This window comes from Mercenaria mercenaria, chromosome 7 (genome assembly GCF_021730395.1).
Source record: "Mercenaria mercenaria strain notata chromosome 7, MADL_Memer_1, whole genome shotgun sequence".
NCBI classification, from domain to species: Eukaryota; Metazoa; Mollusca; class Bivalvia; order Venerida; family Veneridae; genus Mercenaria; species Mercenaria mercenaria.
Window position 1 is genome coordinate 86,695,290 of NC_069367.1, and position 144,179 is coordinate 86,839,468.

A 144,179-nucleotide genomic window follows, 5' to 3' on the forward strand; every position below is an offset into this window, starting at 1 on the left:
CGATGTGCAACTGACACACCTGCAGCTGGCATTTAATATCCCGCCGCCCAACTGACACGCCTGCTATCCCCGATGTGCGGCTGACACGCCTGCTATCCCTGTCGTCCAGCTGGCATGTTATATTCACGCCGTTTAACTGATACGTTGCAGCCACTGTCTACAGCGAGTCATTGCAGGTAATATTGTAGCCATACACAACATTTCCAGCGAGCTGGAACAGAAAGAAAACTGCAGTGAGTAATTGCAGGCCCACTGAACCCTTAATTATATGCAGCAGCGGTGGTGGTTTGTACCGGTGAGATGGGAGATAATTAAATCTGAAATAAAATGCAGCAAACTTGCTTATTTCCCCTTTCTCACTTGCTTGTTCAATATTGAAGTGTATCTCTTTTGCATGGGTATCACGAGTTTCACGGGAAATCCGTCTGTTTCTTGTTACATGTGCTCTCAAAATGTGGTACCAGTGAAACATAAAAAGTAAAGGTAAGAATTTTGTTCTTATTATGTGGATCTAAGATATTTCATATATATAATAATATACGATACATTTATATTTAGATATAAGCTGAGCTCGAATAAATATCTTCTTCCATTGTTTAAAAACAATAAGTATTACAGTCTGTGCAGTGTGTTATACTGTTATTGCAGTGAAACCGTGTGATTACACAGAGTTTAGTATTAACATCCTCACTGACCGTCTCTAATGCCCCTCCCCACACACACACTTTAGTATCGGCATTCTTGCTGAATCCCCGATAAAAAAACACACAGCTGCGTCTATGCCACGAGATCTTGCTGAATCCCCGCCAAACACACACAGCTTTTTAAATATTTTAGAAACAAAAATATCTTATTTTAATGTTCATAATATGACCAAAACTTGAATTTGAAAGAAAGATTATTTTCTAGCCAAATCTGTAAGAGTCGAAAATAAAATGATGATTTTTTTGTCTTGACAGGCGGCTTTGCTTTAAAGCGCACCATTTGTCGTGTAGAACTTCATATTTTTTACCGTGGGGGGACATCCGGGCCCCTTTCTATTTTTGGGCACGGAAATACCCGATGTTACTAACCGTTATTTTCCGCTGACGCACGAGCGATTGGAAGATACCATTTATGAAAGAAAGGGTAGGGGGCAGATTTGAAATATGAAAAAAGACTGAAATGAAACGTAAACATCGGCAATAAGTCAAAATAAGAAGGAAGAAATGCAACATTGTTAGGGATTCGATCAATGCAGTGATATGCAATTATTGAAAAATGACCTGCAAACTGCAAACAATTGTAAATAAACCCTTATTGCAACTACTGTCCATTATCCAATGAAATCGTCCGCTTGATTTGACCTACTATATATACGGAAATTCAAATTTTGACCTTCAGAAATATAGCACTTGCCAAGTATTACACATTGACTAACAAAGTTATCAAGATGGCTTGTCTTAGCAGTTGCTGGATTTCTGTTCACCGTTTTTGTTCTTCCCTGTTCCAGAGGTTGAGGTCTTTTGCCCTGCGGCTTGGCCAGTCGCAGGGCGAGGGTGGGACTTGTAAGTACATTTTCGATTTTCAGTATTTCATTTTCAGTCATTCTTCGTGGATTTCTTTATCTTTTTATGAATTCAGTTATAAAGTTAAAGATATGTTTACTGACTGGAAATATCTGAATGTTCATGCATGTGCTCAAGTTAAGAAAATTGTGCTGGCGGACTCGAACTCGCAACACAGGGATCCGTCACGTGCTATGATAGAGGGGTAAAATCTCTTTGAAATGTTTTTTAAATGAAATACAGTTGGTTTGTCAGTTCCGGATCATAGGGATTCCGGATCACAGCACTGTTTACACTTACATGACGAAGATGATAAATCATTTAGTTCTTAGCATGAAATTTTGTTTCAATAAGAGAAATAACATACCAAAATATAAGTTTTACAGATCGCTGGAATGTGAAAAAAATCATATTTTTTCAATCCATGTGATCCGGAACTCACGCAACAGGGACGCAACACGATCGAGAAACCATTTTTAAACAAGAAAATATTTTATTCTTTCAAGTCTGTCAAAATGTAGTGATTGGGTTGGCTGATAGTCGAACTAATCCGACGTATACAGTTTGTTTTATATTGTGACGGTCAAACTGTAACTGCGGTGGCTGCAAGTAAAAAATTGAAAAGCAGCCACTCAGCGACAGTAAGCTTGTCTAGGTTGGCTGATAGAAAACAATAATCATTTCACAGGTGTCAGTGCATTTAAGTTAATTACTGTACTGGTTGGGAACCATTTTCCGGACACATTTTCATATTTCAGCTCCATTATTCCCTAATAAAATATTTGACATAAATAAAGCTCACACTGCACAAACTTCAGCTCCTTCCACATCCGATGTTGTAATCAGCATCGCGTTGGGATGTAAAATATGGGTTCCATGGGGCCTCAAATGGGGTCACTAAAATGAGTTATTTTTCCTGTCATGTAAACCAGTTTCCGGACAAATATTTTGACAGTGTTTTGTTGTTAATTTGATATCAAATTAAATAATTAAACTACTTCTACACATTTCTTCATCATTCATCTCTTCAAAATTGCACACGAAACGTAACTCGACTTTCAATAGCAGCTACGAAAGCAAACCAAGGTTGACTAAAAAAACTCGATTTTCGTCTTATACGAATTCTTGACAATTCCAATAGATATAGAATAAAATTAGTGCAAAAATCGATAGCCCTGCATCTTACGTAACTTTTAGCGTTAAATTAAAAGTAGAACATGTTATCAGCAGACAATCATTATGTAGTTTGATTATTTCTTCCCCACTTGATACCTCGGAATGTGTGAACTACTGCGCATGCGCAATGCTATCTTCAGGACAAAAGGTTGTTTTGTGAACGCAGGTGATTTATCATAAAAAAAAAGCAAACATTATACAGCCGTATAAAATAGTGGTTTTCTGTAGACAAGAAGAACAAACATCTAAATGATATAGATGAAACAATTACATGAATAACAACAAAATAAAGCAGACATTACATGTGTCCGGAAACTAGTCCTGTCCGGAAAATAGTTCCCAACCAGTAAAATGATCAAAAACTGACCAAAATGATTCGAAACTGACTGGGATGTGACACCACTGTTGCTCCTGCAGAATAATTATTTACTTTGAATTTTCAAACAAAATGTGCTAATTTAAAAAGCAAAAGGATTTTCCTTTCTCCCTGGGCAAAAATTTGTTTTAAAAGATATAGTCTGTAATGTAGACCAATCAGTTTCCAGATGATAACTCAAGAACACTTAGGCCTAGGATCATGAAAGTTGATAGGAAGTTATTTCGAAGAAATATTTTTTGCTTGACAGGGCAGAACTTGCGATTTGCTGCAAACGTGCTCAGGGGTCGTTTGTACAAGATTTTACCATTTTTAATGGAAATTCTACAAAAAAGGCAGTCCCTCGTCAAACTGTACAGAAGTGTTTACATTAATGACAAAGAATTGCATGGAACAAGCGTTTCTGGTTTGAAGAGTATACATGTGGGTTCCTGTCTCACTGGTTGTTTTCAGTCAAACGCGAAAAGGTCATTAGAAAACGTACCAATGATAGCATAAATGTAGTCTGTTGGCCATATTTCTCCGCCGCTTCTGCGACGAATCTTACACAGCCGCGGCGTTGGAAACACCGCTTCTGCGAAAGCTATGGTCAGCGTGACTATATATCCATGTCAAATTTTAGACAGGCTTACTGTGGCTGAGTTACTAATTGACTTTTGCAGCCACAGCAGTTTGACCGTCACAGTAATTAAAACAAACTGTACATGTCAGATTAGTTTGACTATGTCAAATTTCTATTTATATCTATCTATACTGCCGTGCCCTCTTTCCCCCTTTTATTATGATATGAATAATTGTGGAAAAAATATGATTTGTCGCGAAAATGAAGATATTTCAGGGTTTTTTCTAGCTATTTTGGGAACATAGCCTATACCCCCAAAATTGGGAGTTTTGACTCGTAAATGTTCCAGATTGGGAAATATTTAGCCCCATAGGATATAGATAAGGATGTATTTAAGCTCTTTCTCATACACTTGTTTCACATTGTACAACCTCTTTAACACACTTGCATTACAAAATTGTCCATAATTTGGTCAATATTTGTGCAATTTTGGTGAATTTTTTTTCAGAATGTAGAATTTTTGCACTCATTTTGGAAAAAATACATACTTTTTGGCATTGGGAATTATACCAATGCATGATTACCTCACCTGATTTTAAATCAAACTGGATTTATCTTGGTAAATATTTATAGAACTCATTGGAAATTTTATTACTTGTCTTCAGCTGGATTGAGGCAATCAGGGTAGATAGCCATGGACTGATTTTTGTCAAATTACCTCCCTTTGTTTTAAATTAAAATGGGTGTATCTCAATAACCAATGATGATACTGATTTGAATTGTCATTTATGCCATCAGATGGAATTGTACAATCAGGGTAGATAACTTTTGACTGAATTTATGACAAATTACCTCCCTTTATTTTATGTAAATGAATATATCTCAGCAGCATCTAATGAGATTTGTTTCAGATGTTGTTTAAGTCTTCCAGGGCAAGAAATAGTCATGCTAGTACAAAAATACAGCACTTGAGTCTAGGACCCTCAAACTTCATATGGAAATTGGCCCTGACTAGGTCAAAAAGGACTGTTACAAGAAAATATTGATCCTGATTGTATTTAATGTATATTCTTATGTGCTCTATGTCAAATCATATCATTTTGAGCAATTTAACTCAGGTGAGTGATATAGGGCCATCATGGCCCTCTTGTTGAAAACAACTTGGATATCAGTAGTACAAGAATATAGTATAATTATAGTTAATAGTCAAATTGTTTAAAGGTCTGTTATATAGAGAATAAAAAGTTTCTGTCTTACAAATTTAGATTTATTAAGTGAGTCGGAGAAAACATATTTTCGTAGACAAACTTAATGAATTTAAATTCGTAAGACAGTAACTTAATATTCTATTTATCCTACATTCTGATCTAAAATCATTCTTTAATTAAAATTCAAATTTACTACCAACTAGTTCTGAGTCGAGATCTGCTTTGCATAGAAATGTAAAAATAACTACAACCCAACATTGCCATATATGCATATGCTACAAAAAGTAGTATTGTCACTGACCAGATAAAGCAAAATTTATCATACCCCATTGATTTTTGCATGTAGGTAGGATATAGACAAAATATAGAATTTGTAGTGCATATCAGTTTGTGCAAATTAGTTTGCATCTTATATATTAGACTTAATTATTAGCTTGCCTATGATAATTGAATTAAAGGTATATGTACATGAAACTGAGATATTATGAAACAATTACTATGTTATCTTAAGAAATATAATTTGTTTTGTAAATAGCAATCATGTCTAGTTGATAAATTTAAATAATAGTAATTACAGAAGATTGCAAACTAGGTAAAAGTATTATGTTGAGCTATTGATAAAATTACTTTATGTTAAGATCATGATCTGCGCTGGTAGCAAAGGCAGAATCAATCATGTCCAGCATGATAAGGGCTAACCGCTAGACCACGGAAGCCCCTAAGTCCTGTATAGAATCAGAAATAGACATATAATTGACTTACAGTTCATATTCTTTTTTTTGTCCACTCATCTGAATCATCATGAAAAGGCAAATTGAACAAGTGGTTTAAAACATGATTTGTAGGAGAAAAAAATGATCTTGGAATAAAATCAATTGAAATATGCCTCTTCTTTGGAGCCTTTCACTGAGCACCCATTTTACAACTAGCACAATTGCTGCCAACAACATCTACACTACGCATCAAAAGAAAGTATACACATAAGAAAAAAATTAAGTATATCTAAATTTTTAGAGATATCTGTGATATCTAAACAAAGAAAAATCTTCAAGTGACAACTCCTAAACAGATGGTCCAATTTTGAAAAAAATTCACAGAAATGATCCTATAGTCACCCTCTACCAAGACTGTTCAAATTATACCAATTGTGCTTAAATTATACCGATTGGTCAAAAAACATGGCTGCCATAGGGCGTGGTCACTTTTCCCTAAATGTATATAGTGGAAATTTAAAAAATCTTGTGTGAAACCGCTAACCAGATTTTAAAATAATTTTACACAAATTGCCCTTGTGTGACCTGTTACCAAGATTATTCAAATCATTCTGATTCATCAAAAAACCTACAAGTCGGCAAACCAGTTAAATTCATGTCAATTTTTTTTTTTAATTTCTTAAAGAAAGTTAATGAAATTCAAGGTATAATGTCTCTGTCTTATGAAGATTTCCGCAGCTGAAAATGTCTAAGTATAACTTCTCCGCAGCATGAAATAGTCAGAGTCAGAATTTCCGCAGCTGAGAAATGTTTAAATGTCATTATTCCGCATGTTCTCTGCATATTCACAGATTCTCCACTTTTCCACAACTTTTCCGCATTTTCTCTGCTTCTTAAAATGCAATGCGGAAATCTGAGCTAAGGGTATAGCCGAATAACGGCTGTTAAAACGGCCGGAAAAAAACCTGTATTTTAAGGCGATGATATCTTTTTCATAAATAATGGTATTATTTAGGATTAAATTAGGAAATGGTTGTTAAGAAAAAGAAAAGCAAGCATTCTGTGTGTTAGCCATTGCTTTTGTTCCACAAGAATTGAAGCAAAGTAAAATTATAGCGTTTTTTGGAAGGCATTCTCATTGTTTCTGTCAATCGAGCAGATACCATCCTCGTTATTGAAATGGACATACATTGACACAGACCCCTTTTCTAAAATTTAGCGATAATAAGCAATGACCAACCAATATAAAGATAAAACATGGGTCTTCTATAGGAGAGATCATTGTGACGCATTAACACCTGTTTATCTGTTGGTGGACAAAACAAAATGTTTTTACGTTGTTTGTATATGGGATAGGAATTTTACTTCTTAATAACTTTTTATCTCATTTATGGATTCTAAAAATTCAAAAAGTCTTGAAATACTTACAATTTTCATATTTTTGTATTCAGATATCTTTTTAGCTCATCTGATTTTTTGAAAAAAAAAGTTATTGTCATCACTTGAGCGGTGTCGACGTAGGCGTTGCCTGGTTAAGTTTTATGTTTAAGTCAGCTTTTCTCCTAAACTATCAAAGCTATTGCTTTGAAACTTGGAACACTTGTTCACCATCATAAGCTGACCCTGTACAGCAAGAAACATAACTCCATCCTGCTTTTTGCAAGATTTATGGCCCCTTTTGGACTTAGAAAATATCAGATTTCTTGGTTAAGTTTTATGTTTTAGGTCAGCTTTTCTCCTAAACTATCAAAGCTATTGCTTTGAAACTTGGAACACTTGTTCACCATCATAAGCTGACCCTGTATAGCAAGAAACATAACTCCATCCTGCTTTTTGCAAGATTTATGGCCCCTTTTGGACTTAGAAAATATCAGATTTCTTGGTTAAGTTTTATGTTTTTGGTCAGCTTTTCTCCTAAACTATCAAAGCTATTGCTTTGAAACTTGGAACACTTGTTCACCATCATAAGCTGACCCTGTATAGCAAGAAACATAACTCCATCCTGCTTTTTGCAAGATTTATGGCCCCTTTTGGACTTAGAAAATATCAGATTTGTTGGTTAAGTTTTATGTTTTAGGTCAGCTTTTCTCCTAAACTATCAAAGCTATTGCTTTGAAACTTGGAACACTTGTTCACCATCATAAGCTGACCCTGTACAGCAAGAAACATAACTCCATCCTGCTTTTTGCAAGATTTATGGCCCCTTTTGAACTTAGAAAATATCAGATTTCTTGGTTAAGTTTTATGTTTTAGGTCAGCTTTTCTCCTAAACTATCAAAGCTGTTGCTTTAAAACTTGCAACACTTGTTCACCATCATAAGCGGACACTGTACATCAAGAAACATAACTCTATCCTGCATTTTGCAAAAATGATGGCCCTTTTTAGACTTAGAAAATCATGGGTAGGATAATATTTCTGTTATACAAAAAATCAGATGAGCGTCAGCACCCGCAAGGCGGTGCTCTTGTTTCAAATTTGCTACCAAGATCCAACCACATAGACCCATTCTTGTTTGTACTTGCCAATTGAATTGCGACCTCTGAAACACAAAGTCTGTCAGTACCTGTTATCTTGTTTAAAGTGTTTAAAATATTCACCCATCAACAAGATATGAATTCGGCTGTTCCACTGATATTTTATTGCAGCAGTGTATGCAGATAGATATTGCCTGTAGACATTGTGACACTACCTGTTTGCTTTCCCTTTTTAGCTCACCTGAGCCGAATTTTAAGGCTTGTGTTGAGCTTTTGTGATCGCTCAGTGTCCATTGTTTCCATCAACATTTTCTAAAAAAATCTGCTTGAAAACCACTGGGCAGAATAACACCAAACTTCACAGAAATGATACTAAAGTGGCCCCCTTTCAGAACTCAGTTCAACTGTTCAAAATCAAAGAATCGAATTCCATGCAGAACTCTAGTTGCCATGGCAACCGAAAGTGTCAGAATTTTCTGTTTTGGTCCTTAATCAGCCGTAAAAAGGTTTCATTTATGTTTTGATTTGATATTAGAAATGTTAACATCAGGTAATTTAGATGTTTTAATGCTATCTATTTCCTTTTGGAACTAGAATGGTATCTGGCACCTATACTGACTTACAGCATAATACCTTTGTTTTAATAACATGACCATGTATTGCTCTAAAAGTTTGAAGTCACATCATGTGCTGCACTAACTGGTATGCGTGGGACATGGTACACATTTGTTTGCCGCAGATGCATAAAAACAAAATCACAAGGGGATAATCTTACGAGCAACCAACACTGTCAGATACACACTGTTATTTTCTATAGTAAAACAGTTTGCTAGTTGTAAGCTGTAGCTTCATTTGGCTGTTCCAAACAGAAAATTCAACTGGCAAAGAGACATCCAAGAATGTAGACTTAAAGCGAACATTCTTCATGATTATCTGGTTGTGGTACTGTCTCAATACGTTTACAAGGCATAGGATATCTTTACTTATGGTTATGACGTTTTAAAAGATTCAAGAAGCGCACATGACAACTGAAGGGATAGGTTGTTCTATCATGCAAAGAAATATCAAAATGAAGCCAGAGAATATATTTTCTTAAGCAATTAGCCGTAATAAAAACAAACTCACCTACCCCCCACCCCTGAGAGATGTAGCAAATAACATTATATGAAGCAGGTTGTAGACAGGCATTTATAGCATACATTGGCATTGCTAATCCTGTCAACTGGAAATGGTCAAGAGAACTGGTACTTGGCTTTAATTATGCAATATGCTTCATAATTAGCTGCTATAAGTTGGAGGAAACTCTTCAATGTAACTACAAGAATACATATAGTGAAATACTGGCAAATTACAGTTTTAGTTAAATATTGAAAGGGTTGTTACACAGATAATTAAAAGTTGTTTGTTTCGGATAACCTTATTGTAACTTTTCTTTCAACTTTTGTAAGTTTATCAGATACATGAAATTATTATATTCAGGGTTTTTTTTTTCTGGCTAATTTGAGAACATAGCCGTATACCCCTAAAATTGGGAATTTTGACGTGTAAATGTTCCAAATTGGGAAATATTTAGTCACATAGAATATAGTAAGGATGTGTTTAAGCACTTTCTCATACACTTGTTTCACATTGTAGAACCTCTTTAACATACTTTCATTACAAAATTGTCCATAATTGGTCATTTTTAGCTCGACTATACGAAATATAAGGAGAGCTGTCCTACTTGCCCCGGCGTCGGCGTCTTTCCGCGTCCCCACCTTGGTTAAAGTTTTGGTGCACTTTCTCTTTTTATGCCCCCGAAGGGAGGCATATAGTTTTTGAACCGTCTGTCAGTCTGTCCGCAATTTTCGTGTCCGGTCCATATCTTTGTCATCGATGGATGGATTTTCAAATAACTTGGCATGAATGTGTACCACAGTAAGACGACGTGTCGCGCGCAAGACCCAGGTCCGTAGCTCAAAGGTCAAGGTCACACTTAGACATTAAAGGATAGTGCATTGATGGGCGTGTCCGGACCATATCTTTGTCATCGATGGATGGATTTTCAAATAACTTGGCATGAATGTGTACCACAGTAAGACGACGTGTCGCACACAAGACCCAGGTCCGTAGCTCAAAGGTCAAGGTCACACTTAGACATTAAAGGATAGTGCATTGATGGGCGTGTCCGGTCCATATCTTTGTCATCGATGGATGGATTTTCAAATAACTTGGCATGAATGTGTACCACAGTAAGACGACGTGTCGCACGCAAGACCCAGGTCCGTAGCTCAAAGGTCAAGGTCACACTTAGACATTAAAGGTCATTTTTCATGATAGTGCATTGATGGGTATGTCCGGTCCATATCATTGTCATTCATGCATGGATTTTAAAATAACTACGCATGAATGTATGACACAGTAAGACGACGTGTCGTGCGCAAGACCCAGCTCCGTAGGTCAAAGGTCCTAAACTCTAACATCGGCCATAACTATTCATTCAAAGTGCCATCGGGGGCATGTGTCATCATATGGAGACAGCTCTTGTTTCAACTTATCTCAGTAATTACTTGATGGATTTGATTCAAACTTAAAATTCTTATTCCTCATCATCATCCACATCATCTGACATAAGGGCCATAACTCTGGCACCTATATTTCATGAATTATCCCCCTTTTTCACTTCGATTTTCAGGTTAAAGTTTTAATGCACTATCACTCTGTCTCTGTTATTACTGAATGGATTTGATTCAAACTTAAAATAGTTGTTCAACATCATCACCCACATCATATGACACAAGGTGCATAACTCTGGCACCATTTTTTCAAGAATTATTCCCCCTTTTTACTTAGAATTTCAGGTTAAAGTTTTGGTGCACTTTCACTCTACCTCTGTTATTACTGAATGGATTTGATTCAAACTTAAAATAGTTGTTCAGCATCATCACCCACATCATATGACACAAGATGCATAACTCTGGCACAATTTTTCATGAATTATTCCCCTTTTTACTTAGAATTTCAGGTTAAAGTTTTATGCACTTTCACTCTATCTCTGTTATTACTGAATGGATCTGATTCAAACTTAAACAATTGTTCATCATCATTACCCTTATCATATGACACAAGGTGCCTAACTCTGGGACCAATTTTTCACGAATTATTTCCCCTTTTTACTTAGAATTTTAGGTTAAAGTTTTGATGCACTTTCAATCTGTCTCTGTTATTACTGAATGGATTTGATTCAAACTTAAAATAGTTGTTCAACATCATCACCCACACCATATGACGCAAGCTGCATAACTCTGGCACCAATTTTTCATTAATTATTCCCCCTTTTTACTTAGAATTTTAGGTTAAAGTTTTGATGCACTTTCACTCTGTCTCTGTTTTTACTGAATGGATTTGATTCAAACTTAAATTAATTGTTCAACATCATCACCCACACTGTATGACACAAGCTGCATAACTCTGGCACCAGTATTTAATGAAATATGCCCCTTTTTGCTTTGGATATACTTATATAGTGTTTTGATACATTTTATCTTTACCTCTCTTATTACTTTAAGTTGATATTTTTGACATAGACTCTTGCTATTGTGCAATATCTTCATCCACAATTGGAGTCATTAAACACTCCAGTGACAGCTCTTGTTTCCTCAGATGTGCCCATTTTCACTATCCAGCATCGAAATAGTCGAGCGCGCTGTCTGCTGTGACAGCTCTTGTTCCAGTACGTACCAGTACGCGTAGGTTTGATTTAAATGCGTTTTTCGTAAATTTTAAAACATATTTACGCAAATATGCATCTTATCTGGTGCTCTGCCTAATTATGTGCCTAGCTCAAAAAAGTATTTTATGTAAATTTATGAAACCTTGCTTGAGTCTTTATCATGTGACCTTGCACATTTGGCTTTCTTCTTGAGAATCTTAGTGCTTATTACAGAGTTATGGCCCTTGAAATAGCCACAATAGTGGATTATTTGTTTGTGATGCTCATAGCTTTTTATGGCCTAGAATATTTCAAATTCTTTTCATGAAATGTTTGTTGAGGTTACTTCATTAAGACTGATTTGGATTATTGCCCCTTACATGTGACAAATGTACCAGTGGAGGACACACCCTGTGTGCTACAGACACATTCTAGTTTAATTTGGTGTTGAGAGGCATCTGGTATTGGAGTGGCGTGAAGCATTGAGGGGATAGTTATCGGAGGATTGTCTCCTGACCCCTCCAAGGTTGTTGAAATATTTTTTGCAAATTGCACCATAAATGACATGATACCATTGCATTTAATAGATACCATATAACCACTTAATCACCAGAGGGCGTTGTCACTTTTCCCTAGAATATATATTGTGGAAACTTTCTTGTGTGAAACTGCTAGCCAGTTTTAAAATAACTTAACACAAATTGTTATTGTGTGACCTTCTGCTAATAATGTTCAAATTTTTTCAGATTTGTAAAAAAAAACAACCATTAACTCCAGAAGGCATTGTCACTTTTCATCAACTATTTCTTTAAACAACATCTCCTCCAAAACCACTGAATGGATTTTGATGAAACTTTACACAAATAATCTCTGGGTAACCCTCTTTCAAAATTCAAATTCCAATATTTTGGTATTAACAGTCATTAACAGTCATTGTCTTACCAAAATAACTGGCGTCAGATCAAAAAGAAAATGCCTCTGTACATGTTATACCCTACCCCTAGGTATTCTATAATTAAGAACCTTGGTCATGAAGGGGAAAACCCTAACCCTAACACTATTTTATTATTTATCTGTTTTGAATAAAGGAAATATGTGATTGCATGTTCCTCTGTGAGACTGTTTGTCCATCATAATTTGTGTCCTGAGCAAAACTAAATACAAATTATTGACTTCAAATTTGGGACAAGGGTACATGCCAGTAAGAAGCTGTGTAGAGTGCTTAAACAGTCTGTAGGGCAAAGGTCAAGGTCACAAACAGTGCTGAAAGTTAAAATTAGCCAACATATTTTGTGTCTGGAGCATAAATCAATAAAAATGCAAGGTATTGACTTCAAACATGGTTTGTGGGTATATAGGATGAGGCCCAACTCTAGGGTGTCTAAATTTAACATAAACATATCTGTAGGGGAAAAAATCTTCTTGTCTGAAAGTTCGAAGCCTAGGCCTTGGATATTGGGTATGTAGCATTGCTTAGTGGATCTCATACAAGATTGTTCATATTATGCCCCAGAGGCCCCGTCCCGGATGTCTTTTGTTATATAAGTTATATAGGAATAGATACTTCAAAAGTTATCAAATCATATTTCCTAGAGTGCTTTATCATAATTGCCTGATGACCCAAAGTGATTAGGGATTACTTGACTGTGACCTTGATCTACTGACCTACTTTCTTATTTTTTCAAGATACAGCCTTGAAATTTGGATGACATGTACAGTTTTTCACACCAGTCTTAAAACTGACTCTCAGTGACCATGAATTTGACATACTGACCTGCTTTCTAATATTTTAGCATCAGTTTGCCATTTTAAACATGTGCTTTATATTACTCAGATGAGCGATTCAGTTTCCTCAAATGTGCCCAGTTTCACTGTCAAGCATCAAAATATTCAAGCATGCTGTCTCCTCTGACAGCTCTTATTGTGACTACTACTGCTTCTGTAGATGATGATGCAGAAATTGGAACTGTTTAAGCTTGTGTTATCACTGTTGCTGCTGACACTGATGATAGTAATGATGACTGCTGCTTCAATTTCTTAATTATTCAACTGTTATTGTCACTGGTCTGAAAAGGTGAAAATGATCATCAGATGTTCATGATGGAAACAAAGTCACAATGCTAAATAATTTACTCCGCATAATGATTGTCAATTTAATATGAAGATTATTCTCAAACATTTTTATACGCCCGTTTGAAAAACGAGACGTATTATGGGAACGCCCCTGGCGGGCGGGCGGCGTCCACAGACTGTCCGGAGCATATCTTCTACATGCATGAAGGGTTTTTGATGAAACTTGGCACAGTTGTTCACCATCATGAGACGGAGTGTCATGCGCAAAAACCAGGTCCCTAGATCTAAGGTCAAGGTCACACTTAGAGGTCAAAGGTCAAATTCAAGAATGACTTTGTCCGGAGCATATCTTCTTCATGCATAGAGGGATTTTGATGAAAGTTGGCACAATTGTTCATCATCATGAGACGCAGTGTCATGCGCAAGAACCGGGTCCCTAGGTCTAAGGTCAAGGTCACACTTAGAGGTCAAAGGATACAAAAAAGAAAACTTTGTCCAGAGCATGTCTTCTTCATGCATGGAGGGATTTTGATATAACTTGGCACAAATGTTCACCACCATGAGGCGGAGTGTCATGCGCAGGAACCAGGTCCCTAGGTCTAAGGTCAAGGTCACACTTAGAGGTCAAAGGATACAAGAATGAAAACCTTGTCTGGAGCATTTCTTCTTCATGCATAGAGGGATTTTGATATAACTTTGCACAAATGTTCACCACCACAAGGCGGAGTGTCATGCGCAAGAACCAGGTCAAAGGTCAAGGTCACACTTAGAGGCCAAAGGTCAGTTACAAGAATGACTTTGTCCGAAGCATTTCTTCTTCATGCATGGAGGGATTTTGATGTAACTTGACACAATTATACACCATCATGAGACGAAGTGTCATGCGCAGTTCCCTTCTTTCGAATTACTTCCCTTTGTTGTTACTATAAATAGCTTATATTGTAACTTTTTCATTACTAGTCATAGGGAAAAATCGAGACCACTTTTCTGTAGTACAATATGCATGCTACATCCAATTTTGAAGTGTATTTTGACCAGTCTCTACCTGTTAAAGATTTTTGTGAGGACTTATAATTTTTTTTTTGATTTTTTTTTTTTAAGATTAACTTCCCTTAGTTGTTACTATAAATAATTTATATTGTAACTTTTTTATAATTGACCATAGGGAAAAACCAAGACCACTTTTCTGTGGTACAGCATAGATGTTACTTTCCAATTTTAGGTGTATTTTAAGGTATCTCTACCTGGTAAGGAGTTTTTTTGTGGACTTAGAAAAACAAAACACTTAGTTATTACTAAACAACCACAAAGTTAAAATTCCATTTGCAAATACAGGTGCTAGAGTAAAGAAATTTGCTGTGACGGGCGTATATTGTGACATTCTTGCACTCTTGTTGCAATCTCTTTTTTATTTGACATAAATGTTTGTCTCAATGAGATAAGGAGCGACATGTACAACTCCCAGTCCTTTTGACAGCTGGCGGGCTCGACATACTGCCCGTGGGCATCAAGTTTTTGTTGCTGAAGAGTTTGCTGCTTTTGCTGATAATTATCACAATGATTTCCTTATTTTGGTTACTACTGTTTGCAGATCAAATTGCCCTTTCGCCTTTTCTTAACCGATAGACTTGAACCTTTACGTCACAAAAGCAGCAATGCTGAAGCTATTTTTGGATCTCTTCTATACAGGTAACTCTGCCTTTACGATACGAGTAAAAAATACTGAATGAACTTGTTTACATAAGCTGCATGACCGAGAAATGATGATTTAAATATTGTTGGAATGGGTGTTTAACTGGATTGTGACAGATGTACTAGATCTAATCTTCATTTAAAATTTAAATGAATCTTGCCACAATGCACACTACATTTAGGTAGCGTGGATGTGAAAAAAAAGACACTTGTGTATGTTACAGGCCTTTTCATTCCCCCGAAGGGAGGCTTATAGTTTTTGAACCGTCTGTCGGTCTGTCCGCAATTTTCGTGTCTGGTCCATATCTTTGTCATCCACAGATGGATTTTCAAATAACTTGGCATGAATGTGTACCACAGTAAGACGACGTGTCGCGCGCAAGACCCAGGTCCGTAGCTCAAAGGTCAAGGTCACACTTAGACGTTAAAGGTCATATTTCATGATAGTGCATTGATGGGCGTGTCCGGTCCATATCTTTGTCATTCATGCATGGATTTTAAAATTATTGGGCATGAATGTGTACCACAGTAAGACGACGTGTCGCGCACAAGACCCAGGTCTGTAGCTCAAAAGTCAAGGTCACACTTAGACGTTAAAGGTCATATTTCATGATTGTGCAATGATGGGCATGTCCGGTCCGTATCTTTGTCATTCATGCATGGATTTTAAAATAACTACGCATGAATGTGTGGCACAGTAAGACGACGTGTCGCGCGCAAGACCCAGGTCCGTAGGTCAAAGGTCCTAAACTCTAACATCGGCCATAACTATTCATTCAAAGTGCCATCGGGGGCATGTGTCATCCTATGGAGACAGCTCTTGTTCTGCCTAAATTTCAGTACCTTTTGCTGCAGACTTTTCTTTTAAATAATTAACCTCGTGTTTAGTTTCCACAATAATTATAAAACGTGACTGACTCGAGTTGTTGGATTCGCTCATCGTTGATTGAAGGACATAAATTTGATTCCCGGAACTGACCATGCTTCGTTAATTGAAAAAAGTCGGCAATTTCTTACAGAGTATGAGTCTTTAGTCTAACTAATTTGACGCTGTTGCGAATATAAGATAAATTTAAATACAACTTACATGCATCAAAAGGTAGTCCAAATAATTTTACTCAAGAGTTGAATATCGTTATATTTTTTGACTGGTTGATATCCCTTTTAGGTTGACAACGTAATATATCAAAATGTAAAACCGGTCTACCCGAGGTCTCATTATTTAGACTAATCAAAAGTGGGATTCAGTTCCTCAATAATTTATGTAAAAGTTAACATAATTCCCCTTAACACCATTAATGTTACATATAATGTGCAAGCGATAAAACCAATAACTTTACATGACGGGTTCTGTTATTTATCCTCAATTATTTTGGTCTTTTAGAGTGACCGTCACAAATATACAACAAACTAAACGTCGAATTATTTTGACTTATAATGTGAGTCTATAACTGGTTCTTTCCATGAACGAAGACAAGGCTTATCAACTGCCTGTATGTAAATAACTGAAATAGTGTATTTATTTATAGTCTTGCATAAAAACTACTTTTTTCACTGGATCCGCCCATGTATAAAGGGGAGAAAAATTGTGTGCAAACAAGGCAATTCACGTGCTGTTAATACATGATTTTTATTTTTGAAATGCTTTGCCAGGGATGTATGTATGTATTTCTGTGCAGACTGATATTTGGCATCTTCATCTTGTTTCTTCCATAATAACCTCTTCTTGTAGCATTATAGATACAATGCAGATACAATGCAATCCATAGTATGTTTAGCTGTATCAGTTTCCAACCCCAAACGTACTGCCCCCATCAATGTACGCTCTAGCTTCTCTTAGAGTTTACTCCCTTTACAAAGCGTCTGTTCAATTATTGTAAATAACTGTGAATAAATAAGTATCACGTGTAACTTGTGCTGTTGCCCGTTTTTAGGTATTATATTAATGATTTTTGTTAGTATCAGTCGGTTTGTTTTTACCTGATTGTTCGCAGAATTCATATAATAAACCTCGAAAGCTAGTCACTAGCTTCGTACTCATCCGTACTCTGTTTGTTTGTACTCAAAATAATTCGAATGTAAAGTTGTTACTCTTAAAACAATTGTGTTCCTGTTTATCAAATTTTTAAGTTATATGCAAAATTATGTGTAATGTAACGTTTGTAATAACTAAAAATAAAAATAAGAAGCTCAAAAACCTTCAAATCACGTTTTTAGTAGTGTTGTTGTTATGTGTGCACCGGTTATGGATATTTAAAACATGTTTACCGTTTCCAAGAACAACAAGAATGGTAAATAAAAAATGTACCGGAATCGTCAAGTCATCACATAGTAAAACAATGCATTTAGTCATCGTGTAATGTTTTTTTATGCAAGAATAGCGACAATACACGTTTGTTTTGTGTATTAACGCCTGCAGAAGCCCTTGGGATATGTTTGTGACCTCGACCTTCGGTTTCGGTCACAAACAATCCCCCGGGCTTCTGCAGACGTTAATACACAAAAAAACGTGTATTATCCCTACAAACGACTTCAAATAAATAGTAGATCAATTCACATACAGATGAAGCTAAACTCCACCAAAAAATAAAATACAAAACTAAATCTATAATCATGGAGTTAGATTTGCGAAAGTTAAGCTACGGAAGACTCTGCAGAAGTTTGAATATCAAATAAATCAGTTTTTATGGATATGACAATTAGATCAACAAGTGTTGCATAACTTAAAGGCTCAATGATATACTTTTCTATAAAACCTATACCTTGCGTAGATTGAAATTTCGTCGATAATAATTTTCATAACAAACAAAAAGTTGAAGGGGCAGTTTGATCTGCAAACAGTAGTAATGGGGTACTGGTATTAAAAATTTGTGCTCTGAAGGCTCATCATTATGTAATATTTAAGAGATGATGGATTTGAAAGTCTTGTTAGAACAGTTTTATAAGTTTCAGGATTAAATTTATGACTAGAGCATTGTGTACAAAATCAAGGCTGCTTTTTTCTTATTACATATTTTTTCTACTTTCAGGTACTGAGGTGACCGAGGCTATGAGGGCACTACCTCCCGGTAGTGATGAGGTCGTTGCTTTGGCTGTGACGGAGGAGCTGTCTACTGAGGTGACTCCCTTCGCTAGCCAGGACCCCGTCCGTCCTGTTGTAGATGTTGCGGTAATCCCAGAGGATACGCCCGCCGCTGACGTCGAAGGTATTGGGGAAGGGGCTCCTCAGGGTGGTCATCCTGTGGAGCACGAGGTGGGTCCTGTACCCCAGGTGGATCCTTTCCCTTTTGTACCTGAGGTAGAGGTGCCTCTCCCACCTCTTCTTGTCCCAGAGGTAGAGGTGCCCGCTCCTTTTGTGCCACAGGTATCCCAGGTATTCCCAGGGAACACCAGAGACAGGGAGTCTCTGGGAGGGGTGGTTCAGGGATTAGAGGTTAATCCTGAGGGTAGGCCAGAGTTAGATGTACAGGTTTTTGTACCACGCAGGTCAACTAGGCCCCGTCGACCTCATGTGCCTATGCAGATTATTTGGGGCAGGGGGGTTAAGTCCTATGATTAGCCAATGGCCTCACACCTCCTCCCTTCTTGTGGTTGAGGAGAACATGACAGAAATAAGGGTGTTTAGTATACTTTAACATTAAGCTACTTCATCATCATACATTATCATCTGTTCATCATCATCCATTGAACATTATAATCATCCATTGATCATTTTTATCATCCATTCATCATCATCTACTTATTATCATCATCATCTAGCCAGCATCATCATCCATTCATCATCATCTCTATTCATCATCATCATCATCATCTAGTCATCATCTATTCATCCTCATCATCATCTATTCATCACCATCATCTCTATTCATCATCTTCTGTATCTATCATCATCTGTTTAGTCATCAGTACTTGATTTTTCTACAGACACTTGTTGGTTAGTCCCAATCCCCCCTCCCCTCCTCTGCCCCATGCCATTTGTCAGCATCAAGATTTAGAACATGATCAAAGATGTACTCCTATTTTCCATAATGTTCTGCGTTGGTCGAGTAGGCTTATGTGATGGTTTGTTTGCAATTTTCTGGTCATGGCTGCTGTTTCCTTGCTGTTGGGGGCTGTCTTTTTTCTCTTAAAAGAGAAATTAGATTGAAGGGAAGTGAACCTGTGGCCATGACAAAGAAACATGCCTATAGACCAACACCTTAGTCTGCTCAGCTCTTGCAGAACATGACTGAAGATGACAGCTCATCTCTGATAACCAAATACTACTACTACTACTAATAATAAATTTGAATATAGCATGTTTTATAATCACAGCCATTTCTCAGTTTATTTTAAAAGACTAAAAGTTTGCCGATAGTTGTCAGGGTCTTAGGAGGGGAGTTGGGCGAACCCGCCGGTGAATGTGGATTTTCCAAGGAAACTGGCATCACTGCTTATCATTCATGTCCATCAATCATCATCCAATCTTCATCATCATCATCCATTTATCATCATCTACTCATTATCATCATCCATTCATCATCATCTACTTATCATCATCATCATCATTATCTCTATTCATCATCATCATCTGGTCATCATCTATTCATCATCATCATCATCTAGTCATCACCATCATCTCTTTTCATCATCATCTTCATCTAGTCATCATCTATACATCATCATCATCTAGTCATCACCATCATCTCTATTCATCATCATCTTCTCTATTCATCATCATCATCTGTTTAGTCATCAGTACTTGATTTTTCTGCAGACACTTGTTGGTTAGTCCCAATCCCCCCTCCCCTCCTCCGACCCATGCAATTTGTCAGCCTTTTAAAAAACTAAAAGTTTGCTGATAGTTGTCAGGGTCTTAGGAGGGGAGTTGGGCAAACCCACCGGTGTATGTGGATTTTCCAAGGAAACAGAATTGGCATCACTGTTTATCACCATCATCAGTCATTATCATCCTCCTCCTCCACTTCCTTCTCCACCTCCTCCTCCTCATCTTCATCTGTTTTATCATCATTCTTATCATCATTATCCTTATCATTTATCATTACTCATCATCATTATCATCAAACATTATCATATCTATCTGTAAATCATGCCCAAACTACATTTATTCAAGGTGTTAAATGTATACTAAACAGTCAAATTTCTTGCCAGTTCTTTGAAACCATTTCTTAGTTAAGTGGTGTGATTGTTGTTGTCGTATGTGTGGAGTTTGAAAGCTTGTGTTATATGTTACCAGTGACACTATGTGTACTATAAATACTTAAAAGACAATACTAAATTAGCCAAGCAGGCTTTGTTAATAATGGCAAACATTGCATGCAGTACTGGATTGTCCCAGGACCCAGCAATTTCCAGGACCCTGCAAAATTAGTATTTATGGTAACTATCTTCGATGCACGGTACTGGTTTTTTTCCAGGAGTGACAAGAAGAATGTGTGAAAAGTTGTGTGCTTGTTTTGTATGGTAGCGTGTGTGGTGTGATTGTTGTTGTTGTATGTGTATGCTGTTTGTGTATGTGGAGTTTGAAAGCTTGTGTTATATGTTACCAGTAACACTATGTGTACTATAAATACTTGAAAGACAATACTAAATTAGCCAAGGAGGCATTGTTAATAATGGCAAACATTGCATGCAGTACTGGATTGTCCCAGGACCCAGCAATTTCCAGGACCCTGCAAAATTAGCATTATGGTAACTATCTTCGATGCACGGTACTGGTTTTTTTTCCAGGAAGTGAAAAGAAGAATATGTGAAAAGTCATGTGTGCTTGTTTTGTATGGTAGTGTGTGTAGTGTGATTGTTGGTTTTATAAAAAAATACAAAAAATACAAAAAAAAAAAAAAAAAAAAAAAAATAAAAAAAAAAAAAAATACAAAAAAAAAAGTTTGTGCATGTTCTTGTTTGTAGTATTTAATGTAATGATTTATTGTGACCATTGCAGGCTGCAAGAAAGAGCATCATAAGGCAGTTAACTGAATTCTGTTATGAGCAGGAAAGGTACATCAAAGAACAGTGGACAAGATTTTATTATGAAGCCAAAAAAGGGACATCAGAATGCAGTGGACGAGATTTTTTTAAGAAGGAAGAAAGAATATTAACAATTCAGTGGACTGGATTTAATTATGAATCGAGGAAAGGAACATCAAAGTGCAGTAAATGGAATTTTGTTATGAAATGCAAGGAAGGAACATCAAAGTGCAATGGACTGGAGACTACTGGGGAGAAGATGTTGCTTCAAAAGATTGCTTTTTGCTACAGGTGCAAAGCCCTGACAGATTTCTTTACTATTTATTGAGACATGCTAAAGTTACCTTCGAGGAAGAAACATCAAAGTGCAATCGGCTTGGATTTTATTGTGCAGTGGACAGACTGGATTTTCTCAGAATGAAAAGAGGATATTCTGATGTTAATGTGACCCATAGAAGTCACTGTATTCATTTATAGTGTTTAAAGTGAAGAAATAACGTAAAAATGTTAATCATTGGAATTGATACTTTTTGTGGGGGTGGGAATCTCTGTCCTGTGTATACCATTTCTTCCCATTCATCCTATCTTATTTCATCCTGACCCTGCCCATCCCATCCCTAATTGGTTACCCAGATATGATTGTACAAATAATATATAATATAACATATTTGAATTAAAATATAGATGTAGAGCATGGCCCCAAAACAGAGAAAAGATGTATATAAATCAATTTGATATGAAATATGTTGGTATGAAATCATGTCTTGTTCATCCAATTGACACTTTCTATATTCACACTATATGAAGTGGTAAAAGTACACTTCTTTATAAGCAAATGTATGTATATGATAAAAAAAAGGTCGAAAACTTGAATTTTTCGAGACATTCATAATATTATTATGGATAGAGTCTATTATGTGAAGTGGAATAATTATTAAATCTGGAACCACGCTTGTACAGTTTTTTTCCGGAAGTTACACTCTCGTGATATTTTTAAAGGTAATTATGTTTTTCTCTTCCTTACATATTTGCTGAATTACAAGAGTAATTTATATTTCTTGTTGCCATGCTTACAGTACTTATACCAGTTTATTTTCATTCAGTTTGAGCTGCAAGGTGAAGCAGGAAAATGATGTCAAGTGTCAATGCAAGCCAAAGAAGCAGTACTGGATTTTCCCCAGAAAAGTATGAAGAATGTCTGTGAAAAAAGTGACTGTGTTCAGTTGTAGTGTTTAAAGTGAAGAAAGAACAAAAACGTTTAAGACAACAAAAGAAGACCATCAAACTTAAATAGATTATATCACTTTATATGAAAGAGCATTATTATGCAGTGAACTGGAATTTATTATGAAGCAAGAAAGGGACATCAAAGTGCAGTGGACAGGATTTTATTATGAATCAAAAAATGAATATTAAAGTGCAGAGGACTGGATTGAATTATGACACAAGAAAGGAACATCGAAGTACAGTGAATGGAATTTTATTATGAAGAAAGGAAGAGACATCAAAGTGCAATGGATTGGAGACTACTTGGGAGAAGATGTTGCTTCAAAATATTGGCAGAGTTGCTTTTTGCTACAGGTGCAAAGCCCTGACAGATTCCTTTACTATTGATTGAGACATGCTAACGTTGCCTTCGAGGACAATCCGGTGTCTATATGTCCGCTAGATTGTGGCGTTTTTTGGAGCGACTGGTCTGCAACATTGTGCCGGCAATGTTAAGATGATGGTTGTTCCTCTGTGTTTTGAGAGATGGAATCGGGGATTGTGAGGATTTGCATTTCTTCCATATCAACAGACTGCCAATGACAACTGACTTTATGTCCCGTTCATATGTACAGTCAGCGATCGATTTGACTTTATTATGAAGCAGTAGAGGAATATCAAAGTGCAATTAACTGGATTTAACACAAAGCAAGGAAGGATTATCAAAGTGTTGTGAATTAAATTGTTTCAGGACAGGAAGAAACAACATCCAATTCGTATTGACTGGATTTTCTCAGGAAGAAAAGAAAGAACATGAGGAAGGAACATAAAAGTCGATTAATTCAATTTTATAATGGAGCAAGGAAGAAACATTGAAGTGCAATCAACTTGGATTTTATTTAAGTGCAGTGGACAGACTGGATTTTCTCTGTTAATGTGACCCATAAAAGTGACTCTATTCATTTGTAGCATTAAAAGTGAAAAATTAATTTTTCGGGAATTTCATATTATTTTGGATAAAGTGTATTATCTGAAGTGGAATAATTATTAAATCTGGAACCACGCTTGTACAGCTGTTTTGGAAGTTGCACTCTCGCGTTATTTTGAAAAATATGGAATAAGAATTGTTTAAAAGGTAATATTTTTCTGCTTGGTACATATATGCAGAATTACAGTAGTAATTTATATTTCTTGTTGCCATGCTTATTTACAGTACTTATACCAGTTCATTTTTTCTTCAGTTTGAGCTGCAAGTTGAAGCAGGAAAATGGTGCCAAGTGTCAAGGCAGGCCAAAGAAGCAGCACTGGATTTTCCCCAGAAAAGTATGAAGAATGTGTGTGAAAAAAGTGACTGTGTTCATTTGTAGTGTTTAAAGTGAAGAAAGAACATAAAAAGTTTAAGGAAGCAAGAGAATGAACTTGTATCACTTTGCAAGAAAGGGCATCATTATGCAGTTAACTGGATTTTATTATGAAGCAAAAAAAGAATATCAAAATTCATTTGACTGAATTATATTATGAAGCAAGAAATGAATATCGAAGTGCAGTGGACAGGAATTTATGAAGAAAGGAAGAGACATCCATGAAACAAGGAAAGATCATTTAAATGTTGTGATTTATATGGTATCAGGACAGGAAAAACAACAAGTATGATTGACTGGATTTTCTCAGGAAGAAAAGAAAGAAAATAAGGAAGGAATGTTAAAGTTCAATTGATTAATTTTATTATGGAGAAAGGAAGAAACAATAAAGTGCAATCAACTTAAATTTTATTTGAGTGCAGTGGACGGACTAGATTTTCTCAGAATTTAGAGAGGATATTCTAATGTTAGTGTGACCCATAAAAGTTAATGTATTCATTTATAGTGTTTAATGTGAAGAAATAACAGAAAAATGATCATTTTTAGAATTGATACTTTTGTGGGGGTGGGAATCTCTGTCCTGTCTATACCATTTATTCCAATTCATCCTATCCTATTCCAGCTTAACCCTGCCCATCCCATTCCTGATTGGTTACCCAGATATGATTGTATAAATAATACACAATATAGCATACTTGAACTAAAATATTAATGTGGAGCATGGCCAAAAAATAAGCAGAGAAAAGATGTGTATAAATCAATTTAATATGAAATATGTTAGTGTGAAATCATGTCTTATCCAATTGACACTTTCTATAGTCACACATTATATAAAGTGTTAATAGTGCACTTCTTTATAAGTAGATATATGTATATGATAGAAAAGGTTGAAAAAACATATTTTTCAAGACATTCATAATTTATTATGGATAGAAACTATTATCTGAAGGGGAATAATTATTTAATTTGGAACCATCTTGTACAGTTTTCAGAAGTTACATTCCAACGATATTTTGAAAAGTCTGGAAATTGTTTGAAAGGTAATATGTTTTCTGCTTGGTACATATATATGCAGAATTACAGAAGTAATTTATATTTCTTGTTGCCATGCTTATTTACAGTACTTACATCAGTTCATTTTTTCTTCTGTTTGAGCTGCAATTTGATGCAGGAAAATGGTGTCAAGTGTCAGGGCAAGCCAAAGAAGCAGTACTGGATTCCCCCTGGAAAAGTATGAAGAATGTATGTGAAAAAGTGACTGTGTTCATTTGTAGTATTTAAAGTGAAGAAAGAACATAAAAATTTTAATCACTGGAATTGATACTTTTTGTGGGGGTGGGAATCTGTGTCCTTTGTAGTCCAGTTCTTGCCCATCAGTCCTAACCCCATTTCATCTTGACCGGGCCCATTCCATTCCTGATTTGTAATCCAGATATGAATGTTCAAATAATATATATCATTTGAATTAAAATATTAATATAGAGCATGGCCACAAAATAAGCAGAGATGTATATAGATGAATTTAATATGAAATATTTTAGTATGAAAATATGTCTTATGCATGGAATTGACACATACAATAGTAACACTTATAAGAATTGATAAAAGTACACTTCTTTGTAAGTAAATATATGTATATGATAGAAAAGGTTGAAAACATGAGTTTTTGGAGACGTTTATAATATTGTTATGGATTCAGTTTATTATCTTATATGGAAATAGAGAACAGTGAAAACTTCGCAGGTCGCTCAACACGACAAAAATGAAAAAATGTTGCAGGCTAGGTTTGATTTAGCCTGTTCATGGACGGTAGTGGAAATGCATGCTACCGTCCATGCCCTCTAGCCCCCGGGTTGAGCAGAACTCAAAATTTATACATGCTAAAAGTGCAAAAAGCAATAATTATTGAATCTGGAACCACTCTTGTGTACCGGTAAAGTATGGGAACAAAATAGAGCAGAGAATGGATTTGTATAAATGAATTCAATATGAAATAATTGTTCATGTGAAAATATGTCTTATGAATGCAATGAACATTTGCTATAGTTAAACTTGATTAGAAGTGGTAAAAGTACATTTCTTTGTAAAAATGTATATATGATAGAAAAGATCAATAGACTGCCAATGACAACTGACTATGTATAGTCAGCGATTGATTGGACTTTTTATGAAGCAGAAAAGGAATATAAAAGTGCAATAGAAAGGATTTAATATGAAACAAGGAAAGATAATCTAAATGTTATAAAAAGTGACATAATTAAAAATGTTAATTATTTGAATTAATACTTTTGTGGGGGTGGGAATCTCTGTCCAGTCTATACCATTTATTCCAATTCATCCTATCCAATTCCAACTTGACCCTGCCCATCCCATTTCTGATTGGTTACCCAGATATGATTGTATAAATAATACATGATATAGCATACTTGAAATAAAATATTAATGTGGAGCATGGCCAAAAAATAAGCAGAGAAAAGATGTGTATAAATCAATTTAATATGAAATATGTTAGTGTAAAAATCATGTCTTATCCATCCAATTGACAAAATTCTATATTCACATGTTATATGAAGTGTTAATAGTACACTTCTTTATAAGTAGATGTATGTATATGATAGAAAAGCTTGAAAACATGAATTTTTTGAGACATTTTTAATATTATTATAAATAGTTAATTATCTGAAGTGGAATAGTTATTCAGTCTGGAACCACACTTGTACAGTTTTCAGAAGTTACACTCCAACAATATTTTGAAAAGTCTGGAAAAAGAATTGTTTGAAAGGTAATATGTTATTCTACTTGGAACATAATATGCAGAATTACAGAAGTAATTTATATTTCTTGTTGCCATGCTTATTTACAGTACTTATACCAGTTCATTTTTTTCTTCAGTTTGAGCTGCAAGTTGAAGCAGGAAAATGGTGTCAAGGCAAGCCAAAGAAGCAGTACTGGATTTCCCCCAGAAAAGTATGAAGAATATGTGTGAAAAAAGTGACTGTGTTCATTTGTAGTATTTAAAGTGAAGAAAGAACATAAAAATGTTAATCATTGGAATTGATACTTTTTGTGGGGGGTGGGAATCTCTGTCCTGTGTATACTATTTCTTCCCATTCATCCTATCTTTTTCATCCTGACCAGGTATAATATAGCATATTTGAATTAAAATATAAATGTAGAGCATGGCCACAAAAAAACAGAGAAAAGATTTGTATAAATCATTTTAATATGTTAGTGTGAAAATGTCTTATTCATGCAATTGACACTTTCTATATTCACACTTTATATGGAGTAGTGTAAGTACACTTCTTTATAAGTAGATGTATGTATATGATAGAAAAAATATGAATTTTTCAGGAATTTCATATTATTTTGGATACAGTGTATTATCTGAAGTGGAATAATTATTAAATCTGGAACCACGCTTGTACAGCTGTTTTGGAAGTTGCACTCTCATGTTATTTTGAAAAATATGGAATAAGAAAGGTAATATTTTTCTGCTTGGTACATATATGCAGAATTACAGGAGTAATATATATTTCTTGTTGCCATGCTTATTTACAGTGCTTGTACCAGTTCATTTTTTCTTCAGTTTGAGCTGCAAGTTGAAGCAGGAAAACGGTGTCCAGCGTCAAGGCAAGCCAAAATAGCAGTACTGGATTTTCCCAAGAAAAGTATGAAGAATGTTTGTGAAAAAAGTGACTGTGTTCATTTGTAGTATTTAAAGTGAAGAAAGAACATAAAACAGTATTTAGTCATTGGAATTGATACTTTTTGTGGGGGTGGGAATCTGTGTCCTTTGTAGTTCAGTTCCTTCCCATCAGTCCTAACCCCATTTCATCTTGACCTGGCCCATCCCATTCCTAATTTATAATCCAGATATGAATGTACAAATAATATATATCATATTTGAATTAAAATATTAATATAGACCATGGCCACAAAATAAGCAGAAAGATGTGTATAAATGACTTTAATATGAAATGTGTTAGTATAGAATTATGTCTTATGCATGCAGTTGTCACATACAATAGTAACACTTTATAAGAATTGATAAAAGTTCACTTCTTTGTAAGTAAATATATGTGTATGATAGAAAAGGTTGAAAGCGTTAGTTTTTGGGAGACGTTTATAATATTGTTAAGGATTCAGTCTATTATCTTAAATGGAATAATTATTGAATCTGGAACCACTCTTGTGTAGAGCATGGGAACAAAATAAGCAGAGAATGGATTTGTATAAATGAATTCGATATGAAATAATTGTTCATGTGAAAAAATGTCTTATTAATGCAATGAACATTAAATTTTGCTGTAGTTAAACTTGATTAGAAGTGGTAAAAGTATATTTCTTTTTAAAAATGTATATATGATAGAAAAGGTCAATGGACTGCCAATGACAACTGACTTTATGTCCCATTCATATGTATAGTCAGGGATTGATTGGACTTTATTATGAAGCCAAAAAGGAATATAAAATTGCAATAGAAAGGATTTAATATGAAGCAAGAAAAGATCATCTAAATGTTATAAAAAGTGACATGATTAAAAATGTTAATTATTATAATTGATACTTTTGTTGGGATGGGAATCTCTGTCCTGTCTATACCATTTATTCCAGTTCATCCTATCAAATTCCACCTTGACCCTGTCCATCCCATTTCTGATTGGTTACCCTGATATGATTGTATAGGTAATACATAATATAGCATACTTGAATTAAAATATTAATGTGGAGCATGGCCAAAAAATAATCAGAGAAAAGATGTGTATAAATCAATTTAATATGAAATATGTTAGTGTGAAATCATGTCTTATTCGTCCATTTGACACTTTCTATATTCACAATGTTATATGAAGTGTTAATAGTACACTTCTTTATAAGTAGATGTATGTATATGATAGAAAAGTTTGAAAGCATGAATTTTTCGAGACATTCTTAATATTATTATAAATCGTTAATTATCTGAAGTGGAATAGTTATTCAATCTGGAACCACACTTGTACAGTTTTCAGAAGCTACACTCCAACGATATTTTGAAAAGTCTGGAAAAGGAATTGTTTGAAAGGTAATATGTTATTCTACTTGGTACGTATATGCAGAATTACAGGATTAATTTATATTTCTTGTTGCCATGCTTATTTACAGTACTTATACCAGTTCATTTTTTCTTCAGTTTGAGCTGCAAGTTGAAGCAGGAAAATGGTGTCCAGCATCAAGGCAAGCCAAAATAGCAGTACTGGATTTTCCCTAGAAAAGTATGAAGAATGTGAAAAAAGTGACTGTGTTCATTTGTAGTATTATAAAGTGAAGAAAGAACATAAAAAATTTAATCATTGGAATTGATACTTTTTGTGGGGGGTAGGAATCTGTGTCCTTTGTAGTTCAGTTCCTTCCCATCAGTCCTAACCCCATTTCATCTTGACCTGGCCCAGCCCATCCCATTCCTGATTTGTAATCCAGATATGAATGTACAAATAATATCATATTTGAAATAAAATATTAATATAGAGCATGGCCACAAAATAAGAGATGTGTAGAGATGAATTTATTATGAAATATGTTAGTATGAAAATATGTCTTAGCATGCAACTGTCGCATACAATAGTAACACTTTATAAGTATTGATAAAAATACACTTCTTTGTAAGTAAATATATGTATATGATACAAAAGGTCGAAAACATGACTTTTTGGAGACGTTTATAATATTGTTACTTATTCAGTCTATTATGTTGTATGAATAATTATTGAATCTGAAACCACTCTTGTGTAGAGTACGGGAACAAAATAAGCAGAGAATGGATTTGTATAAATGGATTCAATATGAAAAAATAATTGTTCATGTGAAAATATGTCTTACTAATGCAATGAACATTTGCTATAGTTAAACTTGATTAGAAGTGGTAAAAGTACATTTCTTTGTAAAAATGTATATATGATAGAAAAAGTCAATAGACTGCCAATGACAACTGACTTTTATTTGCAGTTCATATGTATAGTCAGCGATTGATTGAACTTTATTATGAAGCAGAAAAGGAATATAAAAGTGCATTAGAAAGGTTTTAATATGAAAAAATGACATAATTAAAAATGTTAATTATTGGAATTGATACTTTTTGTGGGGGTGGGAATCACTGTCCTGTCTATTCCAGATCCTTCCCATTCATCCTTTCTGACTCCATCCTGATCCTGCCCATCTCATTCCTGATTGGTTGTCCTGATATGTTTATACAAATAATATATAACATACCTGAATGAAAATATTAATGTAGAACATAGTTTTATTAAAAGCATAGAAAAGACTAGAATAGATAAATAAATATTTTTGTGTGAAAATATGTCATATTCATGTAGTTGACACTTTTTGACAGTTTCTATAGTCACACTTCATAAAAAGTGGTAAAAGTATACTTCTGTATAATGTATATATGTTTATATAGTGTATAGAGTGATGAAAGAACATAAAATGTTAATAATTGGAATTGATACTTTGTAGGGGATGGGAACATTGTCCTGTCTATTCCAGTTCCTTCCCATTCATGCCTATCCAAAGCCATCCTGACCCGGTCCATCCCATTTCTGATGGGTAATTCGTGTATGATAGTACAAATAATATATAACATAGCGTATTAGAATTAAAATATTTATGTTGAGCATGCCCCAAATGAAGGAAGAGAAAATATGTGTATAAATAGAATAATTATGAATATGTTTTATTTGTGCAATTGACACTTACTATGGTAACACTTTATAAGAAGTGGTAAAAGTACACTTCTTTATAAGTAGATATATATTTGATAGAAAAGGTTAAAAACATTTGTTTTTGAGCTGTTCATAATATTATTATGGAAACAGTCTATTACCTAAAGACAAATGATTATTAAATCTGGAACCACACTTGTATGGGCAAATGAAGGTCCATGTACAGTTGTTGAAAGTTACATTCTTGCTGTATTTTGAGAAGTATGGAAAAAGAATTGTTTGATAGGTAAAATACTTTTCTGTGTTTCAGTCATATTTGCTGACCATTGTTGAAGCTGTGGATTTTCCCTGGAAAAGAATGAAGAATGTTTTCAAGAAGAGACTGTATTCATTTGTAGTGTTTGAAGTGACGAAAGAATAACAAATTGGTACTTACTGGAAATTATATTTTTTGTGGAGTTGGGAATCTCTGTCCTGTCTATTTCTGTTCCTCCCCATTCTGTCTTGTCCCATCCTGACCTGGCCCATCCATTCCTGATTGATAATCTACAAGTGTTTGTAAAAAGAGCATGTTGCATATTTGAATGGAATTGTATATTGAAGTAGTGCTTTAGAATATGGCCGCAAAATAAGCTGAAAAAAAGACATGTATAAAAAATATTACTACAAAATATGTTAGTGTGAAAATGTGTTTTATTTATGCTATGGATATGTGACCGTCGGTTCGGCAGCTCCAAATAGTTGTGGGGGGAAATTATGCTCAAGTGGTAACTGACCACCGAAGACCGATCAGTCAACAGATATTTTGGAGGGGGGTCATTGCCCCGGTATGGTTGCACAAATGATAAACTCCATGTTTCATTTCAGTAATTAATTCTTTTATTTTATGATGGACACCAATGTGTAGTTTATGTAATGTTATTTCAATATTTTAGATAGTCCAGTTTTTCCAAATGTTATCAAAGTTCTATGTTCAAAATACAGTTAAAGATAAACACATCCAAGACAAGCACCGAAATTGTATTCTATACTGTCAATTTATTTTAGCGATGTTGCTTGTTCGAAATTACAAAGAAGACTGATTTTTAAGTTGGAAAACAAATTATATTTTTCCAAGGACAATCTCCAGGTAACCATATTAGCCATAAAAAATTTAAAAGTAATTTTATTTTTAAAACCAATGAAAATTATTGTAACAAAAAGGTGAAATCATTTACTTAAGAATTTAGAAGTTTATTTAAAGAACATGCCGGGGCTTCACACTTAATCAGCCAAGGAAGCCAAGGTGTTTTTAAAAAAAGCACCTAATGCAAAGTGCTAAAAGCAAAATCTGTTTTATAATCAAAAGTGTTTAGAAAGTGATAAAGTAAAAATTTCTGACATGTTTAAGCAGGAAAATAATAAGTTAAGTAACACATTCCAAGCAAATAATGTTACAAAATAGAAAAATCAATTTTGAATAATTTTTACTTAAATTCACAAGATTTGAAATTAAAATAATAAAATTTAATTTATCATTAAAATTTTATGAAAGAATTTGGCTGTTTTTTATAGCCTGGTTACACATTACCCCTTCTTAAAAAAAAATGATTGTCCCAATCAAAAAACTTACAACATAACAAATGTAACAATAACAAATTTGCATATAAATATGAATAAAGACAATAAAAAACATACAATTCATTTATACAGTGGCAACACACCCACGTATTTTCAGGATTTACACAGCGACTGGCCAGTCTTAATTTGCACATTCATTCATCTGTATGTATATTATTTTTATATAAAGTGTTTGTTTTTTCTTTGTTTTTTTTTTGTTTTTTAGATTACATGCATAATTTTCATAAATAGAGCTCTTTAATTGAAGGTAAGTATGGTATGCACATGAAGAAAACAAGTTAACTTCAAATTTTCTATAAAATGAACTTGAAATCATGGTGATAACTAGTGATATTATAGAAAATTTTGGGCAATTGTCGAAAGGAAAAACAGTAAAAGCAAAATATTGAATTTTAAAAAGAAAAAACAACAATAATGTTTATTGTAGCCTCCAAATACACAGATTGTCTAAGATAGTGCTTTATCGCAAATATGGCATAAAACTTGACACTGAATAGCCATGTGATTTTGGAATCACTAAAGTAACATTGTAACATTAATTCAGTTACATTGTATATTGCTTTTGCAACTTGTCTAGTTGGGGAAATAGATTCTAAGTATAATATAAAACATTAAAAAAAACTAACCACTGAAGTATGGTTATCTGCTCATTGGCAGTCATATATAATGTTTCAATTTTGTGTATGCACATTGGAAATATAATTTTGGGTTTTTTGTAACTTCATGTTGTGGACTGATGCAAGTATGTCATGGAACAGTAAATTGTTCAGCCACATTAGTATAGATGAGTGAATCTTTTAGTTCACTATGTAATATCTTATAAATTCATGACTGCATAATTATAAAATTTTTCAGTATTGAACTTTTTGATTTGGAGAGACAGCAAGTATGACATAAAACTTTACAGTTGTCATCACAATAATATAGTGTAATTACATTTGTTGTTTGCTTCAAATAACAAAATTTATAATAGTTTGAAATATTTTTAGTATATTGGCAGTGAGTGACTTCCAGTATCCATAATATGTAACATTTTTTTGGTCCTCCTGCACTATTTTAAGTTGAAGATTCAAGTATTTTTTCACTGTCCTCAGCTTTAAATATATTTTAAACTTGTGTTCATTGACACTTTAATTTTTGGGAAAGCCCAAGTATATGTTCTTTGTCCATATTAATAATATCTATCTTGGTAAAGTGAAATTAGAACATTTAGGGGGACATTGCCTCATGCACATTGAAACAGTTGCACTTCATTTTAACTGCAAGAAACCTATTTATTCTATCAGAACAGCATTGTTTCATTTACCTTTTGGTAGTTTGGTAAAATTAGACATTGTAAAAATTTAAATTTATTAAGATTTTTTACATATCTTGGAGAAAATATCATTAACTTTTCTAAAAACATCTGCCCTTATCATAAAATAGTACTGTTATTGTCAAAAATTAGACGTAGTTTACTTTTTTTTTTGGGAAAAACAACTATCAAACATACCTTGACAGTAAGTACAGTTCAACTTAAAAAAAATATACATTATTTACTATGCATAAAACCTAAAATTATATATTTAGAACCTTTGTTTGATTTGAAAATTTACCAGCTGCTTGATCTTGGCTGCCATTCAAAAACAAAAACTGTCTAACACACTTGATGGGGGCTTGAGAAAATGGAAGCCATACTGCTCACGAGAGTCAGAGAGATAGACCTTAAAAGTATGTTGAATCAAGGGGATCTGATTCATCATTCGTCATGACAGCTCTGATCATTTTGGCTTCGGCTGTTTTTCCATCATCCAACCAAAGCTGTTTTGCTCTGCCCAATTCAGGGTCTGTTCTTGTAGGCCGTCAAACAGTGAGTTTAGATATGGCAAAGTAATTTTTTTTCGTTCTGATATTCTAAAGGTACACCTCTACGAGCAAGCTGATTGTTCCATAGATAGAATAGTTTTTCCTTGGTTGGATAAGTCATAGGTTTCACAGTATCCTACAACAGTGTTCTTTACAGGTTTAATAAGGTGTATTGGAGTGGGCAGTCTGTCAAAGAATCTGTGTTGCTTCAACAGAGGACTTTTTCGTTTTTTTTCCCCACTCATAGTTTTGTTGATGTGGTACTCTCTAATGTAGACATCAGGGATGGAAGATGCATATTCCCAGGTGCGGGTTGTTTGGAGCCTTCCATTTGATTCTGTATTTAAGAGTATCCTTGCTGCGTTTTGATGTAATGATTTTTTCTATGTCCTCTGCTGAAAATTTTGTGTTTTGGTGTTTGTGCTTTTTGTGGATTTTTTGTGCTGTTTGTGGTGTTGTAGTATTTGCATGTTTGATGTTGTTTGCTGAGGATCTTCTTGTGTATGACTGGAATCATGAGGTTGTGATAGTGTTTCCTGTTGTTGTGACTGTTGCTGTGTTTTGTGCAATTTGTTGCTGATTGTGATTATGTCGTTTGTGACTTGACTGTTTGATGATTTTGCCCGTTTGACCTTTTGCTTTTGATTTAGGATTTGCGGTCTTTTACCTTTGTCCTGTGCATTAGATGTGATAGCGTCTGTGGTTGTCTGATCATCTGTGTGTAGTTCTTCTGCACTCAAAGGTTCTTCAAGATGTCCATACCCTTCAGTGGATTTTGGCCTGGACTCGGGGTCATGGTAGGGCTTGAGGCGAGTTGCTTTAAAACAAGTACCTTTACTTCTTTGTTGTCATACGGGCGCCTCAGCTTGTATGTGTTGTGCGACCATTAAACACTATGTAATATGGTCCACCCATTTTTTAAATGCAATTTAGGGGCCATACCTGGAGGAACCTTGTGCAAAATAACCATACTCTGTCAGCTGGCTTGTATTTGGGTTCTTGAGACCTTTGTCATATTGTTCCTTATACTTGTCCTGTGCAAGTTTAATGTTTTCTGCAGCTATTTTCCTGGCAATGTCAAGGTTATGCAGAATCTGAGAAAGATGAGTCTTGAAAGAAGCAGAAAGAGTAGTTTTTGGAGTGGGGGCTGTGTCTATAGGCAGACGAAACTCACGGCCGAAAAGTAAGAAGAAAGGAGAGTGTTGAGTTGATTGGTAGCAGGAGTCATGCGATATGCCATCATAATTGAAGGAAGTTTTTTCGGCCAATCACCTGCTGTCCCTACAGTAAAGGCGAAGAGACTGAAGGATTACACTGTTCATTCGCTCCACAGATCCATTAAGTAATGGTCGTAAGAACTTGTGTAGAACCGTGTAATTTGGAAAAGTTCACAGAGTCCCCTTTACAACTGCGAAAGGGAAATGCTGACCTCTGTCAGAAAACAAGGAATTAGGGGCTCCATAGCGGCATATGACCTCTTTGAAGAGAATGGCTGCCAACTTCATAGCCTCTTGTGTGCGAAGTGGAAAGCTTCGCACCATTTAGAGTAGCTATCCACTACAAGAAGTACAAATTTGTATTTGCCTTTGTTGTTGGAAGGCCTCCTAAAATGTCAATGTGCCATCTATGAAAAGGTCAACAACAGGGATAGGTTTTAAGGGTGGGGGGTTTGCCATGTAGTCCCTCTTCACCTGCTGACATTGGGTTTCCCTGACTGTAATATTTTGGCAGTCACTGAACATGGTGGGCCAATAATATTTTTTGTCTGAGTGCAGCATATGTGCGCTCAAATCCCTGGTGCAAAGCCACCGGCTAGACTGTCGTGATAAAGATTTCAAAAAACATCACGCAGAATAAATGGGACCCCACGCCTGTGAAAAAAGTTTTCTGGTCCTTTGGGATGCCTTTGGTCCTAGGTGTAAAATAAATGTAGTAAAACACCAATGTTCAGAAAGTTCATACTGTTCTGCCTCAGCTAAATACCTGTTTTGCTTTCTTAGGTTCGTCTGGGAGTTCCTGTTTTAATTTATAATTGAAAATGTTTCTGTAAAATTCAACATCCCTTTGTAGAAATATCAGGTCCATGTTTTGTGTAATAGGTCTTCCATTTTTTGTTGTGTTTGGGAGTCTTCTTTGTTTGGTGCTGTCTCAGTGCAGGCAGTGGCTGGAGCTACAGATGGAGTGGGAATTGTCGTGACGTAAACAAGTGTCACAGCTGCCAGTTCTCTAACTTGGTGTCTGAGACCGTACAGACCAGTTTTACTTGGGTCACTTTTTTTCCTTGCCACTTTTCTCATTCGCTTCATGGTAGAGGCGACGCGAGAGTCCATCTGCATTTCCATTAGCACTAGAAGCCTTGTGAACGATCTCGAAGTTGTAGCCCTGAAGTGTCAGAGCCCATCTACCGAGACGTCCTTGGCAGTTTTTTAATGTGCTTCAACCACTTCACAGAAAACGTTTTCTGTGTACACTGTAAAGAAGTTGTTGGCAAGGTAGGGTCTGAAATGTTTCACAGCTTCTACCATGCCAACCCCTCCTTATCTGTGATGTGCCATCTTACTCATGGCCATGTAGTGTTCTTCCGCCGTATGAAATAGGGTGTTCAAGACCATTATCATCCAATTGTGACAATACGTAACCAATGGAATGATCAGAACTATCTGTTGCTAAATAAATGGTCTATCAAATCTAGGGAAGGCTAAAAATAGGCGGAGAAGAAAGAGCTTTCTTTAAAGTCTAAAAGCATTTTCACATTCAGGTGTCCCCTTTTGAATTTAGAGTCCTTTTTAAGAAGTGCTGATAGGGATTTGCAATTTTTGGCATATGATTTTTAAAAAATTTTCCCGTAGTACGAAGCATACCAAAAAAAGATTTGACTTGTTTCACATTTTTGGGGGTGGGTACTCGTCAATGGCTTTTGTTTTATCGGGTTGACTTTGATACCATGTTTTGAGATACATGCCCGAGATATTCAATCTCACGGGTTGCAAATTTGCATTTTGCCGGTTGAAGAGTAAATTTGCTGAGCTTAGATTAGAAAAGACTTGAGATAAGTGATCGAGGTGTTCTTCAAAGTTGTGAGAAAAGACAAGAATGTCGTCGATGTAAACAAGAGCAATTTTCCAGTTTTAAAATGTTTCAGAACTTTGCACATTAGATTTTGAAAGGTGATAGGAGAGTTCATTAAGCCAAAAGTAAACGAGTCCAAGTGTAAACAGATTGATGAGTGACCCAAAAGGCGGCCTTGTGAGCAGTTCTGGATCAAGTGGTACTTGCCAAAAACCACTCTTAAGGTCAAGAACAGAGAAAATTCAGCCTTAGCATCAGCAATGGTATCAAAGACGTCAATATATGGGGAATTGGAAAAGACAATGGTTCCGTGGTCTTATTCAAACGCGGTAATCTATAGTAAAAACGATATTCGCCATTCTTTTTCTTAACAAGCACCACAGGGCTATCCATGGCGAATCAGACTCTTCAATGAAACCAATGGTCAAGCATTTCTTTGACCTGCCGCTCAGTTTCACGGCGCATATCAGGACTTTGTCTGTAGGGAGCTTTTCTTAATGGGCTTAGCATTTTCCCGGGTTTTAAATTCTGTGGAGAATAGATTTTTGAGACCTAATTCAGAGAAGTCCTTTGCAAAAGACTTTCTGTTTTTTACCAATGAATATTAAGAGTCTTCTCTTTTGGTCAGAGTGAGATCAAAAGCATTAAGGCTGATTCCAAGATCTTCTGCAATTTCAATATAGTGCTCATCAGTTAGTGTGTCGGTAGAATAGAATTAACAGATGCAGGAGCTTCAGAATTTTCAGAAGTAGGGAAAATCATAACTTGCGTGACATTAGCACAGTTAATTTCAGAAAGAACAGAACTCTAGCATTAGATTTTAAAAAAACGGGAAGAGCAGTTGGATTCATGAGACGGTACTGTAATTTTCCCCTCCACAACTGTAGAAAGACATTTTCCTCCTGCCATTCATCTTTTATTTGATTCTTTGGCGGCTCACACAGCACAGTCTCACCATCCTTAAATTTGTTTAGTTTTTAAGGGAAGGATAAATTCTGAGTGTGGAGGGATGACAGTACGTAAGTGTTTTTTAAACCCAAAAACAGTTTAGCAAGATCTGGGGAAATTAAAGAGATAGTGATTTGGGTTAGTGTTTCCTTTTAATTGTTATAAAGTTAGATTGGAAATTCAGCTGGAATCCTTTTTTCTTCATAAAATCTCTTCCAAGGGAAAAGACTGGTTCATGGAGTTTGAGAAGACATGGAAAGTGTGTTGAAAGGGGGAAAACCCTCAATAAGGAAGAAAGAGTGATGGTTCCTAGCACTGAATGGATCTCACCACATACACCATAAATATGAGCAATTTGGGGGAGGGTCATACTGAGGGTCTTTAGAAAATTTCTTAACAATGTGCTCCCCTTATAACAGAAATACCAGCACCAGAATCAAAGAGTGTTTGGTACTGTTTTGAATCAATTTTAATATACGCCCTACAGTTTTGATCTAGAGAAAAAAACTAAAGAAATAGTGGGTTTGACCTTTACAATCATTGGTAATGTTAGCACAGGTTTGTTTAGAGCACTGCCAAGGAGCCTTATAAGAAGCCAAATTTTTTCTAAAAGCACTTAAAGTCTAAATACTAATACAATGGAAAAAATATATAAACTTTACAAAAATTTACTTAGTCTAGTGAAATAATTATAATTGTTGAACTAGTTGAAATAATGGTAAGTGAAAATACTCAACTTTAGGTTAAGTTTGCTTTAAAAAAATTTAAGTTTAATTGTAAAACTTGTAATCAAGTTCGAAAATGTACAAAATAATAGAATTTTTCCAGCACTTGCAAAAATGTGTACTCAAAGTAGAGATTATTAAATAAATTTTACTGAAAATTTGTGAAATAGCTTTGGAAACAACAATTTAATGAAAAACTTTGATTAAATGTGTTCAAATTTTACTACATACCATGAAATACAACAAAAGTAGATGAAATTGTGCAAAAGCTGTTCTGAATAGAAAAAAGTAACAAATCAATGGTTAACAACAACTGTTCAAATACACGAGAAACAATATAGCACTAAATGTTGAAATTTCACTTACCAAAATATAGCACTTTAAGAATTTTCAATTGTCTTGATGTTTATCACATCATATCTTTGTTTTCTGGCTTCTTCTGTCTTCTTCTGGATGACGGCTCTTCTCTTCAATAACAGCTCAAATGCGGTCATCCCTGACTTCAGTAGGTTCCTAATTTTAGGTTAGGTGGTTTTTTTTTTAGTGTTTTATGAAATATCTGCTTTAATTAGCTCTGATCCTCAATTACATTAACAATTCTAGGATTGTCTGTTGCAGTTTATTTTATTAGCATTTTGATCCCCGAGTTTACTTTCAGCACTTTTTGTTTTCCTCTGATTTTGACATTCAAGTCCACAATACACTTTCACAAGTTGTTGTAATTCTTCTTCAAAGTTTAGTCCATTTCTCATATGTAATATCGACTTCGATTCTCTCACCACAAACTGTGACCGTCGGTTCGGCGGCTCCAAATGGTTTTCGGGGAAATTATACTCAAGTGGTAACTGACCACCAACACCGATCAGTCAACAGATATTTTGAAGTGGGTCATTGCCCCTGTATGGATGCACAAATGATGAACTCCATGTTTAGTTTCAATTATTTTGTCCTTTATTCTATGTAGAGTTATTCATGTAGAGTTATTTCAATATATTTTCATATCATCCAATGTTCAAACTATAAAATAAGATAAACACATCTGAAGACAAGCACCAAAGTTCTAATGTTGAATTATTGTAGATGTTTCTTAATCAAATTTCAAAGAAGACTGATTTTTAGTTGGAAAAACAAATTATATGTTCCAAGGACATCTCCAGGGGAACCATATTAGCCAATAAAAATTAAAAGTAATTTTATATTTAAAACCAATGAAAATTATTGTAACAAAAAGGTGAAATCATTTACTTAAGAATTTAGAAGTTTACTTAAGAACATGCCTGGGCTTCACACTTAATCAGCCAAGGAAGCCAAGGTGTTTGTTAACAAAAGCACCTAATGCAAAGTGCTAAAAGCAAAATCTGTTTTATAATCAAAAGTGTTTAGAAAGTGATAAAGTAAAAATTTCTGACATGTTTAAGCAGGAAAATAATAAGTTAAGTAACACATGTCCAAGCAAATAATGTTACAAAATAGAAAAATCAATTTTGAATAATTTTTACTTAAATTCACAAGATTTGAAATTAAAATAATAAAATTTTAATTTATCATTAAAATTTTATGAAAGAATTTGGCTGATTTTATAGCCTGGTTACAGATACTTAGTTTAGTTTATTATTGTATAAAACTAAAGTGTGTTTCAGGAAAGTATAATTTATAAGTCTATACGAGTTTTGTCAAACATATGGATACAGTTATACAGTATTATATAGGATATAAGATAGAATAAATATTAAACCTGGAATGACATTTGTAGCAATATGTAAGGGAAAACTATTGGGTATATAAACATTGAATGTAACAACATGACAGGTCTCTTACATTTTACTGTTTCTAGAGACAGAAGACAAAAGATGTTGAATGGGACAGCTGTAAATCCTGGAAATTTAATTAGCAGGCTACCAGACCGATTTCCAAACCAAATGATAGGCACTGGTATGTATTGTTGTTTATAATTATACTTGTAGTGTTGTTTATAAAAGGTTTCATTGATATGTTGACCTGTTCAACACAGGTAATGTCAACTTCTCCACTCATATTAGAGGTGGAGGATGATTGATTTAGACTTTAGTTTACCAGGATTTTATTAATATATTCCATGTAACTTTTACCATGATTTTAGGTGCCTAAGTTCCAAAAGATTAACACTCTTATTAGCAGAAACACCCATAGATGAAGAATCAGAAGGCTTAATCAACGGATGGTGAAAATTATCACATGCTGTAAGAAAAATGCCAGCTGGAAAGATATAATCCCTCACACCACCAGCACCAACTCAGACAGATGGTATCTCAACATATAGTAGATTCACGGTGATACATCGTAGAGCAGATACAGCTGGTCCGATCATACAAGAATGTTGAGGTAATGAAACTTAAATTCATATTAAATTTATTTTTTCATAACAGCTGTTTACATTCGAACTTCTGCAGATAGTTAGGGAGTACACACAATGAACATTTAAACTTTGACCTTCTGCCGGCAAATGATTCTGCCTTTGCGACCAGTGCAGTGTACCTTCATGCAGGCTACTCATGGTCTGCACTGTTCGCTGTTCAGTCAGTAAATGTTAAGTGAACACCCCTTTGAATCATAAGTAGCACTGCCCAAATTAAATAATGGACCAGTCCATTATAGAAAAAAAGCAGGGTAAAGGTTAAAGCATAATGCCATTGCCAAAGAAGGTGAAGTTAGCTGTGAAAGTTCTAATGCTAACTGCTACAAAGTTTTTTGCTTTTTTTGTTTTTCATTTAAAAACAGAACTACATCAGTTATTAAATCAAAGTGCTGATGGTGGCTGCTAATCAATTTTAAAAAATTTACAAAGAAAGTGACAACTGAGGAATTGTTAATATGTGAACTTTCTTTGCATTTTTTAGCTCATCTGATTTTTTGAAAAAAAATGATGAGTTATTGTCATCACTTGAGCGGTTGTCGGCGTCGGCGTTGCCTGGTTAAGTTTTATGTTTAGGTCAGCTTTTCTCCTAAACTATCAAAGCTATTGCTTTGAAACTTGGAATACTTGTTCACCATCATAAGCTGACCCTGTATAGCAAGAAACATAACTCCATCTTGCTTTTTGCAAGATTTATGGCCCCTTTTGTACTTAGAAAATATCAGATTTCTTGGTTAAGTTTTATGTTTAGGTCAACTTTTCTCCTAAACTATCAAAGCTATTGCGTTGAAACTTGGAATACTTGTTCACCATCATAAGCAGACCCTGTACATCAAGAAACATAACTCCATCTTGCTTTTTGCAAGATTTATTGCCCCTTTTGGACTTAGAAAATCAGTTTTCTTGGTTAAGTTTTATGTTTAGGTCAGCTTTTATCCTAAACTATCAAAGCTATTGCTTTAAAACTTGCAACACTTGTTCACCATCATAAGTTGACCCTGTACAGCAAGAAACATAACTCCGTCCTGCTTTTTGCAAGATTTATGGCCCCTTTTGGACTTAGAAAATATCAGATTTCTTGGTTAAGTTTTATGTTTAGGTCAACTTTTTCTCTAAAACTGTCAAAGCTATTGCTTTGAAACTTGCAACACTTGTTCACCATCATAAGCTGACCCTGTAAAGCAAGCAACATAACTCCGTCCTGCTTTTTGCAATAATTATTGCCCTTTTTGGACTTAGAAAATCATTTTCTTGGTTGAGTATTATGTTTAAGTCAACTTTTCTCATAAACTATCAAAGCTATTGCTTTAAAACTTGCAACAGTTTTTCACCATCATAAGTGGACACTGTACATCAAGAAACATAACTCTATCCTGCTTTTTGCAAGAATGATGGCCCTTTTTAGACTTAGAAAATCATGGGTAGGACAATATTTCTATTACACAAAAAAAATCAGATGAGTGTCAGCACCCGCAAGGCGGTGCTCTTGTTTTAATATTTGGCTTTGGTTTCAAAATTAATCCTTTTTCACTGCCAGTCATTGTTTACATACACACTGATTCAGTCTTTAACGAACAGTTTTGATTCTTTTTGATTATTTGTGTCGAAAACTACAACATAAATTGCATCAAAGATGTTTTACTATGAATAAATAATACAAGCTTTTTCTCCAAATCATTCAGCTTTTGAGATTTCTTTTTAAAGCTTTTGGGCAGTGTCTGTCATGAATTATTATACACACTGATTTAGTCCATATCAGATAGCTGTGGTTTTCATGAGACTTTTGTGAAAGAAAACAACACAAACAAGCACCACAAATGCATCTCAGAACGTCAAGTCTGCAGCCAGTGTATTTTAGAGGTGCATTAATTATCACTCCATCGCAAGACATAACAGCAGGCTTCGCAAAAATGCCAGACATGAAATCAGACAAAACTTACAACTTTAGTCAGACTGAGAAAAACATCGAAAAATATGTAACTGGCGAATCAAAAAAGTTTTAATTTTTATACATATATTTGTATCAATTCAGATATATTGAGATGCACCATCAGAAAACCAACATAGTTCGTTTGCGACCAGCATGGATCCAGACCAGTCTGTGCATCTGTGCAGTCTGGTCAGAATCCATGCTGTTAGCTTTCAAAGCCTATTGCAACTAGAGAAACCGTTAGTGAACAGCAAGGATCCTGGCCAGAGTGTTTGATCTGGGTTCATGCTGGTCACAAATGCACTATGTTGTTTTTCTCATGGTGCGACTCGAATGAATTTAGCTGAAGTGAGCAGAATCTGTCTTAAAACAATTCAGTTTTTAAGCTGGTCAAATCTGTTATCTGACGACTTGCTATGTACAGTCTGACAGATTGCCGTTTCAAAAAGGCGAGTATTAGTATCAGCGCTGCGCCCACTTTCACGGGCTTACAAGTTGATGAAATCGTGATACAGTAGCACCACTTAGTCAAAGCGAGCTTGCAACATTGTCAGCTTGGGCGACCTGTGGGTTTGCACATTGATAATTCGTGTTTTGTCAGACGAAATTGTATGGAATACATGTGTATCTATGCATACAAATAGTATCTTATTATTGTACATTTGCTGAAGGAAGATTATCCGTGAGCTGGGAATATTATTTAGAAAACATACATGTCTTTGATTCTCATGGCATTTCACATTGCAAACAATATCGAATGAATTTTAACTGAATGTTCTTTTATTTTTGTTCACTCTCGTATTGCTAAGCATGTTTTAGTATATTTTGTTCTTCATATAACGATAAACTGTACAAGTTCAAGTTATATCGATAAATTACTGTCTGGTTCATAAATCATCTCACTAAATTTGCGCTAATTAGTTTTAATTGGCATTATCAACGCCTGAGGAAATCCATATCACTGCTGATTATCGATTTTCTATAAATAGCCTAATTAACATGTGATCATATTTTTGCGTGCTTAAAACGAAAACGAGACAATGCAGTTGAAAATTCAGTAACATTCTTAGATCACTACGGTAGCATTAATATAATATCTTACAATTTGATAGCTATGACAAACATTTAAGTTTGTTCTGACATATTTGAAAAGTGTTACAACTTGCTGGAAAAGCTATCAGAGGTACATGGAGTGGAAATGTTTGGAAACTTTTCCGTTGAAGTTATGTTTCTATTTTTAGCCGTGGATTATTGCTAGCAGAAGTCATTGTTCTTTATCAAATGAAGCCATAAATTTCGGGAGTTATACATGTGACACTACGATTAGGAAACATTTTTGAATTGTCAGTCAGGATTCCTAGGCTAGGTTTCTATATACTGGTTTCCCAGTAGTTTCCGGACCGAAATCGCTATTTTTGCCAGTAACTTTCAAATAAAACATAATAGAAACATAAAATTTTCACAGAAAAAAGCTAGGTTCTTCATTAACACCATGCAGAATTCGTATTACACTTGGGTTCATAACACAAGTGTAGATGAGGCCTCAAAAGGGGCAATTAATTCCATTAATATCTTGGTTAGTTCGAGTAGTTTTCTGGACCATTCTTTGTAACAGTTGTAACCTTTCTCTAAAAGCAAACATTTCCGATTTCGTTATATGTATTCAAATTAAAACATAATTCTAAGGCGAGATGAAGATTTGAAAAGTATATTTCAAGAATTTAACAAATACAAGATTTATAATACGCTCATTACAGTTACTTCTAATTACGTTTGAATGATGTTTGCAACGTCACGCTAAACTGACGGGATGTATTGAGCGGACTGGTAATAGATACTATTACAAAAAAAAGAAAGTAAGAACTTCTGATAAAATTACAACATTTAAAAAATAAAAGAACAAGACCGGTCACGAAATTGGTAGTCTAACACCCTGACCACTCGGGCACGGACGCTGCTGCTAAACATTTGTTTGATAGACGGTATCGTAGGCAAATCCCTGTCTATTTTGGTTCCTATTTTTAATCGATGATTTTATGTCGTAGTATAGTGAATAGGTCGATTTTTCTGACTTCCATTGGTTTATTTTATTACTATCAGAATGTTTTTGCTGTATCGTCTGTAAATGGGAGCATCAATAACTGATGTTTACCTTCAAGGGGCCTCAATTTCTGCGCATGCGCACTGTAACTGGATTTCCCCTGCAGTTGACAATCTCTCGTGTCAACATTACATCGAAGTAAGTTAAAACAACCAGGATATTCAAATAATAAATAAGTTCGGTAATGCTAGATTTTCGCTGCTAGGTAAAGGCAACAAAGGTCTAGATGATATGATATTGTTACCCAGATGCTTTACGACGACGTAAAGTCTATACAGCACGAAATGTAAAAGGTCCGGAAAACTACTTGGGTCCGGAAACTACTAGGAAACCAGTATATAAGCTACCTTTTCTACGTTATAAGCTACATGACCTCTGGGGCAGTACTATGCTAATCGATATCATCGCTCCAGTTCATGTGATATGAGGTCATTGTTTATTCACGTGACCATAAATTTGCATATTTGTATACATAAAGGTGGTTGTTTTAATTAAAACGTTGACTTCAGTTTCTATTGATTTTAGTGGACGAATTTACATTAAAAATGGTATTAAGGCATATATTGTAGCTTTGCATATTCAGCACATTGTGTAGATAATTGTTTACCTGGAAAGCTTGGAACTATTTTAGTTGTGTTGTTAGGATGGTCTTAAGAACTGACAAGATTTCTCAAACTGAGTATTCTTTTCAACACTGGTGGCAGCAGCTTCAGACTTATTTATATTTATAAGCATTGACTAGTTTTGCTCTGGGCCCTCTCAAGTGCTAATGCAGGTTTTCAAAACATGTAGGATGTATCACCTTGAGTTCTTTAGGTTCCTCAACTTTTTGACAAATGTGCTTTATAAACAGTATTCATTCTGTTAATGCTGCACAGGTCATTATTTTAATGTAATCACTTGACCAAAATGTTTACTTGGACATTTGCCATGGCAAAAATTGGCATACAGTAAAACCTGCTGTAGTGGTCACCTCTGTTTAGCAGTCAACCTGTCTTAAGCAGCTAGTGTCTCATTTCCAAATATATTCTTTCATTCTGTTATTTTACTGCATTAAGCAGCCACTTTTTTCTCTCATTTGGCTGGCTGCTTAAGACAGGTTTTGCTGTACTCTACTTTTAAAGACAATGTCAGCTCTTTTAGAAATATTGTTGCTATTTGCAACAATAGCATGTTGTTTTGTTGCTATTTGCAACAATTGCTTGTTTTTGATACCTTTTCTTTTTCTGGTAAAAGACCATGAATGCAAGGCAATTTTTAGCTCACCTGAGCATGAGCTGCTCAAAGGTGAACTTTTGTGATTGCTCTGTGTCAGTCGTCCCTCATCAACAATTTGACTGTTAACACTCTAGATGTCACAATTTTGGCTCAAACTTAATGAAATTTGGTCAGAATGTTACCCTCAAGAAAATCTTGGACGAATCTGATACTGGGTCAACCGGGGTCAAAAACTAGGTCACTAGGTCAAATCAAAGGAAAATCTTGTTAACACTCTAGAGGCCACATTTATGACTGTATTTTCATGGAACTTTGTTAATCTTAATAAACTCAAGGTCCAGTTTGAATCTGCTTCATGTAGGATCAAAAACTAGGTCACCATGTCAAATCAAAGGAAAAGCTAGTTTACACTGTAGAGGCCACATTTATGACCATGTCTTAATGAAACTTATTCTGTTTGTTAATCTTGAAGATCTATAGGTCAAAGTTCAAATCTGGGTCAGGTGGGGTCAAAAACTAGGTCACTAGGTCAAATCAAAGGAAAAGCTTGTCAACACTCTAAAGGCCACATTTATGACTGTATCTTCATGAAACTTAGTCAGAATGTTAAACTTGATGAATTTTAGAACAGGTTTGAATCTGACTCATGTCAGGTCAAAAATTAGGTCACCAAGTCAAATCAAAGGAAAAACTAGTTAACACTTTAGAGGCCACATTAATGATCATATCTTAATGCAACTTGGTCAGAATGTTAATCTTGATGATTTTTAGGTCAAGTTTAAATCTGGGTCAGGTGGGGTCAAAAACTAGGTCACTAGGTCAAGTCAAAGGAAAAGCATGTTAACACGCTAGAGGCCACATTTATGACTGTATCTTCATGAAACTTAATCAGAATGTTAAACCAGATGATTTTTAGGTCAAGTTCGAATCTGGGTCATGTCGGGTCAAAAACTAGGTCATGGTGTCAAATCAGAGGAATAGCTAGTTAACACTTTAGAGGCCGCATTTATGACCATATCTTAATGAAACTTGGTCAGAATGTTAATCTTGATGATTTTTAGGTCAGTTGGTCAGGTGAGTGATACAGGGCCTTCATGGCCCTCTTGTTGAGAAAAATAGGGAAAAAATTGCTATGATTAATTCTTGTCTTTTGATACCATTTTGAAACTAATCATTTTGTGCTACTGCCAGTACATCTGTGTTGGAGAATTCTGAGTTAATTCTGTATAAAATTTTCAGTTGATTGACAATGAGGAGCGGTTACATGACATGAAAGTACAGCTGACCACAGTGCAGGGTAACCACAAGGAATCTATGGAACAGCTTGGGGACAAGTCCCAGCAAGTGGCCATGCTGGGGACTGAGGTCTCTCGAACACAGCAACAGAACCAGGCAATGTCTGAAGATGTAAGCTTTCAGGATTTATCTCTCTTTGATATAGTTGTTAGATAAAGAAGATTGAAGAATTTGACCAGAGCCATACTTGAAAATTAAAATTCAAGAGTGCTACCTACTGAAGCCCGGGCATGACCTATCCAAGGGTTCGAAGTGGTGAAGTGACTTAGACAGCAATAGACAGTATTTTTAAGGACAAAGCCAGAATTTAAAGATTGCTTTAGTCTGTCTGATTGCAAGTTTTCAGCAGTTTGGAATGAAAAGAAACTTTCATTTGATTAATCAGTGCTGCTTGTTATTCAAGATTATGATCAGTGGCTGCTTGAGAAAAGTTAAAAATAGACTAAGATGTTGATGTTGGAATTGAGATGACTGAAGCAATTGATGTCTGTTTCTGTTTTCCTGTTTAACTTTTTGAAATATGTGTTGTTTATTTTATACATAATTTATTTCAGGTTGATTGTGAAGGAAGTTCAACAACTTATAGTAATCACTCTAGACACCTCATTCCTGATGGAATCCATTGCCACGAAAGTATGAGAGAAGAGGCCAGTTTCTGCCCTTTTAATGCTGAGCTCCATGTAAGGGAGCCACTGGTACCATTTTTCACGTCTTTGGTATGACGCGGCCAAGGATCGAACCCACAACCTCCCGCACTCGAAGCGGACGCTCTACCACTAGGCTATTGAGGCGGTTGTTGTTTACTGTTACAGTTGAGCAGTACATCAGTTGAAGCAAGAATTAAAGAAGATGTAAGACATCAACCAAGTCTCTGAGAGTGAGGTAAAACCATTTGTTGTCATTAAGGATTTTTCCAATTCTACATTGACATTGCGTCATATTAGGTTTTGAGTTTAACATTTTACTTCCTTCATTAATGTTTAGATAAATTGTAATTGAGTTCTTGTTGTCAGTTCAGTAATTTGTATTTCTGATTTGTTTATTATTTAGTTAGTCCTATTTCTATTAGCTATGCAGCTGTAGTAGTTGCACTGTCAGTTACTTACGTAAAGTTAGAAATACTTCATGTCCCAACTGTAACATTTAAGTTTTTCAAGGTGTTGCTATGAAACTTCACTTGTTAAGTATAAGAAGATGTATCTCACCCAGTTTGAGTATTTACCTCCAATTTCAGGGTCACAGGCTTCGATCCTAATTCAAAGATAATGGCACTCCATTTCAGTGTTATTTTGTCACTTATTTAATAACATCACTTGTAAATTATTCATGATTATTTGAAATATTGAATTTTAGCTGCAGAATTTCGAGATGAAGTACAATGACCTGCAACAGAAAGCGATCACGTCCCAGGACAGGAACCGAGCCCGCCCGCTTAGCTCAATAGGAAGAGCGTTGGAATACGGATCGCGGGGTCGCAAGTTCGATCCTTGGGCGGGGCATTTGTTCTCCGTGATGATTTGATAAAAGACATTGTGTCTGAAATCATTCGTCCTTCACCTCTGATAATTCATGTGGGGAAGTTGGCAGTTACTTGCAGAGAACAGGTTTGTACTGGTACAGAATCCAGGAACACTGGTTAGGTTAACTGCCCGCTGTTACATAACTGTAATACAGTTGAAAAATGGCGTTAAACCCAAAACAAACAAACAGGACAGGAACCGCCAAGGTCTTCAGGAGCCCTCTGCAAAGGAGGAAGAATTAGTTGTTGTTAATGTGGAACTCAGTGCCTTACAAGAAAAATACAAAATCCAAGTGTAATGATACGAGTATTATAGTAACAGTCGACATCGTACTTGTGACCACCTCTATTAAGCGATTTTTGTATTAAACGACCAGTCAAAATCCCTCCCGAACGTTTTCAGTATATAAATTCATTCCATTAAACGACCTTTTTATTAAACGACTAGCGACCACATTCATATAGTCCCGACAGGTAAAATATTCGACAAAAGTATCTATTTAGCGACCGGGTACCAAAATTCTACCAGGCATTTCTTCATCTGTGTAAATAGCGAGTATGTTTTGCAAGTGACTGAATGCAATTAACCTTTGTATCAGCCAAACTGACAAACAATGTAGCCATAATTTTCACGATTTGTGGACTTGGACAAGTGTTCATGATGATAAAACAGATTTTGAAATCATACATGTATGTTCATAATAAATACAGTTGCATTAACAGTTAAAAATAACTTTCCTTTTCATCTGACTGAAATTGATTAAGAGATCATTCCATCAAGAGACCACTTCTTAGCAGTCCCTTGGGTGGTCTCTTAATACAATGTCGACTATATTTTTTCTATACAAGATCTATTGAGTTATAACTTTAAAACAGTATTTTCTGAATTTTGAAAATGAACATGTATATAGAGTTGTTACATATCAGTTCTGTAAACATTTGTAACTTCAGCTGCTCATAACTTCTTCCTTATCCTACAAACTGCCAGAAAAGTAACATTTCTTGAAGCATGATAAGTTAGATGCTTACATACTTATACCAGAAAATACAAAACTGTGTATTTGAAAAGAGCAGTGTGTGAAAATATATTTGTATGAATGACTACCAGGTATAGAAAAAGGATTTCTGAATGAAAGGAAAACTACCCTGGTAGTGTACTGTAAAATCATTTATTTTCATGGACATGAAATTTTGTGGTTTTGGTCAAAACAGCAATTTCAGGGGGATATGAATTAGTGGATTTCAACTTTTTAACAAATTGAATTGGAATTTTGCTTGTTCCTTGGTATTAAATTTTATGGATTGACTCGACCACAAATCCATGAAAATTAGTCACCCACAAATATTAATGATTACCCAGTATTCATTTTCTGATTGATAGAAGTGTCAATCTTTTAATGATAAAATGGTAAATGGGTTTAGATTAATATTTGTGCCACGCCATGTGAAAACTAACATAGTGGCTTTGCGACCAGCATGGATACAAACCAGCCTGTGCATCTGCTGTTTGCTTATGGTTTCTCTAATTGCAATAGGCTTTGAAAGCAAACAGCAGGCTGGTCAGGATCCATGCTGGTTGCAAAGTCACTATGTTGGTTTCCCTTGGCATGGCTCATTTGTCTCTGAAATTATATAATTGTAGTCTGAGAAGTTTTTGTCAGAACTTGAATTGTTGAGACATAATTACCACAGTGCAAATGAGGAGATAAAGGGATTGAGAATGACCCTGGAAGAGTCAAGAACCAATGGGGACAGACTGCACAAAGAGAGTGAACTGAACACCTGGGTACAGGAACAAAAGTAAGTTGTTTTTTCCCTGGATTTACTTTAATGGTTTCAGAAGTGTTTTACGAACTCATGCAGTGTGCATGGAGTGTCATTCTGGAGAGCTAGTAAGATCTGAAAAGTAAAGGGGGAGAAGTGTAGTGATAGTAAGTTTATAGGCCACTTTCAACAGCCTTGCTGTTGGGTTAACCCTTTAGCGATGTGGTAGAGTGTCCGCCTACAGATCTCAAAGTTCGGGGTTCGATCCCCAGTAGGGACCTTGGTATTTTCTCTCTTCCAGGATTTACTTTAGGAATTTCAATCTTACTTTATGTAAATGTTTCATAGCCTACCTTTTACCAAATTCCTTCAGATCAATTTGATATACCAAAAACAAGATGGCCTGGCTGGTTTGCCTTGTATGTGGCAGCTATTCTGGATCCAGTGTTCAAAACTGACTGTGGATAAAACTTTTGCCAAGATTGTGTTCAGAAGCAGCTTACTAAATCATCAGTTTAAGACATACTGTAAAATCATTTAATTTCGTGGGCATGAAATTTCGTGGTTTTGGTCAAAACAGCAATTTTGTGGGAATATGAATTTGTGGATTTCAACTTTTTAACATAAAATGAATTGGAATTTTACTTGCTTGATGGTATTAAATTTTTTGGATTGACTCAACCACGAAATCCAGGAAAATTAGTCCCCCACGAATATTAATAATTTTACAGTATTGTTATTACAGTATATATTTGAAATGTTCAGAAACTTAGTTTTCAAGTGTTTTGTTATACATCTATATATTATTTTCAGACATGCCAATGAGGAATTTGGGAGTAAAGTAAAGCCATCATGCAGCTCAAGCTGTAAAAGAGTAAGCTGCTTATTTATCTACATATAAAAGTATAGTATGACTTGCATTCAAACAAAGGTGCCTGAACACAAACGGTCTCTTGATATAGCAATTTATTCTTAAACAACACAAAAAGGAAATGAGGAGGTGGTCTTTAAAAACAAATGGTCTGTTGATGGACATGGTTTCTCAATCAAGGTTACTTTGTATTAAAACACCACTTAAAAGTGGCAATGGAACAAATGGTCTGTTGATGGACATGGCTTCTCAAGCAAGGTTACTTTGTGTTAAAACACCACTTAAAAGTGGCAATGGAACAAATGGTCTGTTGATGGACATGGCTTCTCAAGCAAGGTTACTTTGTGTTAAAACACCACTTAAAAGTGGCAATGGAACAAATGGTCTGTTGATGGACATGGCTTCTCAAGCAAGGTTACTTTGTGTTAAAACACCACTTACAAGTGGCAATGGGAGTGTGAGTTTTCCTGGGTTTCCAATCACTAGTTGGGAATACAGGAAAGGCTTCAGTGAGCATGGGTGCACGGACGGTCCACTACTTCTGTTAGTGGGCCAACAGCCAATGAGCCATTTTTTAAGGGGCCAAGAAGGGTCAACAATGCCCCCCAATTAATCTGCTGATCAACCAAAATGGCCCCTTAAGGACCCCCCCTCCCACCCCCCTGTTTCAGACACATTGTGTAATGGTCCATTTCTTGAAAACACAAATTTTACCTCCACTGAGGCCCTGTGACTCATTTACAGCAAAAAACAAAGGGCCATTGCCCCTTGTTTATAAACGGCCCCCTAGTCACCTCTGGGCTACTCAAATGGCCCGTTATCCCAGTTTAGAGGCACAAGCTGTCCGTGGTTAAAAGAGCCTTGTTTCACTATACTTTGTTTAACTCTCTGCATTTGTTGAACATCAAATATTGATACATGTAGTTTTAACATAATAGGTAAAACAAGATATTCATAATGTCATTTTGTCACATAGCATTTTAATGGAAACTACATTTGAAAATTTGTTATTATAGAATTTACAAGCATGATTTTGAAAATATGAGCTGTGCCATGAGAAAATCAGCATAATGGGTTTGCGACCAGCATGGATCCAGACCAGCCTGCACATCCATGCAGGCTGGTCAGGATCCATGCTGTTCGCTTTTAAAGCCTACTGCAATTAGAGAAACCGTTAGTGAACAGCATGGATCCTGACCAGACTGCACAGATGTGCAGGCTTTTCTGGATCCATGCTGGTCGCAAAGCCCTTGTGTTGATTTTCTCATGGCATGGCTCAATTATGTTATTACAAAATGTATCAAGCATAACTGAACATCGTATGTTACAGACAAATGTTGGAACAGATCAGCAAGTATCAGAAACAAAACAACAAGATAAAAATTGAGCTGGACAAGAGACATAACGAAGCAGAGAGATTTAAAGCTCTACAGAACCAAAGCTCACACCAACAAGTTTTCCTCAACCAGCTCAGGTCCAGGCTAGAGGAACATTAGTAAGTTTGTTTACTGTGTAGGGTTTTAGGGACTCAGTAGGAGGACACAGACTGAAAAGTGCTTAGCTTAGTAGGGAGAGCGCTGATCTACGGATCACAAGGTTGTGAATTTACCATAAGTTGCTGTGTATGTTATCCGTGACATTTAGATAAAAGATTTTGTGTGTGAAGTTATTTCATCTTTCACCTCAAATAAATGTTGAGAAACTGGTAGTTTTGTGCACAGAACAGGTAAAAGAAATAAGAGGCTATATTTGGTAAAGATCTGTAGAGTTGCATCAATGCTGTTCTCTAAATAGAAATTAATCATACAGTGTTTCTCATTTTCTCATGATTATTTGAGGTACAATTTATATCACTGAATGTTTATATATGATATTAGAATGATTTTTAGCTCGACTATTCGAAGAATAAGTAGAGCTATCCTACTCACCACGGCGTCGGCGTTACACCTTGATTAAGTTTTTCGTACCAGTCCACATTTTGACAAAGTCTTTTGAGATTAAGCTTTGAAACTTTCAACACTTGTTTACCATCATCATGGCCAGTTATAGGCATGAGCACATAACTCCATCAAGGATTTTGGCTTAATTATGGCCCCTTTTGACTTAGAAATCATGGTTAAGTTTTTCGTACCAGTTCATATTTTGACAAAGTCTTTTAAGATAAAGCTATCAACACTTGTTTACCATCACCATGGCCAGTTATAGGCAAGAGTACATAACTCCATCAGGGATTTTGGCTGAACTATGGCCCCTTTCGACTTAGAAATCTTGGTTAAGTTTTTCGTACTAGTTCATATTTAGACAAAGTCTTTTAAGATAAAGCTTTTCAAATTGAAACTTTCAACACTTGTTTACCATCACCATGGCCAGTTATAGGCAAGAGTACATAACACCATCAGGAATTTTGGCTGAACTATGGCCCCTTTCGACTTAGAAATCTTGGTTAAGTTTTTCGTACTAGTTCATATTTAGAAAAAGTCTTTTAAGATAAAGCTTTGAAACTTTCAACACTTGTTTACCATCACCATGTCCAGTTAAAGGCAAGAGCACATAACTCCATCAAGGATTTTGCCTGAGTTATGGCCCTTTTTTACTTAGAAATCTGGCTTAATATTCTGTACCAGTTCATATTTTGACAAAGTCTTTTGAGATAAAGCTTTGAAACTTTCAACACCTGTTTACCATCACCATGTCCAGTTATAGGCAAGAATACATAACTCCATCAAGGATTTTGGCTGAATTATGGCCCCTTTTGACTTAGAAATATTGGTTAAGTTTTTCGTACCAGTTCATATTTTTTGTAAAGTGTTTGACATATGGCTTTGAAACTTTTATCACTTGTTTAGTATAATAGTCTCTATCTGTAGGAAAGAGAACATAACTCTTTTGTCTGATTTGGCTAAATTATGGCCCTTTTTGGACTTTGAAATTGGTTCTGTTTTCATACAAGTCCATGTTTTGTTAAAACTATTTGACATATGGCTTTTAAACTTTGAACACTTGTTTATCATTATGATTTCTATCTGTAGGCAAGAGTACATAACTATTTTGACTGATTTATGGCCCTTTATGGACTTTGAAATTGGCTCATACATTGCCATTTTGTGCAAGACTTATTGAAATCAAAGAAATGCAGGAACATTGTCTAATCTATTTATTTCTTTTGTCTGAATATCCATGGATATATTTTGACCCCATTCTTCAATCAATGCTTCGGATAGTCGAACGCGCTGTCATCAGACAGCTCTTGTTTAAAAAGTTTAAAAGATACGTCATGCACGTTTTTCAGTAAAATATTTTATCATTATGTATTCAGAATGGAACAAGATCAGGAAATGTCGAGCAAGATGGCTACTATAGAGGATCTTCATAACCAACTCAAACTCAACATTGACAATATACAGCAGCTTAATAGTCAGGTATAACTTAATATCTACATACAAAAGCACTTACTAATTGTATGATTAAGGTTGCCAACTTTGAATCGCTTGGCCTTTACCATTGAGAGTTTTGAAACTCTAGTAAGAGGATATTTCTTTTATATGATAAGCCCATCAAGCTGGGTTGTAGACGTTTGATGGTTCTGTCTAGATATCTGCTCTAGTCTGAAATAATGTATGGAGAAGCACCTAGGTACTTCCTCCACCAAAAAGCTTCCAGACCACTTGAATTGTTTCAAAGGTGACTTAATGTCCAGTGAAGCAAAATTAACCGAATTTAAAAGATATTTGTGGGAAAGAACAAAGTCTTTGCAAGTTTTGGGCATCTCTTTCTTAAGTAGATTAAATTAAAAGAGAGAAAGTAGTGTTATTCATTTTATAATCAAAGTACTTAGTACTCAGTACTTGTATCTTGTATCCCTGTTGTTTTTTTTTCTAATTTACCATAGAATATATGTTTTAACACTAAATGTATACTACCGGGTACTTTTTTTTCAGTTAAATTCTTTACAAAAAGACAACCACAGATAACAAAGTTATTTGGAATGTGAGATTGGTATCCGGCAGACCCTTGAAATACAGATCGAGAGTAAAGAACAGACTATTAATAGCCTCAAAACCCGACTTGAGGCCGAGAAACATCTTATTGAACACAGCTCTCCATTGAAGGATCCTCATTGTGCTGTAAGTGTCATACACCTGTAAAATGTGTAACCCTTGCTTGAAATCCATTCCGAGGTTGGACTTGACCTTTGCTAAAAAAATAACTGCATGTATGCATGATTCTGTTAACCTTTCCCTACCATTTATGTTTCCTGTATCAGTCATCTGAACATTTGCTAGCTTTTTCAAGTGTCTCAAACTAACACAGTTTTGCAATTAGAATGCTAAAAAAAGATGTTGAAATTGTTTAGTCAAATCTAGACTGACCCAAGCGCCAAGTACAGAAATTCAGTATTAAACATTTCATGTCACCAATTAAATGATTATGGTTTATTTTGCTTTGTTTTCTTTTCTGATGAAAAATACTTTGTTGGATGAATTACTTTACAGAATTTTTAGTAACATGATTTAAAAGAAAGAAATTAATAGTGCTTCATTGTAGGTTCCTCATACAAATGGAGCAAATAAGTTTGTAAGCAGTTTTTTTCCAGTTTTACCTTTAGCCTGCTTAATTTCTAAAATGGACTGGTCCATCATTCAAGTTGCGCAATATCATTTATTATTTGAAGGGTGTTCGATGAAAAATTACTGACTGAATAGATTTTAGTCTGCACTGGTCGCCAAGACAGAATCACTTGTCGTTAGCAGGCTAGAGGTTAAAAGTTCCTTGTATTGTTTTAATTATTCATTGTTAGTGAGAATCTTTGTGCTTATTACATAGTTATGGCCCTTGAAATAGCCAAAATAGTGGATTTTTTGTTTTGTGATGCTCATAGCTCAAAAATATATGGCCTGGAATAATGAATTCTTTTCATAAAATGTTTGTTTAGGCTAAACAATTATCACTGCAAACATTTGAATTATTGCCCCTTATTTGTGACAAATATACCAATGGGGGGCACACCCTGTGTCCTACAGACACATTCTAGTTTAGGTGTATTTTGACATATCTATACCTAGTAAGGATTTTTGTGGAGTTAGAAATTTTTTAAAAATTTTTCCCTTTGTTCTTCCTGTCCTTTGGGCTTCAACAGGTAAGTTCTTTAAATTTTATTCCATCCTCCTCTGATATAACCCTTCGGGCATATATTGCCCCGCTTGGCAGAGCTCATGTTATCAAAACTGCCAGTTTTTTTATGTTACGCAACAAAAAATTTGATTGGTCCACCTAAAAGATTTTAATATAATATAACACCTGCAAAATGTGATGACTGAAAGTGTCACTTGGAATTTAGAGCTAATTTACTGTCTTCTGTGAATGTAGAGCTACTGCTGTAATGATGCATTTACACAGTATGTCAAATGTAGATAAGGCAATTCATTGATGCATGCATCAAAGACGCCGCCAAGTGTTGTGTCTGAAGTACATTTATTGCAATATGAGAAATCACCTAATCATTACTTTATTAGTCTGACTGGCTACAAGTTATCAACATTAGCACATAAAACAATATATGTTATAAACTGTTTAAAACATGAAGAATAAACATGATAGAAAAGTTTTACCATGCAATACAAATCCTCTACCTGCAATGACATTAACATTGCCAGTAGGTGGTCCCTTTACATACAAAATTAAAGTAATTATTTCACTAACTAAGGTCATCTCCTGTGAAAAGTTCTTATATGCAGGAGCGTGTGTATGAAGTTTCACAGAAATGCAGTTTGTTGGGAAATGAGGAAATGTTGAAATTATTTCAAAGTTGTGGTTCACAGAAACCATTATTTTTATTATCATGTAATGTAATGAGTGTTTTCTATTTACTGATGAAGTTTTATGGACCTTAGTCACCTACATTATAGATTTCAGAATGCAGATTATACACAGCAATTTACTGTTTCCCTTGACAAAAACAATCAAAAATTTTGTCCAAGAAAAGAATGATATAAACATAAATAATCTCTATATTGCCCCTATTCACAAAGCATGAATCTTTCTTATCTACTTTTGAATATCATAGAACTCATTTTTTTTTCGGACGAACGATAAACTTGAAGTCCTCGTTGAACTGTAAGGTTACTAGGAGTATGTCAGTGTCTAGTTCAAATCTAATATTACAAGAAATTTAGAAAGCATAATAACCCACTGCCAAAGTGTAGAAAATATTTCAATGAAAAAGTTTTTTTTTTTTTTTTTTTTTTTGTCAGGAATGGACAAATACAAAAACTATCTATTAAATTAAAAACAAAAAAGAAAAAAAAGAAGCATGTAACAAGATATAATAAAACCAGAGCAATTGACTAGTCATATAAGATCAATGAACATATAAATTCAACAAGGAATTCTATTTAAGTCACTGATGCTTTGATAAGTTATGGTCCCATGGCTTTTGATATTTCGATCTAACCACATTTAAAGAAGTATTAACTTGTCACTGACAAATTCAGCCAAGTGCTCTTTAGCCTATTGCACACCTTAGTTGACAGTGTATATCTGTAAACAACGAGTAGATCTATATGACACATAAGCAAAAAAAAAAAAAAAGAAAGAAAAAAAAAACAAAAACAAAAAACAAATAGAAATAGGAATTTGCAAAAGTGTGCGCATTCTGAAATTACATCACTGTACCTATCAACAAAGAAAATAAGACAAAAAGGTTAAAAATAAGTTAACAGCGGCACTTCCTTCATTCATTTCAACATATCTATGCTTATTGATTCCTTTATTTACTTTGTAAATACGTTTTTTTTTCAAGGAATTTTTATGCAGGCAACTGTAATTTTCCATAATTTTTTTTTTTAATATTCTCTTCGAAGTTGTAAAATACACGAACGCTCCCTTGTCCAGGCGATTCACGCTTTACAGTATGGTATATCAGCGGTGTGTTCTATTTATAGAACATGAGATAGGTAAGTAGGTCATGCTAAGAATAGAAATAGAAAACTTGACTTACAGAGTAACCTCCCTTATCAATAAATCGGATCAACATTTTTGACGAAATTGTAAATAAAAAAATATGTTCTGCTCTACAAATAAGGAGAGGAAAGACAGATAGCATTGTTTTAAATCACATAATAAGTTGCATTACATACATTTTTTATGTTTTCTTTTTGCCATTTTTTGTTTATTCACTAAAATGTATTGTGCAATATCGTTGATTCTTTTACAAACTATTCACTGTGTTCAGTTTATCACTCCGAAACTATTCATTACCATCTTTACAGGGTCCGAAATAAAAGTGTATCCCATATACTCGACACCGCCTTCAGGGCGGCGTCGAATAACAATACCGCAAAGAATTGGAATACAGTACATTAATGCATTATGCATGGAAAATGAGTTAAAGCATACGACTAAAACCATGTGTCAACAAATTTTTGAAATTTTTTCAGAAGATGGTAAAGGTAGAGGAGACAAATGATGGTGCAAGAAGTAGAAATATCACAAGTTAACAGTCAATAAGAGTAATGTGGATGAAGATATTGACTCCAGGCAGTAACTCGGCATTTCCTGAGCTTTCAAAATACATCAAAGAAAGGCAGGTTCATAGAGCTGATGCAGAATCACCCAGTCATGCTTAAACCAGAAGTTGTGAGTATTTAGTCAGATATTTAAGCTAATCCATTACCTCCCCTGATTTACTATGTCTCTCCTAAGGTCAGCAATGATCATTGATTTTGACTTTGCCATCTGTCTGTCCATTCATCTATCTTCATTAAGTTTGTTCAGCTTTAACAGGTCAAACTTCTGGCCAGATTGCATTGAAACTTCACAGGAGTGATCAGTACCAAGAGCAGTTGTGCGTATTGCTAAAAATAGAACATCTTGTCGCCTTTCACAGGTCGAACTGCTGGCTGGATTTCTACGAAACTTCACAGGAGTGATCAGTACTAGCCTTAGTTGTGCATATCGCTGGCACATACCACTTCGCTGCACAAAATAGCCACCAGAGCTTAAAATAGAAAAATCTTGTCCGGCTTTCACCAGTCAAACTGCAAGACAGATTTTGATGGATCTTCACAGGAGTGATCAGTACAAAGTCTAGTTGTGCATATCAAAGACATGTTCTACTTCGCTGCAGAAAAATTGCCACCAGGGCTAAATGTACACATAGGGGGGAGACAAAAATACCTTCTAGTTTTATTAGCTCACCTGTCACATAGTGACAAGGTGAGCTTTTATGATCACCCTTTGTCCGTCGTCAGTCCATGCGTCCATCAACAATTTCTCATCTGCATAATAGTGGTTTCAATTACGATTTGATTTTAACCAAACTTGCACACAATTTGTATCACCATAAGATCTCGGTTCCTTTCTTGAACTGGCCATTTCCCATTATGGGTTCCAGAGTTATGGCCCCTGAAAGGGCCAAAATCAGCTATTTTGATCTTGTCTGCACAATAGCAGCTTTTTTATGATTTGATTTTTACCAAACTGGCACACAACTTGTATCTTCATAAGATCTTGGTTCCTTTCTTGAACTGGCCAGATTCCATTAAGGGTTCCAGAGTTATGGCCCCTGAAAGGGCCAGAATTTAACCAAACTTGCACACAACTTGTATCACTATAAGATCTTGGTTCCTTTGTTGAACTGGCTAGATTCCATTATGGGTTCCAGAGTTATGGCCCCTGAAAGGACCAGAATTAGCTATTTTGCCCTTGTCTGCACAATAGCAGCTTCATTTATGATTTGAATTTAATCAAACTTGCACAACACTTGTGTTGCCATAAGATCTCAGTTCCTTTGTTGAACCGGCCAGATCCCCTAATGGGTTCCATAGTTACGGCCCCTGAAAGGGCCAAAATGAGCTATTTTGACCTTGTCTGCACAATAGCAACTTCATTTATGATTTGATTTTAACCAAACTTGCACACAACTTGTATCACCACAAGATCTTGGTTCTTTACTTGAACTGGCCAGATTCCATCATGGGTTCCAGAGTTATGGCCCCTTACAGATCCAAAATTGGCTATTTTGGCTTTTGCAGCCATATAGAGACTTCATTTATGGTTTTATTTGATACAAACTTCCAAAATATCTTCGACAACAATAAATCTTGGATTCCATGACAAATTAGATCCAATCGTAATTTTATATCTGATTACCTCCCCTGATTGTAGTCAAAATGGATTTATATCAGTAAGTACTTACAGGACTTATTTGAAATTTCATTATTAATCCCCCGCCGTGGCGGAGGGATTATAGGAATGGTCTGCTTCCGTCCTTCTGTCCGTAACAAAATCGTGTCCGGTCCATATCTTTTGAACCCATTGACATATTTCCATTATATTAACAACAAATGTTAAACTCACCAAGGCGATGTGCAGAACCCATATTCCAACTGTGCTGGGTAAAAGGTCAAGGTCACACTTGGGGATCAAAGGTCATGGGGTGATATTTCGTGTCCGGTCCATATCTTTTGAACCCCTTGACATATTTCCATTATATTAACAACAAATGTTAAACTCACCAAGGTGATGTGCAGAACCCATGTTCCAACTGCGCTGGGTCAAGGTCAAGGTCACACTTGGGGATAAAAGGTCATGGGGTGATATTTCGTGTCCGGTCCATATCTTTTGAACCCCTTTACATAATTCCATTATATTAACACCAAATGTTTAACTCACCAAGGCGATGTGCAGAACCCATGTTCCAACTGCGCTAGGTCATGGTCAAGGTCACACTTGGGGATCAAAGGTCATGGGATGATATTTTATATCTGATCTCTAACTTTTTAACACCTTGAAGGATTTTGAAGATACTTGACACAAATGTTCATCACATCAAGATGACAAATGATTACCTCATCAGAACGATGTGCAGAAATTATGAGTCAACCATGCCAGCTCAAGGTCAAGGTCACAACTAAGGGTCAAAGGTTTGAACCTTCCATTTGGTGTCCACTCTGTATCTCCTAAACCCCTTGAAGGATTTTCATCAAACTTGGGTCAAATGATCACCTCATCAAGAACTCATGAGTCAGCCATGTCAACTCAAGGCCAAGGTCACAACTGAAGGTCAAAGGTTTCAGCTCTTTATCTCCTAAACCCCTTGAAGGATTTTCATGAAACTTGGGTCAAATGATCACCTCATCAAGACGTTGTGCAGAATTCATGAGTCAGCCATGTCAGTTCAAGGTCAAGGTCACAGCTAAAATCAAAGGTTTACCCTTTCACTATCCATAGCAGTGGCGGGGGATTTAGCTGTCTTTCAGACTGCCTTGTTGTCATTAGTTGGACCGGGCCAATCAGGGTAGATAACTATGGACTGATTTTATGTCAAATTACCTCCCTTTATTACAAATTAAAATGGGTATGTCTCTGTAACTAATGAAGATACTGATCTGAAATTTCATTTATGTCAACAGATTTATTTGGCAGATCCTTCTTTTGTTCACTTACAATAAGTTTCTTTTGAATTACTTCACTTTTACGTTACTATAAATAACCTATTTTTAGTAACTTTTTTATTATTGGCCATAGACAAAAACTGAGACCACTTTTCTGTGGTACAACATGGATGGTACCTCCAATTATTAGGTGTATTTGACATATATGTACCTTGTAAGAATCTTGTTTTTCTTTTTGGTTAAATTTCTTTCCTTTGTTGTTCCTGTCGTTTGGACTTAGATATTTTTTCTAAGGACCTTCTTGTCCTCAGGTGCAATGATAACAGGTGAGCAATATAGGGCCATCTATAGCCCTCTATGGCCCTCTTGTTTTTGTTTTTATTTTTATTTTCAACTCGACTATGAAAATTTAATATGAAGAGCTATCCTACTTGACCCAGCATTGGCTTCTGTGTCCTTTTGTATCCACACTTTGGTTTAAGTTTTTGCATTGGGAATGGTACCAGTTATCGGTACCGAAAAAAAACCTGAAATGTTAGGTGTAAATCAACTTAGAAAATTAAGATGGGAATGTTCTACATATGAGGAGAGATCAGTGACAGGAGGGAGGAATATTTGACAGCTGAAAATACAATATACATTTGTTTAACCATTACCCTACTAAATTTCTATAATGAACTTGTCCATCTTTTAGTTTGAACAGTGCTATTTACTGATAAAAAGGGTGCTAACCAAAACGTTGCTGACTGAATGGCAAACAGTGCAGATCTTGATAGGACCGCACATACATGCAGGCTGATCATGATCTGCACTGGTCGCAAATCAGATTTTGTGTCCAGCAGGATAAGGGTTAATGGTTGGCTGGTCAATAGTCAAGTTTGAAGGACTAAGGGCAACAGTTCTGACTTGACTGCCAAGCTACTCATTAAATGTTTTATCACACGACTTCAGAAAAATGTTTTCATATTTTTTTCTACAAACTGTTGACCTATGATAAATATAAGGAGAATGATAGTTTACACTTAGTTAAAGGCTGCCAGTCAATAGTCAAAATTATTGCCATAAATAAATTTTCACTTTTTTTTTTTTAAAGTTTTGACAAATTAGCCCAGTATTCATGTAATGAATACAGACTGGTCATACAACATTAAACTGATGACCTACACTTTATATAAGGACTCCTGATATAGTATCACCAGTGTTAACAACATCCATGTAGAGAAAACTGATCTCTGCAAGGGCAGATTTCTCTGAAGTAGATCTGTATCATCTTTTCTTAGGCTTGTTTTTACAAAATAAAGATTGCAACTAAATAAAGATATCAGCTGGTAAATTTTCTGAAATGGAACATACAGAAACTGATAGTTGCAACAAAGTTTATTTTATTCTGTCTTCTTTACAGGAATAGGCCATGAAAAGGAGGTTGATGTTGGGATATTGCCAGATGCAGTTCCTTGTGGCAACTTCAAACTTACAGTACTATAGGAGGGGGCAACAATTACCACTATTAACCTAGAAACCAGTGACCTAAGTAAGTTGCTTTTAATGCTTTCTTTTGTACTATTACATTCGTTACAGTATCAAGTGAATTGATATGTAGAGTGAGACTCCGGTTGCATTTGCCATACACATTAATAATAATAATAAAAATAATAACAACTTTATTTAAAGAATTTGTACAGTTTAGCAAGCCCAGTCTTCTCTGTGAGCTTTTTGATTAAAGGGCTTATCTGTTACTAGTTTAGTAGCATTATATGTGTTTTGGTGGAGATAACATGTAATATTTTGTTTCAGGGCAGTCTATGTACATGTACATATAATTATAATTCAACAAATTAAAGAAATAAAAATAATTATTGTTTCTACTTTTAAAGATATCAGTCTAGTTTGAATTTTATACACTTTGTCAAAGTACTGGTCAGTTTTACTTATATAATAGAGTGATATACACGTAATTTAAATATTTTTTCTTTATTTAGTTTGAAATTGGAATATGCCACAAACATCCCACAAAAAGCTGCATAATACACAAATTGCTGTAACATAGATATCTGTGTCATGACTAAAAGGAAATTTCACCAGCAGCACAAAGGATCACTGGGATTGCATGGAAGATTCAGACACTATGACTGTAAAAAGCACAATAGTCCAACACATGGTTCTCAGTCCGTAGTAGAGAAATTGTATATTTGGCTTGAAAAGATCCTAAAGTGATTTTCCAAAATGGAAGACAGTTAACTTTGATTTTCCAGTTCTTGTCTCTCTTGACCAAAACCACGAAATTTCATGCCCACGAAATAAAATGATTTCACAGTATTAGAAGAGCATTTTTCAAGCAATGACTACAATATGAAGTAAAATTATAGCTTTTTGTTTAAAATGTGAAAATGCTATCCTTTAATACTCGTGACAAATTTGGTACCAAAATTTTCATTATCTTGAGTAGAAAATAATATGATTGGAAATTCAAATTGTGTTATGTAACTCTATACATGTACTAGTAATTCTTTAATACAATGTCATTTTTTTTTCTACAATTCTTTATCTTTGTACAGTGGTTACAAATTTTAAAGGTGGTCAGTCACATTTAAACAACATTTAATGACATATTTTACTTTTTGTATATTCTGGTAGAGAATTATTTAAGGAACAAAAAGACTGATTACATGGAGTTAGATTCCTATTTGAAATGTATATTTTATTATTTTTATAAAATTTTGTAATTACTCCCCTTTAATATGAAAGTAAATAAAAAGCTGGGTATTTCTTTTTATTTCGATACAATGTCTAGTTTTACATTTGCATTTGATAGACATATCAACTATTGAACAATTTGAACCAAAATGCAAGTTTTAAAGCTGTGTGTAGCTTCTGAATTCATTTATTTCCAATCTATCTTGGTTGCGCAACCAAGATAGGCAAAGGGAGGTAATAATAAGTTTTCAAACTTGCGTTTCTAATGAATTCCATCTAAATACATAATTTTTAATGCAAATATTTTACAAATATATTACAATATATCTAATATTTATACATTTCCTTAGGCAAAGTATGTTTATCAAATTTATACTTATGATAAAATAACTCTATCTTGGTTGGGCAACCAGGATAGGAAAATGAAATTTTAAAAATACCTCCAGTGAAAATCTAATTTGTATTAAGTGTTAAGTGAACATAAATGAGTGTAAATGATCAGATGCTAAAGTTTCGAACAAATCCGTTAAATGGCCAAAATCTGATTATCCACCTTTAAAACAGTTGAAAAATAGATTACAAGTGACTCAAAACAAAGTTGTCAGGTTTATTTGTGGTTATAATTATCAAAGATACTGAAAAGTTGCAGTTTTTTATACTGGCTGGCTAAATATTGAAAACAGAGTTAAACATTTAAGACTGAATCATGTTCACAAAATCTTTGAAAAAGTTGTCCAGCTTATTTGCATAATAATTTCTCTCTTGCCTCTAACAAAGTCTTATAATTGTAGACATAGTATGAACAGATTTCATGTACCTCATTTTCACTTCTACTACTTTATATTATCAAGCTATCAATTAGGCGTAAATTTTTGTTGTTTTTTTTCTGGTATCCCGACCTACCCTAAATTTTTGGCCTGGCCCTAAATGTTTTTATTGCCTTGGAGAACATTTTTTTTCAATTTTTTGACAAAAAGTTGCAAAACTGCACTTTTTATGCTTTAAACATGGTCATTGATGTTATAAATCAACTTACTGATGCTCTAGAGGCATAACCCCCTATTTGTATTCATTTTTTGACACAAAATTAATTTCCGAAGTCTTCCTTAATAAAAAAAATAAAATCCCCCCAAAAAAGTTTTTCAAACCTACCTACCCTAATTTTTTTGAGCATGTTCCCGGAAACAAAGAATTTTTTTTTAGGCCTTACTTAAAAAGAAAACAGTCAAAATGGAGCTCATTTTATGAATGAAAATTTCTAAGTAATCAGATTTTATTTTTTATTAATTGTATCATATTGTTTTATAATAAGACTTATTAGTGTGCAATATTCCTGCTTTGTGCTGTGATAAGAATGTCATAATAGAATGTAACTTAGACTAGCTCCTAGACTATGATATATCTTTTTACATTTTTATGATTGAATGTAGTGAACTTAGCCAGTCTATATCCTATGTCCAATATAATAATGATAATTTCAACATCAGTCCTGCATGAAATTTCTAAAATAGACTGGTTTTTGTCTCTATGAAATAGAATTCGTCAAAAAAGGAAAAAATATAGAAATACAGTTATTATCAGTCTAGTGGCTAGTCTAAATGTAACTGTTATATTTGTTAGGTAACTCTTGTACAGCTTATCATTTATACCAGTGACAGTTGTCACTCCTGATGATGTACACAAGGACCTCTGTTAGATTTTTAGCTCATGTGAGCACAAAGTGCTCAAGGTGAGCTTTTGTGATCACCCTGTGTCCGTCCTCATCTGTCCGTCCGTTTGTCAGTCATCAACAATTTGACTGTTAACACTCTAGAAGTCACAATTTTGACCTAATCTTAATAAAACTTGGTCAGAATGTTACCCGCAATAAAATCTTGGATGAGTTCGATATTGGGTCATCTGGGATAAAAAAACTAGGTCACCAGGTCAGATCAAAGGAAAAGCTTGTTAACACTCTAGAGGTCACACTTTTGGCCCAATCTTAATAAAACTTGGTCAGAATGGTATCCTCAATAAAATCTTGGATGAGTTCGATATTAAGTCATCTGGGATAAAAAAATTAGGTCAACAGGTTAAGTCAAAGGAAAAGCTTGTTAACACTTTAGAGGTCACAATTTTGGCCCAATCTTAATGAAACTTGGTCAGAATGTTACACTCAATAAAATCTTGGACGAGTTCGATATTGGGTCATCTTGGGTCAAAAACTAGGTCACCAGGTCAAATCAAAGGAAAAGCTTGTTAACACTCTAGAGGTCACAATTTTGGCCCAATCTTAATGAAACTTGTTCAGAAATTTACCCTAAATAAAATCTTGAACAAGTTCGATATTGGGTCATCTGGGGTCAAAAACTAGGTCACCAGGTCAGATCAAAGGAAATGCTTGTTAACACTAAAGAGGTCACAATTTTGGTCCAGTCTTAATGAAACTTGGTCAGAATGTTACCCTCAATAAAATCTTGGACAGTTTGATATTGGATCATCTAGGGTAAAAAACTAGGTCACCAGGTTAAAAGGAAAAGCTTGTAAACACTGTAGAGGTCACATTTATGACTATATCTTCATGAAGCTTGGTCAGAATGTTATGCTTGATAATCTCAAGGTCCAGTTTGAATCTGGGTCATGTAGGGTCAAAAACTAGGTCACTAGGTCAAATCAAAGGAAAAGCAAGTTAACACTCTAGAGGCCACATTTATGACCATATATATAATTAGGAACAGACTTTATGCCAAATATTAAAGCTTTCTTTTGCAGTCAGTGCAAGATTTTTGATTTGTTGGACAAGAAATTTTTATCTTAGCTCTAGAAGTACAGCCATCATTAGAAATAAAATGTAATGATACGAAATTACCTTACTTTGACCATGTTGAAGAAAAAAATCCGAGCATGTAAGATAGATTCACCATGGCAGATATGTAAAATTAATGTGATGAGCAGGATAGTGGCTGCAATAAAATGTTGTTGTTGTGGTCTGTGTCTAGGGAGGTAGGGGGCATAAAAAAAGAGTATAATATAGGATGAATTTCGTGCTCTATAATAATTTTATTTCATTAATTACTAGATCTAGGTATTTCTTAATTAATTTTCATTACATAGTGAGTAATGCTTCAGTAAATTTGGTTAATTGAAGTGACATTGATAGAGTACAATTGTATTTTAAGAATTGCCATGTTAAAGGTGTCAGGCAATGAAAAGGTGTCAGTATGTAGTTTTCAGCCACTGTAATCTTCGTTTAACGAACTGAAAGGAAATATCAGCCATTGTTGCTACAACATACCTATATATATATTTTTTACAAACAATACATTTTCAGGGACTTTGGGGGCTTTGTCTCACTCTGTCCTCTAGTCAGATCGCTCCGTGTCTGTACTAGTAGAGGATGAATTATGCGCCCTGTGTGGCTGCATTTGAACTATGTAAAGCGCCTTTGAACGTGAAATTGGTCATGAAAAGGGCGCTATATAAATCTGGTATAATAATAATAATAATGACATCCTTGCATAGCTTTTCTTCCATGTGCAGACTCTGAATCTGTTGTAATGTGTATGTAATACTTATACTAAGAGATTAAAGAAAGCTCTCTGCCAATGGTTTATTGCCTCAACATTCAATACCTTCAGTGATAGCTCTAGTTTATTTTGTTAATGCTTATAGCCAGGTTGGTTTAAACAAAATTCATGAGCAACAGAGTACAGGTTAAGAGAGAAAAGCTATTACTTATTGCATTTAGTAAATATTCCTATGTTAGGGATATGGTAGGATAAGGCAAAAAGAAAAAAACTGGCTATTGGTTTCAGAAAACTGCCATATCACCACATTTTAAGGATTGTTTTGGCCATGTATTTTTGGACTAAATTTCAGTAGATAGGGATGGTAAGGTGGCATAAGGTTTTTATTACTGCCACTGTTTGTGTGAATGGGCATTGTATGATTGTGTTTAAGTCAGCCCTCATCACATAATAAGGTAACAGGTATTGTCATATCATTGTACGTGTGCAACAATTGTAGCCAGGTTGTTCACAAAGTTTGGTGAAAATCTATCATCAAGAGAGGGCGGCATCTTGGGTCATATCATTCTTACATGTTGATACAATATTAAAGTTTTTTTGACACTGCTTAAATATTAGGACTTTGATACTGGTAACATTAAAGCCAGTTATGAATAAACTGGTTAAGAATAAAATGATATTTCTTTGTGTTTCTTGTATGCTTTATAATATTTTGATAATCTTAGTTGTTAGGGATATGGTAGAATAATGCTAAGTGTTTAATACTGGCTACAGGTTTTTCATGAAAAGTACCATATCACCACATTTCACTTATATAAGGGCAATTTTGGCAACATTTATTCATTCTTGGACTAAATTTCAGAGATAGGAATAATATAGTTGTTGTAGAAAATAGGAAAATTAACATCCATTTTTTTATTTTTGTAAGTTGTATATAAACAAATAAAGTGTGTTTGAGCTGTGTGCAAGAAATTTTGCTTGTCTTTCTGACTGCTGATGAGATACTTTTGCAAAAAGACTGCCAGAAATTTTGGCTTTTTGGCTTGTATAGAGACTGGCAGCTGACCTTGGACGTGTAGTATACTTTTTATATTCTAGCCACTGTCAAACTTGACAGTCTTAAGGATGCAATACTACCATGTCATAGTGCTTGCACAAGATAATGCAGCAAGTTAAGCCATTGAAGTTTGGAGAAAATCCTCCATTTACAAAGTTTACTGGCAAGTCAAAGAATAACATGAGTTTAGCTATTACATTTTTCAGCATTTTACAGTTTAAACCATTGTTGTTAATTATTGTGTTGTATTATTTATCATATAAAAATCATTTTATAGGTCTGTGGTAGAATGGGTCAGTTATTTAATCATAATGATAGTAACTGGCTACAGGTCTACATGTAAAACTACCACTTCTTGCATTTAATAATCTTATGTTAGTGATATGGTAGGATAAAGAAAGAAATACTGGCAACTGGTTTCAGAAAACTACCATATCACAACATTTCAATGGAAGTTTTGGCCTCGCCGTGCTTTAAACAATTTTTTTTTTTTCAACAGCTGCACGTGCCTGGATTTTTGAACATTTTTATCTAAATTTCAAGAAATAGGGATGACATGGTAGAATAAAGGTTAATGTCAGTGGTTGAATTTTTATTAAAATGTCAGTATGTAGGTAAATTTTGACATGTTTCAAATATAAAGCATCATAGAACAAATGGTAACTGATTTTTTTAATAACACTGTTAAATATAGTGAATGAATATTTAGTGAATGAATGATTGAATTATGGAGCAGAAAGGGTGGATGAATGTTGAATGAATTACCTTGTAAAACACAATGAGTGAATGGTGAATTAATTACCTTGTAAAACACAGTATTTAAATACTAAATTCAAAAGTGCTTTTTTTTAAACAATGGACAGACTGTAGTTAAAGTAGTGATATTGTAAAACAGTGGCAGGATCAGATTTTGTTGACACAGGAGTTACCATTAAAATTTGATTTAATTTACAAGTGGGTTTATTTTGTAACATACATTGTGGAAAGTTCTTTTAGTAGCTTTAATTAACACTGGCAAGGTCTTTTAGTGGGTTTAATTTATAAAATACAGTGGCAAGGTATTTCAGTGAGTTCAGTTTGTAACACAGTGGCTATGACTTTTAGTGGGTTTAATTTGTAAGATACAGTGGCAAAGTCTTTTAATGGGATTAAGTTTCAAGGTCTTTAAGTGGATTTAAGACTGTTTAGTCTGTATAAGGGATATAACTGTGTTGAGTTTTCATATATTTGCATATTCTGCCTGGCTAACTCTGTTAGTGGTATTTATCTTGGAAATATTTTTCTTTCTTTTTTTCGAATAATTGTATATTGTCAGTCTCAAGTTCTTTTCTTTCTCTTGCTAAATTTTTTCAAGGCAAATGTCAGAATTCTAGAGTTAAGGCCAATGAATCAGTCATTTTGACATGCTTGTTCAAAGATTAATTTAAAAACTAGTTACTGTAATTAAAATGACAGAAATGAAATTTATAATAATTGTGCCTCTAGACTTAAGGCTCTGCACATTTGAGATATTCTTTAATTTATCTTAATTTATACTGCATTAAAATTTTGTTATAACAAAAGAAAGTTCCAATAAAAGTCTGCTCTTAAGAATGTCTGCCCATCTTTCCATTTATCTGTCCTGTCTGGAGCCATAACTTAAGGAAGTGATTTGGAATATTTTAATGAAACTTCATATACATAATCACTACTACAAGGAAATGCAGCATGTGAAGTTGATTGCTTAATTATAAGTAACACCAGAGTTATGGCCCTTAGTTTCTAGAGTTAACTAAATAAGGTACTATAATAATGGCAATTTCTGTTTTATGATTTGTGACATATTTGACCTAAAACTATGTAACTTGATTAAATTGTGGAAGTGCACTATCAATTACATAAGGATCTCTCTAGTATCTAGCCATTGCCCTTTAGTCACAATTTTGTACCTAATTATGTAAAGCAATAATAAAATAAATGGTAGAATTTTTCTAAACTTTTCTTTTTTCCATGAACGTTTATTATCCACAAGTGAAGTTGTGTATCCACACTCAATCACCTTCACTGCTCTGGTCACACCCTGTCCCCCCACCCACTTAGTTATTATGTGAGTTATATAGGAAAAAATACTTTACTTTTTAGGTGAGCGATCCAGGGTCATCATGACCCTCTTTGTTCGAGTTATCCTGTGGAATATGTATATCTCTAAATTTATGTATGTTAAAGAGGATTAGGTTGGGTGTTTTTTAAAAAGTTAGAGATATAACATGCAGCTATTTCTGTGATACAGTTGAATGTTTGCTTGTATTGGGAGTTGTTCCTAAAGCCTTGCTCCATGGCTACCGGTATTCAATTTCTTTTGTGTGTATGCAACCCATGATTACAAATTAAGCAGGCAAAACCATATAGAATTTAATATAAAATAGACTCTATTTTGACAGGCGTCACTGTACATATCAGGATTTTCATGCTTTTTCAGTGACAATTCAAGGTTAAAAGGTAGGACTGGAGCAGGGCTTTAATGTGATGTTTGTATCTGATATATATATTAACGAATAAATTTATCTAACTAATAAAATTGAATTGAATTGAATACAGCTGGGTGAAAAACTACAGTACAGCTTGCTTAAAGGACCACCAATGGGAGGGCAAAAGCATTTGTTCTTTGATAACATAAAAAAGGAACCGAAAAAGTGGTCTCTTAATGGCAGGTAGACTCTAAATAGAAGTGGCCTTTTGAGCAAGTTGGACTTAATTTGAAATATCCATGTAGAATTCTTCAATGTGAGGAACTCCTCTACCTGGTTTATGAAAGTTGGATGGTTCTACCCAGGTCGGACTCCTGCACTTACATTAAATTGTAATGAATGTCCCTATCTTTTTATATTCTGGTTTGAAACTTTTAAGAAGTAAAATCAAATAACTTTGTACTTATGAAACTTGTTATAATTTACGCTCTTGTGATGCAAATATTGTCTTTTGTTTTATCTATGTTGATTTCTCTAAATAAACTTTAAACATTACTTCTTTTTACTTTTATTAGCTCACCTGTCACAAAGTGACAAGGTGAGCTTTTGTGATCGCGCGGCGTCCGTCGTCCGTCGTCCGTCCGTGCGTGCGTGCGTCCGTCCGTCCGTAAACTTTTGCTTGTGACCACTCTAGAGGTCACATTTTTCATGGGATCTTTATGAAAATTGGTCAGAATGTTCACCTTGATGATATCTAGGTCAAGTTCGAAACTGGGTCACGTGCCGTCAAAAACTAGGTCAGTAGGTCTAAAAATAGAAAAACCTTGTGACCTCTCTAGAGGCCATATATTCACAAGATCTTCATGAAAATTGGTCAGGATGTTCACCTTGATGATATCTGGTCAAGTTCGAAACTGGTCACGTGGGGTCAAAAACTAGTCAGTAGGTCTAAAAATAGAAAAAACCTTGTGACCTCTCTAGAGGCCATATTTTTCATGAGATCTTCATGAATATTGGTCAGAATGTTCACCTTGATGATATCTAGGTCAAGTTCGAAACTGGGTCACGTGGGGTCAAAAACTAGGTCAGTAGGTCTAAAAATAGAAAAACCTTGTGACCTCTCTACAGGCCATATTTTTCATGAGATCTTCATGAATATTGGTCAGAATGTTCACCTTGATAATATCATGGTCAAGTTCGAGACTGGGTCACGTGGGGTCAAAAAGTAGGTCATTAGGACTAAAAATAGAGAAACCTTGTGACCTCTCTAGAGGCCATATTTCTCAATGGATCTTCATGAAAATTGGTCAGAATGTTCAGCTTGATGATATCTAGGTCAAGTTCGAAACTGGGTCACGTGGGGGTAAAAACTAGGTCAGTAGATCTAAAAATAGAAAAACCTTGTGACCTCTCTAGAGGCCATATTTTTCATGAGATCTTCATGAATATTGGTCAGAATGTTCACCTTGATGATATCTAGGTCAAGTTCGATACTGGGTCATGTGGGATCAAAAACTAGGTCAGTAGGTCTAAAAATAGAAAAACCTTGTGACCTCTCTAGAGGCCATATTTCTCAATGGATCTTTATGAAAATTGGTCAGAATGTTCACCTTGATGATATGTAGGTCAAGTTTGAAACTGGGTCATGTGCCGTCAAAAACTAGGTCAGTAGGTAGAAAAATAGAAAAAACCTTGTGACCTCTCTAGAGGCCATATTTTTCAATGGATCTTCATGAAAATTGGTCAGAATGTTTACCTTGATGATATCTAGATCAAGTTCGAAACTGGGTCACGTGGGGTTAAAAACTAGGTCAGTAGATCTAAAAATAGAAAAACCTTGTGACCTCTCTAGAGGCCATATTTTTCATGAGATCTTCATGAATATTGGTCAGAAGGTTCATCTTGATGATATCTAGGTCAGGTTCGAAACTGGGTCACGTGGGGTCAAAAACTAGGTCAGTAGGTCTAAAAATAGAAAAACCTTGTGACCTCTCTAGAGGCCATATTTTTCATGAGATCTTCATGAAAATTGGTGAGACTGTTCAGCTTGATGATATCTAGGTCAGGTTCGTAACTGGGTCATGTGCCGTCAAAAACTAGGTCAGTAGGTAGAAAAATAGAAAAACCTTGTGACCTTTCTAGAGGCCATATTTTTCACGAGATCTTCATGAAAATTGGTGAGAATGTTCACCTTGATGATATCTAGGTCAAGTTTAAAAGTGGGTCACGTGCCTTCAAAAACTAGGTCATTAGGTCAAATAATAGAAAAACCTTGTGACCTCTCTAGAGGCCATATTTTTCAATGGATCTTCATGAAAATTGGTCAGAATTTTTTATCTTGATGATATCTAGGTCACATGTGCTGAAAAACTAGGTCACTTTGTCAAATAATAGAAATAACGACGTCATACTCAGTTCAACACTGGGTCATGTGGGGATAGGTGAGCGATTCAGGACCATCATGGTCCTCTTGTTTATTACAAGGTTTATAGTTGAGAGATGCACATCAAGGTCAAGTAACAAAATGACATGAGATGTGTGTGCCAATTGCCAGTCCATTTACTTTTGCTAATACTGTCATCATTTTCATCAAAATTTCCAATAATCACCTCCCTTAAGAAGATTTGATTAAGATACTGTTCATGTATGGCTGTTATGGACAACTATTTACTTCTTAATTAATCAAAGTATTTATACACTAATCAGAAGTCAAGTTAGAAGTAAGAAGTGCGAAAACTTTGTAAGAAACGAAAAGTTGGCAAGTTATAAATTAGAAGTGAAAAATTGGAATTTTAAGTCAGCACTATGCAGTTGGAATTGAGGTAGTAGTTAGAACTTAGAAATGATGTAATTGGAATAATGTGGAAGTTGAAAGTTAGGAGGAAGTAATAAGTCAGAAACTTGCATGTGACAAGTGCAGAAGTAAGAAATTAAAAGCAGGAAGTATGGAAGTCAAATGTTCCTCCAGGGCTTCCATAGGTTACTCCCTATAAATAAAGAATTCATTAAAAAGTAAACCTGAAAGAACATACAAAGTTTGGTGTCATATCGGAAAAATGTTTTCAGTCACCCATTATGACTTTTTAGCTAGACTATCCAAAGAATAGTAGAGCTATTGGACTTGCCCATGTTTTGGTGTCCCAGTCTGCATCAGTGTCATGATTTAGTAAAGTTTTTGTATGCAAGCTGGTATCTCAGTAACCACTTAAAGAATGGATCGAAACTTCACACACTTATACACTGTAATTTCAGGTTCCAGAACTCTTTTTTTTTTTTTTTTTTTTTTTTTACAAAATTATGCCCCTTTTTAGCTCATCTGTCACAAAGTGACAAGGTGAGCTTCTGTGATCGCACAGCATCTCGTGCCATCAAAAATCAGGGTTAAAAAAAAAAATTTTTTTTCTTAACTTAGAGGATACTTTTCATACTATTATGTGAAGTGGAATAATTATTAAATCTGGAACCACGCTTGTACAGTTTTTTCGGAAGTTACACTCTCGTGATATTTTGAAAAGAATTTTTTTTAAAGGTAATTATGTTTTTCTCTTTCTTACGTATTTGCTGAATTACAAGAGTAATTTATATTTCTTGTTGCCATGATAACAGTACTTATACCAGTTTATTTTCATTCAGTTTGAGCTGCAAGGTGAAGCAGGAAAATGATGTCAAGTGTCAAGGCAAGCCAAAGAAGCAGTACTGGATTTTCCCCAGAAAAGTATGAAGAATGTCTGTGAAAAAAGTGACTGTGTTCATTTGTAGTGTTTAAAGTGAAGAAAGAACAAAAACGTTTAAGACAGCAAAAGATATCCATCAAACTTAAATAGATTATATCACTATGTATGAAAGAGCATTATTATGCAGTGAACTGGAATTTATTATGAAGCAAGAAAGGGACATCAAAGTGCAGTGGACAGGATTTTATTATGAATCAAGAAATGAATATTAAAGTGCAGAGGACTGGATTGAATTATGACACAAGAAAGGAACATCAAAGTGCAGTAAATGGAATTTTATTATGAAATGCAAGGAAGGGACATCAAAGTGCAATGGACTGGAGACTACTGGGGAGAAGATGTTGCTTCAAAAGATTGCTTTTTGCTACAGGTGCAAAGCCCTGACAGATTTCTTTACTATTGAGACATGCTAACGTTACCTTCGAGGAAGAAACATCAAAGTGCAATCGGCTTGGATTTTATTGTGCAGTGGACAGACTGGATTTTCTCAGAATGAAGAGAGGATATTCTGATGTTAATGTGACCCATAGAAGTCACTGTATTCATTCATAGTGTCTAAAGTGAAGAAATAACAAAAATGTTAATTATTAGAATTGATACTTTTTGTTGGGGTGGGAATCTCTGTCCTGTGTTTTACCATTCTTTCCCATTCATCTATCTTATTTCATCCTGACCCAGCCCATCCCATCCCTAATTGGTTACCAGATATGATTGTACAAATAATATATAATATAGCATATTTGAATTAAAATTAAATGTAGAGAAATGGCCACAAAACAAACAGAAAAAGATGTGTATAAATCAATTTAATATGAAATATGTTGGTATGAAATCATGTTTTGTTCAGCAATTGACACTTTCTATATTCACACTATATGAAGTTGGTAAAAGTACACTCCTTATAAGCAAATGTATGTATATGATAAAAAAAAGGTCGAAAACTTAAAATTTTTCGAGACATTCAAAATATTATTATGGATAGAGTCTATTATGTGAAGTGGAATAATTTTTAAAATTTCTGGAACCACGCTTGTACAGTTTTTTCGGAAGTTACACTCTTCGTAAATATTTTGAAAGAATTTTTTTTTAAAGGTAAATTGTTTTTCTCTTTCTTACATATTTGCTGAATTACAAGAGTAATTTATATTTCTTGTTGCCATGATAACAGTACTTATACCAGTTTATTTTCATTCAGTTTGAGCTGCAAGGTGAAGCAGGAAAATGATGTCAAGTGTCAAGGCAAGCCAAAGAAGCAGTACTGGATTTTCCCCAGAAAAGTATGAAGAATGTCTGTGAAAATAGTGACTGGTTCATTTGTAGTGTTTAAAAGTGAAGAAAGAACAAAAACGTTTAAGACAGCAAAAGAGATCCATCAAACTTAAATAGATTATATCCATATGATGAAAGAGCATTATTATGCAGTGAACGGAATTTATTATGAAGCAAGAAAGGGACACAAAGTGCAGTGGACAGGATTTTTTTATGAATCAAGAAAATGAATATTGAAGTGCGAGGACTGGATTGAATTATGACACAAGAAAGGAACATCAAAGTAATTGAAGGGATTTTTATTATGAAGAAAGGAAGAGACATCAAAGTGCAATGGATTGGAGACTACTTTGGAGAAGATGTTGTTTCAAAATATTGGCGAGTTGCTTTTTGCTACAGGTGCAAAGCCCTGACAGATTCTTTTACTATTGATTGAGACATGCTAACGTTGCCTTCGAGGAAAATCCGGTGTCTATATGTCCGCTAGATTGTGGCGTTTTTGGAGCGACTGGTCTGCAACATTGTCCCGGCAATGTTAAGATGATGGTTGTTCCTCTGTGTTTTGAGAGAGGGAATCAGGGATTGTGAGGTTTTGGGCATTTCTTCCATATCAACAGACTGCCAATGACAACGACTTTATATGTCCCGTTCATATGTACAGTCAGCGATCTATTTGACTTTATTATGAAGCAGTAGAGGAATATCAAAGTGCAATTAACTGGATTTAACATAAAGCAAGGAAGGATTATCAAAGTGTTGTGAATTAAATTGTTTCAGGACGGGAAGAAAACAACATCCAATTCTAATGACTGGATTTTCTCAGGAAGAAAAGAAGAACATGAGGAAGGAACATAAAAGTGCAATTAATTCAATTTTATTATGGAGCAAGGAAGAAACATTGAAGTGCAATCAACTTGGATTTTATTTAAGTGCAGTGGACAGACTGGATTTTCTCTGTTAATGTGACTCATAAAAGTGACTATATTCATTTGTAGCATTAAAAGTGAAAAATTAACATAAAAATGTTAATTATTTGAATTGATACTTTTTGTGGGGGTGGAAATCTCTGTCCTGTGTATACCATTTCTTCCCATTCATCCTATATTTCATTCTGACCAGGCCCATCCCATTCCTGATTGGTTACCCAGATATGATTATACAAATAATATATAATATAGCATATTTGAATTAAAATATAAATGTAGAGCATGGCCACAAAAAAAACAGAGGAAAGATGTGTATAAATAAATTTAATATGAAATATTTTAGTGTGAAATGTCTTATTCATGCAATTGACACTTTTCTATTTCCCACACTTTATATGAAGTAGTGTAAATACACTTCTTTATAAGTAGATGTATGTATATGATAGAAAAAAACATGAATTTCTCGGGACTTTTATAATATTATTTTGGATAAAGTGTATTATCTGAAGTGGAATAATTATTAAATCTGGAACCACGCTTGTACAGCTGTTTCGGAAGTTGCACTCTCGCGTTATTTTGAAAAATATGGAATAAGAATTGTTTAAAAGGTAATATTTTTCTGCTTGGTACATATATGCAGAATTACAGTAGTAATTTATATTTCTTGTTGCCATGCTTATTTACAGTGCTTACACCAGTTCATTTTTTCTTCAGTTTGAGCTGCAAGTTGAAGCAGGAAAATGGTGCCAAGTGTCAAGGCAGGCCAAAGAAGCAGCACTGGATTTTCCCCAGAAAAGTATGAAGAATATGTGTGAAAAAAGTGACTGTGTTCATTTGTAGTGTTTAAAGTGAAGAAAGAGCATAAAAAGTTTAAGGCAGCAAGAGAATGAACTTATATCACTTTGCAAGAAAGAGCATCATTATGCAGTTAACTGGATTTTATTATGAAGCAAAAAAAGAATATCAAAATTTATTTGACTGAATTATATTATGAAGCAAGAAATGAATATCAAAGTGCAGTGGACAGGACTTTATGAAGAAAGGAAGAGACATCCATGAAACAAGGAAAGATCATTTAAATGTTGTGATTTATATGGTATCAGGACAGGAAGAAACAACATCAAGTATGATTGACTGGATTTTCTCAGGAAGAAAAGTAAGAAAATAAGGAAGGAAAGTTAAAGTTCAATTGATTCAATTTTATTATGGAGAAAGGAAGAAACATCAAAGTGCAATCGACTTAAATTTTATTTGAGTGCAGTGGACAGACTAGATTTTCTCAGAATGAAGAGAGGATATTCTGATGTTAATGTGACCCATAAAAGTGACTGTATTCATTTATAGTGTTTAAAGTGAAGAAATAACAGAAAAATGAAATTTTTTAGAATTGATACTTTGTGGGGGGTGGGGAAACTCTGTCCTGTCTATACCATTTATTCCAAATTTATCCTATCCTATTCCAACTTAACCCTGCCCATCCCATTCCTGATTGGTTACCCCCATATGATTGTATAAATAATACATAATATAGCATAAATTGAACTAAAATATTAATGTGGAGCATGGCCAAAAAATAAGCAGAGAAAAGATGTGTATAAATCAATTTAATATGAAATATGTTAGTGTGAAATCAGTCTTACCAATTGACACTTTCTATAGTCACACATTATATAAAGTGTTAATAGTGCACTTCTGTATAAGTAGATATATGTATATGATAGAAAAGGTTGAAAAAACATATTTTTCAAGACATCATAATTTATTATGGATAGAAACAATTATCTGAAGGGGAATAGTTATTAAATTTGGAACCATAAATTGTACAGTTTCAAAAGTTACATTCCAGCGATATTTGAAAAGTCTGGAAATTGTTTTTAAAGGTAATATGTTTTCTACTTGGTACATATATGCAGAATTACAGAAGTAATTTATATTTCTTGTTGCCATGCGTATTACAGTACTTATATCAGTTTATTTTTTCTTCAGTTTGAGCTGCAAGTTGAAGCAGGAAAAAGGTGTCAAGTGTCAAGGCAAGCCAAAGAAGCAGTAACTGGGTTTCCCCCGGAAAAGTTTTTGAAGAAAGTGTGTGAAAAAGTGGGCTGTTTCATTTGTAGTATTTAAAGTGAAGAAAGAACATAAAAAATTTTAATTTACTGGAATTGATACTTTTTTTGGGGGTGGGAATCTGTTCCTTTTTAGGGCCAGTTCTTGCCCCTCAGTCCTAACCCCATTTCATCTTTACCGGGGCCCCTTCCAAATTTCCCGATTTGTAATCCAGATATGAATGTTCAAATAATATATATCATTTGAATTAAAATATTAATATAGAGCATGGCCACAAAATAAAGCAGAGATGTATATAGATGAATTTAATATGAAATATTTTAGTATGAAAATATGTCTTATGCATGGAATTGACACATACAATAGTAACACTTATAAGAATTGATAAAAGTACACTTCTTTGTAAGTAAATATATGTATATGATAGAAAAGGTTGAAAACATGAGTTTTTGGAGACGTTTATAATATTGTTATGGATTCAGTTTATTATCTTATATGGAAATAGAGAACAGTGAAAACTTCGCAGGTCGCTCAACACGACAAAAATGAAAAAATGTTGCAGGCTAGGTTTGATTGAGCCTGTTCATGGACGATAGTGGAAATGCATGCTACCGTCCATGACCTCTAGCCCCGGGTTGAGCAGAACTCAAAATTTACACATGCTAAAAGTGCAAAAAGCAATAATTATTGAATCTGGAACCACTCTTGTGTACTGGTAGAGTATGGGAACAAAACAGAGCAGAGAATGGATTTGTATAAATGAATTCAATATGAAATAATTTTTCATGTGAAAATATGTCTTATTAATGCAATGAACATTTGCTATAGTTAAACTTGATTAGAAGTGGTAAAAGTACATTTCTTTGTAAAAATTTATATATATAGAAAAGATCAATAGACTGCCAATGACAACTGACTATGTTAAATCAGCGATTGATTGGACTTTATTATGAAGCAGAAAAGGAATATAAAAGTGCAATAGAAAGGATTTAATATGAAACAAGGAAAGATAATCTAAATGTTATAAAAAGTGACTTAATTAAAAATGTTAATTATTTGAATTCATACTTTTGTGGGGGTGGGAATCTCTGTCCAGTCTATACCATTTATTCTGATTCATCCTATCCAATTCCAACTTGACCCTGCCCATCCCATTTCTGATTGGTTACCCAGATATGATTGTATAAATAATACATGTCTGATATAGCATACTTGAATTCAAATATTAATGTGGAGCATGGCCAAAAAATAAGCAGAGAAAAGATGTGTATAAATCAATTTAATATGAAATATGTTAGTGTAAAAATCATGACATGTCCATCCAATTAACAAAATTCTATATTCACATGTTATATGAAGTGTTAATAGTACACTTCTTTATAAGTAGATGTATGTATATGATAGAAAAGCTTGAAAACATGAATTTTTTGAGACATTTTTAATATTATTATAAATAGTTAATTATCTGAAGTGGAATAGTTATTCAGTCTGGAACCACACTTGTACAGTTTTCAGAAGTTACACCCAACAATTTTTTTGAAGTCTGGAAAAAGAATTGTTTGAAAGGTAATATGTTATTCTACATGGTACAAAAATTCAGAATTACAGAAGTAATTTATATTTCTTGTTGCCATGCTTATTTACAGTACTTATACCAGTTCATTTTTTCTTCAGTTTGAGCTGCAAGTTGAAGCAGGAAAATGGTGTCAAGGCAAGCCAAAGAGCAGTACTGGATTTCCCCCAGAAAAGTACGAAGATATGTGTGAAAAAAGGACTGTGTTCATTTGTAGTATTTAAAGTGAAGAAAGAAAAAAAAATGTTAATCATTGGAATTTATACTTTTTGTGGGGGTGGGAAAACTCGTCCGGTAAAACTATTTCTTCCCATTCATCCTATCTTTTTCATCCTGACCAGGCCTATCCCATTCCTGATTTGTTACCCAGATATGATTGTACAAATAATATATAATATAGCATAATTGAATTAAAATATAAATGTAGAGCATGGCCACAAAAAAAAACCAGAGAAAAGATGTGTATAAATCATTTTAATATGAAATATGTTAGTGTGAAAATGTCTTATTCATGCAATTGACACTTTCTATATTCACACTTTATATGAAGTAGTGTAAGTACACTTCTTTATAAGTAGATGTATGTATATGATAGAAAAAAATAAGAATTTTTCAGGAATTTCATATTATTTTGGATACAGTATATTATCTGAAGTGGAATAATTATTAAATCTGGAACCACGCTTGTACAGCTGTTTTGGAAGTTGCACTCTCATGTTATTTTGAAAAATATGGAATAAGAAAGGTAATGTTTTTCTGCTTGGTACATATATGCAGAGTTACAGAAGTAATTTATATTTCTTGTTGCCATGCTTATTTACAGTACTTATACCAGTTCATTTTTTCTTCAGTTTGAGCTGCAAGTTGAAGCAGGAAAATGGTGTTAAGTGTCAAGGCAAGCCAAAATAGCAGTACTGGATTTTCCCCAGAAAAGTATGAAGAATGTTTGTGAAAAAAGTGACTGTGTTCATTTGTAGTATTTAAAGTGAAGAAAGAACATAAAAAATTATTTAGTCATTGGAATTGATACTTTTTGTGGGGGTGGGAATCTGTGTCCTTTGTAGTACAGTTCCTTCCCATCAGTCCTAACCCCATTTCATCTTGACACGGCCCATCCCATTCCTAATTTTTTTATCCAGATATGAATGTACAAATAATATTATCATATTTGAATTTAAATATTAATATAGACCATGGGCACAAAATAAGCAGAAAGATGTGTTTTAAAAGACTTTAATATGAAATATGTTAGTATAGAATTATGTTTATGCATGCAGTTGTCACATACAATAGTAAACTTTAGAAAGAATTGATAAAAGTTCACTTCTTTGTAAGTAAATATATGTGTATGAAAAGAAAAGGTCGAAAGCATTAGTTTTTGGGAGACGTTTATAATATTGTTAAGGATTCAGTTTTTTATCTTAAATGGAATAATTATTGAATCTGGAACCACTCTTGTGTAGAGCATGGGAACAAAATAAGCAGAGTATGGATTTGTATAAATGAATTCGATATGAAATAATTGTTCATGTGAAAAAATGTCTTATTAATGCAATGAACATTAAATTTTGCTATAGTTAAACTTGATTGGAAGTGGTAAAAGTATAATATTTCTTTTTAAAAATGTATATATGATAGAAAAGGTCAATAGACTGCTAATGACAACTGACTTTATGTCCCATTCATATGTATAGTCAGGGATTGATTGGACTTTATTATGAAGCCAAAAAGGAATATGAATGTGCAATAGCAAGGATTTAATATGAAGCAAGGAAAGATCATCTAAATGTTATAAAAAGTGACATGATTAAAAATGTTAATTATTATAACTAATACTTTTGTTGGGGTGGGAATCTCTGTCCTGTCTATACCATTTATTCCAATTCATCCTATCAAATTACAACTTGACCCTGTCCATCCCATTTCTGATTGGTTACCCTGATATGATTGTATAGGTAATACATAATATAGCATACTTGAATTAAAATATTAATGTGGAGCATGGGCCAAAAAATAAGCAGAGAAAAGATGTGTATAAATCAATTTATATGAAATATTTTTAGTGTGAAATCATGTCTTATTCGTCCAGTTGACACTTTCTATATTCCCCACGTTATATGAAGTTGTTAATAGTACACTTTTTTTATAAGTAGATGTATGTATATGATTTGAAAAGGTTGAAAGCATGAATTTTTCGAGACATTCTTATATTATTATAATAGTTAATTATCTGAGTGGAATGTTATTCAATCTGGAACCCACTTGTACAGTTTACAGAAAACTACACTCCAACGATATTTTGAAAAGTCTGGAAAAAGAATTGTTTGAAAGGTAATATGTTATTCTACTTGGTAATATATGCAGAATTAACAGGATTAATTTATATTTCTTGTTGCCATGCTTATTTACAGTACTTATACCGTTCATTGTTTCTTCAGTTTGAGCTGCAAGTTGAAGCAGGAAAATGGTGTCGAGCGTCAAGGCAAGCCAAAAAAGCAGTACTGGGTTTTTCCCAGAAAAGTATGAAGAATGTGAAAAAAGTGAAATGTGTTCATTTGTAGGAAATTTTAAAGTGAAGAAAGAACATAAAAAATTTAATCATTGGAATTGATACTTTTTGTGGGGGTGGGAATCTGTGTCCTTTGTAATCAGTTCCTTCCCATCAGTCCTAAAACCCCCTTTTTATCTGACCTGGCCCATTCCATTCCTTTATTTGTAATCCAGATATGATTGTACAAATAATATAGATCATATTTGAAATAAAATATTCATATAGAGCATGGCCACAAAATAAGTAAAGAGATGTGTAGAGATGAATTTATTATGAAATATGTTAGTATGAAAATATGTCTTAGCATGCAACTGTCACATACAATAGTAACGCTTTATAAGTATTGATAAAAATACACTTCTTTGTAAGTAAATATATGTTATGATAGAAAAGGTCAAAAACATGCCTTTTTTTGGGGATGTTTATTAAAATTGTTACTTATTCAGTCTATTATGTTGTATGAAAATTATTGAAACTGAAACCCACTCTTGTGGTAGAGTATGGGAACAAATAAGCAGAGAATGGATTTGTATAAATGAATTCAATATGAAATAATTGTTCATGTGAAAATATGTCTTATTAATGCAATGAACATTTGCTATAGTTTAACTTTATTAGAAGTGGTAAAAGAACATTTCTTTGTAAAAATGAATATATATTAGAATAGGTCAACAGACTGCCAGTGACAACTGACTTTATTTGCCGTTCATATGTATAGTCAGCGATTGATTGAACTTTATAATGAAGCAGAAAAGGAATATAAAAGTGCAATATAAAAGTGCATTAGAAAGGTTTTAATATGAAAAAATGACATAATTAAAAATGTTAATTATTGGAATTGATACTTTTTGTGGGGGTGGGAATCACTGTCCTGTCTATTCCAGATCCTTTCCATTCATCCTTTCTGATTCCATCCTGACCCTGCCCATCTCATTTCCTGATTGGTTGTCCTGATATGTTTATACAAATAATATAAAAACATACCTGAATGAAAATATTAATGTAGAACATAGTTTTATTAAAAGCATAGAAAAGACTAGAATAGATAAATAAAATATTTTTGTGTGAAAATTGTCATATTCATGTAGTTGACACTTTTTGACAGTTTCATAAATCACACTTTATAAGAAGTGGTAAAAGTATACTTCTGTATAAGTTTTATATGTTTATATAGTGTATAGAGAGAAGAAAGAAAAATAAAATGTTAATAATTGAAATTGATACTTCGTAGGGGATGGGAAAAATTGTCCCCGTCTATTTCCCTTCCTTCCCGTTCATGCCTATCCGAAGCCATCCTGACCTGGTCCATCCCATTTCTGATGGGTAATTCGTGTATGGTAGTACAAATAATATATAATATAGCATATTAGAATTAAAATGTTTATGTTGAGCATGGCCCAAATAAAGGAAGAGAAAATATGTGTATAAATAGAATAATTATAGATTAGATTTATTTCAACATTATGAATTATGAATATGTTTTATTTGTGCAATTGACACTTAATATGGTAACACTTTATAAGAAGTGGTAAAAGTACACTTCTTTATAAGTAGATATATATTTGATAGAAAAGGTTAAAAACATTTGTTTTTGAGCTGTTCATAATATTATTATGGAAACAGTCTATTACCTAAAGACAAATGATTATTAAATCTGGAACCACACTTGTATGGGCAAATGAAGGTCCATGTACAGTTGTTGAAAGTTACATTCTTGCTGTATTTTGAGAAGTATGGAAAAAGAATTGTTTGATAGGTAAAATACTTTTCTGTGTTTCAGTCATATTTGCTGACCATTGTTGAAGCTGTGGATTTTCCCTGGAAAAGAATGAAGAATGTTTTCAAGAAGAGACTATATTCATTTGTAGTGTTTGAAGTGACGAAAGAATAGCAAATTGGTACTTACTGGAAATTATATTTTTTGTGGAGTTGGGAATCTCTGTCCTGTCTATTTCTGTTCCTCCCCATTCTGTCTTGTCCCATCCTGACCTGGCCCATCCATTCCTGATTGATAATCTACAAGTGTTTGTAAAAAGAGCATGTTGCATATTTGAATGGAATTGTATATTGAATATGGCCGCAAAATAAGCTGAAAAAAAGACAAGTGTATAAAAAATATTACTACAAAATATGTTAGTGTGAAAATGTGCTTTATTTATGCTATGGATACTTAGTTTAGTTTATTATTGTAAAGTATAATTTATAAGTCTATACCAGTTTTGTCAAACATATAAATACAGTTATACAGTATTATATAGGATATATGATAGAATAAATATTAAACCTGGAATGACATTTGTAGCAATATGTAAGGGAAAACTGTTGGGTATATAAACATTTAATGTAACAACATGACAGGTCTCTTACATTATACTGTTTCTAGAGACAGAAGACAAAAGATGTTGAATGGGACAGCTGTAAATCCTGGAAATTTAAGTAGCAGGCTACCAGACCGATTTCCAAACAAAATAATAGGCACTGGTATGTATTGTTGTTTATAATTATACTTGTAGTGTTGTTTATAAAAGGTTTCATTGATATGTTGACCTGTTCAACACAGGTAAATGTCAACTCCTCAACTCATATTAGAGGTGGAGGATGATTGAATTAGACTTAAGTTTATGAGGATTTAACTAATATATTCCATGTAACTTTTTCCATGATTTTAGATGCCTAAGTTCCAAAACATTAACACTCTTATTAGCAGAAACACCCATAGATGAAGAATCAGAAGGCTTAATCAACGGATGGTGAAAATTGTCACATGCTGTAAGAAAAATGCCAGCTGGAAAGGTATAATCCCTCACACCACCAGTACCAACTCGGACAGATGGTATCTCAACATATAGTAGATTCACAGTGATACATCATAGAGCAGATATAGCTGGTCAAATCATACAAGAATGTTGAGGTAATGAAACTTAAATTCATATTAAATTTATTTTTTCATAACAGCCGTTTACATTCGAACTTCCCGCAGATAGTTAGGGAGTACACACAATGAACATTTAAAATTTGACCTTCTGCGGCAAATGATTTGCCTTGCGACCCGTGCAGTTTTACCTTCATGCGCTACTCATGGTCTGCACTGTTCGCTGTTCAGTCGTAAATGTTAAGTGAACACCCTTTGAATCATAAGTAGTACTGCCCAAATTAAATAATGGACCAGTCCATTATAGAAAAAAAGCAGGGTAAAGGTTAAAGCATATTGCCATTGCCAAAAAAGGTGAAGTTAGCTGTTAAAGTTCTAATGCTAACTGCTACAAAGTTTTTTGCTTTTTTTTTTTTCATTTAAAAACAGAACTACATCAGTTATTAAATCAAAGTGCTGATAGTGGCTGCTAATCAATGTATTCTAATCAGTGTATTTTAGAGGTGCATTAATTATCACTCCATCGCAAGACATAACAGCAGGCTTCGCAAAAATGCCGGACATGAAATCAGACAAAACTTACAACTTTAGTCAGACTGAGAAAATCGTTGAAAAATATGTAACTGGCGAATCAAAAAAGTTTTAATTTTTATACATATATTTGTATCAATTCAGATATATTGAGACGCACCATCAGAAAACCAACATAGTTCGTTTGCGACCAGCATGGATCCAGACCAGCCTGTGCATCCGCGCAGTCTGGTCAGAATCCATGCTGTTAGCTTTCAAAGCCTATTGCAACTAGAGAAACCGTTAGCGAACAGCAAGGATCCTGGCCAGAGTGTTTGATCTGGGTTCATGCTGGTCACAAATGCACTATGTTGTTTTTCTCATGGTGCGACTCGAATGAATTTAGCTGAAGTTAGCAGAATCTGTCTTAAAGCAATTCAGTTTTTAAGCTGGTCAAACCTGTTATCCGACGACTTGCTATGTACAGTCTGACAGATTGCCGTTTCAAAAAGGCGAGTATTAGTATCAGCGCTGCGCCCACTTTCACGGGCTTACAAGTTGATGAAATCGTGATACAGTAGCACCACTTAGTCAAAGCGAGCTTGCAACATTTGTCAGCTTGGGCGACCTGCGGGTTTCCACATTGATAATTCGTGTTTTGTCAGAGGAAATTGTACGGAATACATGTGTATCTATGCATACAAATAGTATCTTATTATTGTACATTTGCTGAAGGAAGATTATCCGTGAGCTGGGAATATTATTTAGAAAACATACATGTCTTTGATTCTCATGGCATTTCACATTGCAAACAATATCGAATGAATTTTAACTGAATGTTCTTTTATTTTTGTTCACTCTCGTATTGCTAAGCATGTTTTAGTATATTTTGTTCTTCATATAATGATAAACTGTACAAGTTCAAGTTATATCCATAAATTACTGTCCGGTTCATAAATCATCTCACTAAATTTGCGCTAATTAGTTTTAATTGGCAGTATCAACGCCTGAGGAAATCCGTATCACTGCTGATTATCGATTTTCTATAAATAGCCTAATTAACATGTGATCATATTTTGCGTGCTTGAAACGAAAACAAGACAATGCAGTTGAAAATTCAGTAACATTCTTAGATCACTACGGTAGCATTAATATAATATCTTACAATTTGATAGCTATGACAAACATTTAAGTTTGTTCTGACATATTTGAAAAGTGTTACAACTCGCTGGAAAAGCTATCAGAGGTACATGGAGCGGAAATGTTTGGAAACTTTTCCGTTGAAGTTCCGTTTCTATTTTTAGCCGTGGATTATTGCTAGCAGAAGTCATTGTTCTTTATCAAATAAAGCCATAAATTTCGGGAGTTATACATGCGACACTACGATTAGGAAACATTTTTGAATTGTCAGTCTGGATTCCTAGGCTAGGTTTCTATATACTGGTTTCCCAGTAGTTTCCGGACCCAAATCGCTATTTTTGCAAGTAACTTTCAAATAAAACATAATAGAAACATAAAATTTTCACAGAAAAAAGCTAGGTTCTTCATTAACACCATGCAGAATTCGTATTACACTTGCGTTCATAACACAAGTGTAGATGAGGCCTCAAAAGGGGCAATTAATTCCATAAATATCTTGGTTAGTCCGAGTAGTTTTCTGGACCATTCTTTGTAACAGTTGTAACCTTTCTCTAAAAGCAAACATTTCAGATTTCGTTATATGTATTCAAATTAAAACATAATTCTAAGGCGAGATGAAGATTTGAAAAGTATATTTCAAGAATTTAACAAATACAAGATTTATAATACGCTCATTACAGTTACTTCTAATTATGTTTGAATGACGTTTGCGACGTCACGCTAAACTGACTGGACGTATTGAGTGGACTGGTAATAGATACTATTACAAAAAAAAGAAAGTAAGAACTTCTGATAAAATTACAACATTTAAAAAATAAAAGAACAAGACCGGTCACGAAATTGGTAGTCTAACGTCCTGACCACTCGGGCACGGACGCTGCTGCTAAACATTTGTTTGATAGACGGTATCGTAGGCAAATCCCTGTCTATTTTGGTTCCTATTTTTAATCGATGATTTAATGTCATAGTATAGTGAATAGGTCGTTTTTTCTGACTTCCATTGTTTTATTTTATTACTATCAGAATGTTTTTGCTGTATCGTCTGTAAATGGGAGCATCAATAACTGATGTTTACCTTCAAGGGGCCTCAAGTTACTGCCAGTACATCTGTGTTGGAGAATTCTGAGTTAATTCTGTATAAAATTTTCAGGTGATTGACAATGATGAGCGGTTACATGACATGAAAGTACAGCTGACCACAGTGCAGGGTAACCACAAGGAATCTATGGAACAGCTTGGGGACAAGTCCCAGCAAGTGGCCATACTGGGGACTGAGGTCTCTCGAACACAGCAACAGAACCAGGCAATGTCTGAAGATGTAAGCTTTCAGGATTTATCTCCCTTTGATATAGTTGTTAGATAAAGAAGATTGAAGAATTTGACCAGAGCCATACTTGAAAATCAAAATTCAAGAGTGCTACCTACTGAAGCCCGGGCATGACCTATCCAAGGGTTCGAAGTGGTGAAGTGACTTAGACAGCAATAGACAGTATTTTTAAGGACAAAGCCAGAATTTAAAGATTGCTTTAGTCTGTCTGATTGCAAGTTTTCAGCAGTTTGGAATGAAAAGAAACTTTCATTTGATTAATCAGTGCTGCTTGTTATTCAAGATTATGATCAGTGGCTGCTTGAGAAAAGTTAAAAATAGACCAAGATGTTGATGTTGGAATTGAGATGACTGAAGCAATTGATGTCTGTTTCTGTTTTCCTGTTTAACTTTTTGAAATATGTGTTGTTTATTTTATACATAATTTATTTTAGGTTGATTGTGAAGGGAGTTCAACAACTTACAGTAATCACTCTAGACACCTCATTCCTGATGGAATCCATCGCCACGAAGGTATGAGAGAAGAGGCCAGTTTCTGCCCTTTTAATGCTGAGCTCCATGTAAGGGAGCCACTGGTACCATTTTTCACGTCTTTGGTATGACGCGGCCAGGGATCGAACCCACAACCTCCCGCACTTGAAGCGGATGCTCTACCACTAGGCTATTGAGGCGGTTGTTGTTTACTGTTACAGTTGAGTAGTACATCAGTTGAAGCAAGAATTAAAGAAGATGCAAGACATCAACCGAGTCTCTGAGTGTGAGGTAAAACCATTTGTTGTCATTATGGATTTTTCCAGTTCTACCAATTGACATTGCGTCATATTTGGTTTTGAGTTTAACATTTTTACTTCCCTCATTAATGTTTAGATAAATTGTATTTGAGTTCTTGTTGTCAGTTCAGTAATTTGTATTTCTGATTTCTTTATTATTTAGTTAGTCCTATTTCTATTAGCTATGCAGCTGTAGTAGTTGCACTGTCAGTTACTTGCGTAAAGTTAGAAATACTTCATGTCCCAACTGTAACATTTAAGTTTTTCAAGGTGTTGCTATGAAACTTCACTTGTTAAGTATAAAAAGATGTATCTCACCCAGTTTGAGTATTTACTTCCAATTTCAGGGTCACAGGCTTCGATCCTAATTCAAAGATAATGGCACTCCATTTCAGTGTTATTTTGTCACTTATTTAATAACATCACTTGTAAATTATTCATGATTATTTGAAATATTGAATTTTAGCTGCAGAATTTCGAGATGAAGTACAATGACCTGCAACAGAAAGTGATCACGTCCCAGGACAGGAACCGAGCCCGCCCGCTTAGCTCAATAGGGAGAGCGTTGGTCTACGGATCGCGGGGTCGCAAGTTCGATCCTTGGGCGGGGCGTATGTTCTCCGTGATGATTTGATAAAAGACATTGTGTCTGAAATCATTCGTCCTCCACCTCTGATAATTCATGTGGGGAAGTTGGCAGTTACTTGCAGAGAACAGGTTTGTACTGGTAGAGAATCCAGGAACACTGGTTAGGTTAACTGCCCGCTGTTACATAACTGTAATACAGTTGAAAATGGCGTTAAACCCAAAACAAACAAACAGGACAGGAACCGCCAAGGTCTTCAGGAGCCCTCTGCAAAGGAGGAAGAATTAGTTGTTGTTAATGTGGAACTCAGTGCCTTACAAGAAAAATACAAGACCCAAGTGTAATGATACGAGTATATATTTTTTCTATACAAGATCTATTGAGTTTTAACTTTAAAACAGTATTTTCTGAATTTTGAAAATGAACATATATATAGAGTTGTTACATATTAGTTCTGTAAACATTTGTAACTTCAGCTGCTCATAACTTCTTCCTTATCCTACAAACTGCCAGAAAAGTAACATTTCTTGAAGCATGATAAGTTAGATGCTTACATACTTATACCAGAAAATACAAAACTGTGTATTTGAAAAGAGCAGTGTGTGAAAATATATTTGTATGAATGACTACCGGGTATAGAAAATAGAAAAGAAAAACTACCCTTGTAGTGTACTGTAAAAACCAACCTAGTGGCTTTGCGACCGGCATAGATACAGACCAGCCTGCCCATCTGCTGTTTGCTTATGGTTTCTCTAATTGCAATAGGCTTTGAAAGCAAACAGCAGGCTGGTCTTGATCCTTGCTGGTCGCAAAGTCACTATGTTGGTTTCCCTTGGCATGGCTTATTTGTCTCTGAAATTATATAATTGTAGTCTGAGAAGTTTTTGTCAGAACTTGAGTTGTTGAGACATAATTACCACAGTGCAAATGAGGAGATAAAGGGATTGAGAATGGCCCTGGAAGAGTCAAGAACCAATGGGGACAGACTGCACAAAGAGAGTGAACTGGTTGTGCAGAACGTAAACACCTGGGTACAGGAACAAAAGTAAGTCATTTTTCCAAGGATTTACTTTAATGGTGTCAGAAGTGTTTGACGGACTCGTGCGGTGTGCATGGAGTGTCATTCTGAAGAGCTAGTAAGATCTGAAAAGTAAAGGGGGAGGAGTGTAGTGATAGTAAGTTTATAGGCCACTTCCAACAGCCGTGCTGTTGGGGATAACCCTTTAGCGATGTGGTTGAGTGTCCGCCTACAGATCTCAAAGTTCGGGGTTCGATCCCCAGTAGGGACCTTGGTATTTTCTCTCTTCCAGGATTTACTTTAGGAATTTCAATCTTATTTTATGTAAATGTTTCATAGCCTACCCTTTACCAAATTCCTTCAGATCAATTTGATATACCAAAAACATGATGGCCTGGCTGGTTTGCCTTGTATGTGGCAGCTATTCTGGATCCAGTGTTCAAAACTGACTGTGGATAAAACTTTTGTCAAGATTGTGTTCAGAAGCAGCTTACTAAATCATTAGTTTAAGACATACTGTAAAATCATTTAATTTCGTGGGCATGAAATTTCGTGGTTTTGGTCAAAACAGCAATTTTGTGGGAATATGAATTCGTGGATTTCAACTTTTTAACATAAAATGAATTGGAATTTTACTTGTTTGATGGTATTAAATTTTGTGGATTGACTCAACCACGAAATCCAGGAAAATTAGTCCCCCACGAATATTAATAATTTTACAGTATTGTTATTACAGTATATATTTGAAATGTTCAGAAACTTAGTTTTCAAGTGTTTTGTTATACATCTATATAATATTTTCAGACATGCCAATGAGGAATTTGGGAGTAAAGTAAAGCCATCATGCAGCTCAAGCTGTAAAAGAGTAAGCTCCTTATTTATCTACATATAAAAGTATAATATGACTTGCATTCAAACAAAGGTGCCTGAACACAAACGGTCTCTTGATATAACAATTTATTCTTAAACAACACAAAAAGGAAATGAGGAGGTGGTCTTTAAAAACAAATGGTCTGTTGATGGACATGGTTTCTCAATCAAGGTTACTTTGTATTAAAACACCACTTAAAAGTGGCAATGGAACAAATGGTCTGTTGATGGACATGGCTTCTCAAGCAAGGTTACTTTGTATTAAAACACCACTTAAGGAGGTAGGTTACCTTGTTACAAGGGTAAATTCAAATTAGTTGAACTGCAGCACGTTTTTGTATTTCGTGTAATATGAAGTTTTAACTGCTACAATCTCAGTTTCGTTTGTCTCTGTCCCTTCAAGTTGAATTTTTATCCAGGTTTGAAGAACATGACCCTCCAGAGGTATTTCATATTGAAAGAAGAAGGAAAATACGGATATTTAACACTTTTCAGTGTATTTTAGTTTCATTGATATTCGTAGAAGTCTGCATAATTGATAATTTTACTGGTATGCACGTTATCTTTCTAATATAAGCTTAAAATGTATATGTCGCGGGGCTCGTGTTTCCATGGTAACGCATTTTCTCTCATTTTTAAACAACTATGTATAAAAATAGGGGTTTTCGACGGCTTCAGTGCCATTCTGTTAATGACCTACATGAAATATTTGGGTAATATTATTAGCAAAATACCAAGCACTTTACATGGTACCCTATTTTTCTTAAATTTTAAAGTAACCATGGCAACAGAGATGTTTAAAATAGCTTATATCTTGCTGTTTGTCGTAATTTCTTTAAAAAAAATATTGAATAAGATTATCTTTTTAATTGATGTAGCTTTAAAACATATTATTTCTAACGTAGGTTACATTTTCGTGTTATATGCATTTATTCAAACAAATGTCACAGCTTAGAATACGTACAGCAGTACCCCTCGTCTGCCATTTTTCATGGAAAAATCGTTCAGCGTGCTGCTATTATTCTCATAGATATTGTTGAAATGAAAATAAGAAGCCGAAGCTGTGCTTCTTAAATAGACCAGTGTCAACGCTTTTGAATTTTACATTTAGATACATAGGTCACGGGCTTCGTTTCCATGGTTACATCAATTCAATTCAAGAAACCACAATTTTCTACTGAAATTTGAAAATTTTAGATCTTAGTTTTAGTATATAAATAACAAATTATCAATGGAACCTGAAAAATAGGTATTACAAATCAAACTGCTAGACTTTTTATTTGAAAATGGCCGTAAGAAGTAACCTTTCACCCAACTATATTCCAAATAACATTGGTTGCCATCATTCATTTTCTTACATTCCGCATAACATTTCGATATAACTACATAAAAGAAGCAAAATATTGATTATTATTCAGAGCAAAAGACTCATAAAGATATTTCAGCAAATAATGGTTATTTGAAAATAGTTAAAATAAAGAAGATGTACAGAATTACGTACTTTCAAGATAAAAGCTATTAATTTTGCGCGGTAACTGACACGTAACGTCATGACGTCAATGACATCTTTTAAAGGCAACATTGTTTTGAAGCGTTTCTGCGGCAATTTATTCATTATTTCTGCATTATTAAACCATAAAGCATCAGATCGAAGACAAGTTCATGATTTGTTTTTAGAAGAATGAATATACAAACACATTTAGTTTGTCGTAAACGTCGTCGTAAATTGTCACGTTAGCTTCCGGTTGGACATGCGCACATACAAATATGAAGGTAACCTACCTCCTTAAAAGTAGCAATGGAACAAATGGTCTGTTGATGGGCATGGCTTCTCAAGCAAGGTTACTTTGTGTTAAAACACCACTTAAAAGTGGCAATGGAACAAATGGTCTTTTGATGGACATTGCTTCTCAAGCAAGGTTACTTTGTGTTAAAACACCACTTAAAAGTGGCAATGGAACAAATGGTCTGTTGATGGACATGGCTTCTCAAGCAAGGTTACTTTGTGTTAAAACACCACTTACAAGTGGCAATGGGAGTGTGAGTTTTCCTGGGTTTCCAATCACTAGTTGGGAATACAGGAAAGGCTTCAGTGAGCATGGGTGCATGGACGGTCCACTACTTCTGTTTAGTGGGCCAACAGCCAATGAGCCATTTTTAGCTCGACTATACGAAGTATAAGGAGAGCTATCCTACTCGCCCCGGCATCGGTGTCTTTCCGCGTCCCCACCTTGGTTAAAGTTTTGGTGCACTTTCTCTTTTTTCAACATATCTCTGTAATTACTTGATGGATTTGATTCAAACTTGAAATACTTATTCCTCATCATCATCCACATCATTTGACATAAGGGCCATAACTCTGGCACCAATATTTCATGAATTATCCCCCCTTTTCACTTAGATTTTCAGGTTAAAGTTTTGATGCACTTTCACTCTATCTCTGTTATTACTGAATGGATTTGATTCAGACTTAAAATAGTTGTTCAGCATCATCACCCAACATCATATGACACATGATGCATAATCCTGGCACCATTTTTTCATGAATTATTCCCCCTTTTTACTTAGAATTTCAGGTTAAAGTTTTGGTGCACTTTCACTCTACCTCTGTTATTACTGAATGGATTTGATTCAAACTTAAAATAGTTGTTCAGCATCATCACCCACATCATATGACACAAGATGCGTAACTCTGGCACAATTTTTCGTGAATTATTCCCCTTTTTACTTAGAATTTCAGGTTATAAAGTTTTATGCACTTTCACTCTATCTCTGTTATTACTGAATGGATTTGATTCAAACTTAAACAGTTGTTCAACATCATTACCCTTATCATATGATGCAAGGTGCATAACTCTGGGACCAATTTTTCATGAATTATTTCCCCTTTTTACTTAGAATTTTAGGTTAAAGTTTTGATGCACTTTCACTCTGTCTCTGTTATTACTGAATGGATTTGATTCAAACTTAAAACAGTTGTTCAACATCATCACCCACACCATATGACGCAAGGTGCATAACTCTGGCACCAATTTTTTATTAATTATTCCCCCTTTTTACTTAGAATTTTAGGTTTAGAGTTTTGATGCACTTTCACTCTGTCTCTGTTATTACTGAATGGATTTGATTCAAACTTAAAATAGTTGTTCAACATCATCACCCACACTATATGACACAAGCTGCACAACTCTGGCACCAATATTTAATGAATTATGCCCCATTTTGCTTAGGATATACTTATATAGTGTTTTGATACATTTTATCTTTACCTCTCTTATTACTTTAAGTTGATATTATTGACATAGACTCAGGCTATTGTGCAATATCTTCATCCACAATTGGAGTCATTAAACACTCAGTGACAGCTCTAGTTTTCCTCAGATGTGCCCAGTTTCACTATCCAGCATCGAAATAGTCGAGCACGCTGTCTCCTGTGACAGCTCTTGTTTAAGGGGCCAAGAAGGGTCAACAATGCCCCCCAATAATCTGCTGATCAACCAAAATGGCCCCTTAAGGGCCCCCACCCCCCCGTTTCAGACACATTGTGTAATGGTCCATTTCTTGAAAACACAATTTTTACCTCCACTGAGGCCCTGTGACTCATTTACAGCAAAAAACAAAGGGCGATTGCCCCTTGTTTATAAACGGCCCCCTAGTCACCTCTGGGCTACTCAAATGGCCCGTTACCCCAGTTTAGAGGCACAAGCTGTCTGTGGTTAGAAGAGCCTTGTTTCACTATACTTTGTGTAACTCTCTGCATTTGTTGAACATCAAATATTGATACATGTAGTTTTAACATAATAGGTAAAACAAGATATTCATAATGTCATTTTGTTACATAGCATTTTAATGGAAACTACATTTGAAAATTTGTTATTATAGAATTTACAAGCATGATTTTGAAAATATGAGCTGTGCCATGAGAAAATCAACATAATGGGTTTGCGACCAGCATGGATCCAGACCAGCCTGCACATCCGTGCAGGCTGGTCAGGATCCATGCTGTTCACTTTTAAAGCCTACTGCAATTAGAGAAACCGTTAGCGAACAGCATGGATCCTGACCAGACTGCACAGATGTGCAGGCTTTTCTGGATCCATGCTGGTCACAAAGCCCTTGTATTGATTTTCTCATGGCACGGCTCAATTATGTTATTACAAAATGTATCAAGCATAACTGAACATCGTATGTTACAGACAAATGTTGGAACAGATCAGCAAGTATCAGAAACAGAACAACAAGATAAAGATTGAGCTGGACGAGAGACATAACGAAGCAGAGAGATTTAAAGCTCTACAGAACCACAGCTCACACCAACAAGTTTTCCTCAACCAGCTCAGGTCCAGGCTAGAGGAACATTAGTAAGTTTGTTTACTGTGTAGGGTTTTAGGGACTCAGTAAGAGGACACAGACTGAAAAGAGCCCAAGTGCTTAGCTTAGTAGGGAGAGCGCTGATCTACGGATCACAAGGTTGTGAATTTACCATAAGTTGTATATGTTATCCGTGACATTTAGATAAAAGATTTTGTGTGTGAAGTTATTTCATCTTTCACCTCAAATAAATGTTGAGAAACTGGTAGTTTTCTGCACAGAACAGGTAAAAGAAATAAGAGGCTATATTTGGTAAAGATCTGTAGAGTTGCATCAATGCTGTTCTCTAAATAGAAATTAATCATACAGTGTTTCTCATTTTCTCATGATTATTTGAGGTACAATTTATATCACTGAATGTTTATATATGATATTAGAATGATTTTTAGCTTGACTATTCGAAGAATAAGTAGAGCTATCCTACTCACCACGGCGTCGGCGTTACACCTTGATTAAGTTTTTCGTACCAGTCCACATTTTGACAGTCTTTTGAGATAGAGTTTTGAAACTTTCAACACTTGTTTACCATCATCATGGCCAGTTATAGGCAAGAGCACATAACTCCATCAAGGATTTTGGCTGAATTATGGCCCCTTTTGACTTAGAAATCATGGTTAAGTTTTTCGTACCAGTTCATATTTTGACAAAGTCTTTTAAGATAAAGCTTTTCAAATTGAAACTTTCAACACTTGTTTACCATCACCATGGCCAGTTATAGGCAAGAGTACATAACTCAATCAGGGATTTTGGCTGAACTATGGCCCCTTTCGACTTAGAAATCTTGGTTAAGTTTTCTGTACTAGTTCATATTTAGACAAAGTCTTTTAAGATAAAGCTTTGAAACTTTCAACACTTGTTTACCATCACCATGTCCAGTTAAAGGCAAGAGCACATAACTCCATCAAGGATTTTGGCTGAGTTATGGACCTTTTTTACTTAGAAATCTGGGTTAATATTCCGTACCAGTTCATATTTTGACAAAGTCTTTTGAGATAAAGCTTTGAAACTTTCAACACCTGTTTACCATCACCATGTCCAGTTATAGGCAAGAATACATAACTCCATCAAGGATTTTGGCTGAATTATGGCCCCTTTTGACTTAGAAATATTGGTTAAGTTTTTCGTACCAGTTCATATTTTTTGTAAAGTGTTTGACATATGGCTTTGAAACTTTTATCACTTGTTTAGTATAATAGTCTCTATCTGTAGGAAAGAGAACATAACTCTGTCGTCTGATTTGGCTAAATTATGGCCCTTTTTGGACTTTGAAATTGGTTCTGTTTTCATACAAGTCCATGTTTTGTTAAAACTATTTGACATATGGCTTTTAAACTTTGAACACTTGTTTATCATTATGATTTCTATCTGTAGGCAAGAGTACATAACTATTTTGACTGATTTATGGCCCTTTATGGACTTTGAAATTGGCTCATACATTGCCATTTTGTGCAAGACTTATTGAAATTAAAGAAATGCAGGAACATTGTCTAATCTATTTATTTCTTTTGTCTGAATATCCGTGGATATATTTTGACCCCATTCTTCAATCAATGCTTCGAATAGTTGAGCGCGCTGTCATCAGACAGCTCTTGTTTAAAAAGTTTAAAAGATACGTCATGCACGTTTTTCAGTAAAATATTTTATCATTATGTATTCAGAATGGAACAAGATCAGGAAGTATCGAGCAAGATGGCTACTATAGAGGATCTTCATAACCAACTCAAACTCAACATTGACAATATCGGCAGCTTAATAGTCAGGTATAACTTAATATCTACATACAAAAGCACTTACTAATTGTATGATTAAGGTTGCCAACTTTGAATCGCTTGGCCTTTACCATTGAGAGTTTTGAAACTCTAGTAAGAGGATATTTCTTTTATATGATAAGCCCATCAAGCTGGGTTGTAGACGTTTGATGGTTCTGTCTAGATATCTGCTCTAGTCTGAAATAATGTATGGAGAAGCACCTAGGTACTTCCTCCACCAAAAAGCTTCCAGACCACTAGAATTGTTTCAAAGGTGACTTAACGTCCAGTGAAGCAAAATTAACCGAATTTAGAAGATATTTGTGGGAAAGAACAAAGTCTTTGCAAGTTTTGGGCATCTCTTTCTTAAATAGATTAAATAAACATCAGTATTTCTAAAAGAGAGAAAGTAGTGTTATTCATTTTATAATCAAAGTACTTAGTACTCAGTACTTGTATCTTGTATCCCTGTTGTTTTTTTTCTAATTTACCATAGAATATATGTTTTAACACTAAATGTATACTACCGGGTACTTTTTTTTTCAGTTAAATTCTTTACAAAAAGATAACCACAGATAACAAAGTTATTTGGAATGTGAGATTGGTACCCGGCAGACCCTTGAAATACAGATCGAGAGTAAAGAACAGACTATAAATAGCCTCAAAACTCGACTTGAGGCCGAGAAACATCTTATTGAACACAGCTCTCCATTGAAGGATCCCGATTGTGCTGTAAGTGTCATACACCCGTAAAATGTGTAACCCTTGCTTGAAATCCATTCCGAGGTTGGACTTGACCTTTGCTAAAAAAATAACTGCATGTATGCATGATCCTGTTAACCTTTCCCTACCATTTATGTTTCCTGTATCAGTCATCTGAACATTTGCTAGCTTTTTCAAGTGTCTCAAACTAACACAGTTTTGCAATTAGAATGCTAAAAAAAGATGTTGAAATTGTTTAGTCAAATCCAGACTGACCCAAGCATCAAGTACAGAAATTCAGTATTAAACATTTCATGTCACCAATTAAATGATTATGGTTTATTTTGCTTTGTTTTCTTTTCTGATGAAAAATACTTCGTTGGATGAATTACTTTACAGAATTTTTAGTAACATGATTTAAAAGAAAGAAATTAATAGTGCTTCATTGTAGGTTCCTCATACAAATGGAGCAAATAAGTTTGTAAGCAGTTTTTTCCAGTTTTACCTTTAGCCTGCTTAATTTCTAAAATGGACTGGTCCATCATTCAAGTTGCGCAATATCATTTATTATTTGAAGGGTGTTCGATGAAAAAATACTGACTGAATAGATTTTGGTCTGCACTGGTCGCCAAGACAGAATCACTCATCGCTAGCAGGCTAGAGGTTAAAAGTTCCTTGTATTGTTTTAATTATTCATTGTTAGTGAGAATCTTTGTGCTTATTACATAGTTATGGCCCTTGAAATAAGTTTTGTGATGCTCATAGCTCAAAAATATATGGCCTAGAATGAATTCTTTTCATAAAATGTTTGTTTAGGCTAAACAATTATCACTGCAAGCATTTGAATTATTGCCCCTTATTTGTGACAAATGTACCAATGGGGGGCACACCCTGTGTCCTACAGACACATTCTAGTTTAGGTGTATTTTGACATACCTATACCTGGTAAGGATTTTTTGTGGAGTTAGAATTTTTTTTTAAAATTTCTTCCCTTTGTTCTTCCTGTCCTTTAGGCTTCAACAGGTAAGTTCTTTAAATTTTATTCCATCCTCCTCTGATATAACCCTTCGGGCATATATTGCCCTGCTTGGCAGAGCTCATGTTTTCAAAACTGCCAGTTTTTTTATGTTACGCAACAAAAAATTTGATTGGTCCCCCTAAAAGACTTTAATATAATAGAAGACCTGCAAAATGTGATGACTGAAAGTGTCACTTGGAATTTAGAGCTAATTTACTGTCTTCTGTGAATGTAGAGCTACTGCTGTAATGATGCATTTACGTAGTATGTCAAATGTAGATAACAATACCGCAAAGAATTGGAATGCAGTACATTAATGCATTATGCATGGAAAATGAGTTAAAGCATACGACTAAAACCATGTGTCAACAAATTTTGAAATTTTTTCAGAAGATGGTAAAGGAAAATCGGCAGAGGTAGAGGAGACAAGTTATGGTGCAAGAAGTAGAAACATCACAAGTTAACAGTCAATAAGGGTAATGTGGATGAAGATATTGACTCCAGACAGTAACTCGACATTTCCCGAGCTTTCAAGATGCATCAAAGGAAGGCAGGTTTATAGAGCTGTTGCAGAATCACCCAGTCATGCTTAAATCAGAAGTTGTGAGTATTTAGTCAGATATTTAAGCTAATCCATTACCTCACCTGATTTACTATGTCTCTCCTAAGGTCAGCAGTGATTATTGATTTTGACTTTGCTATCTGTCTGTCCATTCATCTATCTCAGCTTTCACAGGTCAAACTTCTGGCCAGATTTCATTGAAACTTCACAGGAGTGATCAGTACCAAGAGCAGTTGTGCGTATTGCTAAAAATAGAACATCTTGTCGCCTGTCACAGGTCGAACTGCTGGCTGGATTTCGTTGAAACTTCACAGGAGTGATCAGTACTAGCCTTAGTTGTGCATATCGCTGGCACATACCACTTCGCTGCACAAAAAGCCACCAGAGCTTAAAATAGAAAAATCTTGTCCGGCTTTCACCAATTAAACTGCAAGACAGATTTTGATGGATCTTCACAGGAGTGATCAGTACAAGGCCTAGTTGTGCATATCCCAGACGTGTTCTACTTCACTGCAGAAAAATTGCCACCAGGGCTAAATGTACACATAGGGGGGAGACAAAAATACCTTCTAGTTTTATTAGCTCACCTGTCACATAGTGACAAGGTGAGCTTTTGTGATCACCGCGTCCGTCCATCAACAATTTCTTGTTTGCACGATAGTGGTTTCATTTATAATTTTATTTTAAGCAAACTTGCACACAGCTTGTATCACGATAAGATCTCGGTTCTTTTCTTGAACTGGCCAGATCCCATTATGGGTTCCAGAGTTATGGCCCCTGAAAGGGCCAGAATTAGCTATTTTGACCTTGTCTGCACAATAGCAGCTTCATTTATGATTTGATTTTTACCAAACTGGCACACAATTTGTATCTTCATAAGATCTTAGTTCCTTTGTTGAACTGGCTAGATTCCATTATGGGTTCCAGAGTTATGGCCCCTGAAAGGACCAGAATTAGCTATTTTGCCCTTGTCTGCACAATAGAAGCTTCATTTATGATTTGAATTTAATCAAACTTGCACAAAACTTGTGTTGCCATAAGATCTCAGTTCCTTTGTTGAACCGGCCAGATCCCCTAATGGGTTCCAGAGTTATGGCCCCTGAAAGGGCCAAAATGGGCTATTTTGACCTTGTCTGCACAATAGCAACTTCATTTATGATTTGATTTTAACCAAACTTGCACACAACTTGTATCACCACAAGATCTTGGTTCCTTACTTGAACTGGCCAGATTCCATCATGGGTTCCAGAGTTATGGCCCCTTACAGGTCCAAAATTGGCTATTTTGGCTTTTGCAACCATATAGAGACTTCATTTATGGTTTTATTTGATACAAACTTCCAAAATAACTTCAACAACAATTAATCTTGGATTCCATGACAAATCAGATCCAACCGTAGTTTCCAGTTATTTTATATCTGATTACCTCCCCTGATTGTAGTCAAAATGGATTTATATCAGTAAGTACTTACAGGACTTATTTGAAATTTCATTATTGTCATTAGTTGGACCGAGTCAATCAGGGTAGATAACTATGGACTGATTTTATGTCAAATTACCTCCCTTTATTTCAAATTAAAATGGGTATATCTCTGTAACTAATGAAGATACTGATCTGAAGTTTCATTTATGTCAACAGATTTATTTGGCAGATCTTTCTTTTGTTCACTTACAATAATTTTCTTTTGAATTACTTCCCTTTTACGTTACAATAAATAGCCTATTTTTAGTAACTTTTTTATTATTGGCCATAGGGAAAAACCGAGACCACTTTTCTGTGGTACAACATGGATGGTACCTCCAATTATTAGGTGTATTTTGACATATCTGTACCTTGTAAGAATTTTGTTTTTCTTTTTTGTTAAATTTCTTTCCTTTGTTGTTCCTGTCCTTTGGACTTAGATATTTTTTCTGAGGACCTTCTTGTCCTCAAGTGCAATGATAACATGTGAGCGATATAGGGCCATCATGGCCCTCTTGTTTTTGTTTTTATTTTCAGCTCGACTGTACGAAAATTTAATATGAAGAGCTACTTGACCCAGCATTGGCTTCTGTGTCCTTTTGTATCCACACTTTGGTTTAAGTTTTGGCATTGGGAATGGTACCAGTTATTGGTACCACTCATATGAGTGAAAAACACCCTGAAATGTTAGGTGTAAATCAACTTAGAAAATTAAGATGGGAATGTTCTACATATGAGGAGAGATCAGTGACAGGAGGGAGGAATATTTGACAGCTGAAAATACAATATACATTTGTTTAACCATTACCCTACTACATTTCTATAATGAACTTGTCCATCTTTTTATGCCCCCGAAGGGAGGCATATAGTTTTTGAACCGTCTGTCCGTCTGTCAGTCTGTCCGCAATTTTCGTGTCCGGTCCATATCTTTGTCATCGATGGATGGATTTTCAAATAACTTGGCATGAATGTGTATCACAGTAAGACGACGTGTCGCGCGCAAGACCCAGGTCCGTAGCTCAAAGGTCAAGGTCACACTTAGACATAAAAGGATAGTGCATTGATGGGCGTGTCCGGTCCATATCTTTGTCATCGATGGATGGATTTTCAAATTACTTGGCATGAATGTGTACCATAGTAAGACGACGTGTCGCGCGCCAGACCCAGGTCTGTAGCTCAAAGGTCAAGGTCACACTTAGATGTTAAAGGATAGTGCATTGATGGGCGTGTCCGGTCCATATCTTTCTCATCGATGGATGGATTTTCAAATAACTTGGCATGAATGTATACCACAGTAAGACGACGTGTCGCACGCAAGACCCAGGTCCGTAGCTCAAAGGTCAAGGTCACACTTAGACGTTAAAGGTCATTTTTCATGATAGTGCATTGATGGGCGTGTCCGATCCTTATCTTTGTCATTCATGCATGGATTTTAAAATAACTACGCATGAATGTGTGACACAGTAAGACGACGTGTCGCGCGCAAGACCCAGCTCCATAGGTCAAAGGTCCTAAACTCTAACATCGGCCATAACTATTCATTCAAAGTGCCATCGGGGGCATGTGTCATCCTATGGAGACAGCTCTTGTTTAGCTTGAACAGTGCTATTTACTGATAAAAAGGGTGCTAACCAAAACGTTGCTGACTGAATGGCGAACAGTGCAGATCTTGATCGGACTGCACATACATGCAGGCTGATCATGATCTACACTGGTGGCAAATCAGATTTGTGTCCAGCAGGATAAGGGTTAATGGCTGGCTGGTCAATGGCAAGTTTGAAGGACTAAGGGCAACAGTTCTGACTATTGACTGCCAAGCCATTCATCAAATGTTTTATCACACGACTTCAGAAAAATGTTTTCATTTTTTTTCTACAAACTGTTGACGTATGATAAATATAAGGAGAATGATAGCTTACACTTAGTTAAAGGCTGCCAGTCGATAGTCAAAATTATTGCCATAAATAAATTTTCACAAATTAGCCCAGTATTCATGTAATGAATACAGACTGGTAATACAACATTAAACTGATGACCTCACTTTATAAAAGGGAAAACTCGTGATTTAAGTATCACCATTTTAACAACACCAGTAAGAAAACTGATCTTTTGCTAGGGAAAGTTTTCCTGAAGTAGATCTTTTAACATCTTTTTTTGGGTTTTTTTAATGTCCCCCAAACCACACAGGGGGGAGACAAATGTTTTTAACCCCACCCTGTGTGGTGTGTGTCACAAAGCTTGTCCCACCCCTAAGTCAAACATTTCTCATCCGATTTTCACCAAAATTTTAAACAAAATTTTTTTGGCCAAAGACCTTACCCAATTTTTCGTTTAACTAGAAAAATCCCCTAGGCACTTTTTGATTTAGGGCCCCCTTGGAATTTTACTTTTGGATCCACTCATCCAAACCACAAATTTGGATCGACTCGCCCAAAAACATTTTAGAAAAACTAAATTTTTTCAAAAGGGCCAAGTTTTTGGGAGACATCCGCTTTTCTAAAAAGCATCTCTATTTTTTACAAAATAAAGATTGCAACAAAATAAAGATATCAGCTGGAAAAATTTTCGGGAAATGGAAAAACCCAGAAACTGAAAAGTTGAAAACAAATTTTAAAATTTTATTCTGTCTTCTTTCCCAGGAAAAAGGCCATGAAAAGGGGTTTGGATGTTAAAAAATTGGGACAGTGTTTTTTTCCTTGTGGCAACTTCAAACCTACAGTACTATAAGGGGCAACAATTACCACTATTAACCTAGAAACCATGCCCCTAAGAAAAGTTGCTTTTAATTTTTTTCTTTTGTACTGTTACTTTCGATACAGAACAAGGAATTAAATATGTAGATTGAGACCCCAAATTTTTGGCCTTTGCCATACACATAAAAAATAATAAAAAAAAATAATAACAACTTTTTTAAAAGAATTGTACATTTTAAAGCAACTCAGTTTTTCTCTTTGATTTTTTTGGTTTTAAAGGGGCTTATCTATTCAATTTTAGTGGGCATATAGGGGTTTTGGTGGAGATAACAGGTAATATTTTTTTCAGGCAGTCTTTTTAAACTTTGAACAAAAATTTATAATTCTCAAATTAAAGAAAAAAAAAAATTATTTTTTTAAAAATTTTAAAATATCACCCAGTTTAAATTTTTAAAAACATTTTGTCAAAGTACTGGCTTTTTCCCTTATATAAAAGATGATATAAAACTTAATTTAAATTTTTTTTTTCTTTTTTTTAAGTTTAAAATTGGAATATGCCCCATACTTTCCAAAAAAAAGCTGCAAAAAATACAAAAATTTGCTGTAACATGATATCTATGTCATGACAAAAAAGGAAATTTCACCAGAAAGCACAAAGGAAAATGTTATTGCATGGAAATTCAGAACTATGACTGTAAAAAGCACAATAGTCCAACCCCTGGTACTCAGTCCTTAGTAAGAAATTGTGAAATTTGGCTTGCAAAATAAAAATTTTGTTTTCCCCCAAAAATGGAAGACATTTCCCTTTGTTTTTCTAGTTTGCTCAGCTTTTTGCCCAAAAAACCCACAAAAATTTTCATGCCCACGAAAAAAAAATAAATTTCACAGTTTTTGAAGAGCTTTTTTTAAAGCAAGCCCTACATTATAAAATTAAAATTTAGCTTTTTGTTTAAAATTGAAAATGCTATCCTTTAATACCGTGAAAAAAATTTTGGTTTACCCAAAATTTTCTTTAACTTGATTAAAAATAATATGATTGGAAATTTTAAAATTGTTTTTTATGAAAACTCTATACATGTCCTAGTAATTTTAATACAATGCCCATTTTGTCTAAATTTCTTTATTTTTTTGTACAGGGGTTTACAAATTTTAAAAACAGTTAAAAAATAGTTTACAAGTGACCAAACAAAGTTGTCGGGTTAATTTGGGGTTTAAATTATCAAAGATACTGAAAAGTTGCAGTTTTTTATACTGCGGGCAAAAATTTTAAAAAAACAGGGGTTAAACTTTTAAGCAAATTTCATGTTCACAAAATCTTTGAAAAAGTTGTCCACCTTATTTGAAAATAATTTCTGTTTTGGGCCTCTAAAAAAGTCTTATAATTGTAGCCCATATTTAAGAACAGTTTTCGTACCTCTTTTTCACTTCAACTACTTTATTTATCAAGCTAAAATTTGGGCCCGTAAAAATTTTTTTTTTGTTTCCGGTATCCCGACCCCCAAAAATTTTTTTGGCCTGGCCCTAAATGTTTTTTTTTTCCCTTTGGGAGAACATTTTTTTTAAATTTTTTTGAAAAAAAAGTTGCAAAACTGCATTTTTTAATGCTTTAAACATGGTCAGTGATTTTTATAAACCCAACTTACGGGAGGGCTCTAAAAGGCAAAACCCCCCCCAAATTGTATTCATTTTTTGAACAAAAATAATTTTTTAAAAAAGTCTTCCTTAAAAAAAAAAAAAAACCCCAAAAAAAAAATTTTTTCAGACCAAAACCTCCCCTAATTTTTTTAGCATTTTTCCCGGAAACAAAAAATTTTTTTTGGGCCTTATGGAATACCCTTCCTAATAACAAAAAACCCCTTAAAAAAAAAAAACAAGCAAAATGGAGCTCATTTAATGAATAAAAATTTCCCCTTAAATTTTCGTTTTTTTTTTTTTATTAAATTGTACATATGTTTTTAAAAAACTTTTTAAAGGTGAAATTTTCCGTTTTGGGGGCTGTATAAGAATGTCAAATGAATGAAACTTAGACTAGCTCCAGACTATAATTTTTTTTTTTTTAAACATTTTATGATTAAATGTTGTAAAACTTGGGCCACCCCCTATATCCTAGCCCAAATATAAAAATTTAAAATTTTTCAACATCAGTCCCTGCTAAAAAATTTCTAAAATAGACTGGTTTTTCCCTCTAGGAAATTGAATTCGTAAAAAAAAGGAAAAAAAATAGAAATACAGTTATTATCAGTCTAGGGCTGGTCTAAATGTAACGGGTGAATTATTTATTAACCTTGTACAGCTTAAATTTTTTATTCCAGTGACAGTTGTCACCCTATGAAGTACACAGGGTCCCTTTAATTTTTTTGCTCAGGGGAGCACAAAGGCCCCCAAGGTGAAACTTTTGTGATCACCCTGTTCGTCCTCATCCCCTTTCCCTCCGTTTTTTCAGTCCCCCCCAAAAAATTTTAACCCGTTAACACTCTAAAGTCACAATTTTTTACCTAACTTAAAAAAACTTGGTCAAATTGGGTTTCCCGCAATAAAATCTTGGACATTTGATATTGGGTCTCTGGGTTTAAAAAAAAATCACCAAAACAAACAAAGGAAAAGCTTGTTTTAACAAATTTTAGAATTTACAGTTTTTGGGCCCCAAACTTTAAAGAAACTTGGGCAGAAAAGTTATTCTCAATAAATCTTGGACGGGGTTCGAAAAAGTGGGGCCTCGGGTAAAAAACAGGTCACCAGGGCAAAAAAAAGGAAAAGCTTGTTAAAACCCCTAGAGGGTTTACAATTTTTTGGGCCCAAAACTTAATGAAAAAATTTGGGCAGAATGTTACCCTCAATAAAATCTTGGACAGTTTGATAATTTGGAAACATTTTTAGGGTCAAAAACTAGGTTTTAAAAGGGAAAAACTGTAAAAAACTGTAGAGGTCACATTTATGACCCATATCTTTTAATTTAAAATTGGGCCGAAAGTTATTCCCGGATAATCTCAAGGTCCAGTTTTGAACTGGGTCATGTAGGTCAAAAACTAGGTCACTAGGGGGAAAAACAAAGAAAACTAGTTAACACTCTAGAGGGGCCCATTTAAGACCCCAAATTTAAAAAAGGAAAAGACTTTAAAAGCCAAAATTAAAGCTTTCCCTTTTTCAGTCGGCAAGATTTTTGATTTTGTTGGACAAGAAATTTTTATCTTTGCTCTAGAAGTAAAAGCCATCATTTTAAAAAAAAATTTTAAAGAAAAGGAAAATTTTTCCTTACTTTTTACCATGGGTTGAGAAAAAAATCCCAGCATTGGGTTTTTTAAAATAAAATTCACCAGGCAGATATGGAAAATTAAAAAGTGAAGCAGGATAGGGTGCAATAAAATGTTGGGGTTGTGGTTTTGTGTCCCAGGGAGGTAGGGGGGTAAAAAAAAAAGTAAAAAAATAGGATGAATTTCGGGGCCTATAATAATTTTTTTTCATTAATTACAGATCTGGTATTTCTTAAAAAAAAATTTAAATTTTATTACTTGTGAGTAAAAGCTTCAGTAAATTTGGTTAATTGAATTGACATTGATAGATACCAAATTTTAAAATTTAAAAAATTGCCAAAGTTAAAAAAAAAAAAAAGGGGTCAGGGAATGAAAAGGGTGCAGTAAAGGGAGTTTTCAGGGCCCCCTGTAATCTTTGTTTAAAAAGAACTGAAAAGGAAAAAAAGCCATTGTTGCTACCCAAAATATCATATTATATTTTTTTAAAAAACAATACAAATTTTTTATCAACTACCCCATACTTTATAGGGACCTTTTGGGGTTTGTCTCACTCTGTCCCCCTAGGGCCCCAAACGCTCGTGTCTGTACAGTTGAGGATGAATTATGCGCCCTTTTGGGGGGGCTGCATTTTAACTATTAAAGCGCCTTTGAACGTGAAATTGGGCCCTGAAAAGGGGGCAAATAAATCGGGAAATAATAAGGGCTCCTTGCAAAAACTTTTTCCATGTGCAACTCTGAAAACTGTTTTTTAATGTGTATGTAATACTTTTTACTAAGAGATTTAAAAAAAGCTCCCCGGGCCCAAAGGTTTTTTTTCCTCAAAAATTCCCAATTCCCCTTCCCGCCCCTAGCTTATTTTTTTTAATGCTTTTAAACCAGGTTTGGTTTTTAAAAAAAATTCAAAGAGCAACAGAGACAGTTAAGGGGAGAAAAGCTATTTCTTTTTTGCATTTAGTAAAAAATTCCTATGTTAGGGGTTTTGGTAGGGTAAGGGAAAAAAAAAAAACTGGGTATTGATTTTAGAAAAAATGCCCTTCACCACATTTTAAGGATTGTTTTTTCCCCGTATTTTTGGACTAAATTTTCCCGTAGTAGGGGAAAAATAGACATAAGGTTTTTTTTTACGCCACTGTTTGTCTGAAAAGTGCATTGTATGTTGTGTTTAAGTTGCCGTCACACATAATAAGGGAACAGGATTGCCCTATCCTTGTACGGTGGGAACAATTGGGACCAGGTTTTCACAAAGTTTTTGGGGGGAAAAACTATCATCCCAAAAGAGGGGGGGATCCCCGGGTCAATCATTCTTACATGTTATACAATATTGAAGTTTTTTTTTACACTGCTTAAAAAAAGGACTTTTATACGGTAAATTTTAAAACCCGTTATGAATAAACTGGGTTTTAAAAAAAAAATTTAAAATTTTTTTGTGTTTTTTGTTTCGCTTTATAAAAAATTTTTATAATCTTAGTTGTTAAAGGGGTTTTGGTTTTAAAAAAATTGGGGAAAGTGTTTAAAACTGGGTACAGGTTTTTCATGAAAAGTACCATATCACCATCACTTCACTTAAAATTTTAAAGGGGAATTTTGGGAAAAATTTATTCATTCTTTACTAAAATTTTAGAGATAGGAATAATATATTTTGTAGAAATAGGAAAATTTTAAAATCCCCCTTTTTTTTTTTTTGTAAGTTTTTTATTAAAACAAATAAAGTGTGTTTTTAAACTTTTGCAAGAAATTTTTCTTGTCTTTCTGACTGCTGATGAGATACTTTTTTCAAAAAGACTGCCAGATATTTTGGGGGTTTTTTGGGGTTTTATAAAAGACTGGCAGCTACCTTGGACATGTAATTTTACTTTTTTTTTCTAAGGGCCAAAGTCAAACTTGACAGTCTTAAGGAAAGCAATACTACCCCGCAAAGTGCTTGCAAAATTTAAAATGCAGCAAAATTAAGGGCCCTTGAAGTTTTGGGGGAAAATTTTTCCATTTACAAAGTTTACTGGCAAGTCCCAAAAAAAAACTTTGGGAAAATGAGTTTTTGCTATTTCATTTTTCAGCATTTTACATTTAAAAACCCTTGTTTTTAATTATTGTTTGTATTTTTATCAAATAAAAAAACATTTTTTAGGGCGTGGTAGAATGGGGCAGTTATTTTTAACTAAAAGAAAGTAACTGGGTTTCCCGGGCTAATGTAAAACTACCCCTTCTGGGATTTTTAAAAATCTTATTTAAATGATATGGAGGATAAAAAAAAGAAATACTGGCAAAATGGTTTCAAAAAAAAACCATAAACACAACATTTCAAGGGAAGTTTTTTTCCTCGGGCCCAGCTTAAAACAATTTTTTTTTTAAAAGCTGCACGTGCCTGGATTTTTTTAACATTTTTTTCAAATTTTTAAAAAATAGGGAACATGGTAAACAAAGGGGTTAAAGTCAGTGGTTGGGAAAATTTTTTTTAAAAAAATCAATATGTGGTAAATTTTTACATTTTTCAAGTATAAAGGGTCATAAAAAAATTTTTTAAAGGTAACGATTTTTTTTAAAACACTTTAAATATAGTGAATGAATTTTTTAGTGAATGAAGAATTTAATTTTGGAGCAGAAAGGGGGGATGAATTTTAATGAATTATCTTGTAAAACCCAATGAGTGAATGGGGAATGAATTACCTTGTAAAACCCAGGTTTAAAAAACAAATTTTAAAAGTGCTTTTTTTTTTAAAAAAAAGACAGACCCGTAGTTAAAGAAATTTAAATTGTAAAACAGTGGCAGGATCAATTTTGTTGACACAGGAGTTTACCATTAAAATTTGATTTAATTTACAAGTGGTTTATTTTGTAACATACATTGTGGAAAGTTCTTTTAGTAGCTTTAATTAACACTGGCAAGGTCTTTTAGTGGGTTTAATTTATAAAATACAGTGGCAAGGTATTTCAGTGAGTTCAGTTTTGTAAACACAGTGCTATGACTTTTAGTGGTTTAATTTGTAAGATACAGTGGCAAAGTCTATTAATGGGATTAAGTTTCAAGGTCTTTAAGTGGATTTAAGACTGTTTAGTCTGTATAAGGGATATAACTGTGTTGAGTTTTCATATATTTACATATTCTGCCTGGCTAACTCTATTAGTGGTATTTATCTTGGAAATATTTTTCTCTTTTTTTTTTTTTTGAATAATTGTATATTGTCAGTCTCAAGTTCTTTTCTTTCTCTTGCTAAATTTCAAATGTCAGAATTTTAGAGTTAAGGCCAATGAATCAGTCATTTTGACATGCTTGTTCAAAGATTAATTTAAAAACTAGTTACTGTAATTAAAATGACAGAAATGAAATTTATAATAATTGTGCCTCTAGACTTAAGGCTCTGCACATTTGAGATATTCTTTAATTTATCTTAATTTATACTGCATTAAAATTTTGTTATAACAAAAGAAAGTTCCAATAAAAGTCTGCTCTTAAGAATGTCTGCCCATCTTTCCATTTATCTGTCCTGTCTGGAGCCATAACTTCAGGAAGTGATTTGGAATATTTTATGAACTTCATATACATATCACTACTACAAGGAAATGCAGCATGTGAAGTTGATTGTTGAATTATAAGTACACCAGAGTTATGGCCCTTATTTCTAGAGTTAACTAATAAGGTACTATAATAATGGCAATTTCTGTTTTATGATTTGTGACATATTTGACCTAAAACTATGTAACTGATTAAATTGTGGTAAGTGCACTATCAATTACATAAGGATCTCTAGTATCTAGCCATTGCCCTTTAGTCACAATTTTGTACTAATAGTAAAGCAATAATAAAATAAATGGTAGAATTTTTCTAAACTTTTCTTTTTTCCATGAACGTTTATTATCCACAAGTGAAGTTGTGTATCCACACTCATCACCTTCACTGCTCTGGTCACACCCTGTCCCCCCACCCACTTAGTTATTATGTGAGTTATATAGGAAAAAATACTTTTCTTTTTAGGTGAGCGATCCAGGGTCATCATGACCCTCTTGTTTGAGTTATCCTGTGGAATATGTATATCTCTAAATTTATATATGTTAAAGAGGATTAGGTTGGGTGTTTTTTAAAAAGTTAAGAGATATAACATGCAGCTATTTCTGTGATACAGTTGAATGTTTGCTTGTATTGGGAGTTGTTCCTAAAGCCTTGCTCCATGGCTACCGGTATCAATTTCTTTTGTGTGTATGGCAACCCATGATTACAAATTAAGCAGCAAAACCATATAGAATTTAATATAAAATAGACCTTTTTGACAGGCTTACTGTACATATCAGTGATTTCATGCTTTTTCAGTGACAATTCAAGGTTAAAAGGTAGGACTGGAGCAGGGCTTTAATGTGATGTTTGTATCTGATATATATATTAACGAATAAATTTATCTAACTAATAAAATTGAATTGAATTGAATACAGCTGGGTGAAAAACTACAGTACAGCTTGCTTAAAGGACCACCAATGGGAGGGCAAAAGCATTTGTTCTTTGATAACATAAAAAAGGAACCGAAAAAGTGGTCTCTTAATGGCAGGTAGACTCTAAATAGAAGTGGCCTTTTGAGCAAGTTGGACTTAATTTGAAATATCCATGTAGAATTCTTCAATGTGAGGAACTCCTCTACCTGGTTTATGAAAGTTGGATGGTTCTACCCAGGTCGGACTCCTGCACTTACATTAAATTGTAATGAATGTCCCTATCTTTTTATATTCTGGTTTGAAACTTTTAAGAAGTAAAATCAAATAACTTTGTACTTATGAAACTTGTTATAATTTATGCTCTTGTGATGCAAATATTGTCTTTTGTTTTATCTATGTTGATTTCTCTAAATAAACTTTAAACATTACTTCTTTTTACTTTTATTTATTACAATGTTTATAGTTGACAGATGCACATCAAGGTCAAGTAACAAAATGACATGAGATGTGTGTGCCAATTGCCAGTCCATTTACTTTTGCTAATACTGTCATCATTTTCATCAAAATTTCCAATAATCACCTCCCTTAAGAAGATTTGATTAAGATACTGTTCATGTATGGCTGTTATGGACAACTATTTACTTCTTAATTAATCAAAGTATTTATACACTAATCAGAAGTCAAGTTAGAAGTAAGAAGTGCGAAAACTTTGTAAGAAACGAAAAGTTGGCAAGTTATAAATTAGAAGTGAAAAATTGGAATTTTAAGTCAGCACTATGCAGTTGGAATTGAGGTAGTAGTTAGAACTTAGAAATGATGTAATTGGAATAATGTGGAAGTTGAAAATTAGGAGGAAGTAATAAGTCAGAAACTTGCATGTGACAAGTGCAGAAGTAAGAAATTAAAAGCAGGAAGTATGGAAGTCAAATGTTCCTCCAGGGCTTCCATAGGTTACTCCCTATAAATAAAGAATTCATTAAAAAGTAAACCTGAAAGAACATACAAAGTTTGGTGTCATATCGGAAAAATGTTTTCAGTCACCCATTATGACTTTTTAGCTAGACTATCCAAAGAATAGTAGAGCTATTGGACTTGCCCATGTTTTGGTGTCCCAGTCTGCATCAGTGTCATGATTTAGTAAAGTTTTTGTATGCAAGCTGGTATCTCAGTAACCACTTAAGAGAATGGATCGAAACTTCACACACTTATCCACTGTAATACAGGTTCCAGAACTCTTTTTTTTTTTTTTTTTTTTTTTTACAAAATTATGCCCCTTTTTAGCTCACCTGTCACAAAGTGACAAGGTGAGCTTCTGTGATCGCGCAGCGTCCGTCCGTGCCATCAAAAACTAGGTCAGTAGGTCAAATAATAAAAAAATGTTGTGACCTCTCTAGACTGTAGAGGCCATACTTTTCATGGGATCTGTATCAAAGTTGGTCTGAATGTTCATCTTGATGATATCTAGGTCAAGTTTGAAACTGGGTCAACTGTGGTCAAAGACTAGGTCAGTAGGTCAAAATTAGAAAAATCTTTTGACCTCTCTAGAGGCCATAATTTTCAATGGATCTTCATGAAAATTGGTCAGAATTTTTATCTTGATGATATCTAGGTCAAGTTCAGAACTGGGTTTCATGAGCTCAAAAACTAGGTCCCTATGTCAAATAATAGAAAAAAATGGCGTCATACTCAAAACTGGGTCATGTGGAAACAGGTGAGCGATTCAGGACCATCATGGTCCGCTTGTTTTACATAGAAACTTTTGGTTAAGGTTTTGTATGTAAGCTGGTATCTCAGTACCGAGTAATGGGAAGGGACTGAAACTTCATACACTTGTTCTCAGTATCCACTTGGGGATAGGATTGAAACTTCACATACTTTTTCATACAATGCAAAGGTTTAATACCTCTTTGAATTTTTACAAAATTACGCACCTTTTTCAATTCAGCAGTTTTTGGTTAAATTCTTATATGTACGAGGGGTGTTCCAAAAATAATGTCATTTGTGTTTTATTTCGCGGAAATAGTGTCATGTGTACACAAAACCACCTCGTGTCGATAGAGCGATCACTGAATCATAACACAGGTAAATATCGCGCTCACACATTCACTGACTTTGGTACAGTGTACATTGCTTTATTGCGTATTCATTACACTTTACACAAAATGACTGGGAAAAGAGCTGAAAATGTGCTTGAAATTAGGGCCTACATAAAAGGTAGTCGCTATCTCGGCATGAAGCTTGTAGATATTCACCGTGAGGTGTGCGACATTTATGGGGAAGGTCAAATGTCTCGTAGGACTATTTGTAGGTGGGTAGCTAAATTTAGGACCGGACAGCAGCAACTCAAAGATGCTGCTCGCACAGATCGTCCTGCAACAACTACGTCAAAAGGTAACATCGAAAAAATCCTCAATTTGCTAAAAAAGGATGCCCGATTCACCGTAAGGCAATTGGCCCGACTGACAAACTTGTCGTTAGCACGAGTTCATGGAATTCTGAAGAAACACCTAAAACTTAGAAAAATAAATGCAAGATGGATACCCCATTTGTTAACAGATGAACAAAAGAGGACCCGTGTAACAATGGCAAAAAAACTTCTGAACATGTACCTAAAATACAGCAAAAAGGTTTTTGATAATACAGTTACTGGTAATGGAACCTGGATTTATTATTTTGAACCAAAGCGGAAGTATTCCAACCGAATTTGGAGAGACGCCCAAGTATTGCCAAACGAATACGAACGGTGAAGAAGGTTTTGTATGTATTTTTTTCACTCATAAGGGTCCAATCGTTCAAATTCCGGTACCAAAAGGCAGTACGGTGATAGGAAAATTCTATAAAAAAAAGTTGTTCTAAGAAAATTGAAGAACTACTACAAAAGTCGCCGCCCCAAAACAGGACTTAAGTACCTCTGACTTTTGCATGATAATGCACCTGCTCACAAGGCACGCATTGTGACCGAGTTTTTGGAGTCAGAGGTTACCGTCCTTCCACACCCTCCGTTTTCGCCAGACCTGGCCCCCCTGCAACTATTTTCTGTTTCCCAAACTTAAATATCATCAGTCTGGAAAGAGATACAAATCCAGAAATGCCCTTGGATCTGCTGTTTATCAGTATCTGATGGGTGTTCCCATAGAAGAGTATGAACAATGCTTCCAAAAGAGGATTGACCGGCTCAAAAGGTGTATTCAGGCTGACGGAGAGTATTTTGAAGGGCAGAGCAAGTTAAAATGATCAGAACATTTGCAGTATAGGAGAACCGATGCAAGTGACATTACTTTTGGAACACCCCTCGTAAGATGGTATCTCAGTACAAACTTATGGGAATGGATTGAAACTTCACGCACTAAGTCTTGTCCATTGTCCTGTGCTGATAAACACTGTGCAGGTTCCATAACCCTGTTTTTCATATTTTAATCCCCCGCCACAAGTGGTGGGGGTTATGAGAATGGTCTTAAGTTTTGAGCCACTATCCATAACAGCGGCTGGGGATATAGCTGTCTTTTTTTAGACTGCCTTGTACAAAATTATGCCCCTTTTTCAACTTTATATTCATTCAATTGACAAGGCTGTTGAAGTCTTTAAATTGCTATTGTATTTCAAAACTGAACCTGAATTACATAATATAGTAAAATCTAGCGAAGTATTTAAGTAATTTATAGTAACTGTAGCCCTGTTGAAGAAGTTTATTTGTAATATATAGGTTACATTTATTGAAATCCTCAACATGACTACACGTTCTTGCAAACCGAATTAACTCGGAAACATATACCCACAAGATTTAGCCTAGGGTACATCCCCATCCAAATAGGAAAAATTTACAATACTAAAATTTAAACTAGAATATGCTTTTGTAAAAAAGCGCATGTCTATCCCAATGCAAAGTCATATAGGAAAGAAGTCAAAAGGGGTCAGGAGTAAAAGTAAAAGAGACACTGATGGTTGGCTGCAACAGAGATCATCTAGGTGTTATGTCCAGTCATCCTGCCCCAGTAGGCATTTGACGTTGGTTAGACGTCGGATTAACGTTGGATTTTGGTTGGATTTGCAAACCGTTTAGACGTCGGATCCCAACGTTGGCTAGATGTCGCAATCCGACCATTTTCCAACAAAACTCTAACCATTTTCCAACCAAAATCTGACCAAATTTTCAACAGAATCTGCAATCAAACAAGTAATCAACACATGTATTTTATCATCTTTATTTCACATGATAGCGACATAAGGCTAATATCAAAAATTCAGAAAAGGTAATCCAGTAATTGAAACTTTCAAGTTTAGTCATGACACGCTGCATGATTCTTCAACTCTGCTAAAATTCCCATCTGAAATGTATAAAATTTGACAGTTTCATCATTTCATAAAAATTGAAAACTTATACAAGTATGCTACAGCTATTACTAAAGAACATAATTATAAATAAAGAAATCTCTATAACCTCATAAAATGTAATGAAGTTTTATGTTAAACGCAATTGATTTTTAAAGTAATAAACATAATGCATCACACTAAAAAGAATAACTGTTAAACTAAGTACAATTTTCAAAAATCTGCTACTCACTTTGCAGATCCCTTTGTGTAAAGTATTTATAAACTTGCTCTATCTTATCCCACAAAATATCAAATTACCAGAAGACTTGTGTAAATCGATGCAGGCTTATCTCGCAAAGGCATGACTAATAAACAACATGTGTAGAAGAAGATCCTTAGGTGAATTTAGAATAATTTATACATGTGTATAGAATGCAATTTTTTCCTGAAAAGTTTTAAATTGGTAAAAAAGAAATCCGTTTCCGAAAATAGACAATCTCATGCGATTTTGTAACATAATTAATGATAATGTTTGATGTGCGAATGAACTATTATTTATAAGCGCATGTTCAGGCATAACTAACATTAAACTATAGTAGCAAAATTACACCAGTTAATTTCATAAATGAAAACATTTAAACAGACTTTCTAACCAACCTAATTCCCAATGTCGTCTAAGTCTGACGTCATGGTTATGACGTTGGATTCAGGTCGCCGACAACGCGACCAAAATCCAACGTCGGTACAACGTCAGGTGTTTACTGGGGCTGACCAGGCTGCTGTGACCTTGACTATTAATAGACTGACCCCCAAATCAATAGGGGTCATCTACTCTGTATGACCAATCATCTGGGTCAAATGGTTCACAAGTTACTGACTGGAAATGGTTTTCTATGTTTAGACCCCTGTGACCTTGACCTTTAACAGAGTGACCCCAAAATCAATAGGGGTCATCTACTTTGCATGACCAATCATAAATATTCTATGGAGTTTCAACATTCTTAGTAAAGCGGTTTTCCATGTTCAGGCCCCTGTGACCTTTCAAAAAAATATTTATTATTATTATATATATATATTTGATTCTGGAAAAATGGAGCGGGAAATCTGTTGACCAAGTAATGAATTTGGTGTGGCCTTAATAAAATATTTGCTGCTTGTGAAAGCAGGTATGACGTCACGTCCAGAAAACAAAATGTGCAGAGTGTCCTTGCATATATTTTGGAGCTTGATTTCTTTGATAAATATGCAATATGGAAAGGTGACAGTGATTGAAATGAATAAAATACAATCCATACTTACTAACAAAACCAATGATTCAGGTAGACAGCGAGAAATATGTGTAAAAATAGTGATACAACTGTAGCTGTGGTCAATCTGGGCCGCCAGACGCACGTGAAAGTATACATGTAGTAAGAAAGCATCTCAAAATGTCAGTTTGATTCAAGCTCGATGAAATATAATTTTAAGAATCTTCTTTTCATGCCACACCAGATAAATCTGGAGCAATGATATAATGAGCTAATGTCAAGGTCACATGGGTCCGAAAATGGAAAACGGTATCCAATCAGTGACTTGAGAACAACTTGATACTTTGCAGGATGATTGGACATGCAGAGTAGACAGTCCTTATTGATTTTGGAATCACTCAGTTAAAGGTCAAGGTCACAGAGGCCAGAACATGTTGAACAGTTTTCATTCAATAACTTGAGAAACACTTGACACAGAATATTGAAACTTCATAGGATGATTTGACAAGGCTGTAACTTGGATATATATAAACAGATCACCAGCAATGTGGAATGATGATGTGGATAAAACCTTGGATTATGTTTTTACTGAGAACAAAGAGTTCTTGCTTTGGGGTGATTTTAACTATAATTAAGAGAACAACATTACTTCAAACAATGCTTGGAATATTCTAAATTCCTATAATCTTCAGCAACTTCAGAGTAACTTCCAAAACCTCAACAATAATTGACCATCTTTATTCTAGCATGCCATGTAATACAGTTAAATGTTCCAACTCATTTTAACTCTCGGTGATCATTACCCTGTGTGTTTTACAACTAAATTAAAGCATAACCCTCCGAATGGTTCAGAACACAAAGTTATCAAATACAGATCTCTTAAACATTTCAATGAAGCTGAATTCATAGTCTCCAAAATCAACCTTGGTCTGTCCTAAAGGTTTTTGATGACCCTAACGATGCTCTTGAATACTTCATTAAATATTTCAAAATGTGTTAAATGAGCATGCTCCTGAAAAACAAAAACCAGTAAAAACTCACAATCAGTCTGACTGGTTCAACGCTGATATCGCTGAAATGTTAAAATATAGAAATTGTGCTAAACTATCTGGTGACATGGTTCGGTAAAAATCTTAACTTCACAAGGCTAAAAAGTTGATTTATGCAACTGCCATCAGCAGCAATAAAAACAATCCAAAAATACTGTAGAAAAACCTCAAAGATTTGTCTGGTGCAAGTGTCAACCATTCAACAAGTTTGGTTCATGATAAACATGGCTTACCAATCACTAATCCACAAATATCAGCAGAATTCTAGCAGCAGAATCATTTACCGTAACAATTATTTCTCAAATGTTTTCAAATCTGTGCCAAAATATACATGGAGACTTTAATGAACAGAACTTTGAAGTTATTAAAAAATATGTTAACAGGGAAATTTGTAATACCAGAAATAACAGAAGTTTTCATAAGCAACTAGAGTTGTCACAGGAGTGACAAATTATACCCATACAATATGGCCTTGTCACAGAACTAAGCCAATATCAAAGCCGAACTTGCTTGACCTTTGACCTACTGACCTCAAAATCAATAGAGGTCATCTGCTGGTCATGATCAACCTCCCTATGAAGTTTCATGATCCTCGGCCTAAACATTCTCAAGTTATTGTCCGGAAAAGGTTTAAATGTTCCGGGTCACCCTGACCTTTGACCTTTGGAACTCAAATTAATAGGGGTCATCTGCTTTTCATGACCAACCTCCCTATTAAGTTTCTTGATCCTAGTCCGAAGTGTTCCGAAGTTGTTGTCCAAAAACAATTTTAAATGTTCCAGGTCATTGTGACCTTGACCTGTGACCTACTGACCTCAAACTCATAAGGAGTTATCTACTGATCATAACCAATCTTCCTATCAATTTTCATGATCCTAGGCCAAAGCATTTTCAAGTAATCATCCGGAAACCATTTAACTGTTTCGTGTCATTGTGACCTTGACTTTTCACCTACTAACTTCAAAGTCGAACTTGACCTGTATTTTTTCATGTTACATAGAGGATATTACATGAGTGTCTTTTCATATTGAATTTATTAAACAAGTTGAATAAAATAATAAAATGCGAGGCTCTGCCGAGCATTTTATCAATTTTATTCAACGAGTTTAATAAATTCAATGTGGAAAGTCACAAATGTAATATTCTTTTTATCACATGTTAGCCTTTCTTGTCGAAACATCAAAAAATTGACTTTCTTTTATTATATAAGCAAGACAATTTGCCCGATGTCGCCTATAGTATAAATGATTTATTACACAAGTGTATTATCATTTTTATTTAATTGCTTTATTACACTCCTGCGACGTTAAACATGTGACAAATATTTGTACAAAAAATTATGATCCTAGACTCAAGCATTCCGAGTCACTATGACCTTGACCTTTGACCTCAAAGTAAAACCTGACCTATATATTATCATGTTACACCTGTGTACCAAGATTTATGATCCTAGGCCAAAGCATTCTCAAGTTATCATCCGGAAACCGTTTTACTGTTCAGGGTCAATGTGACCTTGTTCTTTGACCCACTGACCTCAAAGCAGAACTTGACCTGTATTTCAAGATGTTACACTTGTACCAAAATTTATGATCCTAGGCTAAAGCGTGCTCAAGTTATCATCCAGAAACCGTTTTACTGTTCAGGGTCACTGTGACCTTGACCTTGACCTACAGACCCTAAAGTCAAACTTGAATTTTCCGATGTTACAGCTGTGTACCAAAAATTACTTAAATGGGTCAAGCCTTTCATGAGTTATCATTCGGAAACCATGAAAACCAACGGACCAAGCTCACTCCTATATACCCCCCACCATCTAACTTTTTTTGTGTGGGGGGTATAATGAACTTAAATCACTTAGTCCAAGAAAATCTGCTGGTCTTGATGGTTTGTGATCTAATTTTTTTAAAGTAAGTGCTGAAGTAGTTGCAAAACCATTGCAGAAAATAACAATTTAAGGGTACATTTCCTTCAATTTTCAAAATTGCTAACACCTTTATTTACAAGAGGGTCATGATGACCCTGGATCGCTCACCTGAGTAATATGAGCTACATGTTTCAAATGTCAAACTGATGATAAAATATTAAGAAAGTCAGTAGGTCACATTCATGGTGAATGAAATTCAGTTTTACAATTTGTGTGCAAAACTGTGTAAGTCGTCAATACTTCAAGACTGTATTTTAAAAAACAAGAAAGTAGGTCAGTAGGTCAAGGTCACAATCAAGCGACATCATATTACTTAGGGGCATCAGGTAATTATAATTAAATAGTCTTGGAAATAGGATCAGATGATTTTTTAAGTATTTTTCCTATATAACTCACATAATAACCAAGTGACCCCAGGACAGGGCCTTTTAACCCCAGGGGCATAATTTGAAAAATTTTGGTAGAGGACTACTAAACAATGCATCATACCAAATACCAAAAGCCTAGGTCGCATGGTTTCTGACAAGAAGATTTTTAAAACTTTTTCCTATATAAGTCTATATAAAACTTGGGACCCCCAGGGCAGGGCCTCTTTTCACCCAAAGGGTACAATTTTAACAATTTTGGTTGAGGACCGTAAAACAATGCTACAACCAAATATCAAAGGTCTAAGGGTTGTGGTTTCAGACAAGAAGATTTTTAAACTTTTTTTACTACAGAAGTCTATGTAAAACTTGCGACCCCCAGGGCGGGGCCATATTTGACCCTAGGGGGATAATTTGAACAATCTTGGTAGAGGACCACTAGATGATGTTACAAACCAGATATCAAGGCCCTAGGCCCTGTGACTTTGGACAAGACTTTTTTAAATGGAATTCATTTCTTTGAACAATTTTGAAAGGGGGCCACCCAAGGATCATTCCTGTGATGTTTGGTGTAATTCTGCCCAGTGGTAGAAAATGTTGATGGACACATGACACACGACTGACGGACTGGAAGAAATCTGACCAAAATGAAAAAAACAATCTTACAAGGTACAGTTATGTCAAAATACTAGGGATGGGAATGAATACTGAAACCAATATTCGAATATTCGGTTTGTCATATTCGAATATTCAGTTAGTTTTACCACCGTACATAATAAGGCCAAAAAATGTATGTTTCGGGTAACCCGATCCTACCTAGCAAAACCGCCGATCCTAGCGTTGTATTTCACGATTCTGTCAGTATAATCATGAACAGGTTTAATCAATTCAATGTGTTAGCTTCAAAATGATACAAAATTTCAAAAGATTATAATTTAGACCGTCACAATTTTATCTAAAAAATAGCAGGTCGTCCCGTTTACACGTGACACGCTGTTGTATTACTGCCATCATTATGAAAATTTTCATTCGGCGTGTAAAAATCAAGTAATACATCAACATGAACTTATGCATCAATCATATGTTATTTCTTGATTTTATTATAAAGTACTTCAAAATTTAATTCGAATACAGCCGATGGCGGATGAAAACCGATTCTGCGGACAGTCTGAAACGTCGTACAAAATACTGTGAAAAGATCAACAATATTTACAAGTTTGGTATTGTTTTCGAAAAAAAAAATTCTACAACCTGTTACATAAAACAGGCACCAATAAAAATGAACAAAAGATAAAAAGATACCATGTTTACGCCTAATAAAAACTGTTAATCCGTAGCGATGACCCCAGGTAATTATGCATTGCAATTTTCTTGTTCAGGGCTTTTTTCAGCTGTTTTTATATCCGTTATTCAGCTATATTCCCAAAGCCAAAAAGTATGTATTTTTCCCAAAATGAGTGCAAAAATTCCCAATCTACATTCTGAAAAAAATTTCATCAAAATTGCACATCTCTTGACCAAATTATGGACAATTTTATAATGGAAGTATGTTAAAGAGGTTGTACAAAGTGAAACATGTGCATGAGGAAGTGCTTAAACACATTCTTACTATATCCTATGGGACTAAACATTTCCCAATTTGGAACATTTACGCGTCAAAATTCCCAATTTTGGGGGTATAGGCTATGTTCCTAAATTTGCTAGAAAAAACCCTGTTGTTAATTGGACATCTTTTGACACATTGACGCCTGTTGCAGACTGTTAATCCGTAACGATGGCCCCTGCCAATTATGCATTGCTATTTTTGTTAATTGGATAACTTTTGATATGCGATAAACAAACATGACATGGTTTTATTCTGTAGAATTAGCATGCTTATATTGCCCAAAATCAATGATACTTATTTTGAACAAGAGCTGTCTCCATAGGATGACACATGCCCCCGATGGCACTTTGAATGAATAGTTATGGCCGATGTTAGAGTTTAGGACCTTTGACCTACGGACCTGGGTCTTGCGCGCGACATGTTGTCTTACTGTGCCACACATTCATGCGTAGTTATTTTAAAATCCATGCATGAATGACAAAGATATGGACCGGACACGCCCATCAATGCACTATCATGAAATATGACCTTTAACGTCTGAGTGTGACCTTGACCTTTGAGCTACGGACCTGGGTCTTGCGCGCGACACGTCGTCTTACTGTGGTACACATTCATGCCAAGTTATTTGAAAATCCATCCATGGATGACAAAGATATGGACCGGACACGAAAATTGCGGACAGACCTACAGACTGACAGACGGTTCAAAAACTATAAGCCTCCCTTCAGGGGCATAAAAAAAATTAACAATAATTTACAAATATTCGAATTTGATTTTCATATTTGAGTATTTGACTGATTTTCGAATATTCGTTACCATCCCTAGAAAATACACCTAAAAAATTGGAGGTACCATCCATGTTGTATCACAGAAACGTGGTCTGGGTTTTTCCTTACAGCCAATAATAAAAAAGTTACTAAATAAGCTATTTATAGTAACATAAAAGGGGAGCAATTAAAAAAGAATACTGTAAGTGAACAAAAGAAGGATCTGCCATATAAAAACAAGAGCACTGCAATACAACGCAAATGCAGAACAATATACACATAAAACAGTGTCATATGACCTTTGACCCCTAAGTGTGACCTTGACCTTGAAGTGAGCCTTCCGAAACATGCACTCTGCACGTCGTTTCAATGAGGTGAACATTTGTGTCAGGTTTCTTTGAAATCCTTTAAGGGGTTCAAGAGTTACAGAGCGGAAGGGAAATTGCTAACAAAAAGACAGACAGACTTCAGGGCCATAACTCTGGAACCCATTAAGTGATTTGGCCGGTTTAAGAAAGGAACCAAGATCTTATGGTGCCATAAGTTTTGCACAAATTTGATTAAATTCAAATCATAAATGAAGCTGCTATTGTGCAGACAATGTTAAAATAGCTAATTCTGGCCCTTTCAGGGGCAATAACTCTGGAACCCATAATGGAATCTGGCCAGTTAAGGAAAGAAACCAAGATCTTGTGCTGATACAAGTTGTGTGCAAGTTTAGTTAAAATCAGATCATAAATGAAGCTGCTATTCCCGTGCAGAAATTATTCCCAGGTAAAAGAATTTCCTGGGAATTTCCTGGGAAATCTTTCTATCCTGGTATGAAAATCCTGGTATTCAAGAAAAGCTAGGATCCTGGGATTTTTAGGACCTAGGACCAGGATAAAACCAAGAAAATACCAGGAATTTAATGTTACAATAAAAATAACAAGGAGACCTAGGAATTTAACATATAAAATACCAGGAAAACCAGGAGGAGCTAGGAATTCTTTTTTCAGACTTGTAAGCTACACACAAAAAGTCAAATTCCTGGTATCCTGGTACCTGGGAGAAGTAGTCTTCATACAATAAGTAAAGTCCTGGTAGCCAGGAATAGAAATTGGCAGAAAAAGTTTTAAGTCAGAACAATGGGAAAAGTTTTTTAAATTCATTAATTCATTACTTTCCTCTTTTTTTTTATACAGGTACAGGTATTCAAATAAATTGAAATGAAACAAGAAATCTAAATCAGAAAAAAAATCACTTCTTATAGTTTGCAAAAAACACAAGTTTCTAAATTAATTAGATATAGTAATCATCTTAATATAATTGCTTCTTTTCTTTATTATTGAACATCTTAAACAATAGCACAAACAAGTATATAAGTAAAACATTAAGTTTCATTAGGGTTAAATGTCATGTAGCTATTCTGCTAGTCTATTGCATCAACCATAACATGATTAATCTATACCATGACTGATTCACAGTCATTAGATATCTAAGGGTCAATAAAATATTCTGCTGTTCAGTTGATGTATCAATAGATAGAGGGAGATAACTGTGTGTGTGTGTTGAGTTTATTTATAGTCGCCACCGGTTGATACCATATGGGCGACTGTTGCTGCAATTATTCCCTCCTCCTTCGTCACATCATCTTTTCTTCACTCCCTTTATAATACATCATTTATTTCATCGTAATTATATGTCTTCTGTTGTGTGTCATCGTAGTTATGTAGTGCCTTCTTATGTTGTAGTCTGCGTAGTTATATTGTAATCTGCGTAATTATGTTGTAGTCTGCGTGTTTATCTTTCTACAGATCAGACCTCCTTCCTTTTCTTGCTATATAAAACGTCTGGTCCTCCGGAATGCATCCCGCCGCCATGATCTGTGGTAGCCCCGTCGGTCGTCCACATCATTAGTCCCCTTTAGCACTCAGATACGGCAAGCCTTTACGTCGTTGTCGTCACCAAAACAGACCGCAATTTGTTGGCAATATGCGACAATTTCAGCAAAGTCGACCGCAGCTGACTTCCCTCAGTGCCCAGTTCGAGTCCCTGTTGAGTCGAATCCGCTGCCATCGGTCAGCTGACGGGTATACGTCAAGAGCCGCAAGAGCGCACCAGCCACATCAGTCATCCAACCCGATGAGAACGGTTAAAAACAAAGTAAAAGCAGGTTAAAATCATGCTGTCGACGTAGATATCCAGCAGGGTGCAACTCTTCAGGTTCTCAAGTTGTGGCGCGGCTCACCATGTAGACCACCGACGAAACGACGTTGTACATATCGGCAGGATGCATTCCGGTTGATTGTTGTTCCCTTTTTACGGCCACACTCCCCGGTTTTAGTCATGTGACGCTAACTAGGTCGACAATATACATGACCCAGTTAGCACCATATGTGCCCTCTCCACGACGTGCACGCACCGGGGAGCTCGGAGAGGGAAGATAACTGATACCAGATGGTATCCTTATATTTAGAAACTTCATCAAGATAAGAACCAATGAAAATGAAGATGCAATGTTTGGCTCCCGAAGCTCAAAAAGTAGTCCCAATTTTTTTCTGTTTCTTTTACTGTTACAATCATCTATGCAAATTAAATCAGTAAGTACATGAACAAATCCCCCTTGTACTGTACATACAGATATTATTAGCACTCTAAATGTTCAATTCAGTACTTATAGTATACCAAAGGAAATTGCCCATGAATATGAAAATTTGAATGAACAGTTAACAGGAAGTTCTTTCTTGGAGGAAAACAAAATGGAGATAAAATTTGTTGCTAGAAATTTTAAAATGGTTCTTAGACAGACATTAGGTAAGTCTCTTATACTAATTTATTTCAAAAAGTAATTTAATTCAGAACACAAAAAGATTAGAAAATATTAGATGGAAACAGGAACTTTATCAATCACAGAGACTTTCACCTGATTACAGGTATTTTTTGTCAGGAATTTACTAACATTAATGCCTTTAAAGACACTGATTCTGGTATGCCTGGTATGTGGCCTATGGAGATGATAAGGTCTGCCTATTGGCGAGAAGGGCCAATGCACAAGTCAGGACCATTGGTAGACTTGCTTCTGTTTATCATAATAAGCTACTGTATAGCTACTGTGCAGTAAATAAATTGCAGGTGATATTTCTCACCTTTATAGCAAATCAGTTCTCACCTTTATAACGAGTTTAGAAAGTTTGATTGAATTAGGGCTAATTAAACAAAGTGATAAGATACAACAGTGTTTTGTCATATTTTTAATAAAGTAAGTTTTTTAACAATTACATCTCATTATTGCTGTTTTTTTTATCAAAAATATAAAAAATACATTCAGGCACATAGCTTTTAGAAGTAATAAATTATTGTGTATTTTGAACAATGATATATCTTTATTGCTGGATTTTATTATACATAAAAGAAAGTTACTTTATTTAGACAACACAAGAGGAATTAAACATTTTTAATATATAAAATCCTTCTGTCTATATACCTTCTTTATCTATTAAAAATGCAACTGAACGCTTCTTTAATTTCTAGTAAAATCCAGCAATTATCTTTTATTTTCGTTTTTATTTTGTTACTTTTGATCATTGAATAAACAAACTTGTAATTTCTCTTATTAAGTTTTGAATAATTATTTTATAGTGAGAATTGCTTTGCTATAAGAGTTATAATTTAATTGGCCAGGACATTACTCAACATGACTGAGCAATCAAAATTAGTATCTTATCAATTAAAATAATTTTGTGTACATGCTGAAAAAAGACTAAAAAAAACAACAGCATTTCAATTAATAAAATGCAAAACACAGGAAATAACCAATTTACCTGTAGGCAATAAAATTTATGATTCTCTGACTATAATTAGGCTACATGTCAAGTCTACAGGGGTTTTATGGACCCTTATCAGACTGGACCAGACAGGATCTTGTATATTGGGGATTAAAAAGTCTGGTATTTGGGGGGTGGGGGTCACTTATATAGGAGATTTTCTTTGCCTTTAAGCAGCAATATATTTATATCTTTTAGAAATGTTTTTTTTTCTGTAGAATTTTTAGGTAATTAGTACTGTGATTGCAATATATCTATGGCTTTACAAGACTGTCAAAACACTTTGTCACAAAAATATTTTTCAGAAAAAATGTGTTTATCAGAAGTATGTCCTCAGAAACACACATGCATGAATCATGATCAGTGACCACACTGCAGAATAGATTGGGATTACAGAGAGACATCATCAAACAGATCACATATGTTTCAATATGGTAAATATTTTAACAAACACTGCAATTAGTGTTAAATTGGATAATCACTGTGTACTTTTGATTTTTAATTACTTCCCTTTTTGCATTTCCTTGTGAAAGCTATTGGAATATGATATATCCAGGATATATAAATGATACAATACTGTCTGCTATCTTGCATTCAAGCTAGATCACCTGAAATTGATCAACTTAAATCGTATTGCTGCATGCTTATAGGACTGTCAAATCTTGAAAGCAACAGCAAAGACCCAAGCCCTAAGGTTGTATTTTTTACAACATTGGTGCCAATCAATTTGGGTGATTTTCCAATTTTAGTAGCTACGTACTCTGGCAAAAGATAGAGTTGACAAAAGCTTATGGAACAATTAAATACAAACTGAAACTGACTTCTGTGATAACAGTTAATATAGATAATCTTATATTGTTTTAATTATTATTATATTAATGATTAGGGATTTATGATTGTATTTACATGTATGTATGTTGTCATTTTCAGAAATTGTTGGAATGAAGTTCCCAAACATGACTCCATCGCTTCTGAAGCTGCCTAAAACCAACAGAACACAAAAAATGTTTGATTTTTTTGTTCTTGTTGTATAAACTGTCAATAAATTATTATTTAATAAATTTTGAACTTGAAAAGAAGTAATTATTATTTTTATCAAGAAATTTCCTGGGATCCTGGTTTTCTTAGATTTTCCTGGGATCCTGGTGTTCCAAGACTTTCCTGGTTACCAGGTAGATTCTAGGATTTTCCTGGGTACCAGGTAGATTCCAGGATTTTCCTGGTTACCAGGTAGATTCCAGGATTTTTTATTTCTAGGTCATCCTGGAATATTCCTGTTCCAATACCGCACCTGGTATTTTCCTGGTCCCAGGACCAGGCGTTTCCTGAGAAATTCCCAGGAATATTTCCCAGGAATTTCTTAGGAAATTCCCAGGATATTCCTGGGAATTTCTGCACAGGTTGTGCAGACAAGATCAAAATAGTTAATTCTGGCTCTTTCAGGGGTCATAACTCTGGAACTCACAAAGGGATCTGGCCAGTTCAAAAAAGGAACCAAGATATTATGGTGATACAAGTTGTGTGCAAGTTTGGTTAAAATAAAATCATTAATGAAACCCCTATGGTGCAGACAAGAAATTGTTGACATACAAAAATAGCAAATTCTGACCCTTTAAGGGGCAATAACTCTAGAACCCCTTGATGAGATCTGGCCAGTTTTCGAAAGGAACCGAGATATCATGCCAATACCAGTTTTGTACAAGTTTAATCAAAATTGCTTGCTAAATGTGGTCTCTATAGTGTGGACGGAGGGACGAAGGGCGATCACAAAAGCTCACCCTGTCACTATGTGACAGGTGAGCTAAAAAGCAATTTTGGTATACAAATCTCTAAATAACTTAAGCCCACAATATATGACAGACAAATTTAGAAGAAGTACCAATACAGCTCTTAGATCAACAACAAACCAATTACTGTATTTATCTAAGCTCGAACTTGAAATCTTTAGGAAGTCCCTGACATATGCTGGGCCAAAGATTTGAAACAATATTCCATTTCATGTGGGAACAACAGAAAACTTAACTTCAGTTAAGAAGATGTATTTAACTCGGAAGTTCTCTGGTGCAATTTAATGATATAGTCTGTGTTGAATTGTCTGAAAATAAGTTTGTGATTTTTTTTGCTATATTTTACGAAGTTGTGTTTTTTTTAAAGTTTAAACATGGGAGGGGATCCAACATATATATTCCCAAATGGGCACCGCTTAAAATCATATGTTGTGCTTCCGGTAGTACATATGTGGTAAACATTTCACAGAAAAATATGTGAGATTTTTTTTATTTTTGATTGAATATTGTGAAAATGACATTGTTTTGCCAAAAAATCGCGATGCAGTGCAACCGAGTATACATTACCTAGCATGTAAGTGCATTAATTTTACCTTACCTGAATTTGTAGAAATGACAGAGAAAAACGTATCCTCCACATTCTATGTGGAAATATACGAGGGAGGATATGCTGCAAGGTACTCAGTCATATAATCAGAACATAGCTGCGTCTGGTAGGTAACTTAATCAAATTAATGGCCCAGGACATATTTCATAATTTAATGACCATGCTCAGTTATAATCACACAATTTTTGACCGAGTGCCTTGTTCCCTCCTATATTGCCACAAATTATATAGGTCTAGCTTGCGAAGTTACTGCTGAGTTCAACACAAGTAAGTGCCAGGTCCCTAATATCTTATGTATTGGAGCGACCGGACCAATAGTTCTGTATCGGGCAAACTGAAATTACCTCTTGAATTGAAATCCAAGACCCAAAAGTATTATAGTACATTTTATTTTCGAGTACGTTGCCCGAGACAGATATTTTGCTCTATAACTCAGTTCACGGACAGACAATTTCCACAGTTAAAGATGCAAAATACCACTGAAGATATATATATAGAGGCGCACATGAACAAATAAAACAAACACGAAAAGACATTCACAGGTCAACACACGTACATAAGCAACACATTAACGCCTTCGGATTTAGGAGAGATGCATTGACCCCTTAGTGGAAATGTTCTACAGCATCATATGTAAGCTTAAAGCTGTGCTCGTATCTAATAAGTTCTCCCTTTAATATACATGTATATAATTTTTGGATGATGTGACATATATTTGGCACGTATTTCCAGTTGGTTTCTTTATCCAGGTACTATTTAAGATCAAAACCTGTGTAGTTCTAAAGTCTAATGCACCACATATGTAGCCCATACACAACATATGTATCCCATTCGGTTTTCCGCCCAAAAACATTTTTCTAGCAAAGTGAATACCATAATTTTCTTTTTCTAGGTGGGGTTTTGCATATGGAACGTTTCGAGGGCAAAATTTAAGCAAACGCAGGGCAATTACAACATATTTCCATCTGTTGATAAAAATGTTGCTAATTTTCAGTCATACCGCTTCACGGAGGATAAGTTTTTCTCTGTCATTTCTACAAATACAGGTAAGGTAAATGCACTTACATGCTGGTTAATGTATATTCGGTTGCACTGCATCGCAATTTTTTTGCAAAACAATGTCATTTCCGCAAAATTCAATCACAAATTAAAAACCTCACCTGTTTTTCTGCGAAATGTTTACCACATATGTACTACCGGAAGCACAACATATGAATTTAAGCGGTGCCCATTTGGGAATACGTATGTTGGATTCCCTCCCGTGTTAAACCCCCAACCTTTCAAAATCCATTGGTAACATTTTTTTATCATCATTTTGGTGGCCATTTTGATTTTTGATTTCTAAAATTTAATGGCCTCCTCAAATTATGCTATTTTCCATTTTTTTACCACTTAAATATCTAAAATGTACTCTATTGCACTTTGTATGTTACATAAATTCTAGAGTGTATTAAACAAGAGTTTAAATGGATCATTTAATTCTTTCTTGTGTTTTTAAAGTGGAGTAATTGGTGCTTAAAGGGAGATAATTCGCTTGTAATGTTATAAATTTAGTATAATTTGCAATATCTTCAAAATACAGATATGACATAAACAAAATACATTTCTTTATATAAAATATGTCTAAATCAACCATACTGTATGTCTTTTAAGATAATCTTTACAATTTAAAACATAGCGATAACATGATGACGAAATAAAGGGAGGCAAAAAGCAAAAATGTGTATTTTCTTCTTGGCATCCTATATTACTGAAATTATTCAATTATCAGCAAAGCAACTGCATTTATTACATTAAATATGTCTAGGTAAACTTTGTGTTTTTTATCAGTATTTATCTTTTTGGTTTAATTAAAAGGGAGATAATTACAAAATGTGAAAAATATATCCAGATATTTTAGAATGAACATTCACACTGTACCATTTTTTCTCCATTTTGGGGCTTCAGTAATGATATACAATGCTTTATTACTAACTTGAATAAAATAAATAGAAAATAGCAGGAAGTAATTTTAAGACAAATGGTTGTTATTGTTATCAAATGTTCATTTTGTGGTGTTACACTTTATTAAATGGCAGCTGTCTCAGAACAATGCATGACTGAGTGCTTAAATGGCCTTCCTTTACCATTCAAAGCTGGACATTGACTTTCAAATCACTTTGCCACCACTTATGTTGGATTGAAATCCTTCAAGTGATGTAAAATTCTTTCAGTTAAGTTAGCAATGCAGCTTTACCGAAGATTATTGGTTCTACCCGGGCATCTGCCCACGCCTATAATGGCAGGCACCTGGGCCTTCCTTTACCTTTCAGAGCTGAAAAATTGCCATATTCCTAAATTGTTTTGGTGGGACATAAACCCTAAAATTAAACAAAACTTCATGGCCCACTTCTTAAAGACAACTCTTAGGTTGTACATATTTATATATGTTTAAAATTTTACATCACATTGACACAGTGCAGGATAAATGGCAACTTTCTATCTGTAACTGTTGAGGAAGACTTATGTGCCCTTCTTGGCATTATTTTGGGCATATGTTGGCACCTGGCTGAACCGCTGTCCTTCCGCAAGCAGGCTGGATGACTCATATGATGACCAAAGCAGGGCTCGAACTCTCAGAGACTATGGTCTAGTGTTTTGATACTGACATCCTTCACCACTTGGCTACAGAGATACCTTGCTAACTGTACTAGACGACCAGTTAGACTGTCAAAAATAAAACATTATTTACATTTCTGTAAAATGTCATGTGTTATTCAATGAGTTAATTATGATTATTTAAAGATACAAGATACAAATTTTATTTAAAGTCGGTGTGTATAGCTATTGACCGACATAAATAACAATAGTATATTTAATAACATAATAAAGATGTAAAAGAGTTACAACATAAGCAAATCAAAGTTTATAAATAGTACATGAGTTATACATACAAAATGGTTTAACCTGAAATACATCTGTTAATCTTGGCCTAGGCCTAAAAGCTAGTAAAAAGCAAATAGATGGTAAAACACTGAACTGAAAAAGAACACTAATGCGTTTTTAGAAAATGGTTCAAGACATCTACCACATCAAATCAGATTTGTTATGGACTGATTAACAGCTGTATTTCAGATGTCAATAAAAGAAGCTTTCTACTTTAGAGCAGACAAAACATGCTACAGACTAAAAAATAAAGCAAATCACTGAGCAACTAAAACATGCATAATTAAATACAAGCAATCAGCACATAAATAATACTGAGTAAACTAAACACAAAATTTTTGACAGAGGGCGGAAAAAGCAAGAGTGAACATAACAGAAATTATATGAGAGTAACAAGAACAAGAGCTGTCACAGGAGACAGCGCGCTCGACTATTTCGATGCTGGATAGTGAAACTGGGCACATCTGAGAAAACTAGAGCTGTCACTGGAGTGTTTAATGACTCCAATTGTGGGTGGAGATATTGCACAATAGCCTGAGTCTATGGAAAAAATATCAACTTAAAGTATTAAGAGGTAAAGATAAAATGTATCAAAACACTATATAAGTATATCCTAAGCAAAAAGGGGCATAATTCATTTAATATTGGTGCCAGAGTTATGCACCTTGTGTAATATAGTGTGGGTGATGATGTTGAACAACTATTTTAAGTTTGAATCAAATCCATTCAGTAATAACAGAGACAGAGTGAAAGTGCATCAAAACTTTAACCTAAAATTCTAAGTAAAAAGGGGGAAAAATTAATGAAAAATTGATGCCAGAGTTATGCACCTTGTGTCATATGGTGTGGGTGATGATGTTGAACAACTATTTTAAGTTTGAATCAAATCAATTCAGTAATAGCAGAGACAGAGTGAAAGTGCATCAAAACTTTAACCTAAAATTCTAACTTAAAAGGGTCCCAGAGTTATGCACCTTGTGTCATATGATAAGGGTAATGATGTTGAACAATTGTTTAAGTCTGAATCAGATCCATTCAGTAATAACAGAGATAAAGTGAAAGTACACCAAAACTTTCACCTGAAATTCTAAGTAAAAAGGGGAATAATTCATGAAAAATTGTGCCAGAGTTATGCATCTTGTGTCATATGATGTGGGTGATGATGCTGAACAACTATTTTATGTTTGAATCAAATCCATTCAGTAATAACAGAGGTAGAGTGAAAGTGCACCAAAACTTTAACCTGAAATTCTAAGTAAAAAGGGGGCATAATTCATGAAAAAATGGTGCCAGAGTTATGCACCTTGCGTCATATGATGTGGGTGATTATGTTGAACAACTATTTTAAGTTTGAATCAAATCCATACAGTAATAACCGAGTAGAGTGCAAGTGCATCAAAACTTTAACCTGAAATTCTAAGTGAAAAGGGGGGATAATTCATAAAATATTGGTGCTGGAGTTATGGCCCTTCTGTCAGATGATGTGGATGATGAGGAGGAATAAGTATTTTAAGTTTGAATCAAATTCATCAAGTAATTACAGAGATAAGTTGAAAAAAGAGAAAGTACACCAAAACTTCAACCAAGGTGGGGACGCAGAAAGACGCAGAGTAGGATAGCTCTCCTTATACTTCGTATAGTCAAGCTAACAAAGCAAACACTGAGTACACTAGAAAAAAGACCATATTGGTTGACAGAAGGCGGGAAAAGCAAGAACTGAAAAATAACAAAAATAATTTAATTAGAGCAACAAGAGCGTCTACAATTCTGCCTGTCCCACGAGCTAATCAGACTCCGGAACTGATTTAGCCCCGTAACATCTCCAAAATGTTAGGGCAATGAGTTCCAGAGTCTGAGCACCGCGGAACGGAAAGATTTGAGACCATATCTTGTGCTTCTTACCTGTGGGATTTCAGCAGTGTTGGTGTATCTAAAAGAATAAGAATTTTTTTTTATTTTAACTAAATCATGAAGATAAGATGGTGACTGCTTGTTAATTATCTTGAAAGTTTCTATTATAGCCATATATCTTAACCATCCAATTTTTAAAGTTGGGAGTTGGTATTTACTTAATAGCTCTTCATAATCTGAATGATAAGGTTCTAAAAATAAGGTTCTACATAAGTAGAAATATATTTCCATTCTTTTCTTGCTTTAATGGTTTCCAGTTTTTAACCCTTCATGTCATGTGTTATTCAATGAGTTAATTATGACTATTAAAAAAAAAATAAGGTTCTACATAAGTAGAAAGATATTTCTCTTCCAATCTTGCATTAATGGTTTCCAGTTTTTAACCGTTATGATGCTGGATAGAATTGAATCTGCCTTTGTGACAAGTTTAGATATTGATCAGCCTGCATATCTGTGCTGTCTGATCAAGATCTGCACTGTCAGCTATTCGGTCAGTATTTTTTATGTAAAAACCCCTTTTAACAGTTAATGGCACTGTCCAGATTGAATTTATTTATTTTATTGTGTTGGGTTTAACGTTGCACCAATGCAATTATAGGTCATATGGCAACTTTCCAGCTTTAATGGTGGAGGAAGACCCCGGGTGCCCCTCCGTGTATTATTTTATCACGAGCAGGCACCAGGGTAAAATCACTGACCTTCTGTAAGCCAGCTGGATGGCTTAATCACATGAAGAATTCAACGCCCCGAGTGAGGCTCGAACCCACATCGATGAGGGGCAAGTGATTTGAAGTCAGCGACCTTAACCACTCGGCCACGGAGGCCCCTGTCCAAACTGAAAGATGGATGTATTCATTATAGAAATTTAGCAGAGTAAGGGTTAATACATGAAGTAAATTATTTACATATAACTGGGTATTCAATTTGTTTGTCAACATCCTTTTAAATGTAGAAAAAAATTTGACATTAAAACTGGACAAAGATGAATGATATCTAATTACAAAAGAGGACCAAAGGCGTTGAATTTGGAAGAATTAAGTGAAGTACCAATGTAAAACTCGGTGATGTTCAGCCATGTTTACATGTATTTAATTGTAAGTGGTAGCGCTCAAAAATGCAATTTTTCCTCAAAAAATGTTATAATAAGGCCTTTTTAAGGACTCATTCATTGGGTGATTGTAATACTTAAGTTCTCTTTTTGCAACTGTTAATATTCAATTGTCTGAAGATATTGGATTAAATAAGACTGAACTCATCAGATTCAAAAAGAACACAAATGTTTCTGTGTGTGAAAAATATATCATTTTGTAGTTAAACTGCATGTATTTATTCGCACTTTGACTGATACCTTCCATAGCACAACAATGGATTTCTAATTCATACACATTTTGTAGATGTCTGGGACTATAATAGTTACAGTTAGAATGAAAGAGTTATCAGATACAGCGAGTGTGTGAAGGAAAGGGGTGAGATGGAATTCGTCATATTTCATACAGATATGCTTATCTTAATCCAAATTTAGATGCACACATGTTACACCCACAAGTTCATATGCTGAAATTTGGCTATTAACAATGCTTGTTTTTGTAAAGCTGCAGAAGGATTATTAAAGTCATATCTTAATATTATACTTAAAGTAAATCAAAACTGCTAGTGTTAATTTATATTGCCTTCTACAACAGTATCCCAGTATGTAGATGTCATTTAAGGTCACTATCATATTTTATTTGTAGCAGGCTTCCTGTATTAGATTTTGGAAAAGCTGTACTCGTACATGTAAAAAGTGTTCTAGTGACAATGATGTTCAAATGAAAAGAAAATCAGAAACAACTCTAATTTCATCACCATTATCCATATTTGTGTTTTCTTACACTACAATAGGTATTCATTACAACAGGGACTTTTTTTTCTACATCCTGTCAATTCAGATTTATACATACAATGTCTTTAGATACCATGTTTAAGATGAATGTCTGAAGGATGTATTTGGATAAATATACTATTTCTTTTACAGAATGACCATATTTTACCATTTAAAAAATTAGATGTATAAAAAAGATTTTCTACCTGTAATTTCAATTGAAAATTATATTTTTCATGCATATAAAATCAATACTTTATTCAAACTTTAAAGAAACCTTATAAATACAATCCTTTACTATTTAGAAATATAAATTTCTTTTTCTTAATTAGAGAAACAAGTTTTGAAGGCTAGATGGAATATTATTAAGGGCAAACTAACTGAAATATAGCAGCCATTTTGAAATTCAAGATGGCCGCCACATTAATGGCCGAAAAAAATGTTACCAATTGATCAGGTCAGCATGACGACACATCCGGAGCAACCGATTATGCAAATTACCTTGGAGGTAAAAGCAGGACCCTGCAATTCATAGCGAATTAACTAGCGGTGTGGATTGTGAGGTTTTTATTTTCAAATAAAACTAATCAAGTGTCATTTTTTTATCATCTGCAATCCTTACGCTAAGGTACAATCTATATATTTTTCCAAAAATGTATGGTTTTTGTTTTTAAAACGGTCTGGAGAAAAGTGACAGATTATGTATTGTCAGCTCTTCAGCACTACGGATCAGTTATAATTGAAACAAGTTCCCAAGCTTATTCAACATTTTCTCAGTTAGTATATATACATATTAAGGTATTAGGTCACTAATAGTAATGTTTACAAAATGGCCTTTGCTTGGTATATTCTGAAAGGTAACCGTGTTTTGCAAATTTTAAACAACTTTTACCGTGCCGTTTCTAAAAATTTTGAATAACTTATGGTATCTCCTCAAGCTCAAGTAGAGACAAATTTCAAAGTGATAGCCATTATCCAAAATGTTTGCAGAGAACTCATTTTACCATTAATTTCAATAGAAGAAACATCAAACTATTGGTAAACAATTATAAAACGCAATATAAAAATGTCAATACAGGGAAACACCGCTCGCTCGAGCATCGATGACTCGAGCACCCGGGCTCGCTCGAGCAATTCATGTGGTCCCGGCCAATTTCCTTCTATTTTCTATGTGATATTACCATGGCTGGGTCGAGCATCGATAACTCGATCGCTCGAGCATGACACCTGGTCCCTGTGTATTAATTTACTCTTTGTTACTTCTGGCTAACTCGAGCAGAGGTGTCAAAATTTTTCACACCTTCGGCGGTCAGAATGTGTCGGTTAATTAAACATTTTCACACACTGTTGAAATTGCGTAGTCTATTCCCAGACTATCTTAAATGTTTGTTTGTCGGTATAGTTGATCTTATGATGAGAATAATTATTGATAAAATCTTAAAGAAAAGTTTTATTGATCAAATGTCGATCAATTACTGATTACTTAAAGCATCTTGTCTGCGGGATCGAGAAGATAGTTATGAGATCTTAGTATTTTAATCAGCAATTGTTTGCATGCAAATGAAGGAAATAATATAGCCGTTTCATAAAATTCAGACGATAATTATGATATGCACTTGTTGATGAATAAAAAAAAATCTTTGTTGTTTCTTCACATGTGCCATTTACAAATTATATATTGAAACGTCTATCAATAGATAACGTTTGTAATACGTTTGTTTTTGAAAAATGTCACAAGTATGTTATTATTACGCATTACCGTTTACTCTGCAAACGGTCCCAATGACAGTTGGTAAAACAAACTTTAGTTTTCTTCGTATGTTGGGCAATGTTTGGGTCGCTCGAAACCATGGATAACTCGAGCATTTTGCTCATCCCCTTGCGACCTCGAGCGAGCGGTGTTTTACTGTATCATTTTTTCTTCTTTTTTCTATGGTGCCTCAAGTAAACGGATTTAATGAGACAGGATTCATACTTCAACACTGAAAAAACAAGGTCGATTGATGTGTTTCTGTTTTGAATTTTGCTTACTCCATTTAAAAATAACCTTAGGGAAGATGTAAAACCTACCTAAATTTCTTCCACAATATATAATCTAAGAGTGAAAGCAAAATAGAGAACTTTCACCGTGCGTAACTCAAAATTTTTAAAGACTTGTACCTCTACCTCATCTGTTTAAGTAGTAAATTCTCTTTGAACACCAAGAAATCGCTTATATAAGATTCATTTTTTTCCGTTTTTGTACAAAAAATCAATAATAAGTAATAATAATAATAATAATGACTTTATAAGTCTTGAAAGAAGTAAAAACTTACTAGTAAAAAAGAAAAATAAGGAAATAAAAAAATTGGTCCGAGTAGGGCTTGAACCTACGTCCCCATAAGAATTGCAGTCAAAGTAGGTTTATGGTAGGAATTGAATACTCTTCAAAAAGGAGGTTCTCTATTAGTGATCTAATACCTTAAACTAATACAAATACAAATACATGGCATTTATATAGCGCAAAAATTATAAAATATTCTATTGCGCTTTACAATTACATAACATACATTTAAAATATATACATACAAAATATGAACAGGATTCTAGAAGTTAGATTTAGAGATTTGGACATGTATAAATACTATTTTACACCACTTCTGATAATTCATGAAACTGCCTAAATAAATGTGTTTTCAGTTTTGATCTAAAGCTGGCTTCAGACTGAATGTTTTTCAGATTAGGTAGATCGTTCCACCATTTTGGACCGACGACTGCCATAGATCTGTCTGCTAATTTTGTTTGCCGTCTAGGGATGTTAAAGTTAGTGTCACTTTGTGAGCGAAGTCTGTATCATTGTCGAGTAGGTATAAACATTTCCCTTAGATATACTGGAGCTGTACCATTGATGACACGGAAGACTATTACTAAGACTTTGAACATGACTCTAGCCTTAACTGGAAGCCAGTGTAGTTCTTTCAGAAGTTCGGCGCTTGGTTGTTCATAGGAAGCATTCCCCGACTACTCTAGCGGCATGATTTTGGACTCACTGTAGTTTATTGATTTGGTAGGCTGGAATTTCTGTAAATAAACTGTTGCAGAAGTCAATGTGAGAATGAACCAATCCATGCACTAATGATTCAGTTGACTTCTGTGTGAGATGTTTCTGTATAGCCCTAAGGTTTCGTAACTGTACATGAGCTATCTGACACTTTTTCTGAATGTGATGGTCAAAGTTGAGTGTATTGGTCATAGTTACACCCAGGTCTCTGACATGATCGACGCATTTTACGTCACACCCATAACTGAACTAAATAGATCTATCTGTGAACATAACATTTTTTTTTATTCAACTTCTTTGCTTAAAATCGTAGCAGTTGTTTCTTTTGGAGAATCTTTTAAGTGTCTTGATTTTTTTTTTCAAGTAATCAAGAAAGAACAAATCAAATAAATTAGTAAATTAATTTTCTGCTTTTTTTTGTGTCTTTTTAAAATAAGCCGATTTTATAAATGTTTTAATGCTCTGAAATAATTATATTGTTGTCTTTTTCTGAAATGTACTTTGTGCGATATATTTTATTTAGTTTTATGTAAAATGCTATAATGTCGAGGTACATTACGTATGAAGGTCATTTAAATAAAGTTTGAAAACTTATACTTTATTCTCTATATAACATTTTTTTTTTTAAGAAATGTCCTTCCAGTCAGAAGTTAGTTTTGTGAATTGATTTTAAAATTTCAAATGAATTATATGCTCGGGCATGTGTTTTTTATGTAGTGGCTCTATTAATCCTTTTGTCAACTGACATGCAAATAACAACAAATGTGCATCTTCCAAATATCATAAGACCCTAAAGGCATACATCAAACGGATAAGACAGGAAATTACCATAAGGCCCCGAAGGGGTACATTAGAGGGATAAAACAAACAGGAAACACTCTATTAATTAGTGATAGTCATTAGGAACTGGTCAAAACTGGTTTTCATTAATATACCACATACCAAAGAAGTATAAAATACACAGAATGGCAACTGGCTGTAATCTCGCGTGAGCTCGTGTCAGAGCGTGATTCGGCGTTATCTTACTAAAACAAACATCGGCGAGCTTGGAGTTACAATTTGTACCTTTAAAACTACATTTAAAATACATGTTAGCTTCTAAAACAAAATTAGTTTAATGTGAAATGGTCTTAAGACACAAAGTACACGTTTTTTCTTTGCCATCGAAAGAAGCGTGGTCATACGGTGATAATTATTTTACCGATGAATAATTGCTTTTGCATACAAAATGGCGCGTGGAGAAAGCGCCACTTCCGGTAAACGAGATCTCGTTTTTTTGTCACGGGAGGTTGGCGAGATTTGCTCTATGCCTTTCAAGTTGCCAATCTATTTATATTTATAGCTCTTTGCACATACTGATTGGTTTCCATAGTGATTTATGACTGGAATGAATGCTTTAATTTTGTGGTATGTGGAAGCAGTCAATGTGTGACAGTCTAACAATTAACAAAAAATATGGATATTGAAAACTATAAGATATGACTAAAATTATTCTAGACAAAACGTGCAAATTATCGTTCTTAATTGACGATTAATCAGAGATCAGTATTTTCGTAAAAAGAAGTCATCAATTTATTGATACGTTCTGGCTTTTCGTAAAAAGAAACTAGCATGCAGTTATTATATATATCATTTTATCTCCACGTGTAACACAGTAGCTCTAGATGTCATAATTTACATTTAAAACAATTGTAACATATAAAAAAACCTTTGTGTTATAAATGCAGATAAGATCTTCTATTGTGATCCTGATACGCTTCAAGGGAGAAAAAAATCCCTTCTCCAGTAATTACTAAGCTTTAAATTATGACACCTCTCATTAAATCTCACACAAATCAGAATTTTGGTAAGGTGCTGATTTGAATTAAGTGGTGACACAATCACTTTTGACACTGCAGAAGGTGTCTGGCTTTCAGAGGTATTTTAATGGCAGGCTGCAAAATAGAACCAGAAAAGTGAAACGAATGGAGAAACCTAATTAGATGAGCTAGATTTTCTGTTTTATTTATTATTAAAAGACCTCCGATTTTTTAAATTATAATTTTCATCTAGTCCGTCACAAATATGAGACCTAATGTAGCTTACACGGATCAATGATGGATCAATGATGAATATCACGTCTGGAACCTAAAAAAGAAAGATTTCTTTCTCGGGAGTGATTTCTGGAACATCATGCTACATTATAAATTTGCTGACTTATTAATATTGCCAAAATTTTTACTTTAAACAAAGAAAAACAACCAGCACTAGTGAAACATGAAACGCTTTTCAATTACAATTTAGCGTTTGCTGTCACCTCCGCTTGTTGCTACGCAACGCGATACGCTGAAGTGTCTGGATATCCGACCTGATCAATGGAATTCTTAAAAAATATCACAAAAGCTTTCATAAATACATAACTTTTCAAAATATAGGAAAAAAATCACAGGATTACAATTTGTTTGTTTGTTTGTTTTGGGTTTAACGCCGTTTTTTCAACAGTATTTCAGTCATGTAACGGCGGGCAGTTAACCTAATCAGTATTCCTGGATTCTGAACCAGTACAAACCTGTTCTCCACAAGTAACTGCCAACTTCCCAACATGATTAATCAGAGATTACAATTTGACACAGACTAGTTGACACAGACTAGTATCCCATCTATAACACTATCATATTTTATTCTTTATTAGATTTTGGAAAAGCTGTACTCATAAATGTAAACAAGAAAATGAAGTACTGCCATGCAATACAAAGTCCCCTACTGGAAGGTGACTATAATTACCTCAGTAACAACTAAGGAAAGTTAATCTTAAAAAAAAAAAAAAAAAAAAAAAAAAAAAATCCAAAAAAAAAAAAAAATATTGTAAGTCTACACAAAAATCCTTACCAGGTAGGGATTGGTCAAAATACACCTCAAAATTGGATGTAACATGGATGTTGTACTACAGAAAAGTGGTCTCGATTTTTCACTACGACTAGTAATGAAAAAGTTACAATAAAAGCTATTTATAGTAACAATAAAGGGAAGTAATTCTAAAGAAGGGACCTGCGCATGACACTTCGCCTCATGATGGTGTATAATTGTGCCAATATACATCAAAATCCCTCCATGCATGAAGAAGAAATGCTCAAGACAAATTCATTTTTATATCTGACATTTGGCCTCTAAGTGTGACCTTGACCTTAGACCTAGGGCCTGGGGTTTGCGCATGATATGTTGTCTCATCCAGGGAAATATATTTCCCAACTGATATTTAAATCCTATTTTGCATGACAAAGTTATAGACCGGACAGGAAAGAAATCCTATTGACTTTTGATCTCAAACTGTGACCTTGACCTTTGAGCTAGGGGTCCAGATTTTGCGCATGACATGTCGTCTCATCATAAGGAACATTTGTGCCAAGTAATATTA

At 34.6% G+C, this 144,179-nt stretch overlaps 1 protein-coding gene and 1 long non-coding RNA gene across 11 annotated transcripts; both read left to right on the top strand.

Annotated features, from left to right (window-relative positions):
• The first annotated feature begins 408 nt into the window (after positions 1-408).
• Positions 409-72,699, top strand: LOC128558707 (uncharacterized). Of its 10 annotated transcripts, none has more exons than XR_008371881.1 (17): positions 1,412-1,547; positions 18,543-18,719; positions 21,455-27,014; positions 27,637-27,718; positions 29,221-29,302; positions 31,059-31,176; positions 40,790-41,316; positions 47,836-48,003; positions 48,447-49,706; positions 51,054-51,211; positions 51,989-52,049; positions 53,377-53,541; positions 55,363-55,465; positions 55,985-56,170; positions 59,483-59,681; positions 63,843-63,971; positions 64,420-72,699. XR_008371881.1 is itself a non-coding variant. In XM_053548868.1 (3 exons), the coding sequence occupies exons 1-3, from the start codon at positions 1,433-1,435 to the stop codon at positions 21,487-21,489; spliced, it is 327 nt and encodes a 108-aa protein (XP_053404843.1). In that variant the 5' UTR covers positions 1,412-1,432; the 3' UTR covers positions 21,490-23,155. The 10 variants fall into 10 exon arrangements, 3 of the variants coding, with proteins under 3 accessions (XP_053404842.1, XP_053404843.1, XP_053404841.1); XR_008371879.1 differs by having other exon boundaries at positions 48,447-48,774; positions 49,246-51,211; XR_008371878.1 differs by having other exon boundaries at positions 40,790-40,887; positions 41,110-41,316; positions 48,447-51,211.
• Positions 72,700-90,585: 17,886 nt separating this feature from the next.
• On the top strand, positions 90,586-99,463 carry LOC128558709 (uncharacterized). Its single transcript, XR_008371885.1, has 6 exons — positions 90,586-90,872; positions 91,347-91,806; positions 92,339-92,511; positions 93,289-93,349; positions 97,551-97,715; positions 99,384-99,463. It is a non-coding gene; the product is annotated as an uncharacterized LOC128558709 (long non-coding RNA).
• The last annotated feature ends 44,716 nt before the right edge of the window (positions 99,464-144,179 follow it).

Coding starts and splice junctions, on each gene's coding strand:
- LOC128558707 (XM_053548866.1), top strand. CDS start 1,433: ATGGCTTGTCTTAGCAGTTGCTGGATTTCTGTTCACCGTTTTTGTTCT. Junction 1,548..18,542: donor GCAGGGCGAGGGTGGGACTT/GTAAGTACATTT, acceptor TTCTACTTTCAG/GTACTGAGGTGACCGAGGCT.